Raw genomic sequence first — 113,880 nt, forward strand, 5'->3', positions numbered from 1 at the left:
GGCAACTGATTGGCTGTATGGCAAGGAGACGAAAGCGTCAGCCCTTGGTGGTGCTTATGAGGCTGTATTTAGTTAACAGCGTTCCAGGCAATGAGCTGGGAGTTCAGAGATGAATAAGGCGTGCTATCAGGCTCTGTCTGTTTCTATTGCTGCTGTGCAAATTACCACAAACTTAGTGACTTGAAACAACACAGCATTCTTATTATCTTACAGTTCTGGAGACCAGAAGTCTGAAATGAGTCTCACAGGATAAAGGAGTCGGCAGAGGTGAGATCCTGCTGGACATGTTCGGGGAGAATCAGTTTTGGTTCCTTTTCCAGCTGTTAGAGGTTGCCTGCCTTCTTTGGCTCATGGCCCCTTCCTCCATCTTCAAAGCGCATCACCCAACCTGTCTTCATCCTCATGACTGTTCTGCCTCCTTCAGACCATCCTGCTTCCTCATAAGGACCTCGTGATTACCTTGGGTCTACATACATAATCCAGGATAACTCATCCATCACAGTATCCTCAGTCATGTTCATATAGCCCCTTTCCCCATGTGCTATATTCACAAATCCAGGAATTAGGATGTAGACATCTTTGGAGGACCATTATTCTGCCTACCAGGGAGTTAGCACTTCTGTGGACGCTAACTTGTCAAACCTTTTTTGTCCCTATAATCTCTTTTTTGTTCCCTTTATTCAATAAAGGAGGCAGCTGTTGAGAGTTCAGGCACCACACTAGGCACTGAGGATTCGGGGATGCCAAGGCACCTCTCTGCTCTGCTCTAGAGGAAGCAAAATTAGAGAAGGGCTGCTAATGTAGAGCCAGAGACCAGGATGTCAGACTTTTGGCTTTGATTTTTGCAAGCTGAGGTCTAGGCCTGAGATGACAAGATATAGAAGAATTTTTGGTAATTTAAAAATGGGATCCTCCTACCCACCCTCTCTACTGCCAAACCCCAACCCCAAGTTTAGATTTCTTTTCAAACTACTCAAAGGCCTCTGGGGCGGAGGTGTTTGCTGAGACCAGGAGTTTGACTCCTTTTTAGAATACGGTGGGAGGTTAGAAGAAGGAGACAGTCTAAAGAGGAAAACAGAACAAGCAGCAGCAGTAACACTCCAACCTCAAGTAGCATAGAAAGGTGATGTTACTGTTTTTGTTTAGCCGCTAAGTTGTGTCTGACTCTTTGCAACCTCGTAGCATGTAGCCCACCAGGCTCCTCTGTTCATGGAATTTCCCAGACAAGTATACTGGAGTGGGTTGCAATTTCCTTCTCCAGGGGATCTTCCTGGCCAAGGGATCAAACCTGCGTCTCCTGCATTGGCACGTGGATTCTTTACCATTGCACCACCAGGGGTGAAATTTCCAAAAGGTAATAAGAGTTGATGAAATGTTGAAGATTTAGTCAGCTGGTATTCATGAAGCACCTACTATGTCCATGTTCATTTAACTTACAGCCTAATGTCATCTCACAGAAACCCTGTAAGGTAGGCCTTGCTGTCTACAAAGTACAGACCAAGTAACAAACCCAGAGTCCATAGCAGAACTGCCAAAGAACTGATGAAGGATTAGTCCCCTTCCAGGCGTCTTTTGACTTTAAAGCCAATGTGTCTTCCTACTCCATCACAGCAGCCTCTTATGTCGAAGGGGTAAGATTAATGCGTGTAGTCGGCTTTATTCACCTGTATCCATTTCAAAACCAGAGTCTCTTTAGAGGATGAAGCAGAACAAGGAAGACCTCACACACAGGAGGCAGTTGACGTATCTTTGATGGGATAATTAATGGCTTGACCAGAGGGATTTGTGCAGGTGTGGGCCTGGAGCAAGGCCAGTGAGGTGCCCAGGGCACAGACTCTATGGAGACAGGCTCATACAAGTACGGGCACTGCACTTGCCATACCCGGACAGTGAGTGCCTCCTTAGTCGTGTGCCCAGGGTGCCTGAGTAGGAGGGAGACCTTGCTCTCAGGGCACTTCAGCACAGTGTGCTGTGCTCACACAATCTTGACTGTGAATTTTGTGCTCTGGGCATCTTGCTTCCCTCACCCTAGGTCCTCACTTTGTGCTGAGGCCAGAGGAGGAGAGGACCAGTGAGTTCAGTGATCTCAGTACTGGCTGTACATTATAACCCTCTGTGCAGCTTTAAAAAAAAAACATCTGGGGTAAGATATAACCCCAGACCAATTAAATCAGAATCACTGGCATGGGTGGCATGGAGAAGGGATAGGAGGCAAAGACCTGGGCATAGATGTATTTTTTAAAGCTTTTCACGTGATGCTAATATACAACCAGGTTTGGGAACCCCTGAGTTTGTACATTAGGAGAGAGTCTCTCACTGCCAGGCTAAGCAAGAATGTACATGATTGTAGCAAAAGTGAGGGTGTAAGTAGTTTTTTTTTAAATGTGAGCTGATGATGGCTACAGTTCAGTTAACTTTATGATTCTGGGTTTAATTCCAGCCTGGTTAATAAATCAGCTGATTATTCCACTCCCCTCCTCTGAATTTGAAACCTGGAAAATAATTAAATGTAGAATTCATCTGTAATGGCTGTAGTTATCAAGTGCTGGTTTCAGGGCTGCTGTGAAAGGCAGCTCAACCCACTTTATTAGCCCATTTGCAAATCCTTCTGAGGGTTGAAACTGTGTCTGTCCTGAAAGAGAAAGGAAGTCCCCTCTGGGTGTCCCAGCGCTCACATTAGGGAGCCATGTGACCCTAAACAAGTGTTCTGACCCCTCTGTGTCTCGCCTTCCTCATCCCTACAAAGAGGTGCTTGTGACTCCATGGTTCAGCTGTTATTTCACTTCTGTGTTTGCTCTTGTTCCAGCTGGGAAACAATTGCTATACAAATGAACACGCTTAACTTTGACAGCTGTGCTCTGTAACCAGTCATTTCTGACATATAAGGAATCCTTTAAAGCTGTGATTTCCAAACCTGGCCAAACAACATGTGGGAAATTTTCAGAAAATGCAGATTCCTGAACTTCATCCCTGAAGATCTTTCTCCCCTGCCCCACTGCCCCATTAAATGTGGTGTTTAATCAATGCAGCCCTGGTCAAACTGTCTACTTTTACTCATTGGGTCTTTTTTTTTTTTTCCTCTTTTGAACTTTTAATTTTGTTTTGGGGGCTTCCCTGGTGACTCAGATGGTAAAGAATCTGCCTGCAATGTGGGAGACTGGGGTCTGATCCCTGGGTTGGAAAGACCCACTCCCATATTCTTGTCTGGAAAATTTCATGGACAGAGGAGCCTGGCGGGCTCCAGTCCATGGGATCACAAATAGTTGGACGCGACTGAGTGACTAGCATCACCACATAGCCAATTTAACAATGTTGTGATAGTTGCAGGTGAACAGTGAAGGGACTCACTGAAGCCATACACATACATGCATCCATTCTCCCCCAAACCCTGCTCCCATCCAGGCTGCCACAGGACATTGTGAAGATCTTGATTCAGTGGGTTGTTTTCTCCCCCGACATGGCAGGTGGGATCTTAATTCCCCGACCAGGGATCAGACCCACGCCCCTTTGCAGTGGAAGCATGGAGTCTTAGCCGCTGGACCACCAGGGAAGTCCTGGTCTTCAATAGGTATTAAGTGATACCTGGGAATGTGCCACTCATCAGCCAGGTTAGGATGTAAGCAATGATTAGGTTAATTAAAGTGCTAGAATCTCCAATCTCGGTATCCCTTGAGAGTTTACAGTTAAGTCATAGTTCTTCGAGGAAGCCTTCCCTGGGCCCCAAGACTGTGTTAAGGCCCCTGGTTAAAAGTTTAATAGCATCCTGTTCTTCTGCCTCATAGGACTTCCTGGGCTTGTTCACATCTGTCTTCCTTTCCAGAATGTAAGCTCTCTGAGGGCCAGGATTGTGTACACTATTACAGCTTTTGGGGCATGCAACTTCCCCTCTTTCAGAATGGAGATCCGGGCCTTTGGTGGATGCTGCGGTTGCCTTGGGAGAGGAAGTTTCTCTCTGGCTCTTTGACCGGAGGCACAACTCCAGGGGCTTCCCAAGCTGTGTCATCAGTGAGAGCCAGTGGCTGTTGGGTTTCACAGCAGCTCCGTGCCATGTCTGATGGGCCATGTTCATCCTCTCTCAAAGTTCCTCGGTGTGTTGTCAAAGTAAGTCATCCCCTTTGTAGGCTGTCATCCTTTTTTTAGATTTGAGTTTTCAGTCCAAGTGTGAAGATTAAAATGAGTTTTCAGCTGCCTATCTCCTCAGGTCCTTTCTCTCTACTGTTTTTATCTTTTGAAATTCTGATATTCCCAAATAATACAGATTTTAAAAGGTGGTTTAGATAAATTTATTGAGACTGAAAAGTTCCAGTTCCCTCCCTCGGCATTTCAGCCTCTCAGGGTTTGACCCCAGATACTGTTTCTCCATTTGTGATCACACTCCAGCTACCAGCCTTGAAAATCCTGTCTCCATAGTTTCACGGCCAGAGCACTTGTCCAGAATGCCCCCTCTCTTCTTCTCAGCCCCCAAGATTTTCTTCCTCTGATCTCCTGCCTAAGTCCCTGTGGCCCTGATGCTTGGTTTATACCTCCTGTATTACCGCTTAACGTAGTACTTGTATGAGGGTAGCTTGTGAAAGTGTTAGTCACTCAGTCGTGTTGACTGTTTGTGATCCCATGGACCGTAGCCCACCAGGTTCCCCTGTCCATGATTGAATTCTCCAGGCAAGAATACTGGAGTGGGTTCTTCTCCAGGGGATCTTCCTAACCCAGAAACTGAACCTGGGTCCCCTGCATTGCTGGTGGATTCTTTACCATCTGAGCCACCAGGAAAGCCCCACGAGGGTAGCTGTATGTGGTACTGTCTTCCTCAGACTGCCCATTATCTTACCCTTGCCTGGGACTTGATTAAACTCTTAGATTCCTGTGGGTACCGTAATCTAAACTTACCTGGGAATGGCAGGTGAGCCTTTCTAGAAGTCCACAGATTATTATTAAGTTGGAAGATGAGATTAAGGGGTAGGGAGCATTGTCACATAGGAACAATCTTTACTTCTCAGTTCTTAGTTCGAGGTGACCAAGTCAGTCTGTGGGAAATGTTACCGGTGAGCTGCGTCAGTCTGTCCCTGAAGGAGATACCTGAAGAAGAAAAATGGCTTCCACCTTCAGAAGAGCCCCCCCAAAGTGAAACCTCTGTTTATTGAGGTGCCCGTCAATTTTGATTTTTTCACTTATTCCTCTGTAAAAAAGAAAGATACTCATTGGATAACTTATTCTTTATTATCCCGTCTGTATTTTTTCATTTGTTCGCTTCTTCCTGGGCTTATTTCATGTGTTCATTTTATTTATTCATTAAGCTCAGGTTGTTTTTGAGAAGCTACTCTGGACCCGTCACAAGGCAAGTATTCTTTCAAGAAGCCAAATTTAGGCAACACGTTAGATTGAGTAATTTACCTGTATTTTTTAATAATGATGAAAGCATAGACCATGTAGAAACAAAATATTCATATGGCATTGTTTCCTGACAGGGCTGTGGACAAAATTTGCTATTCATATAAACACATTTCTTGGGGAGGGGTGTGTGGGAGGGCATTCAGGATGGAGGGGACACACGTATGCCTGTGACCAATTCATATTAATATGTGGCAGAAACCATCATGATACTGTAATGTAATTATCCTCCAGTTAGAATACTTAAATGAATTTAAATAAATAAATCATATATATATATATATATATATATATATATATTCTGATTGAGTTTAAAAAGCACAAAGCATCTTTTAGGAATAGTTTCTGATTTCAGCGATTGCTCGCATTCTGAGAGGCTAATGAGCCCGTATAAACACCTGCGTGTTGACTTGGGTGCCCTTTTCTGCATCCATGCTTGTTGTCTTTTCCACGTCTATCCACATAACAAACCTAGAGGGCCCAGCCATTTTCCTGTTCCTGACAAGTTGGGCAGAGAGGAGCATGCCATGCTCTGAGAGCCAGGGCGTGATGCTCATAGGAAACGACACAGAAGGAAGTAGGCCGTCCAGAAGGAGGAACAGCAGGTGAGAACAGGCCTGGGCCGGGAGCCAGGACTCCTGGGCTCTGGTCTCATCCCTGTGCCCGATGAGCTGTGCGACCTCTCAGGGAATAAGTGGGGATGGGCGTGCAGCGACAGATTAAAAGTAGCAGCTTTATTTGGCATTTGTTTGTGAACGTACATTTATTTTTATTGGAATATAGTTGCTTTACAATGTTGTGTTGGTTTCCGCTGTGAAGCAGTTATATGTGTATGTATATCCCCTCCCTCTTGGACCTTCCTCCCACCTCTCTGGGTTGTCACAGAGCACAGAGCTGAGCCTCCCGTGCCAAGCTGCACCTTCCCACTAGCTGTCATTTTCCGCACGGTGGTGTATGTATGTCAGTGCTCTTCAGAGTCTTACAGCCCTCGGTTCAGATCACATTCTGGTTGAGCAGCTGTGGACGTTACTTAACCCCTCGAGCTCCGCCTTCTCCACAGCATGTGGAGAAGACGCACCGCATTCAATGGGCAGAGGGATGAACTGCTGTCCTGTGGGTGAAGGATCTCAGCACCACATGCTCAGTTTTCAGCCTAGAGAAACATGACCGAGATGGTGAGAGGCTTGGAAAACATCCTGTGAGGAACAGCGGAGGGGAGGAAGTTCAGCTCCCTCTCAACAGAGGAGACGCAGGGAGAACACGAGTGCTGTCTGCCTCATAGACTGTTGTGTGAAAGCGAGAGTGAGCCGAGGGCAGCAAAGGGTGGGAATGGCAGGCAAGTTCGACCTTGGAGCGAACAGCCTGAGAAGTGGGGCAGCCCAGCGCGGGAGCTGGCAGCTTAGGGCCTGTGAGCCCTGGCCGTGTGGCCCGGTGGTCTGATGACTGCGGGGTGGGGGGCGTGGTGGGGGTGGAACGAGAGATCTTCTGCCAGGAGGGAGGTGGGCTAAGCATCTCAGATTGTCCCACTCCATTTATTCCTTATGAGGATTCTCAGGAACCATCTGTGGGTTATTCTGCTTATCCTTGGATGCCTCTCTGAGGGCTAGCATTCTTTTTTTTTTTTTTCTTTTGAACTTTTTATTTTGTGTTGAGGTATAGCCCTAGTGGCTCAGACAGTAAAGAATCCACCTGCAATGTAGGAGACCTGGGTTTGATCCCTGAATCGGGAAGAACCCCTGGAGAAGGGAATGGCAACCCACTCTAGTATTCTTGCCTGGAGAATCCCATGGACAGAGGAGCCTGGTGGGTTACAGTTCCATGGGGTCTCAGAGAGTCAGACATGCCTGAGTGACTAACAATTTTGGGGGCTTCCCTGGTGGCTCAGAAGGTAAAGAATCTGCCTGCAATGCAGGAAACCCAGGTTTAGTCCCTGGGTTGGGAAGATCTCCTGGAGAAGGAAATGGCAATCCTCTACAGTATTCTTGGCTGGAGAATGCCATGGAAGGAATTCTCCATGCGGAGCCTGGCAGGCTACAGTCCATGAGGTTGAAAAGAATCAGACACCACTGAGTGCCTAACACTTTCACTTTCATAGCTGATTAGCAATATTGTGATAATTTCGGGTGAACAGCTGAAAGACTTAGCCATATGTACGCATGTATCCATTCTCCCCCAAAATCCCCTCCAATCCAAGCTGCCACATAATATTGAACAGAGTTCCCTTTGCCATACAGTAGGTCCTTGTTGGTTATCCATTTTAAATACAGCATGTGTACATGACCATCCCCATCTCCCTAACTATTCCTTCTCTGTGGCAACAATAAGTTCTTTTTCTAAGTCTGTGAGTCTCTTTCTGTTTTGTAAGTTCATCTGTATCATTTCTTTTTAGGTTCCGCATACAAGGGACGTCATGTGATATTTGAGCATTTGGTTTTAGACATGACGGTTTGTCATTGCTGGGGGTAAGCCTCTTAATTGATCAGGGCTGCCTTTGTTCCCCCCAGACCCACCCTGACTCGAGCATACTTGTTCTGCTCTCCTGCTGCCTCCCAGACTTTTCTTTCACGGCTTCCTTCTTGATATCATGGGACTGTCAGAACAGTTTGCTTCTCTTCTGAAAACCTCATCATGTGAGAGTCAGGACTTCCTCGAATTTTCCTTCCCTTCCCTGAGGTCATGGAGAATGTTATGGTCTTCCTTGAGGCTTTGGGACAGCAGCAGCCATCCTAGACAGGAGAAGGTGCCATTGGGGCCGCTCCTTGGAGCACAGCGAGTTGTGGGAACAAATGCTGCTGTTAGTCAGGCTTTTTAGCCTGGGTCTGGCTGGCCGAGTGATGGGGATTAGGCCTACGAGCCTCGCTCTTCTCTTTGCTGGCATTAAAAGCAGACACCAGCTGTGGTGTTTCTCCCTTCAGTTTAACTTTTGGACAGCTGGCAAAGAGAATAGGCTTTTATAGATGTGGCAGAACAGGGCTGAAACTTGCAAGATATTTTTTGGGGGGTTTGTTTCCTTCCAGTTGTGTTGAGATATAACTGACATACAGCACTGTATAAATCGAAGGTGTACAGGTGGCTTGGTGTTAAAAAAGAAAATCTGTCTGCCAGTTCGGGAGCCTTGGGAGACAGGAGTTTGATCCCTGGGTCAGGAAGGTCTGGAGAAGGGAATGGCAAGTCACTCCAATATTCCGGCCTGGAGAATCCCATGGACAGAGGCGCCTGGTGGGCTACAGAGAGTCGGACACGACTGAGCGCCTGAACGCACATATGTACAGCGCAATGATCTGACTTAGATGCAGCATGCAGTGGTTATCACAATAACTACAGTGAACATTCATCTCATATGGATATAAAAATTAAAGACGTAGAAAAAATGTATCTTGTGATGGAAGCTCTCAGGATGTATTCTCGTAACCCCTTTCATGTTTAACACACAGCAGCTTTGATATATGTATCATGTTGTACGTTCTGTCCTTAGTGTTTCTTTATCTTGTTCCTGAAAGTTTGTACCTTTGGACCGCCTTCTTCCAATTCCCCTTGTCTCCAAGCCTCAGCTCTGGTAACCACAAACCTGATGTCTTTTTTTTTTATGAGTTTGCTTTTGAAGCATGATTGACCTGCAGCACTCTGGTGGTTCCTGTTATACAGCGTAGTGATTCTGTATATCTATATGTTTCAAAACCGGCACAAGGAGAGCTGGGATTAAGCACAGTCTGCACCTGGAACCCTCATGCGTCCCTTTCAGCTGCTCATTCCTTATTTGTCCTTGACACTTTCTTCCTTCTCACCGGAGCCTCACAATAATCTCCGTAAGGAATGGAAGGTAGGAGTGAATAGATCCACCGTGCAGGGGAGGAAACTGAGGCTTGGAGAAGCCGTGTGATTGATGTAAACCAGACAGTCGTGAGGAAGGCCTGGAGCTGGAACCCGGCGAGGAACACGTAGCCGGTTTTTCAGTGTTGCGCCAGGCTCATGTTAAGGGGGAGGTGAGTTCCCTTCCAGCTGTGTTTGCGGATGAGATACTTGAGTGCCTGTTATGTAGAGGGGAGCCGCAGTGGCAGGCGCTGGCTGGAGACACAGAGCACTCGGACACCCAGGCCTGCACGTAAACCAGGGGAAGACAGACGTGAGTAGATGGGGTTTGGGATCCTCTGCTGAGTATCCTGGGTGAGGCAGTTAGGGGCTAATGGAGCACTCCAGAGCGGCACCAACCTGGCCTCGAGAGGATGGGGAAGACGTCTGTAGTACGTGCCATCTCACTTGAGGCCCAGGAGGTATTGTTTGAGGGAGGGGGATTCTAGGAGGAAAGTGAAAGTGTAAGTGTTACTCGCTCAGTCGTGTCTGACTCTTTACGACCCGTGGACTGCAGCCCACCAGGCTCCTCTGTCCGTGGGATTCTCCAGGCAAGAGCACTGGAGTGGGGTGCCATGCCCTTCTCCAGGGGCTCTTCCTAACCCAGGGATTGAGCCCCGGTCTCCTTCATTGCAGGCAGGCGCTTTATCTTCTGAGCCACCAGGGAAGCCCAGGAGGGAGGGTCAGTATATGCAAAGGTCTGAAGGCAGAAGGAGCTGAAAACGTTCAGTGTGACAGGAAAGGAGTTTGGAAAAGAAAGCAGGTGCTACTTCACAGAGAGCCCTACAGGCCGCGGTGAGGGCTTTGAGCCTTAGCCAGTGGACGGTGGAAAGTTGGTGAAGGGTTTTAAGCCTGGGAATGTGCCCTCGTCACATCTGAGTTTTAGAAAAATCCTCCAGCTGCAGGAGGAGGGTGGGAGGGAGGGCTGAGCCTTAGGGGAATTATTTGCTCATCCTCCTGTGGACACGTCAGGCATCCCTGTTGCCAAGACTCATCCCTCCCGGATTTTTGCACGGAGGTTGCCCCCATGCTGACAGCCAGCTCTGGGCCAGTGATTCTTCTGTGCTTAAGCAGAGAATGAGAGTCCACAGGCAGACAGAAGGGCTCTTCTTCTGCTTCCCCAGTTTGAGGATCTGTGTGAAAGAGAGAATTAAATGGAAGGTCAATATCGGAGTGACTTACTCTAACAAAGCCAGTGGTGACTTGTTCTAAAAAATGCCAGCCCTGCTACACACAGAAGCTAGGTGGCAAGCACCTCCATGAGCCTCATAGTCTTCATCTGAAAAGTACACATAATAAAATGTTGTTCAGTCACTAAGTCATGTCTGTCTGTGACCCCATGGACTGTATGTAGCACACCAGGTTTCCCCTGTCCTTCACGTCCATCGAGTCGGTGACACCATCCAGCCATCTCATCCTTTGTCATCCCCTTCTCCTCCTGCCTTCAATCCCTCCCAGCATCAGGGTCTTTTCCAATGAGTCAACTCTTTGCATGAGGTGGCCAAAGTACTGGAGTTTCAGCTTCAGCATCAGTCCTTCCAGTGAACACCCAGGACTGATCTCCTTTAGGATGGACTGGTTGGATCTCCTTGCAATCCAAGGGACTCTCAAGAGTCTTCTCCAGCACCACAGAATAATAAAATACCTTCCTCAGATCTTTGTGAGGATCCAATGAGATGATATATGTAAACTTCCAGGCATGTAGGAGGTGCCCAGTAAGTATTTATTCCCCTTTCCTTTTTTCCTGCCTTCCCTTATCACTGATCCAGAAATCTTACAGTCAACTCCAAGCCCAGAACAGTCTGACCTATTTCCTTTCTGACCCGCTCCATTCTGTCCTTCTGGCACACTGATTGCCTTGAAGTTTCTTGAACACTCGAGACACACTCACACCTCAGGACCCTCTGACACCTGTGTGGCTTGTTTCCTCATCTCTGGCAAGTTTTTGCTGTTATCATCCTCTCAGTGAGACCTGCCCTAGCCACACTCTTTAAAACTCCAGCACCCTTCATCTTATTATTGCTTTCCCAGCTTTATTTTCCTCTAAAGTTCTTATTACCTTCCCCAAATTTATATAATTTGTTTTTTATTTTTTTATGTGTTTGTTATTAATTTGTTCATTATTCCCTCCAACTGGCATATACACTCCACAAGGACAGGAAGTTTTAAATGCCTTATTCATTGCTGTATCTCCAGTGCTTAGAACAGTGTCAGGTGCATAATAAGCTCTCAGGAAGTGTTTGTGAAATGAATGAATGTTCGATTAGCTCTCATGATAACTGTTGAGAATATTGGGAGTTAGGGGAGCACCTGGGACTGAAGAGTCTTGACTGCCATCTGAGGGTTCTTCTGCAGTCTGGCTGGGTAGTGACTCCCTGCTAGGAGTCTAGGAGACAAGAGTTCCAGTCCTTTACTCCTTTGTCTGTAAAATGAGGACCTTGCTCTTTGCCTCGCTAAATAGCCCATTTTTATTTAAAAAAATTTTTTTATTGGTGTGTGTTTTTATTTGTTTATTTGGCTGCATCAGGTTTTAGTTGCAGCACTCAGGATCTTTCATTGCTGCACACCAGCTCTCTAGTTGTGGCGTGGGTTCCGGAGCACGTGGGCTCAGTAGTTGCAGTGCTCAGGCTCAGTCGTTGTGGTGCTTGGACTCAGTAGTTACAGTGCTCAGTCTCAGTAGTTACAGTGCTCAGGCTCAGTAGTTGTGGTACTTGGGCTTCGTTGCCCTGCAGCTTTTGGGATCTTCATTCCCGGATCAAGGATGGAACCTACATCCCCTGCATTGCAAGGTGGATTCTTAACTCCTGGACCACAGGAAAGTCCCATAAATAGCCTATTTTTAGAAAAAACTTAACCCTAGAAACTTTTACACAGAAGCACTGGTTAGCTCATAGTTCACCTTGAAGATGTGGAAACCAACATTTCCCCTCTTGCCCCCCTGCCAGCTTCCACTGCTGGACAGTTTATTTTTCTTCTTTGTTTGCTTCCTGTCCTCAATTCACTGGACTTAAAAACAATCTCCCATTGAACCTGATGGCAGTGTGATGCCAGGGACATGGTTCCCAGAAGGTGGCCTGAGTGCCTTTCCTTGCCAGCCTCTGAGAGCTAAGGAAGTTACTGTGCATGAATTAAAGCTACTGTGCATGAAAGAACTGAGACAGCTGTCCCCTGGTGAAGTTGTCTGTTTAGATTAGGTTCACTCAGTCGTTTACTCATTCACTTATTTCTTCACATCAAGAGACTCACAGTCCGATGGGAGAGACCAGAGCAGACAAATCATTATCGCAGTGGAAACACATAGGTGGAGGAGAAAGTTTCTGTGTTAGTGAAGTCCCTGCTACAAGAGTGTTTGTTGTATGACAACCCCAAACCTCAGTGGCTTCCAACGAAAACTATTCATTTCTTGCTTTGGTACCTACAGGTCAGCCAAGGTGGCCGAGCTTCAGGTGGATCAAGTTCTGGTCTGTCCTTGTATCTCTTTCTGGGACCCAGACTGAAGAGGCAGTGGCTACCTGGGGCGAGCTCTTCTTGGGGCCCATGGCCAGAGTACAAGAAGCCAGGCGAAACCACACAAGCACATCCACAGCCTATACTTGCATCACACTGATAACAGTTCATGGGCTAAAGTCAGTCACAGGCCAAGCCCACCATCTGGAAGGTAGGGGTGAATACTCTGCTTACTCTAGTGACAACATGGTTGTGTTGTTCTATTTCAGGGAGGGACTGAAGAGTTAGGAATACTGTACTTGAAGTGGCTTAGTGATAATCTGCCTGCAACGTAGGAGACGTAGGTTCGATCCCTGGGTTGGGAAGATCCTCTGGAGAAGGAAATGGCTACCCACTCCAGTATTCTGGCCTGGGAGAGTCCATGGACAAAGGAACCTTGTAGGCTACAGTCCATGGGGTCACAAAGAGTCAGAGCAACTAAACAGCAACGACAACAATCGAATGTGCTACAGCATTTAGCTCATTTAGCTCCAGCTGTGGAAATGAGGGAAGGCTTCTTGGCGATAGTAACTTTCATCTTGAAGGATAAGTCCTTTTCGAGACAATTAAGCAGGCAGTAATATTTGCAATTTTGTAGTATCGCATACACACACACACACATATATATTTATATATGCACAAGTAGTAATATATGCACCAGAGAATCCTGGCATGCTGCAGTCTGTAGGGCTGCAAAGAGTCAGATGTGACTTAGCAAGTGAAGGGCAACAACAGCAAATACATGGGAGTGCATGCTGATTTAAACAGTGAATGTGAAGTGTTATCTTAAAATTCGGTAGTCACTGTGGGCAATATGTAAAGAGCTACAGGAAGATAAAAATAAAGGTCACCAGAGTGCTTGCCTTCAAGTTCAAACTTCGTAAGGGAGAAAGATACAAAAAAGAAAAGGAAAACATGTAACCAACACATTCTTGCTAGCTGAATGGAACAAAAGTGTGAACTCAGAAAGGAAGTTAGAGTATATTTTTAGCAGCTACTTTTGGTATGCACTGCTTTCTAGCCATTATTTCATTTAATCCTGGCAACCCTTGAAGGATGTCCTAATGAGAATCCTGAGCCTCGGCGTGGTTAGGTAACTTGCCTCATGTTTTATAGTTAGACAGTTGTAGTGGGAGTACTTCCTTGTTCTTCTCTTTTGCCAAAGAGCAGAGAGTTTACTCATAGATGTATTCACAGACGTTACTACGTTACTGTACACACTGTCTTTTATTGAGTAGGGCTGCTTTAAAATGTAGTAAATCCCCCCTTTTTTAGTGTCTACTATATATGCAGTACTCTGCTTGCTAAAGGACCCCAGTCCTGGAGTAGTTCCTCAAGTCTAGCCTGGCCGTGGCATTCTGTAGGTCTCACCTTATTCTCATAGGTTCAAAAACTTTTTTTTTTTTGAATCTTTATTGAATTCTGTTATAATACTGCTTCTGTCTTAATGTTTTAATTTTCTGGCCATGAGGCATGTGGGATCTTAGCTCTCTGATCAGCGATCAAACCCACACCCCCACACTGGACAGTGAAGTCTCAACCGTTGGACCACCAGGGACATCCCTGCTCATAGGCTTAAAATGCCTCAAAGAAAATAGGATTCTTGCCTATGTTTCTATGCAAAAAGGCTCACTTTGAACAGTGAGGTGTTTTGAAATCCTGCCTCTTTTTTCCCCCCCGATTATATACACACAGTCACTGTTCTTTCTCCTGGGAAATGAAGGGAGACAGCTTGGTGAGTTGCTCCAGGTCCAGCAAAAGTTAGAGGTGGGACTAAGTGGAGAGTAACTGATTTCACTATGGTGCAAACTACCTCTGCCTGATAATTCTTCCATCATTACGGAGCACAGATGCATGCGAGTGGAACATCCCTGTGCATGAAGAAGTGGGCATTTGTGAATTTTCATTTCTAGTTTCCTACCAGTAATCACTTCACAACTGGAATAAGGTCTCCCTGGTCTTCTTGATCTTTAGTGTGACCTTTCAGCCTAGTGTCCCGTGCGTGTGCGGAGAGAACCACCATCTTTCTGCAACCATCCCTTCCCTCTGTGGATCGTTAAACATTGACAGGCATTTTTGTGCACACTCCATCTCGGCGGTCCGGAATTGAGTTGAAGCATGTTTCGTGACCCATTTTCTGTTTGCTCAAGAAGCTGGCAGAACTGGTTTCCCTGATCTCGGAGACCATCTCACATGGTCACTTTTTCCCCCCAGACATGTTTGAAATCTTCTAATAATGAGCAATGCTTATTGTTAATAATGAGAACCGCTGCCTGTCGCTGTCTGGTATTTACTGTCTCACGATTCCCCAGGCAGGTGACACTCATCCTGTGGCTGCTCATCGAGTTGACGTCGGACGGAAGGAGAATAAACTGTCTCAGGCTGGTCCAGCGAGGGGGTGTGAGTGGGAATGCCGCAGCGGGAACAAGTGACCTGTCTGGCCGAGAATCCAGCATCCTGAGCGCTTCCTCTTGACATCACCCTCCAGACCACTACTACTGCCTTGAAGGATAGGGTGTTTAGGATTTTGCTATCAGCCACCTAAAACTTTTGCCTAGCCGAGAGAAGACTTTTGCTGCAGAACTGAACAAGATACCATTCCATTGCACTTTTTCATCCTTTGGTCATCCTGGCTACGGTGACTTGTTCAGCTTGGGGAATTTGAGGCTGTGTTTTTTACTGTCATTTTTGTGAACACTCTTCAAAATGATCGACTTAAGCTTCCTGACGGAGGAGGAGCAGGAGGCCATCATGAAGGTTCTGCAGCGAGATGCCGCCCTGAAGAGGGCTGAAGAGGAGAGAGTCAGGTAGGAGGCTGGCCCTCTGCGGGGGGAGGAGGGCAGTCCATAAGAGGATGAGACACTTCGTTCCTCTCAGCTGTGCGTGGTCGTTCTGACTTGGAACCTGACTTACGGGTTCCAATTTCAGGTGTATTTCCTGGACAGGACTTTCTCCTCCTTGGTATCTCTCATCCCATAGGACTCATGCCAGAAATAGTCTTGATTAAAAACCTAACTAAATGGCTTTAACGTATAAAACACTGAATTAAAAATGAAGTACTCTCTACAAACACATCCATACATCTACACTCCCCATATATATCTATAATGTGTACACAAACACACACATATTCACTTTTTTTTCTTTTACGGAATCTACTTCTTTAAAAGATCATGTACTAAATTAGAAAAAAATGTTAAGTTTCTAAAGTGTTGAGAACAGAGAAGTAGCTCACATTTTCGCATATTTTCATACATGCTTGAAATGATTTCAACAGCAAATTGAAATTGGTTCTGACTGAGCCAGTTTTTCATTTGTGTCCCTTGAGAAAGTGTGATGCTGTTCTTGTTGGGAGGAACTCAAACCAAATGTTCCGCATCAACAGTCCTACCACTTTCACCTACTGTGGGGTAGGAGGAGCATGAGGTCAGAGTGCTTGAGTCCTAGCCCTGCCATTTATTGCCTTCATCATCTGGGTTTTGAGGGCAGTGAAAGGCTTCCTGAAAGTAAGTTAGTTGTATTCATGGCATAACCCCTCATCCCAGGAGTTATCCAAGAGGAGCATCAGCCATCTTCTTACTTTTTGGGACACCATGATCATAAACAATGGATTTATTTGTATCCATATTTAATTTATTTTTTCATAGTTGACCCTCATTTGAACATGGATGCTTTGTAAAAGAACATGCCGAAGTTCCCTTTAAGTACTCCAGAGTGTCTGATTATGTCTGCTCATCATAATTCATGTTAAACAGTGCTTAACAGACTGCAAGGGGCTTATATGCCCATTATTTCCTCTGAGCTCACAACACTCATGCAGTTGGGATGCAGGGTGGTTTGTAATTACACCAACCTGATGTGTGAGGAAATTGACCTTGAGACAGGTCAAGTGACTCACCCAGGCTCATGCAGTCCATAGATGTCAGAAGTGAGAATTAAACCCTGGCCCGCAGGTGCTCATTCACTGAGTCTACCGTGCCTTCCTGAGAAAACTGCAGCAGACAGGACATCCTGCGAGCCAGCCGTGACGGAGGGGGTGGCTGCCATGGACACTGAGCTGGGACTGTGAAAGGACGCGGCTGTAGGTGGTGGGGATCATGAGAATGGGGTTCCGTACTTGTCATGTTCCGTCCTCCAAGTTGCTGCTCCCCACTCTCAGCAAGTGGGGCACCTCCAACTGTGTCCCCTGGAGAGCTGGGAATTACACCAGTCAGCCATCGGGGTCTCTTGGTAGCATTCATCCTTAAGCAATCACAGTACATGAATGTCATCCTCTTACGGATCCTCCCAGCAGCCCTGAGATTTGGCAAGGCAAGACTGTTAGACCCATTTTAGAAATGAGGGGGTGGGGGAGCAGCGCAGAGGAAAAATTAGTAGGTTTTTCAAGCATAGAGGGGAATGGGAATTCCTTTAGTCTCTCAGAAGGCTAGATGGAGAGACTCGGAGGGAAAGCAGTGGAGTTGAGATTGCCCCAGGGCCCCATCCCTCTTCCTGCCTCCAGACATGGGAACTTTCAATATTAGCAATCTGCCATCTTTGATTCCTCCCACTGTGGCGCTAGTGGTAAAAAACCTGCCTGCCAGTGCAGGAGACGCAAGAGATGTGGGTTCGATCCCTGGGTTGGGAAGACCGTCTGGAGGAGGGCAAGGCAACCCACTCCAGTATTCTTGCCTGGAGAACCCCATGGAGACAGGAGCCTGGCGGGCTACAGTCCGTAGGGTTGCACACAGTCGGACATGACTGGAGTGACTGAGCATGCACGCACCGACAAGGGTTTACGTGTGATCTGTAATTCTGCTTCCTCCATCTAGCCGGATTATGAAGGCTAGGGGGAGGTTACCCTCCCTTCTATTTTAAACATACTTAATATTTTATTCTTTTTAGAAAATATTATTTGGCTGTGCTGGATCTAAGTCAGAGCATGTTGGATCCTTAGTTGTGGCTGCAAACCCCTAGTTGTAGCATGAGGGATCTAGTTCCCTGACCAGGGATCCGACCTAGACCCCCTGCATTGGGAGTGTGGGAGGTTAGCCCCTGGACCACCAGGGAAGTCCCCTCCCTTCTATATTTACTTGGCCTCTGGGATTCCAGGCTATCGGGTCTTCCTTGTAGTTCTCCGATTCTGTATGAGTGGAGGTATTTCTCAGGCATCTCTGGTAAGAGCTGAAAATATCCTTAAAAATTCCAAGTTCTGCCTGAAAGTGAGCCTGGTGAGGGGTGGGAATGGGTAGCCACTGGCACCAGTGAGTCTACAGCCACAGCAGGAAGGCTGTGGGTCCTCTTGCAGAGGTGACCTTGCAGAGTCTCCTTCCATGCCCTGTTTCTGAGGACACCTCTGAAGCTGCCTCTGGTGCTGCCCTTGTTTCTTGCTTTTGTAAACTGATGGAAGAAGGCTTGGGGTGGTAAAAATCTAGTGTGAGTCAAACCCTGTTTGCTGCTACCATTCTGGTGTGTCAGCTGCTCAGTCGTGTCCAACTCTTTGGGACCCCCTGGACTGTAGCCCGCCAGGCTCCTCTGTCCTTGGGATTTTCCAGGCAAGAATACTGGAGTGGGTTGCCATTCCCTTCTCCAGGGGATCTTCCCAACCTGTGGATCAAACCTAGGTCTCCTGCATTGCAGGTGGATTCTTTACCGTCTGAGCCACCATTCTGGGGGCCTTCCTAGTTAGGCACCAAGCAGCTTGGGTGGGCTTGGCCATGGGCGGGTCCAGGACTGAGTGCCAGGGGCCAGATGGGCAGCAGGCCCACACCCTGTGGACACTGACAGAGGCCCAGCTCACAGCCTGCTCCATACAAGAGGAATGGCGCTCTCGAACCCTTTGCTTTAGCCCTGAAGGGACTTGGATGATTCTGAGGCTGTCTGTTCCTGGACTGATGGAACAAAATGCTGTTCCTTGGGCTTTTGCTTTTCAGTCCTCTTACCATCCCCTAAGCTGTTTGTCTTTGGTGCTTCCATCAGAGTTATAGCCTGACAGCTCTGGAAAGATTTTTGGGGTCCATATCGGTCACTTTACAGATAAAGCAGGAAAAACCCAGAGAGGAGAAGTGACTTACCCAGGGTCACACAGATAGTGCCAACGCCATGATAAGAAAAGCTCTTGGTCCCCTGGTTTGAGAAGAACAGTAAGGGCCCTTCAGTCAAAACTAATGTGATTTTGAATCCTCTCCTCACCACTAAATCAACTGTGGTTCATTCGGCGAGTTACTTGACCTCTCTGAGCCCTCAACTCAGAGACTGGGAATAACCATAGTATCAAACTCAAAAGAATTATAGCCAAATAAAATAATTCTTTATCTTCTTAGCACATAGTAGATGACTGATACATTTTAATTTCCTTATTCACCACTCCACCTTTGCCTCTAAGGAAAAAAAAAAAGGACAGAATTCTCTGGTTAGTGGTCTGATTCCTTAGAAGAAATTACTCCTAAAGCTCTCAACTATTTATTAATAAAATAATGGAGTCTAATTGAGCACTCTTTAAGTATAGGAAACTTCTCTGGACTAATGAAAGGGATTTTAGGGTAATTGAAACATTACCAGCCTACCCGTCCCAGCCCTCAAGGTATTTACCATTTATTGGATTATCAATTGCAAATTTAAAATCTCCACCTTGTTTCCTTAACATGATTTTGCAATGCCCCCGTTCTCCTCCAAGTTGGTGAGTGACTCTAGAGACATAATTTAGGTAATTCTATTCTTAACCTAAGCAAAACACCATTAGAAAGGCAAATCTGCCACTGAAATTCAGAGTGCTTCAGCGTGCCATTTCAAATGCTGGTTCTGTATGGACCTCGGTGGCGAGGACATTACTAATGGGCTACAGCACTGCTGCCCGCTAGGAGCAGACACTGCCTCGGAGTCTTCAGTACGGCTGTGGAGGAGAGTTGCATTTAAACTGAAATCTGTTTGCCATTCCTCATTTATCCAGGAATGCTTTGGCTTGTTCACATCCAAGCTCTTTCAAGACCCTTTGGAGACGATTTATCCTGTAGGTTACCTCCCATCCAAATTTCAGGGCTTCCCAGGTGGCGCCAGCGGTGAAAGAACCCGCCGGCCAGTGCAGGAGACTTTAGAGACGTGGGTTCGATCCCTGGGTCAGGAGGATCCCCTGGAAAAGGGCATGGCAACCCACTCCGGTATTCTTGCCTGGAGAATCCCACGGATGGAGGAACCTGCCGGGCTACAGTCCAGGGGGTCACAAAGAGTCGGACACGACTTGGCGACTCAACAACAACCTCCAGATTTCATGGATCAGAAAGTGAGTGTCGTACAGAAGTGTCCAGTTCCCAAATCACTCAACCTGTTAATGGTAGACGGTGGATTTGAACCCAAGGGAATATCCGCTGTGGTGTCTCTGGAGTTCAGTGAGAAGACAGCAATTCCAGGCCACTGCAGCTCCCCGCTACCTGTAGCCACAGGTGGTAGGTGCAGTCACCTACCATGCCGCTCTACCCAGCCTGCTTTCCCCACTGCCAGCTGGAGACATTTCACAAAGCAGCAGGGCAGCAGACATCAGCATGGATTCTTTTTCTCTCTCCTGGCTGCCTCCTCCCTCTCTGTCCTCTTTTTTTTTTAAGAAACACCACCACACATACATAGATATAATTTTGGTCTTTTATGGTTTGAAAATGACACACTCTAGAGGTGGTATTTCCTGTGCTTTGCGTCACACTGCCAGCAGGAAATCATTGCCCCTGGGTGTCTGTACACCGCCAGCACTGTGCCCCCAGCCCATAAACACACAACCACATCTAGGGTGATGGGTGCTCTTGCCGTAGATACCATCTCAACCGCGACCGCATCTTGTGATCCTCCGCTGCTGCCTTAAGCCCTAGTTTCTTTGAAATGAAGGCAGTTGTCATTGAAGAACTGCCTTCCAGCACCTCTGATGGTGTTTTCTGTCAAAGCAAAGGGGAAAGGAACCAACATTTATCCAGGGTTGACATTGTACACAGTGTCACATTTTCCCCCTTGATCCACGCAATGGTGTAGCCGAACCCACTCAACAAGGAGGAAATGGGGAGTGGGAGGGGGTGAGGTTAAGCGCCCTGTAAGAGTGAAACCTTGCTCATCCAACTACAAACCTGTGTTTCCCATACAGTGTACTGCCTCACAGCAGACTGTGGGGACCTGCAATGTATCCACAACGTGGGTGATGCATGTTTGGTCTTATTTTCCACTGTAATGAGCTTTTGCAGTTTATTTCATTCTCACGTGTGCTTGTTTTCAGATTCTCTATCAAAGGGTGAACTCCTTCATAGAAAGAGTGAAGTGTGATAGCCATCTTAGAAATCATAACCACGTTTGGCTGTCCCTGGCGGGGTGGGAAAGCAGTAGAAAGAATGTGGATGAGGAGGCAGGCTGGCTTCTGGTCCTGGCTCTGTGTGACCTTGGGCAAACCTCTTAACCCCTCTGGGTTTCAATTCATCTCTGAAGTGAGGCCATTTGTAACTATCAGCTCTCGTATTCAAAACAATAATGTAAGAGTATTTTCAAATCACCTAGTCTAACCCTCTTGCCCAGAATATGCTGAGCAGTTAAAAATACTATCTAGGGAATCAAACGGTCAGCCTCTCTGGCCAGTCTGCTGATTCTCATTATCCACAGCTGATCAGATAACATCGTCTAGGTTCTGCCTATGATGCTAGACCTTTGCTTCCTCATGATGAATAGCTAGAATCTGGGGTGTGCTGTGTAAGTACAAGGAAGAAAGCTGTTTGAGCCCAGGATGAAGGGTGCCGCTATTCAGGCTTTTCTGTGGAAGCACTCACATTCTTTTTGCACCACGGGAGTTGGCATTTGCAGTTAAGACTGGCTGTAGACTATTTTATGTACAGTTCCAAGCATAGACCTTGTATGCAATAGGGAATCAATGAACTAGTGGATAAGCAGATGAACAGATAAGGCCTTTAACATACAGAGGAGGCAAGTTGGCTGTCTTCTGAAATTGACTGAATTCTTTGGGCATCATAGTAAACCTGTAAGGATTAAATGAGATAATGCATGTGAAGTGCCATGCATGAAGCCCAGTATAAAACACATGCTTAGCGTATATTAGCTGATGGAATGGGGGCATGACCAGGACAGTGTCTTCTCTAGGTTGAGTATTCTTCTGCTTTCGCTTTGCCCAGCAGCCTGTGGGTACTTATTGAGCATCTTCTCTGTCCTCAGCGCACTACTAAGTATAATGTGCAAGTGGAGAGGATGGTAAGGTGTAAAAAGTGTGAGGGCCAAGAAACTTACCCTTCTCCCCACTTCAGCTAAATGGTACAACTAGAGAATCAAATGCTAATTTGTTGGTACAATTTCAAAAAAAAATGAGAGATCAATGTAGGCTGGTAGAGAAGATTATTTTTTTTTAATTTTTAAAAGTTATAGTTAATTTACAATATTATATGTTTCCTATTAGTACTGCATTGGGATTCAGTATTTGTATAGATTATATGTCTTTAAAAGTTATTACAAGATAATGGCTATAATTCCCTGTGCTGTACAATATATCCATGTTGCTTATCTATTTTATACATGCTGCTGCTAAGTCGACTCGGTCGTGTCCGACTCTGTGCGACCCCATAGATGGCAGCCCACCAGGCTCCCCCGTCCCTGGGATTCTCCAGGCAAGAACACTGGAGTGGGTTGCCATTTCCTTCTCCAATGCATGAAAGTGAAAAGTGAAAGTGAAGTCACTCAGTTGTGTCCGACTCTTAGTGACCCCATGGACTGCAGCCCACCAGGCTCCTCCGTAGTTTGTATTTCTTAATCTGGTACCCCTATTTTGCCCTTCCCCCATTCCTTTTCCCCTTTATTGTCCATTAGTTTGTTTTCTATATCCCTGAGTCTGTTCTTGTTTTGCATATACATTCATTTGTATTATTTTTTGTTGTTATTGTTCAGTTACTCAGTCGTGTCTGACTCTCTGTGACCCCATGGACTACAGTATGCCAGGCTTCCCTGTCCTTCACTATCTCCCTGAGTTTGCTCAAGCTCATGTCCATTGAGTCAGGGATGCCATTCAAACATTTCATCCTCTGTCACGCCTTTCTCCTCTTGCCCTCAGTCTTTCCCAGCATCGGGGTCTTTTCTAGTAGTCGGCTCTTCCCATCAGGTTGCCAGAGTATTGGAGCTTCAGCTTCAGCATCAGTCCTTCAAATAAATATTCAGGGTTGATTTCCTTTAAGATTGACTGGTTTGATCTCCTTGCTGTCCAAGGGACTCTCAAAAGTCTTCTCCAGCAACACAGTTTGAAAGCATCAATTGTTTGGCTTTCAGCCTTCTTTATGGTCCAACTCTCACATCTGTACACAACTACTGGAAAAACCATAGCTTTGACTATATGGACCTTTGTCAGCAAAGTGTTGTCTTTGCTTTTTAACATGCTGCCTAGGTTTGTCATAGCTTTTCTTCCAAGGAGCAAGCGTCTTTTAATTTCATAGCTGCAGTCACCATCTGCGGTGATTTTGGAGCCCAAGAAAATAAGATCTGCCACTCCTTCCACTTTTTCTCCTTCTATTTGCCACGAAGTGATGGAACCAGATGCTATGATCTTAGTTCTTTGCATGTTGGATTTTAAGCCAGCTTTTTCACTCTCTTCTTTCACCCTCATTAGTTCCTCTTCACTTCTACCATTAGAATGGTATCATCTGCATATCTGAGGTTGTTGAGATTTCTCCCAGCAGTCTTGAATACAGCTTGTGATTCATCCAGCCCAGCATTTTGCATGATGTACTTTGCATGGAAGTTAAATAAGAAGGGTGACAATATATAGCCTTGATGTACTCCTTTCCCAATTTTGAACCAGTCTGTTGTTCCCTGTCTGGTTCTAACTGTTTCTTCTTGGCCTGCATATAGGTTTCTCAGGAGACAGGTAAGGTGATCTGGAATTCCCATCTCTTTAAGAATTTTCCAGTTTGTTGTGATCCACACTGTCAAAGGCTTTAGCGTAGTCAATGAAGGAGAAGCAGATGTTCTTCTGGAACTCCTTTGCTTTCTCTATGATCCAATGGATGTTGGCAATTTGATCTCTGGTTCCTCTGCCTCTTCTAAACCCAGCTTGTACATCTGGAAGTTCTCAGTTCATGTACTGTGAAGCCTAGCTTGAAAAATTTTGAGCACTACCTTGCTAGTGTGTGGAATGAGCACATTCCCCAAGTAAGTGACATCATATATGATTTGTCTTTCTGTCTGACTTATTTCACTACCCATAATATTCTCCAGGTGCTAAGAAGAGTTTACCAGCACCGCCTAGGTGGTAGATTCTTTTTATTCCTTTTTTGGTCATGCTGTGCAGCCTGCAGGATCTTAGTTCCCAAATCAAAGATCACACCTGCACCTCCTGCAGTGGAAACACCGAGTCTTAACACTGGACCATCAGGGAAGTCCCTGATGGTGTGATTTCTTTTGTAATCTACATCTCTGCAGAACTTGGGCTTCGATGTCTTGCATGTGGTTTCATCTATAAAATATTCCAAATGGCTAAGATAGAAAAAGAGATTGATTAACCCTGGCAGTGATTATCATGACAGGAAATATATGAATAGCACTTAGTGCATTTGAAAGTATTTCCTATTTTTTTTGCCACTTTAAAAGAGATGAACCAGGAACCCAGCCTGAATTCTTTACTGTAATGACCTTACTGGAAGCCTGACTCCCACAGTACTGCAGGCTTAGGGGGGCCAGAGTCCTGGAGACAGACAGTTAGGCAGGAGCAGATCAAGCGTTGCCTAATGACACTTACAAAGTGCTTTTCAGTTGAACAACAAAAACAAGTAAATAAATAATCTCGTGAAGGGAAATTGGGCGTTGTTACGCTCTGAGGGTTTGTGGTCTTCTTCAACAAGTTCATGGCTGATGTTAGATTTCCTTCGGCATTTTCCTGATCCTCCAAGAGATGAAGTGTCCTGCCTGAACCGGAGAAGGCACTGCCATTGTGATGGAGCTTGGTTCACTCAAGCCCAGGAACAACAGGCTCTCATCTCTTGTCCGACTCCCACCAGGCTGGCTGCTGTGCATTTACGTATTAACAAGTTATCCACTTAACAGTTTCTAGGCATCAGTTCCATGCCAGGCTCTGTGCTGGTGCTCTTGTTAGAAAGGTGATTAGGAGGTAGTCCTCACTTTCAAGGGGTTAGCAGGGTTCGCAGGTCAGTGTGTGAGATGGACGTGCAAACAGATCATTGGAACACGGCGTGCTGAGCGCTGCCATGGAGGAGCTGTGGGAGCACGGAGAAGGGCCGGCCGCCCGGTGCCCTCGGGAGTCAGGGAAGCCTTCCCCAGTGAGGCGGTGCGTAGATCTGAGGGATGAGGGGTCACGTGCTGGACAGAGAAGTGAGAGAAAGACATACCAAGAGAATTTACATTTACTGGTCTCTTACCAGGATCCAGGAACTGTTAGGTACTTCCAGGTAAATACTGCCTTTCATCATCCTAGAAGTCCTGCAGAGTACCTATTATTTCCCCCTGTCTTTATAAACAAGGAGACTGAAGCTTAGAGGGGTACAGGAAGCTGCCAAAGATGGCATGTAAGCAGAGTCAGAACTGGAATTTGGACCCAATCTGGGGAGATGCCAAAGCCCATAGTCTTTCTGCCACAACCTCCTGCCCTTAATGTCTGCAGAGGTCATGCAAGACCAGTTTGGAGATCAGTGAGAAGTCAAGTGGGGAGCATGGGAGCAAATGCTGGAAAACGAATCTGAAAAGAGAGCCTGAAGCCAGGTGGTCGGGGGCTGCATAGGATATTCCTTCCTTCCAGAAGTGCTGAGTGAACACCCACTGTTCCATGTCTGGAAAGATATAAAGCAAAGATATATTGACTACAGGCCCTACCCCTAGGGGCTCACTGTCTAGTCATGGAGAGCTGGAAGGACTTATCTTTTCTGGCATTGAACTTGAATGTGGTCCTTTTGGGAAGAGAAGGCAAAACCTCCATCAGCAACCAGGGTGGATTATTTGCTCTGCTGAAAATCAAGGCAATGATTCCACATGTCAGCAATACCATATAATATTTGTTTTTCTCTGTCTCACTTCACTCAATATGAAAGTCTCTAAGTCCATCCAGGCTCCTCTGTCCGTGGGATTTCCCAGGCAGGAATGCTGGACTGGGTTGACATTTCCTTCTCCAGGGAATTTTCCGGACCCAGGGATCAAACCCACATCCCTGCCCTGCAGGCAGATTCTTTTACCACAGAATCATTTCACTTTTTTTTTTTAATGACTGAATGAACACATCTTCTTTTTCCATTCTTGTTGATGGACATTTAGGTTGCTTCCATGTCCTGGCTGTTAAAAATGTACACTCTACTATATATAAAAATAGATAACTAGTAAGGACCTATTGTATAGCACAGGGAACACTCAATACTCTGTAATAATCTGTGTGGGAAAAGAATCTAAAAAAGTGGATATACATATATGTATAACTGAATCACTTTGCTGTACAGCAGAAGCTACCACAACATTTTAAACCAACTATATTCCAATAAAGATATTTGAAAAAAGAAGGAACCATAAAGTGAAGACACTGTCCCTGTTAGGATTTTGTTTGGATACCGCGTGTATCCGAGGGTTGTGATTGGGCATGTTTGGCCTAGGGCCACTTTTTTAAGTGGAGAGCAGGGACGTTTCCAGCAGAGAGTCAGACTGGAAAGTGTCTCTTCAGGCACACTTTGGAGAGAGAAAACGTACTTGCCAGAACCCTGGTGACTGTCCCTCCTGCCTTCCTCTTTCCCAAGTGGGCCTTTGTGCAGCCGTCACACACAGCCCTGCCACCACCTTGGTGTGGCCACCCTGCACATTCTCTGGCTAAAACACTCAGATTTGCTACGTTAGGTAGTGTGCGTATTTGCTTGAATGACAGTCATCAAACCCTGTTGGGTTTTTGTAGCACAGTATCTTCCAAGAGTTGAAAGTCTCCTTAAGGCTTTTATTTTACTTTACGTACAGCTCTGTGAACAAAAAAAGATAGGTTTTTTTAACTCTCATTTTATCGACATGGATAGAGATGCGGAGGTTATGAGACTTGTCATTTCAGAACAGTGTTTCTCTGTCTGTTGGAAAATGGGGGAAGCTTTAGGAGGGTGGTACTTGGTTTCTTCTTTAGATTTTAGCTTCTCCGTGAGCATCAATGACTGTGGAAGCCTTAGAAGCAGTATCTGCACAAATGGAATTTATCCCTGCCTGCACTCCCTACCCCACCTAAGTTTGATCTTCCCTGATCCCAGCCTGCCTTGTTGAATTCATTTTCCTAGAATTTAGAACCAGGGACATATAGGCTTCCACAAAAGTCTCTGATAAGTTCATTTCACTGAAATGGCAAGAACTGATGAGCTGATAACTTCCCACCAGTTATCCACTCAGTGTTTATTAGGTGCCAGGTGTACGCAGACTGTAGTGTATATGCATTAGCTAACTTAATCCTCATAGAAATCTCATGAGGTGAGTTACTATTATTAACCCCCTTCCTTTTTAAAGATTTTTTAAGGTGGACATTTTTAAAGTCTTGAATTTGTTACAGCATGCAGCTATTTTAAGTTTTGCTTTTTTGGCCACTGAGGCATGTGGGGTCGTATCTCCCCAATTAGGGATCAAACCCGCACCCCCTGCATTGGAAGGTGACGTCTTAACCACTAATCCATCAAGGAAATTCCTTAACCCCTTTTTAAAAATAAGGAAACCAAGGCTTAGGGAAGCATAATATGCCCTCTTTCTCTGGGGTATTTGCATTTCAACAGTGAACACATAAGCCTGCAGCCGAAAAGTGAATTTGCTCTTGAGAAATCTCAGGCGTCATCCGGGGATCGTGGCTTGAATCTTTGAATTTTTGAAAAATGTTGGCATTGGATCCTGTGACCTTTTAGTTAAAGCATACACTGGTTAGTCATCTGGGAGGTTTGTGGGATCTCGTAAAACACTGAGAGCTTCATTTTGGCCATATGCTTACAACTTCTTTGTGCAGTGTCACTGTGAACTCATTTACTTACTGTGGATTCATAACAAAGTAAAGCATTTTTCCTTTTGTAGACATTTGCCTGAAAAAGTTAAGGATGACCAGCAACTGAAGAATATGAGTGGCCAGTGGTTTTATGAAGCCAAGGCAAAAAGACACAGAGACAGAATCCATGGTGCAGATATCATCAGAGCATCCATGAGGAAGAAGAGGCCCCAGGTAGCAGGTAAGTTGATTGGGCTAGTGCCTCTCAAGGCAGCATTTGTTTGGGAGAAGTAGCCCTTGGGAGAAGGGAAGGGTGTCACCATCACTCCTGAAATCTGCGGAGGGAAATCATTTAGGGGTGTGCTTTGCATAATGTGTGGTCCTGTAGGTCAAAATCTTCTTGGGTTTGGATGGAGGAAGTCAGAGCTAAGTGACTTAGGGTGGTAAAGAACAAAGGAAGCCCTTTAGCTGCCATATTGACTTGGAGTAACATTGACAATTGAGGCTTATAAGGGATCTGTGTGTGTGTGTGTGTGTGTGTGCAGGCGTGCGCTGTGTCGTGTCTGACCCTTGGACGGTAGCCTGCCAGGCTCCTCTGTCCATGGAATGTTCCAGACAAGAATACTGGAGCTGGTTGCCATTTCCTACTCCAGGGGGTCTTCCCAACCTTGGGGGATCAAATCTGCATCTCTTGTGTCTCCTGAATTGGCAGGCAGATTTTTTTTTTTTTAAACCAGTGTACCACCTGGAAAGCTGTTATTAGGGATCTACCATCTCTTCTTTCTTTGGCTCTAACTAAAAATTCAGGACCTTTTCTCCTGAGTAGAGTAACAGGAAGAGATTGGCCTTCCTGCTCAATGACCGTGACACCTGGTACTTCTTTAAAAACCAAGTACATCATTTAAGGGACTGTAAAGACAGCATTTTGGAGGCTTCTTTAGAATTCTATTGAGTTCAGTAAATATTTACCAGGTGCCTTCTCTCTAATTAACTCTGCGCTAGTCAGTGTAAACCTTTACCCCTGAGAACTAGCCCCTGTCTAGTTCTAACCTGTTCTCAATAAGGAAATTACCTCTTTGGCATCTAATATGTTATAGGCATTTCTTCCCTAATATTTCTAATTGTAGTAGCAATCTTATAAGGTAGGTATTATTATCCTCATTATATATATGCAATGGGTAAAACTCAGAGAAGTGAAGTAACTTGCCTAAGGTCATCAACGGGCTATGAGCACTGCACAGCTCATCACAAGGAGTCAGCCCCAGTCTATAAGGAGCGTGGCTCTGCATCAGAAGGGCTGAAATCCCAGCTCCGCCATGCGCCCTCCCCAAACCACCCAGAACTCCAGAAATCTTGAAGGGTCCCATGGGTTACACCGAGGGCTCATTTTACAGCTAAAGAAACTAGACTTATGAGTAGAGAGACCTATGAATGTATTTGGAAATTGGGAGTCCTTGGTGGCTCAGACAGTAAAGAATCTGCCTGCAATGCAGGAGACCTGGGTTCAATCCCTGGGTCAGGAATCACCTGGAAAAGGGAATGGTCACCCACTCCAGTATTCTTGCCTGGAGAATCCCATGGACAGAGGAGCCAGGTGGGCTACGCGTCCATGGGGTGGTGAAGAGTCAGACACAACTGAAGTGACTAAGCACATGTTGCTTCATCTTAATTCTTAACACTGATGGAAGTATTACTGGCGCTTACTGGCTATGTGGCCTTAGGCAAGTCTCTTGATCCCGTTGGTCTTCAATTTTGAAATCTGTAAACTTGGAAAATTTTTCCCTCCTCAGAGTATAATGCATGCAAGGGACTCAGCACTTTGCCTCAAACTCGGTCATCACTCAGCTGATGCTAACTATCCAAGAGGTGCAGGTAGAGAGCAGTGGGTGTTCAGGGGCCAAAGAGATTATTTCCTGAAGAGGGATCACAGAGGTTTTAAGTGGGCTCTGGCATCTGAGCTAGCTTTTGAGAACTTGTAGAATTTGGCTGTGTAGAGACTGTGAGAGGAGGAGGCAGTGGAGAGGAACATTCCAGAACAGAAGCATTTGTTCCCTTCTGTATCCCAGAAGGCAGCCTTGAGTAGAGCCCATTGTAGCTGTTCGGTAAAGAGTTGGTAATGATGGTGTGTCTGTCCCAACAAGGACTTCCCTGCCCTGAGCATCCCCTGCCCATACACAATAAGTTCTGGCCCCAATTCAGGTCAGATTCACCTAGAGCAGTCGCAATTTTGCTTTAGTTGTCTCCGCACATTTAAAGGTGCGCCCTTGCTCTCTGGAGACTCTACCTGTGGGCATCTAAACAACACGACTCCTCTCACAGATGTATTGACAATTCTAATCTCAAGTATACAGACTCATTCATGACTGCCTGGGTGCTCAGGGAAGGCCTGACATTCAGGTTCCAGCCTTCAGAGGTTAGAGCTGATATGAGGTTGTAGATTGTGGAGCAGACAGGATAACCTTCTTGCCTTTGTTGTTTCCTGTTTCAGATGAGCAGAGTAAGGACAGAGCAAACAGGGCAAAGGAAAGCTGGGTGAATAACGTCCACAAGGATGCTTTCCTCCCCCCAGAGCTAACCGGTGTTGTAGAAGAGCCAGAAGATGTAGCCCCAGCAAGCCCAAGGTGAGACCGAGCTCATGGGGAGAGCTGCTGCACATGGGGGTCCTGGCTAGGTCCTGCTGTGTGTGTGCATGCAGAGGCCAGCCAGGTTTCGTGGATGTGGGGAGGAGGGCATGAATGAGAGCGTTCTGGGCCCTGATATGAACAAAGCCTGAGCGGTGTTCTTTCTCAGCTTCCAGAATGTCTAACAAATCTGCATATTAAATAAAATTAAAATGTCAAGTGGTGATTTCTTCCAGCACCAACTAGAGCTGTTTTTTTTTTAAATTGTTATTTGTACTAAGGGTTTCTTCATAGAGTAAATGAAAATGTACTCCAAAATGAATATTGTGGAATAAGTCATTGAAGGAAAGAGATGAATGGGGGTGGGGGGGGGGGGAATTCCCTGGTGATCCAGTGTTAGGACTTAGATACTTACACTGCTGTGGGCCCAGGTTCCTTCCCTGGTTGGGGAACTCAGATCCCTTCAAGCTGCACAAATGTGGCCAAAAAAAAAAAGAAATCAGTGATGATCAAATTATAACAGCCTGGTGTAATTAAAGAAATTTAAGTACCAAAACCAAGCAGATGGAAATTCCAGTCCTTAATATGCCATTTATTAGCCATTTGACCATGGGCAAGTCATTTAATCTCCCTGAATCTCTTTTCCTAACTATAGACAGGAATCATACTGTATAAGAAAGATTCTGATGAGAAATAGTACATAAAATACCTGGTACATGGTAGGTACTGAATAGACGCCTCTTAAGGATGCAGGTTGTCACGATATTTCAGTCTTGCTTTTGTGTGTTTTCCATTTGTCACCTGACCAATCAAAATGTACATTTGTACATCCTTTCTATGATATAGCTGATTATGAGGCTATGTTGCCACAAACTTTTTCAACCAAGATGATTTGTTTTTAGGTATTTAAGGGTCTTCCCATTGGTATCTGTCCACTGGCGGTATAGTTGTTACTCTTTGATTGAAGGACAATTACATTTTATCTCTAGTTCCTCAGTGAAGGTGATTGAATCAGAATCTCCAACTACAGTGAAGTCAGTGAATTTGCTGATGGGACAGTCACTGAGTCAGGGTCCAAGGCTGAGACACCTGGGAAATGGGGATGTTTTCAATATAATTTGCGGATGAGAGAGTGGGTCTATTCTATAGGCACCAACAGGCATTTCAGAGTCAAATATAAGTATTATGCTATATGAATAATGGAATACTGAGTCTATTAAGGTACCTGTTGTTTATCCATTTCCCTTTTAGAGAGGACTCGCTTTGTTTTCCTGGGTGGTAGGCGGCACCATATCCCCCCGGCCCCCACCCAGGATGATCTGTGATGTTCTATCAAGACCCTGATGCTGGGAAAGATTGAAGGCAAAAGGAGAAGGGGGTGGCAGGGGAGGAGAAGCTGGTTGGACGGCATCACCAACTCAATGGACATGAGTTTGAGCAAACTCCAGGAGACAGTGAAGGACTTCTTTCCTTCTCCCAGGAACACATTTCATCTCAAATGGCCTAAGGGACCGAGGTGCTACGGCCCTTAGAGCTTGACTGAGTTTCCTTGTGGCCACGCGGCCTGGTGGGGACCCACCTTCCTTTCCCAATTTGAGGCTGTGAATAGTGTCCACATTTGTGTCTCTGTTGTTGGTTACATTTCTTGGATGACCTCAGACACATCTTTAAGGTTTCATCTGTATGTACCTCAGGACCAAGCTGCCTCACCAGGGCGTTATGAGATGGAATGTAATGAGGTGAAGGCACCACTTGGCATTTCTCAGGAAGAAAGAAAATGGGCAATTTGCAGGTGATCTTATATTAGGTTGGCAATCCCCGATGGCTCAGATGGTAAAGAATCTGCCTGCAACGCAGGGGACCTGAGTTCAATCCCTGGGTCAGGAAGATCCCCTGGAGAAGGAAATGGCAACCCACTCCGATATTTTTACCTGGAGAATTCCATGGACAGAGGAGCCTGGTGGGCTATGGTCCTGGGGTCGCAAAGAGTCGAACAAGACTGAGTGACTAACATGTTATAATAACACAGATGAGGTAGGCCAAGAAGACAGGAATAAACATGTTTGATGTGTCTGGCAGACTTTGCTCATTACGTGGCCTGAGCGGTGATCACCCAGAACTGTAGCAGGAGCTGTTATTTACTTCCTTCTCTCTGTGTCAGAAACTCCTGCTTTACTCAGTGTCAGGTTCCAGCCTGTTTCTCACCTATACTTTAACCTTTGGGAACTGGGTGTGTTAAGCATATTTTGGGGCCTGTACTTTTAGACTAAGTGAACTTCAATAGAATGACTCAATACCTGTCAATATTTTCTTAGTCAGGAGTCAGGGAGCGTGAGGCAACCCTGACGGGGTATTGCAGTTTCTGAAGGATTTTTTTTTTCCCCCTAATAAGCTCTGGGACAGGAGTCCTTCTTCTGTTGTGGGCACAATTCTGAGCACTTCTGTTTGTGAATAATTAACTCATTGTGGGTATTCAACATGTATTCAAGCATGAGAAGCTACCTGCGTTCCTTTGAAACTGGTCTTTGCATCTATAGCCTGAGGAGGCAGAGAGGGCTCTGATGAACAGAGCGGGGGGCGGCGGGGGGCGGGGGGGGGCGGGCAGTGGGGGACAGTGGATGAGGTTCTCTTTCGAGCGGCAAAGAAAACTCCAAGTGCGCTCCACTCTAGTTCTGGCTGCTGGGTAGTACTGGCACAAACAGTGGTGAAGGGCTGGTGTTTGGGATTTACGTGTTTTCTATTTCTAGTCGTCACAGATTGAGCCCTTTAATAAAATATACTAAAAATGAATACTCGAAAAGTGAAATAAAGATAACAACAAGGGCATGCAAAACATAAGCCCACTGAGGATGTGCTGTGGTGTCTCAGCAAATTGCTGTAACTGATTCTAAATGCATACTCTTGACGTCTGTACCTGTTGTAAACCAGTAACATGCAGTTCACATAGTGACACTGGTACAATGGTCCGCAGTTTGATAGCACATCGTGTCTCTCCCCTCAAATACTTGTTGGACAGGCACACAATAATCCCCAGGGCATGGCTGAGCCTTGATGGGGAGCAGAGGATGAAAATGTGAGAAATTTCATGTGCATCAGATCCTGCCTCCCCAACGAGGAATAACGTGTGTTTCCTGGGTATAGAGGTAGGCCTGCTCTGGGATGAGAAGCCTCTCCTTTATTATTTGAGATGACATGTTCTATGGAAAAAAGTTTGGGTGCTTAGGGAATCATGGAGAGTCTAGTAGCCTCTCAACTGATCAGGGCCTTACGTGTCCCCACCCTTGGTGCTACTTTGGTCTGAAGGAGCCCAGAAGTGGACTGACCTTTTTAGTTCCCCTCTGTCTCTCCAATCTCTTCCCCTAAGACTACCCCTCTGAGGACTGGTCCCTCTGGTAGCTTATATCATCTTGGGTGAAAGTAAAAAGCGAGAGTGTTAGTTGCTGAATTGTGTCCAACTCGTTGAGACCCCATGGACTCTAGCCTGCCAGACTCCCCTGTCCACGGAATTCTCTAGGCAAGAATGCTGGAGTGGGTATGTGGCCACAAACAGGGTCAGCCCAGACCTCTAAAAAAATGAAAAACAAAAGCAAGAGTTTCTCAAGTGTGTTCTAAGCTTCCCAACTTGTTTCTTCTCCTGGTTTCTCCTCCCACACTCGTTGCCATCCCACATCCTTCAGTTCCCCAATGGCTTCCTCCTTTCCCCTTGGAAAGCTCTACTGTGCATTCTGCCCTAAGGCTTACTTAAGCTTTTAATAACTTAAGCCAGTGTGGATGAAAGTTTTGAGCTTCTTTCCTTTTCTTGGTTGTTTCCAGAAGCTTAAAGAATTACTCTGAGAATGTATCCTGATAAAGTTCAGAACCTTCAACCATAGAAGGCAAGTTCCTAGGTGCAAAGGAGGTTACATTAGAGGCAGTGGACCTCACACGAAGGACATGGTAGCCTACTCTGACTACATATAAACCGGCTCTAGTAACAGATGACGGTCAGTAATAGGCCAATGGCTGCTACTGTTGCAGCAGAAGTCACAGGGGGCGCTGTGTGCCAGCCTGAGCCATACGCAGAAGAAATAGGAAGCCAGATGGAAGGCCGTCTAAGAGTGAGATGCAGAGAAAAATAGGACAAAGAGACACAGGTATGGATAGTGAGGATAGAGCCGTTAAGCCATGTGTTGGCTTGGTTTACTTTTAGGATATTTTTTGGAAATAAAATGTTTAAATATCCTTGTTTGCAGCTGATTGAAAAACACAGATTTAGCATCTTTCTAGCACCTAGTAGAATGACCAAAAGGTCATTCTGTAGGGTTGGAAATTCATTCTCCATGTAGTCATTCAGTCAGTCGGTAAACAGTTGTTGAGTATTTCTTGTACACAAGAGGGTAGCTAGGAATTCAAAGTGGAATAAGATATGATCCCTGTCCTTGAGGAACTTATTCCAGAAATAATTATATTTAAGGGATTTCTTCAAGGATAAGAAGGATTCTGTTAGGGAGACAGACAGGACAGGACAGGCAGAGGGATGACATGGGGATCTGGTTCAGCTTGACATCGGGAAGGGTCTAATATAGTGGATATATTGCAGTTATCAATTACTAGTCATCTCTTGAGCGTTCTACCAACACTTCACGTCTCTTTTAAATGCATCTCTAAAATTCTGTTTTATGTTTCCTCTTTTCTCCATTCCCTTAATTAGGATTTCACCGTCTCTCACCTAAATTTCTGTTATAATGTCCTTATTGGATTGAACCTGTCTACACAGTTACCAGATCATGACTCTAAAAAGTAAACTGGATCATAAAGTCATTTGATGGTTCCTTGTGACTTAAAAGAGAAAGTCTAGCCTTTTGGTCTGGAGAAGGCAATGGCACCCAACTCCAGTGCTCTTTCCTGGAAAATCCCATGGACGGAGGAGCCTGGTGGGCTGCAGGCCATGGGGTCATTAAGAGTCGGACACGACTGAGTGACTTTGCTTTCAGTTTTCACTTTCATGCATTGGAGAAGGAAATGGCAACCCACTCCAGTGTTCTTGCCTGGAGAATCCCAGGGACGTGGGAGCCTGGTGGGCTGCCATCTATGGGGCCGCACAGAGTCGGACACTGAAGTGACTTAGCAGCAGCAGCAATAGCAGCAGCAGCCTTTTGGTCAACATTTAAGACTCTTCATAATCTGGTTCTAACTACTTCTTTTAGCATCAGTGTGTGTGTTAGTCACTCAGTCGTATTTGACTCTTTGTGACCCTATGGACTATAGCCCACCAGGCTCCTCTGTCCATGGAATTCTCCAGACAAGAATACTGGAGTGGGTAGCCATTCCCTTCTCCGGGGGATATTCCCAACTCAGGGATCAAACCTGGGTCTTCTGCATTGCAGGTGGATTCTTTACTGTCTAAACCACCAGGGAAGAGAAGTTCTCAACTGTGACCTGTATGACACAATTGCCCAAGCAACTTTTAATAATCCAGATTCCCAGGGCTAGGTATCACTGTGGTGTTCTCTTGGGTTGAGGACTTGGGTCTCGCTCACCACCGTCCCCCAAGCTTCCAACAATATATCCAGCACATAGTAGGTACTTGGTATCTATGGACCAACCAAGTGAATGAATGTTGTTCCCTCTCTTACTGTCGTCCATCACTTATCACTACCTGACATTATATTACATATTCATTTTTGTGTGTTTGTTGTCCCCTCCTCTCAGCTGCACAAGGAAAAAGACTTTGTCTGCTACTGCATTTCATTTTGTTCACTGCTGTCTTCCTGGAACAGACAACAGTGCCCACCAAATGTCTTGTGGAATAAATGAATGAATGAAGAATATATGGGAAAATATATTTAAATTTTTTTAAAAAGAGAAAAATAGATGGAGAGTGAGAGATGGATTGACTGAGAATAGTTTATGATATAATGAATTATTAAATAGAGAATAATGGTGAAAGAGAGGTTAATGGATAAACAAATGAGTAATAAATAATTGAATGAACTCCTTTGGACCCCAGGGATCCAGTAGAAAAAGAGACTAAGACAGCAAGAAAAAATTTAAGCTACAAGGTAAGAATGGCATTGATAACATCCAGGTTTTATTGCTTTGCCAAGACTGCCTCACTTCAGACATATCACCATGAGCTCTGGTGATTATAAAAGCTGGAGGAGACTTTGAGGGCTATTCTCAAATTTGGACAACCACAAGTAAGGAGCATTCAGGATGGAGAACAAGAAGGCATGGAGGTAGAAGGGAGCTTGGCTGCTGCAGGGGTTGCGATGCCCATTAATCAAAAATATCCCTGGGGAATGTCCCCAAAATGAGTTCAGGGAGAACAGGATAAAGCCTGTACTATGGTGTTTCTTTCCATGACATTGGCAGATTTTTCTCTGGGAATTTTCCTATGAAATGCTGTGAAAGTGATGAGTATTCTGGTAAGCAAAAGCTGTGCACTCCACCTTTCTTTGTTTTTGGTAGAATTAAAGTGCTGTTTCATTATATGTTATCATAGTGAACCAAAAAATGCTCATCTTTGAGCTTCACTTCCTGTGCTTCCATGATGCTCACTTCTGACACCCCTCTCTCTTACTCTGTGTTGAATGGGAACCTATCAATTAACACAATGTCTTTAGCTCTGAAATAGTATTGTTTTTTCCACTAATGCTCTTTTTCCTGGAAAGCTTTTGTTTGTATATATCTATCTCCCTTTTGCAGAGGTATTAGCTACTTAACCCTCTATAATAAGATCAGTGTGAGGCACTTCACTTACTCCCAAAGGCAGGGTAGAGATGAGCCAAGCTCTGGGACAATGCATTTGATCTTTTGTTCTTGGACTACTTGCAAATCCAGTGATGTGACTGTTTCATTTCTTGGAGGCCTGCTCTACAGAATCACTCATATTGAGCTCTTAAAAGAATCCTGCTAATCCTATAGAATCTTAGATATACCCAAACTATCCCTGTGAGGGATAGTTTCACTCTGACATCAGTGTGCCTTATGGATGGATGGGAATGTTTGTGTTAAATAAATCTGTAGCATGAACTGGGGAAGAACCAGAGAAGTAATATTTTACTTAAAAAATACTGACTCGAAAGGCTGGCATAGTATATTTATGAATCTGCTTCACTCAAGCCCTGAGCCATTTCTTCATGTGTTTTTTTTTCACATGTTCAAGCCTCATTGCATGTAACACGTGTTAGCACAATGCTGGGTGCCAGGCACAGCACTAACATCTAAGGAATTCACAATTCAAAGGGAGAAAGCAGCAATGGCAAGAAACACAGGGAGAAAAATCACTTGAAAAATTCGCTTCTGAGTCCAGACACAGTTAATATTTATTCTGAAACATACCTCAGAAGAGTATGTCCGTTGTTATTTTTAACTTCCTTCCTAATTTTTTGGTTTTTTGATCACACCACGCAGCCTGTGGGATCTTAGTTCCCCAACCAGGGGTCAAACCCATGGCCCATGCAGTGGAGTGCAGAGTCCTAACCACTGGGCTGCCAGGGAATTCATTTTTAACTGCTTTAGAGGGAAAGCCCGCCTAAGGTTCAAAAGCTTTAAAAGTTGTTGCATGTGCTTAGAAGTACTTTACAGCTGGACATAGAAGCAGATGGGCTGTCCCACTGCCCAGGTGGTGTAGTTCTAAGACTGCTGTGAAGGCCTTCTTCCCCACGTGTCCCGACCAGAGTACCTAACATTCTTCTTCATTTGAGTCTTCAAAGACTTGCATTAAAATGCAGACACTTTCAGGAGCCAACCTCTAACAACAATATCATAGTCTAATATTTTAATAATCTTCTTACAGAAGTAAACCACTTTTGGCTGAGTGCTATATCTAGTATTGAGGCCTCCCAGGTGGCACAGTGTTAAAAGAATCTGCCTGCCAATGCAGGAGATACAAGAGACGCGAGTTTGGTCCCTGGGTCCGGAAGATCCCTTGGAGGAGGACACGGCGACCCACTCTAGTATTCCTGCCTGGAAAATTCCATGGACAGAGGAACCTGGCGGCTACAGTCCATGGGGTTGCAAAGAGTCAGACACAACTGAGCCCGCATGCGTGCACATCTAGTTTTTTTTTTTTTTTTTTGCTCTTTATTTTATTTTATTTTTTTTACTTTACAATACTGTATTGGTTTTGCCATACCTTGACATGAATCCGCCATGGGTGTACATGAGTTCCCAATGCACGTCTAGTATTGTAGGCAGTTTTTGAAGGGTGCCTGAGGTCAGAAATTACAGAGCACAAGGTGTGAGCTTTGGCCTGCTGTATGCTGTTAAGAACTCATCACGTGGAAGGTATTCAGTATCTTGTTATACAGGACACACCCTAAGAATAGAAATCTTAGGAGCAGTGGAAAGCCCTCTGAGAGGGCTTGTAAGAAACAAAAGACGCATTACGTGGCTATAGAGAGACTGTGTTCTCTTAGGAAAAATAATGCTTCCCTTTATGAATATTTAATCACCTGATTTCGAATAGCACCAGGTAGGGAGCAAATCCTAGTTCCAAGTACCAATAAAATGTGCGGTGAGATTTGAGACAATGAGACCCACTGCCATCGGGCTGATAGGCAAGCAGCGCCACAAGGGAGGTGAGATTTGGACCAGGCTTGGCGGTGAGAGCGAGCGTGTGGGTCAAGAGAGCAGAGCCAACATTTGAGGGAGGGGGTGGGGGTAGGTTGGGGGGACCGCAGAGAGGGGCAGGGAGCCAGGTTTGGCACGAAGGTCAGTGGGCAGGAGGAGTGGGAGGGTACAGGGGGCAGATGGTGGAGTGTTTCCAACTCCTTCCTGAGGATCCCGGAAAGGTAACGAGCAGGAGAGGGATGTGCCCAAAGTCTTGTTTCAGACCGTTCTAGCGTAGAGGTGGAATGAGGAGAGTGGAACTTTGGTGTCCAGACGTCGAATGTGAGGCTCATACAGATGACAGGGAGGAGTCAGGAGTGGTGGAAAGGAAGCGACAGATGGGAGAGTCACTGGGAAATTAGAATCACCCCGTCCTCATTCCAGTCCTCTTGCCATAAACCACGGCTTTACTGATTTGAGGAATCATTGGAGTACAGCCCAGCCATTCCAGTGCCTGTCTCTGGAGTCAGGGTCAGACACCTGGTTCACATTCCCAGCTCTTTCGCTACCTTAACCTCTCCAAGCCTCAGTTTTCTCACTAGTAAAATGGGGAGAAGGGTACATACAGCACAGGGATGTTGCAAAGGTCAGCTGAGAATAGAATGGTTGCTGTGTTGATAGTTGCCCAGTAAAAGACAGGCAAACAAAACATCGTTGTATTCCTTGAGGGACACAAAGCCGGAGCTTAATCGAGGAAGTAGCTGCATATTTCAGAAGCATTTTGAGGCATGAAACTCTGTTTTGATTTTTTCTATTTAGGCAGACTTGTTAACTGTGGTTAACTAAGTACCTCACTCTCATCCCGTTTTCTGCTTATCCCGCCCACCAGAGAACCCAGTGAACCCTATATGTTCCCGTTAGTTCCCTGTCTGATCATGTGCACCGAATGCCTCATTTCTTTCTTTCTCTTTTGCTTTCTGAATAGCAGGAACAAAGACAGCTTGTCTAAAACCTAAATAATGTGCTTCGTTGTAGTTTGGCAAACCACAGATGGAAAAGACAAACGAAAGCTGTGGTCACCTGTGTGTGCGGCTGTCTCCCAGGCACTGGCTTATTTGGCCTTGAGTTGCACAGCCACTCACTCACCAGTTGTGTCCCAGACACTGTACACAGTATTGCGAGGAACAGAAAGATGGCCAAGATGCTCTGGAGGGGTCTCCCCACTTACTGTAAGAGAGAAGATACATATGCACGGGGTGAGGTTGCATCATGCCTATATGGTCGCATGAAATCCATAGCTGCGTAGGGTTTGGTAAGAGAGAGGTTGGTTTCGTCCCTGGGCAGGCAGGGACCACATGATGTACAGCATGGGCGGTTGGGGTGGTGGCTGGGGGTGCAGAAGTGGGGTTTCCAGGGAGCAGAGGGAGGAGGCTGTAGGGATGCTGCTTGTCCTTTGTTCTTGGGGAGAGGGAGAGGGAAGGGAGGAAGATAGTAGGAGAGGAGGGCGGCAGTTTGCTCAGGTCCTGCAGTTATGTGAATGATTTGTTTCTAGTTGAAAGTGTTCATTACTCAGTCATGTCTGACTCTCTGTGACCCCACGGACTGTAGCCCTCCAGGCTCCTCTGCCCATACGACTCTCCAGGCAAGAATACTGGAGTGGGTTGCCATTCCCTTTTCCAGAGGATGTTCCCGACCCAGGGATCAAAGCTGGGGTCTCCTGCTTTGCCGGCAGATTCTTTATTGTCTAAGCTAAGGGAGATGATACAAAGCACTCTGAGAAAATGAACATGACATCTGCTATAAGCTTCCTCATATTGCTCACTGGCTTCTTAAAGTGACACTCAAGAGACATGGCTTTCTAGTCCTGAGCTGTGGACTGCTTTTACTGTGAGTTCTGTCAGTGACCAGGGTCCTTTTTTCCTGTTGGCTGATAGACAGCTTGATTCATGTTTGTGCTCACCTCTTGCAAGAACAGAGGCCACCTGCCATGTGTTTTGATATTAGCCTGAATTCTGGCTCCATTGTACGTTCCCACCCTTGTTCCCTGCTCTTTCCCTCCCCATCCTGCCCCCGCCTCAGGTTCTCACAGCCCTGTGTTCAGGCTGTGTTCCACATACGTCTGCCTCATCGGCTGTAATTCTGTCCGCAGCAGTGAGGAAGGTAACAAAAGGAAGCATGCTTCCTCAGTGTTCAGCCTGTTCCTGGGACTACCTCTCCATAGAAGCATCAGTCCAAGTGCAGAGGGAAGGAAAGGAAATCAAGCAGCAAGAACATCTGGCCCACGAGTTTAGAGACAGCAATCTTGGGCAAGGCTCTCTGGCTGTGGGGCAAAGTGCTCCCCTTCCCTCCCTCCAGTTCCTTAGCTTTCTGGTGAAAAACCAGCACCTTCTGAGGTATTTTTCCAAGTCCTTGACTCTGTGATGCCACTAGGAGTTTAACCAGGGTGGAGTTTAACAAGGCACGGTGCTTTCAAGCAATAGTGACCTCCCCTCTTATGCCTTGAGCCGGGGCGCCTAGAGCAGGAAGTCTGAGCAGGTGGTTTTCCTCTCTTTCCAATGCCACTGTGACCTTCTTTGTCCTTCTTACTCAGTCACCAAGGGAGTGGTGGTTCACGAGGGAGCCAGCTCAGCTCAACTTTTCTCCATTCACACTTCTGGTAGTACTCTCACCCGAAGGCTGCCCACTCCCCGGGGTAGAGAGCCAGGGTCTGGAGAGTTCTCCTCTCCTCTCTGGGCCAGCTGCAGGCTTCTAACCTCCCACCATCCTCTGACTGTGCTCCATCCTCACTCCTCTTGTATTTGAACAAGAACTCACCTGGCCAGCCTGGAGAGTCAGGGAAGGTTCCCCGTAAGTTGCCCCCATCCCCCATCCTCCCAGCACAGCATTTCTGTCTGCTGTTTCTTTCTGTCTTCTTCTTCTTCTGTGTCATTGCCCAACCACTTGTCTCACCTGAGTGTTTTCTTCAGTTATTTTCTTTTTTTAAAACACTGATTTGTTTGGCTGCCCAGGATCTTCGTTGCATTGGGGGGGATCTTTCGTGACGGTGCACGGACTCTCTAGTTGTGGTCTCTGGGCTCAGTAGCTCCGTGGCATCCAGGATCTTAGTTCCTTCACCAGGGGTCAAACCTATTTCTCCTGCATTGCAAGGCTGATTCTTAGCCACTGGACTACCAGAAATGTCCCGCTTTGGCTATTTTCTACCTGAGTTATAGTAAGCAGTGCCATTCCAGCCTTGGACCAGAGAATCTCTAGAAGACTTTGGGGCCTTATTTCAGCAAGAGTGTTCCCTTCTTGAGAACAATTTGCTCACTTTCTAGTCTGCATCTGATGTGAGGTCCCAACTTTGAGATAAGTTTATTTGTACAAATTTCAACCATGAACCTCCTGTGTGCCTGGCACGGTGATGAAATTTTCAAGGCTTCTGATGGATAGCTTTGCCTTGTCTCAGGCCTGTCTTTCATTCCTGTTTTCCCATTGCTTTTGCTTCGCTGCTTAATCATCTCGGCTCCAACTCCCTTTTCCTTCCTGGCAGTTTGATTTGACAAACTTCCTCTCCTATCCTGCCTTAATAGCTTCTGGCTTCAGAGGCATGATTTACGCTTCCTCAAAGGGTAAGGTTTTATTCTCTGAATTATTGTTTCTTTTGCAGTTCCAGCATGGTAAATCCAGCGTCCACCATGATTGATCCATCCCAGGAAAACACAAGGAAGTCAGGTGTATCTACAGCCAAGGTAGATTGAATTTGGGCTTTGAAAAGCTCATCTGGGGCCAGAATGCCATTCTCTCACTTTATCAAAGTACCATAAAAAAGAGGAATTTTGTAGTACTTTTTTTCCCATCAAATATAGATAAGTTTTACTATTTAATATAGGAAATCACTCTTTTGGTGGACCTAGGTTTTTTACCCTAAAGAATAAAAGGTCTGACACTATTGGGGGCTGCTGCTTTTAAGCATATGGCATGTGGCTTGTTAGTTCCATGACCGTTCTTACTCCTATTCATGGCTTCCTGAATCCCTGTTAGAAGTCTACCTGTGGGAGAAGATTTTCAATTTATGGAACTACAGATAGCAAACACTGATTTTCAGTCTTATATTAATAAAGAAAAATACTAGGAGTGGGGATAACTTAGGAGTTCAGGATTAACATATACACACTACTATATACAAAATAGATAACCAACAAGGACCTACTGTATAGCACAAGGAACTATATGCAAGATTTTATGATAACCTATAAGAGAAAAGAATCTGAAAAATATGTATATAACTGAATCACTTTGCTGTACACCTGAAACTAACACAACATTGTAAATAAAGTATACTTCAGTTGAAAAACAGAACTCTATTTATTGATACGGGCTTCCCTGGTGGCTCAGACGGTAAAGCGTCTGGGTTATGTTCTCTGACATTAGAATCAATGATCATATTAGTGACTATGAAGCACTTCAAGATACCTTGACTCTTAAATCCTTATAGAAAAGGTCAGTTACAATCATATTTCATATGACTTTAACCTATCACAGAGTCCCGTATGGTAGAAAGAGTGCTGGTGTGAATCTGCCCTAATTAGAGCCTCAGGTTTACCCTGACCTGTGACTACCTCTTTGATGTGTTCAGGCCCAAGTTTTTTGCTTCTGTAAAAATCTTACCTCTGTGAGATTAGATTCGAATGGCTGGTTCTAGTTTAAATTTGTAAGACTCTGGAATAGAGTACATTTTACACAGTTTTGGTCTGATTTTTTTTTTTTTTTTTTGGCATGGCATATATATAGTGATTCTTTGCTGACCAGATTAACTAGGACCATCATTTTTCAAACATGCCAGATAGAGTTTACTGGACAAAACTATTAACTATTGCATATAATAAGCATTTGCTGACACTGAGTTGCTGGTATGACATATAAAATGAATTTAATAAACAATATTTTTCCCCAGCAAAGGAAGAATCCATTTGATAGCTCCATGTTGCCAGAAGATCACTTATCTCAACAAACCGAAAATGAGCAGTCAAAAAATGGAAAGACTGGTTTCTTTCAGACTTCAAAAGAGGGTAAATATTATTTTTATTGAGCTAGATATTTTTATCTTTGTTATCTGTGGACTAAGGGAAATTCTCAGAGTTCCTTTAACTAAAATAGCTTTCAAGAGAAAGTAAAAATGTGATGGTTTTCTTATTCTTCTACTATACCCATCATTTTCCCGCCCAAGGAAAGGAAGCAGAAATTTTAGAAACCAGAAGTTCATACATTCCAGGCTCAGAGGTGACCTCCATGCCTTGGGTTCCCCCTCAGTGACCTGGGAAATTTTTTGACCAGAGGCATTCAGTTACTCACTGAACACTATTTATTGGATGTCTACTGCGCAGACACAGTTCTCTGTTTAAAATTAAAAGAGTTTGCCTCAAGACCACTTGATAACATTACCATCCTCTAATCTGTAATTATCAGCTCAGTCTCCCAGGAGCTTTTGATTAGATTTGTTGCTGAACTGATTGGAGTCTGCCTCTTACAGAATTTTACCATTCTTACATTCTATTAAGAAGAAACATTAGACAATTTAATCTCTTCAAAATCAACTGTAAGAAGATTCTATAGGCATTAAAGACTGGACAAGGAGTAGAAAATTAATTTGTTTATTGTTCAGTTGCTAAACTGTGTCCAACTCTGTGACCCCCATAGACTGGAGTTTCAATTACACTGTTTTAATATTAGTGTATTTTATCCTCTCCATTGGATACACTTTATATAGCATAAAATATTTCATAGAAAAGAAGTCACTGAAACATGTTATTATTTTTTTTTACCTTTTTGTCAAAATTAATTTTTATTTTAGGTGTTGAAATTTTCTTTTTAGAAAGCTGAGCTCATTTTTCTGGTTTCGATATATGAATTTTTTCAAGTAACTTTTGTATTTTTTCTTTACTCTCCTCAAGGAGTTTTTGAAATTTCTTAAAATTTTTTTTTCTATTGAGTATAAAATACCACAAAGTGTGAATATAAAGCATAGGCATCTTAAATTCAGTGAAGTTCATGTATGAGTTTTTTTAGAGTTTTTAATTAGGTCTGTAGTTAACCTTCATGCTTTATTGTCTTTTAATATTTTAGCATTTTTTGCTAAATGTAGATTAAGTTTAAGATAGGTGTTTTAAATTAATGCATTACTCTCCATTTGGTATATCATCTGATATGTTTTCCTTTTCAGGGGAGTTGTCAGAGTCCAAAGAAGAGTCATCTATCCTGGATAATTCAAGCCAAAAGTTAGAAAAACCAAAGCAGACGGTTCCAGGTCCTGAGAATGGGTCCCCAGTCAAGGCTCCAGTCCCCAAAGCCAGGAAAATGATCTACAAGTCCCAGAACTTAATGCAAGATGATAACCAGCCTTTTCCTAGACGAAGGACAGACTCCCTGAACACAAGAGGGGCCCCCAGAGGGATCCTGAAACGCAATTCCAGTTCCAGTAGCACAGACTCAGAAACTGTGCGTTTTCATCACAACTTTGAACCCAAAAGCAAAATTGTATCCCCGGGCCTAACCATCCATGAGAGAATTTCTGAGAAGGAACATTCTTTAGAAGATGACTCCCGCTCAGACTCGCTGGAGCCATTAAAGCATGTGAGATTCTCTGCCGTGAAGGATGAACTGCCACAGAGTCCAGGGCTGGTCCACGGCCGAGAAGTGGGAGAATTTAGCGTTTTAGAGTCCGATAGGTTGAAGAATGGAACAGAAGATGCAGGGCTCCCAGATGAGGTTTGGAATGACCCTCAGCCTTCCCAGTACACAAACGGTTTGCCTTTTCAGTCATCAGCCTCAAGCCCAAGTCCATCAAAAAATGAAACAAGTCAGCCAACGACTTCTGGTTCCTTTCCAATTAATGAGCACCGTTCTTCCAAAGAAGTTTTAACTACAAGAGCACAGTCCACTGAGAATTCACATACCATCAATGAACACAAAACTAGCTCATCAGAATTATCCAAAAACCCTGCTGGTAAGAGATTCATCACTAACAGGCTCTGAAAACTGACCCAGTGGGCTTGGGATGGCCAGGACAGCCAGGCCTCCTGGTAGAAGCCCATTTTGCCTTCTGGGTATTCCAGCTAAAATTCAGGCAGAAGCCACTAGGGAATGTTTATGCCTCTTAAAAGGTTTGCAGGTGGTCCTCAATCGCCAATAACTAAAAGATCCAGAATAGCACACTATCTGGCACGTATTTACACTTCACCCTAAACAATTGTAAGTGTGTCAGTTATTTAGTCAAATTATAGTATTTTTTTAGTTAAATCAAGGTTTGTATACAGAGTGAAAATTAAACATATGCTAATACCTTTACATAGAGTAAATATATTCTTCTTCACCTAATGCAAATTGATTGATTCCCATTTAACAAAACTTTGGTTTCTCTTTAATTTCAGGAGAACCTTCACTTTCTTAGCCTCAAAGGATGGGAAACTAGACTTTAAATTCTTACTAGGAAAAAGCTTCGTATTGACACCATGTCTTGCCCAGGGCCTTCATCCATTTGTTCCTAGACTTTAAGTATTCTGAAGGAAACTTTCTCCTTCAGTTGCTGTGAGTTGAGAGGCAGTGAGAATACTGATTTTTCTTGCTAGCTCATTGATTTAGCCCTCTCTTGAAGATCTTAGAGCTCTCAAAGGATGCCTCAAACTGCTTTCTGATACCCATATGATTACTTCACAGTTCTTGTGTTTTAAAACAGAAGCAGTGGGGAAAACAATTTTATGTACTCTCTCTCATCTTCATTAAGTCTTCCTCCAACCCTATGATAATTTCTGTAGTCAGAAAAATATATAGTAGCAGCAGACAAGTTTCTAAATCATTTTTCTTCTCATCCCCTATTAGTCATTGTTGCATTGACCCTGAGTCACTTTTGCTCAGTCCTACTCTTTCACACTTATTCAGATCAATCCGGCTTCTTAAAGACAAGGTGTCTCTATTACCCCTCTCCTTGGATATTCTAAATAATTTGCAAAAGGCAGAATACTTTTTTTTAGTTTTAAAATTAGCAGGTACTTCTTCGAAGATATAAAGGAACTCATTTTAAGGAAACTTCTAAATTTTGAGTAAACACTAACAAATAATTAGATGATACATACTTAAATGTTTATCTAAAAGATGAAAAACTTCTTTGGTAATATTTTCTTTTGGTATAATCCATAGGAAAAAAATGGTAAGCCATTCCTGTTTTTCAAAGTGTGCCTGCTTTCTAATAGACTACCTTTACGATTTTCTGTTAGCTATTTATTTATGCTTTCTGATTTTTAAATCTAACTCTCCATGAAATCTGGGAAGAAGGCATCATCAGTAAACCCATTTTGATTGACAGACAGCCCTTCTGGTCTTGAAGCTTATAAACAAAGTTCTGCTTATTCACTAATGTTTTCTCCCTGCTTACCACAAAAATATATACAAGTAAATAATGGAGCACAGAAAGAAAATCAGAACCGAAAAATGGTAAACTCTTAAAATGTGCGAATTATGAGAGTTTAACTTTAGCTCTGAGCTTTAGGACAGTCACTATCACACTCATTAAAAAATTTTTTTTATCGGAGTATAGTTACTACAACGTTGTTTTAGTTTCTACTGTACAGCGTAGCGAATCAGCTATATGTAAACATATATCCCCTCCTTCCTATTTAGGTCACCACAGGGCATTGAGTAGAGTTCCCTATGCTGTGCAGTCTGTTCTCATTAGTTACCTGCTTTACACGTAGTAGTGCGTATACATCAGTCCCAAGCTCCCACTTCATCCCACCCCTCCTTTCCCATTGGTGACCATGCATTTGGTCTGTACGTCTGTGTCTCTATTTCTGCTTTTCAAATACACACTCATTATTATACCGGGAGAAAACAAAAGAATTCCTCAAAGGAAACAAAAACATTACCTGGCATCAAGTTTTTTAAATAACTGTTCTTGTTTTAAAATAATACACTTTTATTGAAAAGTGTGTAAAAACATTTGAAAAGAAATATGCACAAAGTAAAACACTGATCACCTGTGATATCAACTATTGCTAATGTTTCATTGTAGGGCCTTTCAATAATTTTCAGGCATGGATATCATTTGAATTATGTTTACACTGTCCAGACTTCTTTTTTCACTAACAGTGTATTACAAGAATTTTTTTCCTCATTAGTCTTCCATTAAACAGCCTAACAGGGAACTGTTAAAGATCTCTCAAAGGAACTTCACCATCACTGACATATTTTTAATAGTGTCATGTGTAGTTATGAAAGGAAGCTGTATCCACTGTGTGCCAGTTATTGTATAAGCCTTTGTTGTTTTATATTTAGCCAGAGTTGATTATTAAAATTAAAGAGAAAATTTTATTAATTGACATCTCCTCTGGTGCACTTGAAATGTAGCCAACTTCATAAAAATTCAGCTCACATAATTTTCAAGAACATATATGTAGCATTTATAAGGAAGGGCGAGAAATGCTGAAACACCCACCTGTTAACTAAAGGGAAAGAATGCCTGAGTTCCCTCACATGGCTGTGCCTAAGGCTCAGAAAGGTCTTGGCCTGCTTTCTCGATAGCTTAAAAAGAACTTCAACACCCTTCTGTAGCCTCCTAGCCACTGGCTAGCAAACATCAGGCAGCAGGTAGAATTCACATTCTCTGTCAGTCCTCACTTTACTTTGTCTCACAGAAACTTCCTCCAAAGTTGCAAATTATAGAAGGGAAGTAGGGGACCGCGGAAGAGCCCTTGAGACCATGGTCTGAAACTGCAGTGTACAAAACGACCACTGAGATAGCCAGTAGGAAGGATTCCTGGGCCCCATCTTCAGAGATTCTAGCTCAGTGTATCAGAATTAAGGCCCCAGGATGCAAATATCTTCACTGTGCCCTTCTGATGGTTTGGAAGGAACTCCTTGTTTAATCTTCCTTGAACGTTGCTTTCCTAACTCCTGAAATCGCGTAAGTCTTTGTTACTCAAAATTATTTTTGTTCTATTCGGTTTTGGTTTTGGCCACATTGCATAGCATGTGGGGTCTTAGTTCTCTGACCAAGGATCAAACCCATATACTTTGCATTAGAAACTTGGAGTCTTAACCGCTGGAATGCCAGGGAAGTCCTGTGTTTCTCAAACTTGAGTATAAGCCCTCTCTAGGGTTTATGAGTGGGCCAGTAGATAATCAACAGAGGTATCTTCCTGGAGTGTCTGTTTTATGCAAAGCTTTGAGAAAAACTTGTATGTACAATGTAGCATGGATCAGAATATAAAATCTACTGGAATTTTTAGAATAAAACAGACACTTGTAAGAAATTCCCCTCATAATTTCAGGGGTCTGTATTTACCTTCCTTTACTATTATAGCGCATCTTTGGTGGAATATCCTAATTAGGATGGTTTATATTATAACTGTAAACAACTAATGGTGGAGCAAATGTAAATTCAAAATCTTTTTAGAAGATAATGTGATTGAATAACAATTCTTTAAGTGTTCTCTTTTCTTATTTAGAAGAGCATTTCTGTGTTGCAGATGAACTGTCTTGCACTGAGCCCGAGTCATCTCAGGTGCCAGACTGCAGTTCTAGAGACCATCAGCAAGGTAAGCCCCCTCTACTCCAGGCCCTAAGAGCTAAGACATCCTCACATTCTGGTCCATATGCCACTGAGATAAGGAAGACAACTGATGATTCCATATCTAAAGTCCTAGACTGGTTTAACCGAAGCTCTCATTCAGATGACAGTGTGGCATCTCTGCAATATCCCCAAGAAATACAGCCCAAAGAAAAACCAGACTCCAAGCCACAGATTGCTGTTGCCTTGGTGACAGATGACATCAGTCAAGAAGGAAATGGTTTGATTGCTCTACTACCCACCAAAGTTGAATTGACCCCTGTGGGACCTGATTCAGCATTCCAGGTAGAGGAACATATGCTGCCTTCTGGAAACTGCCAAGATAACAATGTGCACATCAAATCCAGATCTATTAATTTGTCCCCACAAGGCAAGGAAAGTCCGGGCATGTTGCAACCATTTGAAATCTACAGTCCAAATCAAGAAAGGAAAACAAAAGACTATAGCCAAAGTTCAAAAAACACAGGGAAAGCAGTTGGGGTACTTCTTCCAGCCAATAACTGTTCCTGTAGTATTCACAAAGGATCTCATGCAGAAGACCAAGTTCCATGCAATATTAAGGATGCTGGCAGCTTAGGTGAAGAAGAACCCAAGCTTCGTGTTTATGAAAAAAATACAAGAAAGTCAGAAGTAAATTTTGACTCTTCCACAATTATCCAAGAGCCGAGTTTGAAAGCCCACGTAAAGGCAGAGAGCGAGAGCAAAGGAAGAGATACTTCCATCCTAAAATCTTCTTTAGAACCAGAGAATATTGAGTCACCACTTGGGGCTGCCAACAGCGTATCTCCTTGGAAGAAGGTTGAGGTCCAGTTACCAGAAGCTGGTGAGGTTCCCCAGAACCGAGTACAAAGAGAGAAGTACAAGAGAGTGAGTGACAGAATATCCTTTTGGGAAAGTACAAAAGCTGCCGTTCATAAAGAACCCCCATCTCCATTCAGTCAGGAACGACCTTCTGCTAAAGCATGTCAGCCTGTGACGTCCGTGGACAGTTTACCTATGGGCCGTGGTAAATGTAATACTCAAGTCACTGCCAAACAAGTAATCCTAGATAACGATGGCCAAGCAGCCCACGTCTCCAGTTTTTATTCCTCAAAGAAACCTAAAGAGACTAGGCCCCAAATATCAGGTCCATCCAAAAAGGATCCTTCAGCTGACCAGTCAGGCACAGTGTCTCTCTTTCAGAATAAGACAACTGAGCCTGTAAAAAGATTACCAGTGACAGACAGTTTGCATTCTGAAAAGGACATTACTTTCCCACCATTGCATCATCCTTCAAATGTTGGGATTGAAATGCATACCTCTTTGGAGAAAGACAGATCTCTAATTGGTGAATGGAATCCCAACTTTAAAGTTAGGTCCTTACAAGAAAGAATGAATGAACCCAATACAGAACAAGTCTATAATCACTCTCAATTTGAGAATTTGAGAAGGTTTTGGGACTTAGGCGCCAATCCCGACCATCAAGATAATATCGAGAAGAATACTACCACAACAAGCCAAAAAAATTCTGTGCTTTTTAATAGCCAGAAACACAAAGGATTCAGTGACGTGACATCGTCAGGAAACTGTACCCATGAGAGAGAGATGCTTCTAAGCCAGAAAGAAATCCCTGCAAGAGAGGAAACGGAGGAATTAAATTCAAAGGGCACACTCCAGGTGTTGCCAGATGACACCACATTTCCATGGAGACCACCCAGAAAGTCCACTCATCAGCTGCCAAGATATGAGTCATCAAAGGAAAACATGGGGAAAAATACTGAATGCTTCGTTACCCCGGTGTTCAAGGAAGAAAACGATGACTCTGACCAAGAGCTCAAAGAGATTCAAGAATCCACAGTGAAAACAAGTGTTTCATCTAAAGACTACAAAGACACACTTAATGACAGCTTACAGAAGCTGCTTTCCGAAGCCTCATCGCCAGTCCTCCCGCCTTCTGGTGGAAAAGTTCATGCGAAACAAGTGTTTGAACCAGATGTTTCTGAAAATAGGACATGGCCTCAGGAGAGAGATTTTGTTGATCCTGAGGAAGAAGCCAAAAGGCCTAAAGAGATCAGTAATGAGCATATAGACAAAACAGTAGCTCCTCCAAAGGCCTATTTGAACACTTTGACTGCTAGTCTGGACAAACTCCTGAAGGAAGCAACCGGAAGCCCACCCTCTCCCTTGCAAACCAACTGTGAACCCACCACCACTGGGGTCAGCTCAGAGTCTGAAGAGAGTAGCGGTGATGAAAACAGGATAGAGCCGAGTCAGAACACATCAGCTGATGAGAGAGAGAAAATGGCTTCTTCTCCAGAGGGGACAGAAACTTGGGGGAATAGTGCTCTCTCTCAGGAAGCTCAAAGTGGTGAGTGCCAGCTGAACCCAGAGAACTTGTTGCAGGCAGCTGCAGAAGGCTCTCATCCCCTGGATCCACCTTCCTGTTGCCACAGAAAGGGTTCTTCCGGGGATGTGGTCCACTCTCCCCAAGATATGCCTTCTCCCAGGGATGCCCATTCTTCTCCTCAGGATAAGACACTGCTTTCTCAAAGGGAAGTTTCAGAGACTATAGGAAAAGTTATTCTTCCACCCAGACCTGCACTGAATGATGTAAAAGCTATATTACAAAAGCCACTTAGAAAAGCTTGGTTGAGTGATCCAGCAGGGCTGGAAGTAGTTTCTGGAGAAGTAAAAATAGAATTTCCTAAAGGTGTACAGGTAGAAAGTAGTGCCTCCAATTCTCTGGGAGTTATCCCACAGACAACGGTGGACAGCACAGCTTCAGACAGAAAGGATTTTTATTCCTCCACTGTAGTTTCTGATGAAACTCATAAAATGGGATCTTATTTAGCTGCCCAGATGTCTCCATCAGACCAAACCCTTAGCTCATTTGCTTCTACTCTTGCTCAGTATGGCAAAGAGTTACCTGAGGAAGTGACAGAAATTGTGAGGGAAATGACTATTCAGCCTAAATCAGAGCCCCTTGAATTCAGTGTTGCCTTAGAAAAACTACTAAAGGAAACAACTGAAACCCCTTGCACAAAATATGACAGTGATACAAGGGATCTTTAGTCGTCAGAGTTAGTAGGTATTACTGAGGTGCCCAGGCAAGCTGCTTCTGAATTCCATCCTAAGAAAATAAAAGAAACAGTAGAAAAGTCTGAGGCTCCATCAACTACTGAGAGTGCTTTTGATATTGGTTTGGAGAGACTCCTTAAAGAAATATCTAACAGTCCTTCTTATCAGCCCCAAGTGTCAGTGAAGGAAGAATATCCTGAGGAGGAGCCATTAGAGGCAAAGCAGGCCAGGTGTTGGGGGAGAGTGCCCCCTTTTCACTGGTCAGTCTCAGGGGCCTTGTAAATCAAACATAAGAGTAATGTATTCAAATCTCAAGTCAACCAACGTGATAGAGTGTTGGGAAGACACAAAACTATGACTGGCTTTTCATATCTCTGTGGTTCTGAAAGTGGGATTGAGATCCCTGGAGGCTCACAACTTTCCGTGGACCATGAAGTAGGGACCACAGACACTATAAACCTCCCAGAGGAGAGGGATAGTGAAAGTGAGGTTGCAGTGGTTCGAGAAAGAGCTTTTCAGGAGCCTGGTTTCAAAGAGGCTCCTGAAGCAATTAATGTGCCCAGAAATAGGCAACCCGTTCCTCTCCTGACAAACAAAGAAAACTCTGCAAAAACAAGTCGAGTTGAGTTGATTCTGGAATCACCGTTTAAGAGACTAGAGGAAAAGGAAGAAAAATGTTTCTCTGACTATGATTTTTCAGACGGAAACATTGGTTCTAATGCAAAAAGCTGGAGAAACAACTCCAGTGAGCGTTTTGAGGTTTTTCACTGATTGGTTAATGAGTTGATTTATGTAATGCTGACATAAAGAATGATATAGTTTTTAAAACTGGAATTAATTTGATAATCCCAAATGGTGCTAAATTCATCTTTGTACTTCAATTCTCCCTAGATTTTCTTAATAAAAAGCTACATTTCCTGTTATATTCTTTAATCAAATGAGTTACATAGAGATAGCGTTACCCAGCAGGCAGTGTTTCAGAATCTGATTTTATTCTCACTGATCAACGATAGAATTTTCAGATTCCAAAGATGTCTTTTAAAGAACTTTTGGGGTTTAGAGAGTACCTCTGAGACATCCAAGCGAGCTTTCCTCTTGGAAAGAATTAGAATTTCCTAATTGGCAGTCCACGCAGCAGGCTCCAGTAAGATTTGTGGCAAGAAAGTGCTGCAGGTGGGCATAGATTGCCCTCTTAGGAGCAACATGTTTCCACAGTGGTGGCTGAGTACCAGGAACGAGGTGCAGGACTGGAACTTGCCCTCAGATACTGTGAACTGTTGTGGGGTTTGTTTTTTTCGTTTTCTCTGTTTTTGCTGCTCTCTCCCTCCTGTTTCCAATTACCTGCAGAATCCTCCCTTCTAGGCCGTGACTCAGTGTGATGACTTCACCTGACCCCACCTAAGGGCCTGGCCTGGCCTGTGCATTTCTTTGGCTCAAGCTTTAGCTGAGTGGAGAAGATCTTCATCAATTACCATATTCCTCTAAGTGGACTTGGGATACTGGTTTCAGCCAGGCTCCCAAAGAAAGGGCTTGTCTCAGTTCCCTCTTTGGAGCAACGTGACTATTTTAGGAGAGAAAGCCAGGAACAAATAGGGATTAGAAGTCACCTGGTTAGAGTGATGAAATAATAAAGGATGCTCCCCGGCTGGAACATTTTAATCAAAGTTGCACAACAACTAGTGTTGATCACCTTCCTCAGTAGAAAATTAATAGAATGTGTCATTTCCTAGCTCCCTTCGGTCTCAGTAAGAACAAATGAGCTTCACTGAGTGGCTCATTTGTGAGGTTTGGGTTTCTTTGCAAATAGCCATAGGGCCTCTTATTGAAAACTGACCAGAGAATCCATCTATAATCCTAGTTAATGAAGCTGAAGCCTCTTTAATATTTGTAACTAGTGGGAAAAGGAAAGTGAAATACCAGTCTCTGCAAGAGTATATAAGTCAGTATCTTAAACTTATCGAAGTAGACTTAACCAAGCTACCCCATGAATTACTAGGGTAAATGGGCCTATATGAGGTGAAGGCTTATAAATTTACACTTAAGTTTGAAGACTGTTCCTGAATGTGTATAGCTGTGTTTAAGTATACCAGCATAACTGATTGAACAGCAACAAACCTATCTAAAAAATAAATAATCAATATAAATGATTACCCAGACAGAGCCCAGAGATTTTAAAGCCAAGTAGGAGGTATAAAATGGTGCACGGAGTGTGTGTGTGTTCAGTCATGTCTGACTCTTTTGCGACCCCATGGACTAGAGCCTACCAGGCTCCTCCGTCCGTGATATTTTCCAGGCAAGAATACTGGAGTGGGCTGCCATTTCCTCCTCCAGGGAATCTTTCCCAACCTAGGGATCGAACCCGTGTATCTTGCGTCTCTGGTATTGGCAGACAGATTCCTTACCACTGAGCCACCTGGAAGGCATAGGTTTCTAACTTCTAACCTAAATAATTATTTTTTAAGTGAATGAGTTGGGTGGAATGAGAGTATGGAAGAACCTGGCAACAAGGCCACCCCAATTTTGATGAGCAGCTGAGTATGTTTGACTTGTGGCCGAGCTCTTAGCCAGCCAGCACCTCATGATGTTCCTTTAATAAAGAGAGGAGGGACTGCTGAGAGACTATGCACATGATTCATGTTTTGTGAATTATATGATTCGTATGCACATGATTCTTTTTTTTTTTTAAGCATATTAAAATCACTGAGAAGGTCCGTAGTAAGAAAACTTAAAAATTTGAACACAGAGCATCCCAAATCTAATTCATCTTAGAATCCATTTACTGGAGAATGCTTATTAACATTGGGCAGAACTGGGGTGCACTTCAGGAAAGTGTTGTCTAGAGTTGTTCCCAAGTGGATTGACCCATTAATGGAATCATTCATGGATTTAGCAAACAATGTTGAAGTGCCTCTTGCCTGCTGCAGTTGTAGGCACCAAGAATATAACAGTGATGAGTGACAGTATTCAGACCAAGGCTTATCCATGTTGGAGTTTTCACTGTCAAAACGGTAAAATTAAAGACAGTCTAGAGAAAAATGTTATAGCATTAGATGCATTTAAAGAACAGTTCTTATTCTCCAGTTATGCCCTTTTTCTTTTTTCCTTGTGTTCCTAAAATACCGTTCATTTTTTATAAAATGAAGCCATTGGTAGTTAATAGAGACCAACCTCCCTCACTTTAAAATGCTTTTTATTTTAAAATAAAAAGTTGACCACCTCAGGTCATTACCCAACATTTTGATGGAAATCTTACTAGCTCATGAAACCCAAAGAGTCTATATTCGTTGATCTGGAGAATTCACCCATCTGTGTACCCAATTATATACAGATGTTAGAACATCTGAATCCTGCCTTCTATGGTTTTCAGCTAATTATTTTAATGCTCCTAAAACCATTTTGTGGCTGTCTTCAAAAGCTAGAAGTGAAGGGGAAAGATGCAAATTTTAGAACAGAGCAAATCATGTGCCTAAAATAGGGGTGTAGAAGACTTAGAGAGCACATTGCTGTTACCGTGGTCATTATGTTAATCCTGTCTCTATATTATTTGTGCTTACAAATATTTCTTATGCTTACAAGTCATTTCTTTAAATGACTTTCCTAGTGGCTCAGTGGTAAAGAATCCGCCTGCCAATCCAGGAGACACAGGAGATGAGGGTTTGATCCTTGGGTGCGGAAAATCTCTGAAGGAGGAAATGGCAACCCACTCCAGTATTCTTGCCTGGAAAATCCTATGGACAGAGGAGCCTGATGGACTACAGTCCGTGGGGCAGCAAAGAGTTGGATACAACTGAGCATGCATGCATGCACTAATATTCTTTAGTGAAGAAATTTTATTTTCTTCTGTGGACTGCCTCATAGAATGGATAAAAGTATGGAGGCTTATGGCATAATACCTCCTTTCAACCTACCATTTCAGTGTCCGTTGATCTATTAAGAGTTTGATTATTTTCTTTTTTTGTTTGTATTGTGCAGTATTCATCGGTTTTGTCTTGTAACAGGTTCAGAAGAAGAACCCAGTCCTGTTTTGAAAATTTTGGAAAGGAGTGCTGCTAGGAAAATGCCTTCCAAAAGTCTGGAAGATATTTCATCAGATTCATCAAGTGAGAATAAAGTGTGCCCCACTGTCCATGCCCCGATCTAAGCTTAAAAACGCTTATGTGCTCTTCTGTGGCCTCGCTGCATGCTGTTGTACCCTGAACCCCTAAAGGAGGGGTTAACAGATGAGAACAGCTTTTCCCAACCGAGCTAAACAGGCTCAGCCAAAAGTGGTTGGAACTTTGCTTTTAAAATAACACATGAGGTTTGGTTACAAGTATACTAGGTTTTCTTGAAGAACCCCAGTTTGAATATTTATTCAAACACTTTTCAAACACTGAGTTTTAAAAGACTGGTACCTTGTGGCTCTAGTGGTAATAGCTGACACTGATTTAGGACTGTGTGCCAAGATGTGGCTAAGCGTTTTATGTGCATGATCTCATGTAACTGGCATAGGCAACCACATGTGGGGGGGGGGGGCACAAATTGTTATCCCCATTTTACAGATGAGGTAAGTAGAGTTCAGAGAGGTGAAGTAATTTGGTTCATACCATGCAGCAGAGCTAGGACTCAAAATCAATAGGCTGTTATCAAGAGCATTTATGAGGTGATTGTATTACATATAACTGCTTCTTGTCTGATAAATTTTTGCATGATATGGAGATGAATTCATCCCTGGCTTCAGGGACTTTGCTTTCTCTTTTATCCCTTATTTCCACCCATTTCTTTTGGATAGTGGAACTATAAGCTCAAAGACTGACTGACATACAGCACTCCAGGCACACTCTTCCCCACTGCTTTAATTGGTGAAGGATTTCTAGAGTAATAACATAAAGCCTAACATATATAGGGACTTGTGAGCCAGACAAACAGATTTAGAGACTGTGACTTCTAGGGGTTTTGTTCTTATTCTTCCTAAGCTAAGATGTACCCCTGGGATTACAGATGGTCATGAGGAAATTTATCAAGTGCAAGTTAACCACTGCCAAACTCATATAATTAAAATTTGATCACTTTCATGTTTGAAATATTTCTATGCATCTGCAGTTGACACTGAAAAGTTTCCGATTTTAAAAAGGAAAAGAAAAAAGAACAAGCTATGCCACTAAACATAGTGGCATAAAATTCAGAGATTTTCAGGGCTGTGAAGGCAGTATTCCCAATTTGGAATGCAGCCCTCACCCCACCAAAGATCTTGGAATCTCAGGGTTAGAAGGGACCTTGAAGGTCACCCATTCCAAACTCCCCCTCCAGTGCAGGAATTCCCTCTAAAGCCTCAACAGGTGGCCAACCCCCCACATCCGCCTGAATGCTCCCAGAGAAGGCTAGTCCAGTCCTTTGTTGCTCAGCCCTAATTGTCCCTTCTGATGTTAGTGATGGACCCGAAGGGGGAAAAAAAACTTCAGCAACAATTGTCCAATTTGGCAAAACTCGAGCCTGAGAAACGTGGGGCTATTGCCATGGTGCAGCTTTAAAGTACTCAGGAATGTGTAGGGTTAAAAAAAAAAAAAAAAACCACCATCAGCTGACGGGTCTTCCTGCACGCTCCGTTCCAAATACCGATACCCACTCTCACACTAGCCTGCCAAGATTCCACTTAGCAGCTGGTCCCCACTTACGTCTCTTCAGTTGACTTCCCAAGCAAGTCTCCCAGAGGCATGCACAAATGATGATGCACGCCCAGAAATATTTGTTAATGACCGTGGGTTTGGGAAGGTGTTAGTCATGGCTAGCATCTTACCCTTTCCGGAAGAATAAAGAGCCTGTTGCAGCCCCGTGCTTTCTCCTGCTGCTGGCCGATTGCTTGCTCTGAGCTAACCCTCTAACCCTTGGGAGTCCGTGTGCAGCAGTGTGCTGATGTAAGCTGCATCGGGGCTGAAATGGGAGCTCCCGCTATGGCACTGGCTCGAGTAGCTAATCTAAAGAGAAAGTATTTTGGGGAAGACATCTTGGTTGCACCCCTCACACGGCATCTTGACTAATTGCTTCCAACTCCAGGGGCTTCCAGGGACAATCTCATTGTTCTTGCTCGCCAAGGGTCAGTCGTGTTAACCATTTGTTAATTTCTCCTGCACAGATCAAGCCAAAGTAGATACTCTGCCAGAAGAATTAGTACGTAGTGCTGAAGATGGTAAATATCTTTATGTGTTTGCATGTCTGTCTGTGTGTTAGGTTCTGGGGTGGTTTGGGCGGTCACCGGGACACAGCTATTAGGATAAATAGAAGAACGTCACTTGTCACTATGTGATGAATGGTGCCTAAGTTGTTATAAAATGGTTCTGACTTGGTGCATTTAATACTGTTCGTATTCTTAAGGTTTCTGCTGGTGATACTGGTGTGAAGATCTCATCAGAGACCCTTGGGAAGCAAGGGTTTCTAAAAATAGGAAATCGTATTTCTATGAGCATGAGCAGATTTTTGCTACTCTGACTTGCAGAACTCCTTGTGAAGGCAGGGAGAGTGGCATGGGTTCCTGGGTTAAGTTATTCCTGTATTTGATTTTCAAGTCAGCATATAGATCTCTCTAGATTTAACTGGTAAAGATTTAAGATCAAAGGAAAGGGTCCCAGAACAAGACTGGGTATCTTGCCTCTGCTTACGTCAATAACCAAATAGACCAAGGGTGAAATTGACTGATTCTGAATATTAAGGAGCCAGAAGGTCTTGCAGCTTGTCTATGGATCAGGCATTATACTTGGTTCAGTTATAAACTGAATAGGGTAATCGTGGGGGCAAGGATGGAAATGAGTCTGATTTTTTATGGTTCAGCATTTATACAAATATGTAATTTATACTTGTGTGCTAGAATTTTGTTTTCTGAGTTGCTTTCACTATAATAATAAAAATGTATGTCAGCTGAGCTTTCTCATATAAAATGAAGCAGCAGAGATCCTCAAAGGTCATTCCTTACTTTTGTGTAATGGTTTTGTCTTTTACGTTGATAACAATTTCATTGAAGTAGGTGGGGCAGCGATTTTTATCTTCATTTTACAGATAAAAAAAGCTCAGAGAAAGGAGGTGATCTGTCTGAGCTTTCGTAGCTAGTCAGTCAGTGAGAGGGTAAGGATGGGAACCTCAGCTTCACTCCTAGCCCAGTGTTCCTTTTGTTTTCCATGCCATGGCTTAATGAGTAAGAGGAAAGACACTGAACGTCTATGCTGGATGTTGGATTTTTAGTTGAACAGGAGACCTCAAAGAGGCTAAGGAAGAATTGCATTGGGGAATGGATGGAAGCAGGCTGAAAACCTGTCAGATGTATTCTGCAGTCTTGGTTGTGAAACTGACATTTGAGCTTTACTTTCATGTCTCTTTCTGTTAAAATGGTATTTATTCTCAATGTTGCTCTTCTGAGTAGATCAAAAAGCAGATCAGGAACCAGACACAAATGAATGCATTCCAGGAAGTGAGTAGCAGAATCTTTCTCAGAAATGACTAAATGTTGCCACTTTACATGGTGTTAAATGTACTGAAATAACTAACCCCATTAATAATGCAGCATTTATTATTGTACTAAATTCTTACAGCTTACAAAACTATTTCATTCTGACAAGGGTTTTATTTATTAAAAGTATTTTACTACTCTGTGTTAATTCATGATTCTACTGAGAGATAGTTATATATTTTTAAAATTATATATATATATGTATGTGTTATATATACACATTATTGCTGAATACTATTATGCTTTTGCCAGTCTCCCTGCTCTTTGAGTCTTTACTTAAAATAATATCACTTGGTAGTATGGTCTGGAGTATTGGATCTCTTATGGCCTCTACAAAACATTATAGACATTAAACAATTTATAATGTATTTGGACCTAGGAAAGGACTGTACTTTGACCATTAGTATGTAGTACGGCTGTGTATGCCTCTCTACATTATCTATAGAAGCAATTTTTTTAATGCCCAGGGTTTAAGCTCTGAGGTTCAAAACTAAAATAGTATAGTTCATTATATAAGGCAAGTGAACTTCTGAATCTTAAGTACTGAATGCACATGGCAACATGGATGGATCTAGAGGGCTTTATGCTAAGTCAGAGAAAGACATAAATGTGATCTCACGTATATGTGGAATCCTAAAAAACGAAAAACAACATGCAGACTCAAAGATGTAGAGAACAAATGGGTGTTTGTTGGGGGTCATGATGGGGTGAAAATGTGCAGGGGATTAAGATAAAAAATAAATCATGGGAACGTAATATACAGTGTAAGGAATATGGTCAATAATATTGTAATAACATTGGGGACAAATAGTTACTAGCGTTATGGTAATCATTTCATAATGTATGCAAATGTCCAATTACTAGGCAGTACACCTAAAACTAATATAATACTGTATATCAACTATGTTTCACTTTTAAAAAAAGAAAAATGTATGTACAGTTGTGGTAGCTCATATGCATCAACTAGTATCCACCACCAGGAAAAGATAATGGTTATTCAGTGTTTTCTGTTCACTCTTAAGACTGTTGTTCTTAATTGTGACTATTGTCTTGAGTACAAATAGTGCATTAAAAGGGGTTTGTGGGGACTAGCAAAGAATGCAGATATGTTTGTGTGTCTTCTTGGCATCCCTTTTCAGAGGTGGTTTCAAAATCCTAGGTGTTGGAGGGATGAAGATACACATACCGGCCCATAGGATTTTTAATAACAGTTTCCCAACAGTCATTGGATATGCTAATGGTTCTTAAAGAGAAGTGTTGCCAAACGAAGGAGCCATTAGAGGAAAAGTGCTGATGCTTGAAAACAGTGACTTCTCATCTGAAATCTGAAACTCTGCTCATGAAGTTCTCCTGCCAGAGATGAAGGCACTGAGCCTTGGCACATGACCTGACAAATTCTTAAGAACTACCTAGGAAATAAGGCTGTCCAGCCTTCAGCCATTGATGTGTGTTCTCTGTCTGGCTGCCGCAGAGGCAACAAGACTTCTGTCTCTCAGGGGTGTTGGGTAAAGAGGCTTTTCCAGTTGCTGTTGAACCGGCAACTGGATACTTAAGTTTGGGCATCTTAGTTTATCTTTGTATGTTTTATTCAACATTTAGTCTGAGAAGTGAAAACAGAGCATAGACATGGATGATGTATGCCTGTATATCTGTGTCTTCATTTGTGACCTCCTAACTAGCTTAGTTTTTTGTCAAGGCAAAGAGGTTAATCAGTGCTAAATTCTAGATAAATTATTTCTCTTTTTTTGTGGTATTTTCCAAGATGACTTTTAATGCCTGGGCTGGGGTTATTCCTTTTCTTTAGTGAAGAGTGTGTTCTTACCATAAAAAAAAAAATGAAATGCATGGTCAAAACACAAATAACTAAAGTCCAGTAAACATATTACTAAACTGACTACATTTGAGTAGTAAATATATACTTTGAAAATAATATGGAGCAATGTTATAATAAAGTTTTGGATACTCATTGGGCTATCCTTTGCCCTTGTAGGACCTGATCTTATACTACTTCAGTATAAGTCACTCAAATACACACCATGGAAAGTAATTAAAGCAGGTTATCATCTTGTGAGACACCATAAATATATTTTGATGCATTTGTGAGCCTAAAACTAGGTGAGAGCTATTATGTGATAAGCAAATATCTAATAGTTCAACTTTCCATTTTCCTTCATTAGATTTCTTTTAACTAATGATAAATGTACCTAATATTTAGGGCTAAACTTGAGCCTTTTGAGTTATATGTAAATATATAATTTGATTTTTATTTATCTGCTTTCCTTGTATCTCTGCAATGAGAAAGTCAAGTCAATGTATTTATGTCACATGGAAAAGATAATTTAAAGATTTCCTATCAGATATTTACTTGTTTAGCAAAGACTTATATAGAGCCTAATATGTACCAAGCACTGTTCTGAGTACCTTGAAAAATATTAAGTCATTCAATACAGAAGCTCTGATTCACCATAAGAAAAGCTTAGACATTGTCATTCTTAGACTGCTGCTGCTGCTGCTGCTAAGTCGCTTCAGTCATGTCCAACTCTGTGCGACCCCATAGACGGCAGCCCACCAGGCTCCGCCATCCCTGGGATTCTCCAGGCAAGAACTCTAGAGTGGGTTGCCATTTCCTCCTCCAATGCACGAAAGTGAAAAGTGAAAGTGAAGTCGCTCAGTCGTGTCCAACTCTTAGCGACCCCATGGACTGCAGCCCACCAGGCTCCTCCGTCCATGGGATTCCTAGGCAAGAGTACTGGAGTGGGGTGCCAGTGCCTTCTCCCATTCTTAGACTAAGAAGAAAAGTTTTCTAACTAAACATATTAGGAAGAGAATTCATCATCATGTTGTGACTTCCACATATATACTTACTGCATCGAAAAGAAACCGTGTGCTACATTTTCATATTAAATTCTTAGAGTATCTTAACCTGAGTCATTCATACGTGGCCTTTGGATATCGCTGTTGAAAGTTATCTGGATTGACAGATAGCTAAATAATTTCTATTTTCAGAAAATAATTAATTTTGAAACCATAGTCTCTCATGATTCTGAGGGAGAAATACTCTTACAGTAATCCCAACAGTCACCAAGGAATCCAACCTCCTTTTAGGCATCAACAGCCAGGACACTTTTATGATTGAGTTGTGTACAAGGATCCTTGCTATTCAATGAAATAGTTTTTCAGCCTGCAGCATGTTAAAAAATATATCTCAAGGAGATGAACCAATAAAGTACAGATCTTGTGGTTCAAAGATCTACTGTGAAAAAATGTAAATTAAAACCAATTCATGTTAGTAGTATATTTCAGTATAATTCAAATCCAGTTCTCCAGTCCAATAAAACCTAGTGGTTTTTAAGTTCTGTATTCTGTTTGGTTCAACTCCTTGCTAGTTCTCTCTATATAACTTACAAAAATTGCATGTTGCTTACCTTACAGTCCTGTGAACTACTGTGCATGTGAACTACTGTGCCTTTAACCATTTTACAAAAACGTCTCTGTTCATAGATGGAAAAAAGTGTGTTTTCAACTTATGCCTTATGTTTTTCTGACAATTGTGAGGATAATTTTGAATGGAAATGCTGCTGTTTAGTTTCCACAGTGTCTTCACAGCCTGATAATCAGTTTCCCCACCCTGACAAACTCAAAAGGATGAGCAAGTCTGTTCCAGCATTTCTCCAAGATGAGGCAAGTTTGTCTTTTGTACCTTCCGAAAAATGGAACCAAATAAGTGGATTTGCTATGCCAAGGTTGGTGTGTTTGCATTAAGCCATAGCAGAGACCTAAGAGGCAGCAGGGGTGACCTTTGCCTCTCCTATCAATAGACGTAGTGTTTTTGGTCCTGGAACCAGGCAAGGCATATCTCATTTGACTCATACAGTAACTCTTTGGTGGTGAAGCCAGATTGCATACAGGGAATGTGACTTTTGTTTCAAAATAAGAAATCCAGGCAGAAAAATGTTGGCATGTACTTCTCTGTAGTTTAGAGTAGGGTTCATTTGTGAAAGCTTAGTCTAGATAGCATGACTAGCTTGAAAGCATATGTTAAAATTACAAAGTATCAATGACAAGGAAAACTTGAAGCATATCAACCAGGTGTAGGCACTTTATATACATTATCTCATTTAATCCTCCAATAACCCTGGGAGGTGGGCACCATCACTATCCCCAGTTATTACAGATGAGGAAACTGAGATTAGGAGAGATCAGGCAACCTCACTCAGCTAGAAAGGGGCTGAACCTAGGAGTGGAGTCCAGATCTGACCTTCATGCTGTTAACTACTACACCTTCTGTTTCAAATAAGAACATGACTATTATCTGTTATTCATTTAATTCATAGTAAGTACCAGGCACTCTGATATCTTTAACTCTTAATAACAAAATGTGGTAGGTACAATTTTTTCCATTTTATACGAGAAGAAAGAGCCTCACAGAGCCTTTCCCCAAATTCAACAGCTACTAAAAAGTAGATCTAGGATTTTAACTCAGCTTCTTTGATTTAACTAAGATTCCATGTCTTGCAATCAGGTAATTAGGAGTCTAAGATTTGATGTTAGACACTCGCACCCCTAGTTATGCTGCTGATTTGCTATGTGGTTATGAACAATTTCCTTAACTTCCTTGAGCACTTTCCTAGTACCTAACTCATTAGACTGTAAGGAGTCAGTGAGATAATGCAGGGAAAACACACAGCACCGTGCTGACACGTAGTACCTTAGTGCTTGCTGTTGCTGTTTGCAGTTTTGGTCTGATTTTTCATGATGAAATAAAAGCTTCATCCTTTCTCTTAGTAGATGGACTGTAAGGAAAGCTCTGAAAACATGCAAATTACATCCCTCCTCCCCAACCTCCTGGGAACCCTTCTGTCTACACCTGAGCCTTCCATGAACTGTATCAGAAAATATTCAACCCCTGCATGTGCTTAACAGCCCACATTATAGTTGCTTTGGAGAAGCACTCATTCTTTGAAACAAGCTCATGAGCTAGAAGCCAGCATAGGTACCTGATAGAGTTCCTGTGGTTTTATACCTCTGTAGATGTGCTTTGGTCTTGGCTGGTCATATGAATAAAACAGCTAATAATTTGAGAGGCAAATGATACCAGTTGCTGATTTTTTTCTCCTTCCTTCAGTTTTAACCTGCTGCCTCATTGCTCCACACAAAAGATAGTCCAAATAGTTTGAGTCTGTGGATCAGAGATGCCAATTTAAGCTGTATTGTTTTACCTTTCAAAGTACTTGGGGTTGAACTGAATGTTAAAGAAAGTGGGATAAAATCAGACTTTGCTTCTTCATCCACTGTCCCTTTGAGGCTTACCATCAGTCACATTTGTTGAGTGCCAACTTTGTGAAAATCAGTGTTACAAGTCATCAAGACAAGGTCCTGTCCTTCCAATAATCACTAATGATCTGATGTACCAGGTAGAATGTATTATGGCTGTGATAGAGGGAAATGATCTCTAAGCATGTGGGGAGGGAGTGTGATAATAGAAACATTAAAAAGGTGTGGATTTTTTCATCCTTGAGGAAAGATTCTTTTCTTATCCACATAAATCATAATTTTTTAACTCCTTTCTTAATCTGCATTAGGATTGGCATCTGTTATATTGACATGTAATTGCATGGCCCTGGAATATGTTGGCATGAACTAACCACTCCTTTGTAAAGGTGTTTCCCTAACCCCAGGAGCCACTGAACTGCTCCATAAACTCTCTAACCCCAAAAGGAGCTCATTCTGAATCACAGATCCTTAAAGCTACCATCTAATGTACTATAGATCTGAATATAATAAAATTTATTATCACCACTTTTTCTTTCTTGACCCAGGTAAATATTTCCAGGGACATATTTAAAATAAATACCTTACTGCCATTAAAAAAAATTGTTAAAATGCAATGTGGGTAGAATGTATAATTCAATATACCTCCCTGTAGCAACAAAAAAGATAAGCACAGTAACTCTATAGGAATACCTAAGAAGTGGTTTAAAATTACATATCAGTTCAGCTCACATATATATGTGTGTGTATACACATACATGCATATATGAAAATCTTGAAACACAGATCAGATTAGAATTGTTTTCCCTAGTTTAATAGAGTCTCAAGTAAAAGATTTGATTTTTAGGGAAGTTAAGCCTATGTTACCGAGAGGAATTAGGCATGACATTTTATGATTTAAGAGTAAATATTAGACCTTTTATTGTCTAGGTAAAGGTAATTTCTCATATGTAGCAAAAAAGTTTGCCAAGCAATATAAATGTATAATATTAAGAAAAAGCCAAGAAAGCTCACAATATGCTATTTGCTGTAGCACCTGGGGGCTACCTTGCTGGTGAAAAAAAATCACTTTGCTATTTCAGTAGCTAAACACTGCTCTCCTGCTTAAGTGAGATCCTGGGTAGACCACCCACCCCATCTTGAATCCCATTCCTCGGCAGTTATCACTGCTGTCCTTTGACCTTGGAAAATGTCATACATGAGTGGGATACCAAGCTATTATCTTTATCTAAACTAAGATCTTGATCTTGACTCTTTCTGAATTTGAATTTTGTGTGTATTATATGATGTTTTGTAGAGTGATGACAGAGAGACAGATACAGCATCAGAAGGCAGTTACCAGCTCAGCAGACACAAGAAGAGCCCAAGCTCTTTAACCAATCTTAGCAGCTCCTCTGGCATGACGTCCTTGTCTTCTGTATGTAAACAAAGGCTTTGTGTTAATATCCCTCTGCTTCTGCCAACCTTGCTCTGCCATGCTCCTGCTCCTGTAAAATGGCCTTTTGTTATATTTCTTAGATTCCAGGGGCGTGAGAGTTTTGTTTTTTATCTAACCCACAATTAGCTTCTGGCTAGCTACATCTTCCTTTCTTCTCTTTTTTAAATCACAAGACAGTTCATATCCAAGATAAACAAATACAGTTTGTTTTGGATGTTACGTACTTCAAAAATAAACCTAAATTACCGACAAGATGAACCACTAAACTTCTCTGTGTGGCGAATGGGGTACCTATTGCAAAGTCTGCTTTTATCAGATATGATTTTATGTACTCTTTGCAGATATAGAATTGTACCTCTTTTAGCAAGTCATTTATTCTGATGACTAAAAGTACTGGTTCACATTAAAAGGAAAGGTGATTCTTTGCCTCATGGAAGGATTCAGAATGGGATTTTCCAAAGGAAGCTCCCTAAGTATAGTTACTTAGATTTGATTTGGAGAATTTGACTTTATATAGAAGTGAGATAGTTTTGTGTGTGCATGTAGCATGTATATAGAAATATATATTTGTAAATATATCCATATACATTTATCCAAATATGTATGATCTGTATATACATGCACAGATCTCATCAGATATGCTAAATGAATGATAAATCTGTGCTTAAATTCTTACTGGCCTTGCATTTTTCAAACTCTTAAAAAAAAATCTATTTAAATTGAGTTTCTGCTGATAACAATCAAATGTATGGCCTTGGGAAGGCTTTAAACTTCCTTCATCAATCATCCATTTTCTACCCTTCCTGACCTCTAAAAGTGTATGGCTCAGTAAGCATTTTCTTAGAGTCAGTGGATGGGTAACATAGTAAAATTCCTTTTTAGTGCCTTGGAAATTTGATAGAGCAATGTGTCACTGTGATTTGTGTGCCCTGGGGTTTCTCACATCCTCTTTATTTAACATTTTAAATTCTAAGCATGCCTAAAAATGGGACTCTGAGTGCCCCCTACTATAAAATCACCCTGGTTTGAAATGAGTCAGCATCTAAATAACTTTGCATTTCATACTTTTCATCTATGTCTCTTACAGGCAGTTTTTGTTAAACACCAGTCATCATGTCATGTATATCATGTCAGGTTGTCTGTGTTGGTATGCTTTTTTAATGGCGTATGAATCTATAAACAGCATTTTATTAGCTGCTTTTATATGCAAAGTAGAGAAATAATGGCAAGCAAAGATTACACCCACGTAATCCTTGCACTGGATTCAAGAGTGAGTCAGAGACAGACACCATGTGTTTCCCGGCATTTTCAGGTCAGCGGCAGTGTGATGAGTGTTTATAGTGGAGACTTTGGCAGTCTGGAAGTGAAAGGAAACATCCAGTTTGCCATCGACTACGTGGACTCACTGAAGGAGTTGCATGTCTTTGTGGCCCAGTGTAAAGACTTAGCAGCAGCAGATATTAAGAAACAGCGTTCGGACCCGTAAGTACATTCTGGAGTCGCTATTTCCTCTTAGTTACTCTTGTAAAAATTGGGAAAGAAAGAAAGAAATTGAAGGGAAGGTATGTGTGTGACTGTGTTAAAAACGAATGTTCAGGGGAAAAAACGGGATTTGGGGGGGTGAAAAAAGAGTTGGGGAAAAATGCTGTTTATAGATTCATACGCCAAACTTACTAAATTATAAGAATGTCGGGGAAACACAAAGCATTTCAAGTTGGAAGGAACCTTTGAGGTCATCTTGTCCTGATTCCTTCTTTTTTACAGATAAGGAAACAAAGGATAGGGAAGACAAGCTCTGTTTGTTTATAGCAGCACGATGAGTGAGACTTGAGCCCCCTCTCTCCACACACTTTAGACTTTCTCTAAAAGGAGGGACGTGTTAAGCATACTTTATAGTGCTCAGTGATGCAGAGATTGTTAAGATTCTAGAATAAGGTAGTTTCCACATTTAAATTATATTCTGTGGAACTTTAGGGGGGATTATCAATTCATTTTTGAAATCACAGGTTTACTGGCATTTCAGTTCAGTTATAAGAGTTGAATGACAGTCCCCTCTTACCCCTTTGCAGAAGTCTGATTCTTAATAATTTTTCTAGCTTAAGCCCAACCCTTTGTTTTTGTTATAAAAGCAGCGGGGCCCAATAGCTTTTCTTTTTACTTTTTCCTTTTTTCTTTTTTTTTTTTTTTTTTTCTGTTTTACATTGAATATGGCCTGATTGGTATGTACCAAGATTTTTCTTTCAAAAGACAGTCTTTTTTTAATTCTGCAAACATCAAAGCCTTTTCTTAATAGGACAGTAGCCAATGAAATTAAGCATCACATTAGAGGTCAGTTGTCTTCTCCTGCCCTACATTAGTTAAGGTCAAAGGAAAAAAGGAATTCAGGGACTATCCCTTAAAAATCTTCAAAACAATTTAAAATGATCCATTCCACTGAAATCCCTTAAAAGTTTGAGCATAAAGGTGTTGATGAGAGCATTTATTATATACTACTTTCGCTAGTGTCATGAAATAATTATTCCTATCAATTTATAATGCATTTTTAAAAGTACAGGTAGACATGTCACTTTTATTTTCTCTGACCTTCTTGTCTGTTCAATTCTCTTTTTAGATACGTAAAGACTTACCTATTACCAGACAAAGGCAAAATGGGCAAGAAGAAAACACTAGTAGTGAAGAAAACTTTGAATCCTGTGTATAATGAGATACTGCGGGTACCTACGACCTCTCTATCTAGGAAAATCCCCAATGGTGACCTGTGCATTTAAAAGGCCATGTGATCTTGGGTAGTATCTCTGCAGAGGAAGTCGGTCCCCAAGAGAGAAGGAAATGAATAACCACTTTCTGAGAATCTGCTTTGTATGAGATGATACACCATGACTGTTGGATGCCTTGTCTCATGCACTCCCTCCGTACTCTGCCAGGGGTTATTATTATCTGCATCTCACAGATGAGGCAAATGAAGCTTAGGGAAATAAAGGAAACTGGATACACAGATGATAAAGTTGAGCACTGCAGCCAAAACAATCTTATAAAAGCCCAATTCTGATCATGTTATTTCTCTGCTTAAAATCTTGGAGGACTCCCATTAGCCTTTAGGTCAAGCCCGCCATCTTAACATGCATACCCGTCCCTTGAGAACCTGAGCTCTGGCCTCATCCTTCTACTTTCATTGTCTTTTTTCAGGTTACCCTGATTCCTTTCTGTTCTTTGGAGGAATTACAGTCTCTCACTCTGCGGGGACTTTCTCTTCCTTCAAACTGGGATGTTCTTCCCCACATGCTGTCCCTAACTACTTCCCACAGCCTGAAATGCCTCTTCCTGTGAGAGGTTGTCCTTAACTCCTAAGTTTCCCTGCTGTCTGCTGCCTCAGTCTCTTTATTTCACAATAGGTGGTGCTGACATTCAGCACTTTAACCGCTGGTTTAATTGTAAATTCCACAAGAGCAGGGATCAACTCTAGGTTGCTTATAAACTGCATACCCTTGTGCAAATGACTTAACCCATCTGCACGTTAGATCTGCAAATGGGAGATAAGAATAGTACCTGTCTGGGACTTCCCCGCTCTTCCCGGGTGGCTAAGAGGTTTAAGTGTCTGCCTCTAATGCAGGAGACCTGGGTTCGATCCCTGGGTGGGGAAGATCCCCTGAAGAAGGAAATGGCAACCCACTCCAGTATTCTTTCCTGGAGAATCCCATGGACGGAGGAGCCTGGTGGTTCCCCAGCAGTCCAGCAGTTAAGAATCTGAGCCTTCATTGCAGGGACCACAGGTTCAATCCTTGGTGGGAACTAAGATCCTTCTTGCTGCATGATGTGGCCAAAAAGTTTTTTAAATTAATTTATAATAAAAAAAGAATAGTGCCTACCTACTTCAGTAGTTGTGAACATTAAAAGAATTAATATGTGTAAAGTGATAAGTATGCATTAGTGTGTGTTAGTCACTTAGTCATGTCTGACTGTTTGTGACCCCATGGACTGTAGCCCTCCAGGCTCCTCTGTCCATGGTTTTCTTCAGGCAAGGATACTGGAGTGGGTTACCATCTCCTTCTCCAGGGGATCTTCCCAACCCAGGGATCGAACCCAGGTCTCCTGCACCATAGGCAGATTCTTTACCAGCTGAGCTATAGGGAAGTCCATAGTATAGTATGCGTTCAGTTCAGTTCAGTCACTCAGTCGTGTCCGACTCTTTGTGACCCCATGAATTGCAGCACGCCAGGCCTCCCTGTCCATCACCATCAGTATGCAGAGTATGCATTAAACACTTAGTAAATGCTGACTCTTAGTATAGTGTCTGGGATAGGTACTTTGAAAATGTTTATTGGAAGGAACGATGGCTGGATAGAGGAGTGGAGAATATGCCTCGCTCAGATGCCCATGTTCTATCTTCCTGCAAACTGTCTCATGCTGCCTTAGTCATGGGCAACAGATTATTTAAAACAACAAATGTGAGAAGTATTATTCATTCTCTTTCTGAAAATTCTGTCCAAGTATTTGGTTATCCTCTGAAAAAAAGACCTGCATTAAATTAATCCTCAGTTATCCATGGGTGAATGAATTGTCTATAGATTTTCTGTAGCAAGTTTTTAATTACAGTTTGACTGTGATATACCTCAGCACCCTTGCTATTTCTAGGTCATCTACTTCAACCACAAACTCAGGAAAAGCCAGCTCATTTAAATGGTAAACTCAGAGAAAAGCAAGTCTACTACAACCAAAATGGACATTCAAGTAGTATATCATAAAGCCAAGTAGAGATTATTTTTAGATTAGAAAGACTATCATCCCTTCCATAATTAAATATAATCAAGAATTGACTACATTCCAGATTAACACTGTTAGGATGCCCCCCAAAAAGCAAAAAACAGGTCGATCTTTTCTTGAAAAATATTTTGTCCTTGCCGAATATCAGTGATTGGAGAGATTGTATATATATGGAGCAGGTGAAATATGGGAACACTTCTGTACTTTCTTTTCAATTTTGTGCAAATCTTGAACTGCTCTAACAATTAGTCTATTAAAAAAAATACCTTGTCCTCAGGGAGAAAACAGACCATTGGATTAAGCTTCGTTTGTATTTTTAGACTGAATTGGATTCCTGTTATATCTAGTTAGAAGTAAAAACATCCAGTAAAAACTGAATAATTGGCTTTTGTTTTTAGAGAGCTATTACCAACTATGATACGTGAGCCATGATTTGCTTTTCCAGAGAGGGAAAGAAAAATCAGCTTTTGTGAAAGATGGATTTTAGCTCTTTGAAACAAGACACTTAGAATAAGATGACTTTGCAGTATTTTTGAGACTTGAAACCTAACAGATGAGAAAATCTGATCTACACAGAGGACTTTATCTTCACCTCTATGTCATAACCTTGGCCTAAAATAATGTTATTTACCCCTTTAATTTCCTTCTTTGAACTGCAGTATAAAATCGACAAGCAAACCTTAAAGACACAGAAGCTGAACGTGTCTGTTTGGCATCGAGATACATTTAAGCGCAATAGTTTTCTAGGGGAAGTGGAACTTGATTTGGAAACTTGGGACTGGGACAACAAACAGAATAAACAATTGAAGTGGTACCCTCTAAAGCGGAAGGTAAGTTTGGAACTTTTTGTTTGGTTTGATGGTTTAGGGCCTGGGATTCAGGAGAGAGCTGCTGTAAGATTCCATTTTCATTCAGAATGCTTATCCATTGTTTGGGATCGTCATGTCTTTTCACTCTGTCTAATAAATCTCTTAGGCTCCTTTCCATGTTGCGTAGTCTTTCTTCCCCTACCTATTCTTTGGGCTGGCTAGTTTCTGCTAACCTATCTTTTAGTTCAATAATTTTCTTATCTGCTCTGTCTAATCTAGTATCTAATATCTAGATGGATATCTATGGGTCCTCAGTTCTTATACTTTCAGATTTATATTTTCACTTGACTCTTTTTTATAGATTCTATTTCTCTGCTATAATTCTTTATCTTCACAGTATCTTTATGAATTTATTAATCAAAGTTACTCAAAGTATGTATCTGAAAACTCCTATATCTTAAACATTTGTGAGTCTCATCTAATTTCTATTGTTTGGTCATTTGGCCCTTTGTTCTGGTATGCCTGTTCATTCTTTTTATTGCATGTTGGACACTGCATGTGAAAAATTCTAGGGATAATTTGAGAGGTTTACTTTTGCATTCGACACACAGAGAAAGGACGCACTGCCTCAATCTAGCCTGGTAATGAACTGACGAGAAGCTGGGGTTCAGCTTTCACATGGTCTGATCTCATTTTTCTTTGCCCATGTTTGTAGGCTGTGGTCTTTCATGGGCTCCAGCTGAAAACCTAGGTAGTAGTTGGCAGATTTTAGCATGTATCCAACCTGGCCCCAAAATATGCATTTCTAACAAATTCTCAGGCATTGCTGATACTGCCGGCCTGGGGACCATACTTTGAAAACTATTGGTCTAGAGTGTTTTCTGAGACCATCTCTCCTTAGCTAGCCAACTTTTGCCTCCCCAGCCCTGTGAGAGGCTGTGCTCAGCTTCTTAGCCTCTTCCTGCTAAGTTTGTTGTACTCTCAGTCAGCACTACTCACAATGCAGCTAATGCCTTGAAGTGGAAAGAAAGAGTTTCAGGCTACAACAGCTTATCCATTTGAACGCTATCTATCTTAATAATTCTTCAGCACCTTCAAATAGATTTGTTTAATCAAGTTTTTTGTTGTTGTTGTTCTCAATGTGAGGGTTAGTGTGATACATACAATTTATACAAACTGTTAAGTATCTATACAGTAGAGCCATTCTACTTAAGGAATGGTTCCAAAATACCACATCAAGGTCACCTGAAGCTCTTGTTAGTAGGTCTACCCAAGATTTGCTAGTTAAGAATTTCTCAGAAGTTGTCAAAAGCATCTCGTTTTTAGCTTCCTTCTGTTATGTTTCTGACATATAGCCCCGTTTTGGCAATAAGGCTCTAAAAGACCAGAATTTGAAAGGAAAACCACCTGTTCTATAATAAATACACATTTAAAAATTTTTATTTATTTATTTTAATTGGAGGCTAATTACTTTACAATATTGTGGTGGTTTTTGCCATCAGTTCAGTTCAGTTCAGTTGCTCAGTTGTGTCCGACTCTTTGCGACCGCATGAATCGCAGCACGCCAGGCTTCCCTGTCCATCACCAACTCCCAGAGTTCACTCAGACTCACGTCCATCGAGTCAGTGATGCCACCCAGCCATCTCATCCTTGGTCGTCCCCTTTTCCTCCTGCCCCCAATCCCTCCCAGCATCAGAGTCTTTTCCAGTGAGTCAACTCTTTGCATGAGGTGGCCAAAGTACTGGAGTTTCAGCTTTAGCATCATTCCTTCCAAAGAAATCCCAGGGCTGATCTCCTTCAGAATGGACTGGTTGGATCTCCTTGCAGTCCAAGGGACTCTCAAGAGTCTTCTCCAACACCACAGTTCAAAAGCATCAATTCTTCAGTGCTCAGCCTTCTTCACAGTCCAACTCTCACATCCATACATGACCAATGGAAAAACCATAGCCTTGACTAGACAGACGGACCTTAGTCGGCAAAGTAATGTCTCTGCTTTTGAAAATGCTTGGTTGGTCATAACTTTTCTTCCAAGGAGTAAGCGTCTTTTAATTTCATGGCTGCAATCACCATCTGCAGTGATTTTGGAGCCCAAAGAAATAAAGTCTGACACTGTTTCCACTGTTTCCCCATCTATTTCCCATGAAGTGATGGGACTGGATGCCATGATCTTCATTTTCTGAATGTTGAGCTTTAAGCCAACTTTTTCACTCTCTACTTTCACTTTCATCAAGAGGCTTTTTAGTTCCTCTTCACTTTCTGCCATAAGGGTGATGTCATTTGCATATCTGAGGTGATTGATATTTCTCCCGGCAATCTTGATTCCAGCTTGTGTTTCTTCCAGTCCAGCGTTTCTCATGATGTACTCTGCATAGAAGTTATATAAGCAGGGTGACAATATACAGCCTTGACGTACTCCTTTTCCTATTTGGAACCAGTCTGTTGTTCCATGTCCAGTTCTAACTGTTGCTTCCTGACCTGCATACAGATTTCTCACATTGACCTGAATCAGCCGTGGTCATACATTGTAACATACACTGTACATTTTATATTGTAAAATGATTGTTCAGCTTTTGTTATTCTTACAGGCATCTCCTCATCTGGCCTAAAATAATTAGGTTAATGCAGCTATGAAAATGTATTATTAGTCCCCCACCCTTACCCTGGCTCTTCCTACTTCTTTAAAGAAAGAAAATATAGATAAGTTGTTTTATGCAGTGGCTGGATCACTAGCAAAAATGTACGTATTTTTATAAAAATCTAAGCATTTCAGAACACTTTTCCCATCTGCAAGAAACCCATTCTGATTTCTCTGAACTGAAGGACTTAAAATGTGTTCTGGGTACCCTGCAGAGTTTTCCAGGATACACAGTGTAGCCTTCCCAGATATCAAAGCAACAGTCCATCTGTGATGGGGAGGGAAATTTCAATCCAGGGCACTCATGAATGATACCTAAGCTCAGAAATGAGGCAGATATGGCCCTGGAGCAGAGCACCAACAAACGGGGTGAATGGTTTTTGTTTCACACCTGCTGACTTGCCTTCATTTTCCAGACAGCACCAGTTCCCCTTGAAGCAGAAAACAGAGGTGAGATGAAGTTGGCTCTCCAGTATGTCCCAGAGCCAATGCCTGGTATGTACTGGTTTTCTGTCCAGATTTATGGCCTTACCTTAGCCTTCCCCTCTCCAAGGATTTCTTTGAGTTCTATGGGTTTTTTTTTTTTAAATTTTCAAAGGTGAAGAACTAAATTAACTTACTTAGTAAGGATCCAAATGAGTCAATCCACACTTGTAAACTAGAAATTTTTCTTTATTTTTAATTGTGGTCAAAACACATAATATAAAAAAAACAAAACCACATAACATAAATCTTTTCTTAACCATATTTAAGTGTGCGATTAGTTGTGGTTGTTACATGCTCACTCAGTTGTGTTCGATTCTTTGCGACCCCATGGACTCTGCCAGACTCCTCTGTCTATGTGATTCTCCAGGCAAGAGCACTGGGTGGGTTGTCATCTCCTCCAGGGGATCTTCCTGACCCAGGGACTGAACCCTCATCTCCTGCACTGACAGGTAGATTCTTTACTACTGTACCTCCTGGGAAGCCCATTAGCAGTGTTAAGTATCTTTACAATAATGTGAAGTATGTCTCTGGACTTTTTCATCCTGTACGTCTGAAACTCTATACCCATTAAACCACAACTCTTCTCCTGCCCTTCCTTCCAAGATCCCCTTCCTGGTAACCACCATTATATTTTTTCTGTTTCTTTGAGAAAAATACTCATTTTTTTCTCAGCCCAGTTTACAGGCCTTGTTTTAACTTTGGCCTCACTCTCTCCAAAGTTCGTATCTACACAGTGTAAATGGCTTTTCCTGTGTAGTGCTGTGATGCAAATGGAACTGGAGTAGTTTTTACCCCCCACGGATGGAAATTAAAGGGATTCATATTAAGCCCCTAAGAGATTAGAGCTCATTTGTCCTCTACTCTCAAGGTCTCATTAAGGTAGAAAGTTTTTTCTTCAAAATTACTACCTACATTGCATCCTTGATGTTAGAGCCTCAGGTCTCCAGCACAGTTAAGGAGCAAGAGACTGCCGGGAAATGAGTGCTAACCCCTCTCTCATTTCTCACACAGTTCCCTAAGTTATTCTCCTTAAGAATTCGTATGAGGGCATCCGTGGTAGTCAAGTGGCTAAGCTTCTGTGCTCCCAATGCTGGGGGCCAGGGTTTGATCCCTGCTTAGGGAACGAGACCCCACGTGACCAACTCAAAGTTTGCATGCCACAACTAGAGAGTGTGAATGCTGCACCTAAGACCCAGCACAGCCAAACAGATAAATAAATAGAAATAAATGTTTCTTGAAGGTAGTGGGATGACAGAAATGATGGTGGGGGCAGTGACTAAACAGAGAAAGGCATTCCAATTCAGCTTAAAAAAAAGAGAGAGGGGACAAGCAAAACATATCTTTAGGCCACATGGCACCCAAACTGCCATCTTGTTACATCTGGATCTTTTTAAAAGACAGATTCTTCGCTATATAATCTGTATCCTATCATTTATGGTCAACATACATAGAGATTCTGCTAGTCTCATTTCCCATTTTCCCCATGATTACTTTTTGCTGGGGAAAGGGAGGAGACCCACATGTGATGGACTCCAGCTTGTCTGAGTTTTTGCTCCTGTAATAGTTTTTTCTCCCTGGAATGGCTTCCTCGTCCCCTAAACCTATTCAAGTCTTTAGATGAAATCCCATCTCCTCCGCAAAGCTTTTCCTGAATGCATTTACCCTCACTGATCACATCATCTTCTAGATCATCACAGTAATAACTTGGCATTTCATTCTATATTACATTTCACTGCTTTTATTGAGTTTCTGTCTCTAGCTTACCTGTAAACATTTCCCAAGCACATAGATTTCTTGGATTCCTTGTATATCCAACAACATTCCTAGCACGGGGCTGAGCATATAATAGATGATCATTCAACACTGATTGGTTGACAGCTTGGGTTCACCCATTCAGAAAAACGTGGGGTCGCAAAGAGTTGGATACAACTGAGAGATTAACACTTTCACTTTTTTCCCTCCATCCATGTGCACCCAACCTATATAGAAACTTCAGACTAAGGCCAACTTCTCAGCAATTCCCCTTCTATAATATTGGCTGTTACATGTGTCTATACAATACTCCTATAAAATGCATAACTACTTTTAACAAGAGTGACTATACCTAAACCAGTACCTGTTTTGGTTACTTCACACTCAAATTTGTTTAAATGCCTCCTATGAGCACTGATTGATAATGGTATTAATATTTGAAAAGCACATGCATCTCACTGAGTAGTTTTGGACATAACTATAAATGGATGATTCACACACCTAATATCTATAATTGATCGTGTTGAACCAAGCAAGACCCAGAAACAATGATGTAATATACTGTACTTGCAATTAATTATTTTTATAGAGCTCCTTGAGCTCAATACAGCCAGACTACGAAAGATGTAATTAAGAATAGATATAATCATTTAGGATCATATCATCAAGCACTCAGTCACGTCGCTATGCCAGACCATTTTTAGATTGGCATCTTGGGAGGCAGTACTGCCAAGCGAGGAAAGGCAGTGGAATTTCATTTTCTCTCTCTTTTTCTGTTATAGGTAAAAAACTTCCTACAACTGGAGAAGTGCACATCTGGGTGAAGGAATGCCTCGATCTACCACTGCTAAGGGGCAGCCATCTAAATTCTTTTGTTAAATGGTACCAGCATCGATAATTCTGCCTCCCTTAGTTCCACAATGGGCTGACCTTTGCCAATTGATTTTAATTTTCTGTAACTGTGATGCTGAAGTTCATCATTCATAGTATAAATGAAATAATTTGAGACAGTGGTGACACAAGCTAGAAGGATCTCTGACATGAACCCCCTGCAAGGCTCCATTTAGTTTAAGAGGGAATATATACAATAGGAGGTACATCTGCTGGTGAGGATAATATTCAGTACCAAAGAGTTTATGAAATGGCTAATGGTGATACCACACCCCCTGTATCATTTGTTGAACGTCTGTATTGTGGCCCATTTGCAAAAATGCCTTTTGCGTCAGCCTGTGAATATCTGGAAGTTATTTGATAAACAGGTCCACACTAATAATTAGCTCATAAGAGCTTGAACCAGTTTGGGTTTTTAAGTTGCAAACCTTTTTCTCAGTTATACTGTAAATGCCTGGCATCTAGAAAATGGTAACTAAACAGATGTTAGTGTGCTGTCCTGACTCTAACTAATTTTATCTATATAGATTTTATCAGAAGACGAGTTATAGCTACTTAAGTTTATATGACATTATTTAGGATTTTCCCTATACATATTCTTCATAGATGTCAACTGGTAAGCTTTTCAGCTGAGGTCAATCTCCCATTCCAGGACTAGGCCCAACCCTTCTTGCCTTTACAAAAGGCATGGTAGGGTAAATTAATTTCAATTATTACCATAAATTATATGTAAATAATCATAAATATGTAATATAATTTATTCCCAAAGTCAAATCTAGGGAATTGGAGAGGTTTCTTTTCTTTTTCAATTCTGTACAAGACTAATTTCTTAGGCTCTCACAGATAATCAGGAGTAGATTTTAGAGGAATCCTCAAATAGTTGCTACACAGTAAATGCTAAATACAGGTACTGAACTAAGTTGTTTGCTTAATCTGTAATTCTAATATTAACCTTATGAGGTAGGCATCACCATTCCCATTCATAGATGAGCAAGCAAGTGTCTGAGAAGTTAAGTCAATTTCCCACAGTACACAGCCATGAAGTAGCAGAGTCAGGACTTCCTCAAAGCAAGTCTGGTCCACTCTAGTACATGATCTTGCCAGCAGAATGCCCACCATTACCATCTCTCTGTGTTCTTTTTTTCTTCCGTTGCTTCTTGCCAGTCCTCAGTAGCTGAAGCACACTAAAAGCATGAGAGTTTGCTGTCTTACTCACATGCTTTCACGGGAATGTTTCCTTTTGCAGTACCATCCTTCCAGATACAAGTAGGAAAAGTCGCCAGAAGACGAGAGCTGTGGGGAAAACCACCAACCCTGTCTTCAACCACACCATGGTCTATGATGGGTTCAGGCCTGAGGATCTGACTGAAGCCTGTGTAGAGCTTACTGTCTGGGATCATTACAAATTAACCAACCAGTTTCTGGGAGGTCTTCGGATTGGCTTTGGAACAGGTAGCGTGTTACATTTTTAATTTTCCATGAGTCTAATGCTTCTGGAGACACTAGAGGTTGGTTGGTTTTCTTCTTCCTAATGAAAACATGTACTCTATTTCTGTTAAGTGTGGTGAAATGAATCAGTGAAGGAATGTCAAGCTGTGTGCCAGGGACTCTAGATATGAAGACTATCAGGATGCTGTGTTTGTCCACACAGAGCTTAAGTTATTGTGGTGGAAACCAGAAAAGCCTTCATCACTACCCTTTCCTGAAAAACCGTTTATGGCCCTTCATGGCTAAACGTGTGCTTTGCATAATAATAGCAGCTAACATTTATGGAGCACTGGTCACTGTACCGAGTGCTTTCTTTGCATTATTGCATTCAATCCTCACAGAAGTTCTATGAGTTATTTCTAATGTTATGCCCAGAGACACTGATGTTCCAAGAAATTAAGAAACAGAGCTAATAAGTGGCAGAACCAAGATTCAAAATTGAGTGTGTTAGACACTAAAGCTGTAAACTACACTTTCTTAGAGATCACCTACTGTCGCTTTCAACCCAAGGCTGGAATCCTCCTTGCTGTTCCATTATACACCTGATAGATTTTCATCTACATTTTATATGGTCAAGAAGAGAAGTTATTACTCTGAGAATAATGAGAATAATCCCTATTGTGGAGAGTTCCATTATCAGACATCTCGTATGATTAAACAGATCTTTTCTTCTGTTGAGTCCCAGCCCTACTGGTGATGTTAAAACTCTTCCTAGCTGTCTCCATTGGTGATTATAATTGGAGAATGACTCAGTTTTTCCCAATGAACTATTCCTTTCTAAATGCAAAGCTTCCCTTTTTTGTCCAGGTAAAAGCTATGGTACTGAAGTGGATTGGATGGACTCTACTTCAGAGGAAGTGGCTCTCTGGGAAAAGATGGTGAAGTCTCCCAACACTTGGATTGAAGCAATCCTGCCTCTCCGAACACTGTTGATTGCCAAGATTTCCAAGTGAAGCCAAAGTCCATGGGCTCCTCCACTGAAAACCACCAGACAGGTGGAATCCGATCTTGTAGGCAGAGATCCTCACTTTCTATCTGTTGCCTGGAACAAATGCTACATAGCATGTTAAAGTCAACCTGCACATGCTTCTTTGGTTACAAGGACTAAAAAAACTTAAATAATAGCAAAATGTGTAACTTAGTTTGTGACTGCAACGTTAAAAGAAGATGTTTGAGAAAGCTAAGAAAATCAAAGCATTGCTGCTGCTTCAAAGAAAAAGCTGCCAAAAAAATATTAAATGTTGTTAATAAGCAAAAGTTTCCAGTTTGCTATCATGTGTTTCAAACCACAAAAGGGTTAAGGAAGGCCTCCCACTTGATCATTGAAAACCCTTGCAGGAACTGAAAAAATGTTGGTTGTTGAAGAGTGACTCAAAGATATTCCTATGAGCAGGGGGGAAAAGAAATTAGAATATCGTGAAGATAAAGAATTTGTTCATAAGAAAACTATTCACTCTGTAGTCTCTATTGAAATATGGAATTCCATGTTAGGACATGAGACTGAATTCACTGCATGTATTTTCGCTTTGAGAAGTGTCCCCTTTTCCCAATGTTTAAAGTCTTATGTGCTTTGGTGCCACCCACTGGCCATAGGTGAAATTAAGTTTTTGGCTTAATTTTCTCCTAAGTTTCAAGCCTGTATTTTATAATAGGGTACCCATATATGAAACAAAGAACAAAAACTTTGCATATATAAGATTCTGTTTTTCTTACACCTCTACTATATGAAGCAGCATGAGAGTGGTCACAAACATGATTTGCGATAAAGTTTTAATTAGAATGTAAATTGTGAAATTATACTGTCCTTCCTATATATGTATAATTTTCATAAAGTATTTTGTAAAAACCCTTAGAATAAATTATTATATGATTTAATGGTATTGTCAAAGTAATCTGACTTCTTAATTTAAACGAAATACTTTATGTTAGGAATCTTAAAGTCCAGGACTTCCCTAGTGGTCTAGTGCTTAAGAGTCTGCCTGCCAATGCAGGGGCCACAGGTTCGATCCCTGGTCTGTGAAGATGCCACTTGCCACGGGGCAACTAAGTGTGTGTGCCACAACTACTGAGCCCGTGCACCTTAGAGCCATGCTCCGCAACAAGAGAAGCCACTGAAATGAGAAGCCTGAACCCTGCAATAGAGAGCAGCCCACACTCATCACAACTAGAGAAAGCCTGCAAGCAGCACTGAAGGCCCAGCACAGCCAAACATAAATAAAGAAAAATTTTAAAAACTTCTTTTAAAGAAGGAATTCTAGAATCTTAATTCACAAGCCAGGCTAAAGAACTTTTGGGCTAATATTTCTCCAAAGTCTTTGCTGCAACTCTGGGCATGATTTTCTCTAAACTGGAAGCTTCAGCTATGTTACTAAGAGTAGAACTTTTACTTTTTAGAAGTAGCTGAAAGCTTTGAAGGTAAGTTGTCGTTTATTCTTAAAGTTTTCCATAAAGACATTGTTCGGTCATTTAATACATGAATCATCATTCCCTGTTAGAACTCCACTAGCTCGTCATTCCCAAAACAAGCTGATGATGGCTCAGCAGGTAAAGAATCTGCTTGCAGTGCAGGAGACACAGGAGATATGGGTTCAATCCCTGGGTCTGGAAGATTCCCCTGGAGGGGTAAATGGCGACCTACTCCAATATTCTTGCCTGAAAGATCACAGAGGAGCCTGCAGCCCATGAGGTCAAAAAGAGGCGGACGTGACTGAACAACTAAGCACGCAGGCAGAGGAAGCCTAGATGGTGACAAGACAGTGAGATCTTAAAACAAGTATCTAGCAAATGTCATTGAAAACAGCTCCAGTGCTTGCCTCTTCCCCCAAACAAATGCTAGAACCTTTGACCCACTGGCCAGTAAAAGCAACTAACCTAGAACAACACCCTTGCCCCATTGTCTCTCGAGGTCTTTTAGGAGGTTGTTTATCTAGTTGTATCTCCTCTTCCTGTTCTGACTGCAGACGAGGGCAAGACCAGGTGACTAGACACACACCTCCAAGGTTGGCCTGCAACCAAAGCAGAAGTACAGACCCTGTTTCAGCCCCTGTCACTTCATACTACAAGCTACTTTCTCAGCCTTTTTTTTTTTTTCCCAGTTACCTTCTCAACCATCTGCTACCATCTAGCCATCTCAGAAGCATTAATGAGATTGCTTCTAGTACCTCCCCATCCAGGGCTAGGACTGCCTGCCTCCTCCAGCCCCAGATTTGCAAAACACCAAAGTGGACAACAGAACCGTCCTTGCATCTACCCAAAGAACTTCCAACTGCCTCACGACGTCCAGGAAGATGTAGTGTCACTTTTTTTTTTTTTTTTTTCCGAAAAAAGAAATATAAATGTTGAGTCTCACCTGGCTGTAAGGCAAAGTCTAAATGGGATTTTCATGCATTATAAAGTGTGGGCCACCTGAATTCTTTAGTGAACTCAGGTTGGCAGACTTTTGATTCAGTGGGATTTTTTGGCAAAGTCCCTTCTGAAAATTTTCATTTTCTTAAATTAGAGGTGTTTCCTTGGACTGCATGTTTTAGGGCTCTTTTCCTCTTTTTCAGAAACCCCATCAGAAATAAACCTAAATACACTAGGTTGTGTATGACCATTTGTTAGTATGTATGACTTTAGGGACTCATGGGTGAAACATGTGTTCCCAGGAACTCCAATACTGTCTCTTTCTTCCTTGGTGGTGGTGGATCAGTCCCTAAGTAATGTCTGACTCTTGCAACCCTATGACTGTAGCCACCAGGCTCCTCTGTCCGTGGGATTTCCCAGGCAAGAGTATTAGAGTGTGTTGCAATTTTCCTTCTCCAGGGGATCTTTCCAACCCAGGGATCAAACCCGCATCTCCTGCATTGTTGATGGTCTCCTGCATTGCAGGTGGTTGCTTTTACCTCTGAGCCACCAGGGAATCCCGACTTCCTTGGGAGTAGGAAATAGCACCACAGAGAGCTCCAATGTCACAAGCTCTCAGCTAAAGCACTCCTCTTTCCTAGGTTCAGCTTGAGAGAACTTTGGGAGAAACTGGCTGAGCTTGGGTCATGTCCTCACCTACTGCACCACTCAGAGTGGCCAGGAACAGATAGGGTAAGCTCTTATGATTGGTCCTACCTGAGTTATGTCTCCACCCTGTGGCCAGGGAGAAGTGATCCATTTTCAGAAGAATGGGGTGTTATATAGACAGGCACTGGAAAAATCAAGAGCTAGGTAGCCATTGCAGTTTGTATCCCCCTCTGGTGAAAATACTTCCAAATTCCATTATTTTAAAAATGAAGTAATATTTCGAAAAGTCACTGCTGGCTTTTCCCAGAGAAGCCAACATTTCCACACCCTCCGTGACTGCTGCAGCTTCTAAAGAGGTGGTAAGGATCCTAGGAACTGCATAACCTGGTCACATGGCCTTGGCATCCACCAAAGCATGATTACTGTTAGCCTAGGGTCACTTCTAGGGAAGTTACATGGACTTCTTTGCATATCTCTCATCCATACTCACCATCTAGGTTTAAAAGTCCCTCAACATTTGCCTTCTCCTGTGCTCTTCTTCCCATTCTGATTTTGGGATTGGTCTCCCATCTCCACCCACTCCTAGACTCATTCACTAATTTCCCTAGTTTGTTTTACAAACCAAATGCTCCCACATATGTGATCCAGTCACACACATTCCTTCCACTCCTTTGGCTGATTTGTTCCGAAAGAACTGCCTCTTCTTCAGCCTTAAAAGAGAAGACTCTCACTCTCCACATTCAGCACTTCAGTCAGGATGTGGGATCAGACTTCAGATCACTGCACCCCTGTTTTTATTCTTTGAGAAGAGTAGTATGTCTAACTTATCCATGATTCTGTTAGCAGTTATAACACCTAATAGCCATTTTTCTATTATCTGTCTCTACCATTTTACTGTAGTCATCTTTAAGAGCCAGGACTGCAAACCTTGGATATAACAGTTTCTCAGCATATGAATTGAATGTATGAATGAATGAACGATTAAACAATTGAATGAATGATGAACTAAAGACCATGGGCTTTGGTATCAAAAAGATCTGGATGTGAATTCTGTCTCTGTTACTCTCTGAGTGACTTGGGACAACTTGCTTAACCTCTCTGTGTCTTAATTTCTTTGTTCTCTGCCAACTATGAAATGTGGATCAAAATGCCTATCTTTCCAGAATATTGTTAGAATTACATGAAGAAAGATGTACAAATGCCTAGTATTACATAGGGTATATAGGGCTTCCCCAGTGGCTCAGATGAAAAAGAATCTGCCTGCAATGCAGGAGACCTGGGTTCGATCCCTGGGTTGGGAAGATCCCCTAGAGAAGGAGATGCAACCCACTCCAGTATTCTTGCCTGGAGAATTCCATGGACAGAGGAGCCTGGTGGTCTACAGTCCATGGGGTCACAAAGAGCTGGACAACTAACACTTTCACTTTCATGTAGGGTGTATAGAAGAACTCTGTAAATGTTAATAGGTTAATAGTAGCTTAGACGAAAGAGACATTTAAAAACTTAAAGGCAGGTGGGTGGGGGGGACTTGTTGGATACCACTAGGGAGGATGTTGGCCAAGGTTTGTGACTTGGACCTCCCTTGGAAGGGAATATACTGAACACCTTCAGGATCAAAGGTAGGTGGGAAAAAAGGTAGAATAAAGAAAACAATCATGGCAGAGAGGAATCAAAAGTCATTATTACTGAACTGCAAGTCCTCTGAGAAGAGTGCTGTGTTTAATTTACTAATGTTCCTTAGCATCACTTCCTTCAGTCTTACAAGTTTTTTTCAGTGTGTGAAGCTTGAAATTTAAGGAAAAGCGAAGAAGCGGTGTGAGACAGAAATTTAAAATATGTTTTATGTTTTTAAAAGTCTTGGAACCCACTTTCATAAACCCTAAATATCCTACAATCAGTCCTCAGCCTTGATTTCTTGCTTTCTCTACATAAACATGAGGGTCGGGATTGGGGACAAGAGAGCTTGATCTCTGAGACCAGAAGTAAAATCTCAGACTCTTCTGTCAGATCTATTCTGCTCTACATGAAATCTGAAGCATTATAAAATCCATCCATCCATAAGTAACACCCCAGACTTTTTCCTTATCATCATGACTTGGCAGTTTAAGTCTGACCACCAGAAATAGTGATCACAGGAATAGCTAGCTCTTTGCTCTCTGCTTAAGTTTTCACATCATTCAGATCATTCTAAAGTCTAATTTTTTAAATCTTGCTTTTTAAAATTATCTTTCAAACACAAGCATTTCCATGCCATTAAATTACCTATAAACATGCTAATGTTTAATGTCTACATCATATTATATATGAAGATATCATAATTTTCTTAACATTTTCTCTTTTTTGGACAGTTAGGTCTCCAACTTTCAGTTGTTATGAACCATACTTTGAATAAAACTTTTTCTTTCAGACTGTTTCTTCCAAAACAAGTCCCCAGAAGGACAATCATTAATTCAAAAGGCATAAAGATGTCTTAAGTTCGCAATACATGCCATCAATTGACTTTGATCACAGTAGAAGAGTACCTATTTCACTATACCCTTATCAGTCCTGGATTGTCTTAAAAATAAGGGGAAACTTATTGACTAACTTGATAGATGAAGTATTATCTATTTATAACTGACATTTATTGGGTCACTGATGGGGTTTGATTATTAGCCATTTCATCCCCCTCATCTGTGAATAGTTCATTTCTCTTTTAAGATGTTAACACTTTATTGATTTGTACAGGCTCTCTGTAAAAAAGTAAATCTGTGGTCTATCATATTTATGGTGAATAGTTTTCTCCATTTGATTTTTGACTTCAACAACCATCCAACACACACATCTGAGTCTCCCCAAGGCATTGATCTAATCATTAAGGATGAAACAGACACAGGCCCTACCCTTAAGGATCTCAGAGTTTAATAGTAGGAGGCAGGGGCATAAATGATGAGTGCAGTAAGGCTTTTAAACGCTCTGTTAGCAGTCCAAATAGGCTAGAGTGACTGCTCTAAAAGTGGTGAGAGGTCATGTATGCACGTGTAGAAGGTGCCAGGAAAGGTTTCGTGAAGGAGGTGATTCCTACTGAGTGTAAAATGCAGAGTTAATGACTAAAGCAACAAGGCAGGAAAAAAGCATTTCAGGCAGAGGGGACACCAACAGACAGGGCCAACTAAGGAAACTTCAATAGCTAGGTTAGGTTAGGGAATAAAGCAGCAGGCAGGTCCAGAGGAAGAAAAGACCAGAGAGACATCAGAGTCTCACAGTTTTTTAAATTATATATAACTTTTATATCTTTTGGATGTTCCACTTAGTCCAATTAAGCTTTACCTAATTGGTCTCTTACATAATATGTTAGAGAAGGAAATGGCAACCCACTCCAGTACTCTTGCCCAGAAAATCCCATGGATGGAGAAGCCCCATAGGCTGCAGTCCATGGGATCACAGAGAGTCGGACACGACTGAGCGACGACACGACATAATATGTAGGCTAAGAAAGTCCTTCCTCACCCAGGGCTTCAGTGCTTACCTTTGTTTTCCTCTAGTTTCCATTTTAAAACAGTATTTTATTTTTGGCTCTGTCGGGTCTTAGTTGCAGCATGCAGGATCTTCATTGTGGCATAGGGGTCTTTTCATGGCAGAGCACAGGTTCTTTGTTACCACGTTCGGGCTTCTCTCTAGTTGAGGCACCGTGGGCTCAGTAGTTGTTGTTCAGGGGCTTAGTTGCCCGACCAGGGATCAAACCCTAGTCCCCTGCATTGCAAGGCAGATTCTTAACCACAGTCCACCAGGGACATCCCTCCATGTTTAATATTTTGTTTTCGTTTTAGTCCTTACATTTAACATTAAACATTTCAGGTGTTTAATCCATCTGAAACTGACTTTGGTGTGTATAAGGTAAGCCTCATTTGAACTTTTGTGTGTGTGTCTTAATGTTTATCACACCTATATTGTCCATTAAGCTTTTCTCTGTAACCCTATTGTGTTAAAAGGTAAAAAAGGAGTGCTAGCTAATAAATATATTCCCAGTTGGGAACAGTGCTTCAAGAAACAAGATACATTTCCCTGGGGTTTGTTCTTTCACTGAGCTGTGTTAATCACTACAGGTACAAAGTCACAGCCGTTTAGGATCCTTGTTCGCAGGGTCATTCTGCTACTTTGTATTTATAGATTACAAATTTCTTTACAGAGCCAACGGTTTCCACGGAGAGGACTTTATTCTCATGACCACTGAAGTGGGGACAGGGAGGAGGACTATGTCACCACTGCTTGATTTGTTTACTCCCACAAGAGATTAGGTAGAGTCAGGTTTCTTCCCCTGATGCTGGCTGGAAATCAAGTGGGGTTGGCATCTCTGTATAGTACATACCAGAGCCTGGGCTGTTAGCGGAGGGCTGTGATTAGCTAGAAAGGCAAGCATAACCTGACCTGATTGGCTCTGGACTCCCTCCTGTTGTTACTCCACAGCAGCCTGAAGACCGGTCCACCAATCACAGGGCTCCTTACTGGGTGCACAAGCAACTGCCGGAGATTGCCAGGAGCCCCTAGCAACACCTTGGCTTTTGAAACCTGGAAGGTGGGGTGCAGTCAGTGGAGGAGCGTGCCAATGCCTCAGGAAGAGTCGGATCCCAGGATGGACACCCCACCCTCTGAAGAACCCTTAGATAAGCAAAACAGAAAACTGGAAGTCCAGGAAGAGGAGATGGAGTTTAAGGAGCTGGATGATCTGAGGGAAGCCTTGGCGAACCTCCGGGGGCTGTCCGAGGAGGACAAGAGTGAGCGGGCGATGCTGTGTTCCCGCATCCAGGAGCAGTCCCAGCTCATCTGCATCCTGAAGCGGAGATCCGACGAGGCCCTGGAGCGCTGCCAGACCCTGGAACTGCTCAACACCGAGCTGGAGGAGAAGAGGCTGCTGGAGGCCGAGGAGCTGAAGGCCAAAATTCAGCAGGCCCAGAAGCTGGAGGAACGCTTTATGACCCTGGCCTCCAACCACGAGTTGATGATCCGCTTCAAGGATGAACACAAAAGGCAGAACGCCAAGCTGCGAGAGGAGAACGAGAAGCTGAGGCTGGAGAATGACCGGCTTTTCAGCCCAGCGCTGAAGGCCCAGGAGGCCAAAGTGGTGCAGCTCACAGCCCAGAGCGAGGCCCTTGCCAAGGAGCTGGAGACACTGCAACGGAAGTACGCCCAGGATGTCTGCCAGGCCCAGGCCCGAGAGCAGGAGCTGCTGGAGCTGCAGAACCGGCAGGCCTGTGCCCACACTGAGGAGACCGAGCAGCTACGCATGCAGCTGCAGAGCCTCCAGCAGCAGCAGCAGGAGGCCCTGCAGCAGACGGCCAAGGCCGAGCAGGCACACAGCCAGCGGAACCAGGAGCTGCGGGCCCGGCTGCAGACCGTCACTCGGGAGAAAGAGGAGCTGCTGCTGCTGTCCGTAGAGAGGGGCAAGGTGCTTCAGAAAAAGCAAGCGGAGATCTGCCAGCTGGAGGAGAAGCTGGAGATGGCCGACGTGGCCAAGAGGCACGCACTCGAGCGCTTTGAGCAAGAGGCCGTGGCCGTGAACAGCAACTTGAGAGTCCGGGAGCTTCAGCGGAGGGTGGATGGCATCCAGGCCGCCTATGATGAACTCAGGCTGCAGTCTGAAGCTTTCAAAAAGCACAGCCTGGATCTTTTAAGCAAGGAGAGAGAACTCAATGCCAAACTCCGCCATCTCTTTCCATAAGGAGGTTTCTGCTTCCTCTGGCCTCCGATGAAGAAATCAGATATCTGTGCCTTACTATTATGGCGAGAGTCAAGATTGTATTCCATTTATTCTACTTTTAATTACGAGAGACCGCTCAAAGAAAAGCTACTTTACTACAGTGATGTTTACTACAGTGCCATTATAAGGGTAACACTGATTTTTCAGTCCCACCACCTAGAATACAGGAGATTTACCAAATTTCGTTGTGTGCCTTTGAAATCTTCCTAAGTTTGCTATCAGTATCTCCACCTCTCCTATAACTTATTCATTCTCAATCTCAGATATCTTCAGCTGTGCTAAGTTTTAAAGTTAGCAGCTCTTACTTTTCAGAGTGCAATGGGGAATGTATTATTGTGAATAAGTGCAATGGGATGTATTATTGTGAAAAATATCACAGTTAACCCTTGTAAACAGGCTTGTAATCTCCCACAGTTGAGACTGTAAGCTGTAATAGTTAATAGCATGAATAACTTGCAGGAAAGTGTCTGATTTTATAACTGGCCAAACAATTACTTGCCTTACCTTCTTTATGGAATATCCTTTTATTTGCACTAGCCTGGAGAACAAAAATTAAGCTCATTGTTTTCCAAAGTAGTCAAAGTTTATTATAGCCATTCTATATGAGCAATATGATTCAAATAAATAAAATCCACCTTTTCCAAAGTAGTCAAAGTTTATTATAGCCATTCTATATGAGCAATATGATTCAAATAAATAAAATCCACCTTTAAAATTTCCCTGCAAGCTTAGATCACATTCCATTTTGTTGTTTTTCCCCCCTTAATAAAAATAGGATTTGAAAGTGAAAGTGAAGTCACTCAGTTGTGTCTCTTTGCGACCCTATGGACTGTAGCCCACCAGGCTCCTCCGTCCATAGGATTTTCCAGGCAAGAGCACTGGAGTGGGTTGCCATTTCCTTCTCCAGGGAATCTTCCCAATCCAGGGATCGAACGCAGGTCTCTCGCATTGTAGGCAGACGCTTTTGCCGTCTGAGCCACCAGGGATTTAGAGTTATAAAAAAGCAGGTATCAGTAGCTTCATTTAATATTTCACAATATGTTAACAATTTAGGGTAACAAGTCATACACTGGATATGATACATACAGTAACACAGAGTGATTGCTTTGTTTCTATTAGCATACTTTCTTGAAACTCTCCTTTTGTAAAATAAAAATTAAATGGGAAGTATATATGTATACTTACAGCATTTCTGTAGGAATACTTAAATGTGTAATGATTAAAAACAAGTTATTATATATATTTATACAAAGTTCTTAAAGAGGTAGATATAAAAATACACTTTATGCTTCCTTATTTCTAGGTATTTAGTTGATATAGAAGCATTATTATGACTACTTCCCAAGAGAGATTGTAATATAGTATTTTTCTCACTGATTTAGTATAGGGTGCCAAGAGATACCTAATGATATGGATTTGTTAAAAAATATTACTTGGTACCTCTTAATAAACAATTTTAAGCATTGCTAGCTTTCAGTTTAACCTAAAGCAGTTTTTAAAACCAATTTTCTCATACTTTTAATAAGATCGTGGTATTAAATAGTTTCCAAGGATCCACCTTGCTGGCTTGAAAGGATTATTTACTTCCTTTTACACATTATCAAGAACCAGAATATAGGAGCTAATTATGGTTACCTTTTATTGAGTTCATATTGCTTATTGTGCTGAAGCACTTTGAATGTATTGTTCTATTTAATCCTTAGTAGTACGGAAGAAAGTAATAGTGTTCGTTTCTATTTCAAAGAAGAGGAAAACTGAGATTCAGTAATTTGCACATGGTCACTGGGGAGCAGTGGTTTTGATGACATCACACTGAAAGATTTATTGACTGTCTATTGAGTAAGCTTAGGGAGTGGGGTGGGCACTGAGAATAAGCATGAAAAAGCAAGTTTTCTGCCCCAGAAGAGCTCCCACACGGTCTAGGTGCAAAGGAGCAGTCACAGCAGTGTAATAATGTGTTTTCAGGGGTGTTCTGAGATCATAGTGGGTAAAACACACACACACAGAGCAGTTACATGCCTGAGGGTGAGGGTTGGGATGGAAGAGAGGATTGCCAGGGATGACTAACACAGGAGTTGACATATAAGCTGGTTCTTTAAACAACTAGTAGAATTTTATAAGGTGGAGAAAAGAAAGATTTGAGACAGCACTGTGTAGAAAGTCACAGAGATTTTTTTTTTTTTTTTTTACAAATATCCAGGATATTCGGGGAAATCATAAGTGGCTATGAGGAGGTGAGGGAGAAGCATGTCTACAATTAAAAGGAAGAGGAGAGAGGGCAGAGGAGACTGGCAAGGGCACAAACAAGGACCCACAGTGCCACCTGCTTCCTCTGCCTCCCACGCGGGTTCAGGCTGAGCCGTGAGGAGATTGTGCGCCTGCGTGCCAACGGCTCTTCCTGCCCCGCCCGTGCAAGCTCCGCCCACTTGCTCTAACCGCCAGGTGGGATGCAGGGCTTTGCGGTTCACCGTTCACACTCAGCCTGTGAAGAGAAGGAAGAGGCTCCTGGAAGCCACCTGAGGGCCATGTGAGCAGGGAATACCAGGCTCCTGGTTGAGGAGTGTTGGCTAGTGCAGGACTTGCCTCCGGGACTCCTTATTAGGTGGGGAAAGGTAAGGTACATGCTCCCCACAAGGTGGGCGCAAAGGAAGGGTCTGAGTTCCCGGGGTCTAAGGACAATACCATTCAAAGTCATGCTGAGGAGTTCCTGTTAAGTTGAACCATATATAATTTTCACTTCCGTAGGTCACAAATGAATAATGCTCACTCTAATACCCTGAGGGCTTCCTTGGTGGCTCTGATGGTAAAGCGTCTGTCTGCAATGCGGGAGACTGGGGTTTGATCCCTGGGTGGGGAAGATCCCCTGGAGAAGGCAATGGCAACCCACTCTAGTACTCTTGCCTGGAAAATCCCATGGACGGAGGAGACTGGTAGGCTGCAGTCCATGGGGTCGCTGAGAGTTGGACACGACTCAGTGACTTCACTTTCACTTTTCACTTTCATGCATTGGAGAAGGAAATGGCACCCCACTCCAGTGTTCTTGCCTGGAGAATCCCAGGGATGGCGGAGCCTGGTGGGCTGCCGTCTATGGGGTCGCACAGAGTTGGACACGACTGAAGCGACTTAGCAGCAGCAGCAGATCACAAATGAATAGCTACGGGCCATTTGATAATGCTCACTCTAATACCCCTGAGGGCTTCCTTGGTGGCCCTGACGGTAAAGCGTCTGTCTGCAATGCGAGAGACCGGGGTTCGATGCCTGGGTGGGGAAGATCCCCTGGAGAAGGAAATGGCACCACACTGCAGTATGCTTGCCTGGAAAATCCCATGGACAGAGGAGCCTGGTAAGCTACAGTCCATGGAGTTGCAAAGAGTCGGACGCGACTGAGCGATAGGTTCTAACACCCTTCATCCTTGCTGACAAAGTCTAATACCCTTTTGAAAGATCCTGGAAAGAAGATGGGTAATGAGAATTAGAAGGTCAAAGAGGGATGGATGCCTAGAGAACAGCTGAGCAAAAGAACCCGCAACACAAACTAAGAGGAATGTGAACCTATCATGTGTCAAGTGCTTTTCATGTCACTTTCATTCCAGCTCTTCAAGGGAGGTGCAATGATCACTGTTTTACAGATGCAAAGAGTGAGACCAGAGAGGGTGACTTGCCTAAAGCCAGGAAGCCTTGGGGTACAGGAGTGAGATTTGAACCTAAGCTCTTCTGGCACGACTGTTTTAGGCATGTGCCACCTGCCCATGAATCAAGCACTTGGTTCTACTGCTGCTGCCCTGAGAATAATTGGGTGGCAAGGGGCTCCACATTTTCATGTTGGGCACTGCAAATAATGTAGCTGCACCTGCTTACTGGCTATAAAACCCATGCTTTCCCCCAGTATACAAACCACCTTCTAATCAGCCACAAAAAGACACTGATTTCTTTCCCCTCCTTTGTGCTTCACAGCACTTTTCTATTCTACTCTCTCAATGTTTATCTTGTATTTAATCTGTGACTCAGACCGGATCAGAGGATGGGTGACTAGTTACTGTGGAATGCTGATCTGTAGTGATGCTTATCACTACAACAAATTGTCAAAGTGTAAATCAACCACTTTCAAATTACTGCCCTTGAGGGGAAATTGAAAAAACAGAGCAACAGAACTCCTATCTAAAGCAGACCTAGATTGCCAGTGAATTTGTCTGTGGCCTCCACAAGCAGTAACCCTAAGATGAAAATCCTTAGAGATTTGAAAACAACTAATATGTGAGCAGTGCTGTGTAGCTGATAAGTGTGATCTTTTGTGTTACCCACTTTAAGCCTTTCAGTGTGCCTCTGAGGAACTTATCTGGTTCCCAAAATTCCAAGTGAAATACAAAAGGAAGGAGAACTACAGGAAAAATGAACTGCCTGGCTGATGTTCTCATAATATCGACTCTCTTTCACTTAGTGAAAATTAAGTGAAGTTAATTTGTTTCTAGTAAACAAAGTATTGTTAAAAAACCTGTTTCTCCCCAACTCCACTACATGGAAATTAAACCTTTAAATAACATTGTTTGAAGGAATACCTGCCCAGGTGCTTGCTGTTCTATCCAGCCCTTGTTGACTCAGCTACCTGTGGAGTGGCTGTGACTGGGTCAAGGCGGGAATGAGTCTGTGTTCTCCACCATGACAAGATCAAGAGATTTGGGTAGACCTTTGAGATACTATCTCTTGCCACACAAATAAAGGAAAGAGGACCACAACCCTAACTAGTCTCCCCAAAGCTGACCAGATGGTTTATCTTCCATTATCATTTGCCAAAATTGGGCCATATGCAAACACCTCAACCAAACATCTCCATGGGCAAAGTTGTTACCATGACTGACTTAAGCCAGTCTCTGTGACATATAGTATGTGGGGCTACCTAACAAAAGTATGACTTTGTCAGCAAGGATGAAGGGAGATGGATGTTGAGTGAGTCACCAACAATGTCTGCTGTACCACGACTACTTAGAATTTTTATTTTATTTTTTAAAAATCTCAGCCTTTTAAAAAGGTTGTTGGAATTTTGGGAGGTGGCCAAGAGAAGATTTTTCTAATCAGTTGTCTGTCTACTTAAGAACAAACTGGATATTATTTTCCAAACACTAAGTTTAGGGCCTAGGGCTATGCAGATGAGTCTCCTTATTTGATGTTCTTTCCAAACTTCTGTTTATCCCACTTGGCAAAACTAATTCAAGAAAAACTTTTCCCTTGGACGGAACTTCCTAGTCATTCGTTACAAACTCAACTAACTACAGTACCCTTTCCCCAGCCCCCTCACTCCCCAGTTCACCAAAGAAACTTCGCTTTTGCCAAACTCTCCCTCTTTAATGTTCTAATCTGCTTTTTCTTGCATTAATGTAAAATAATCTTCTCTTTCATGTTTAACATGATTCATTACAGAACTGTTTGTAATATAAAAAGATTGGAACTACCCTACATACCATCAATAAGGAACTAATTAAATATTAAATAAATCATGGGCCCTCCATACCTTGGAATACATTGCAAAGGGTTGGGGGAAGGCAGAAAGAAAAAGGAAGCTCTCTATGTACTAATACAAAAATATCTTCAGGGTATATGTAAGGGAAAACAGAGTGCAGAATATCTATCATTTATTACCTTAGTGCAAGGGAGAGAGAATGGGTGGGGAATAAGAATGTAAACATATGTACCCCCATCTGTATAAATAAATACTGGAAAAAAAGAAATGCTAGAGAGAAGTGTTTATTGGTGGTATAGAGGAATGTGGGGACAAGGATGGGTAGGGATAGAATGTGAAGGAAACTTCTCAACTTATCCCATTTTGTATCATTTGACTCTTGAATCATGTGACTGTGCCTGCTAGGTATCTTCCATCATGTCTGACTCTTTGCGACCCTGTGGACAGTAGCCTGTCAAGCTCCTCTGTCCATGGGATTCTCCAGGCAAGAATACTAGAGTGGGTTGCCATGCCCTCCTCTAGGAGATCTTCCCGATGCAGAGATCAAACCCGCATCTCTTATGGCAGGCAGGTTCTTTACCACTAGCATCACCTGGGAAGCCCCACCATGTGACTATATCACCTCTTTAAAAATATAGTAAAATTGGAAATTCCCTGATGGTCCAGTAGTTAGAACTCTGTGCTGTCACTGCTGAGAGCCTGGGTTCAATCCCTGGTCAGGAACTAAGATCCCACAAGCTGTTCAACATGGCAATATGTATGTGTGTGTGTGTGTGTGTGTGTGTGTATATATATATAAGCTGTATGTAGTAAAATTAAAAACAAGGAAGTATCTTCCACATAACTATTTCCTAGTAAGCTGTATTTCTGTGTAGATGACTCAAAAATCCTACAGATTTTTCCTTCCCCAAGAACTGCGTAGACAAGACATTTTATATGGAGCCAAATACGGCTTGACAGATCCGGGTCAGGCTTTTCATCTGGAAGCTGCTGCTCTCATGAATGTTCAGCCACACATGGCTAATGACAGTATCTTTTTCTGCTGTAAGGAGTACCTCCTAATGATTTCTATTTCTCTCCTAAATTTAAAGATTTAACTATATTAACTTTCTCATGGATTTTCACATGTCTGTATGAGATCTAAATTTTAGATTTTGGAAAGCCTATTTTCTCATATCTTCAAGTTTTTAGGCTTTGGGTGTTGGTTTCTTGTTTTACTCTAACAGATGAAGAAAGATGGTAGAGGAAGAGCAGGCCAAGCCATTCTGATCCTCCAACTTTAATAACTGATTTATTTAGTATATCTCATTTATGTCACAAATATTTACCGAGAGCCTGTTACTCACTAGGCACTGTGTTAGGTGCTAGGCACAACATGAGCAACAAGGAGGCCCGATCTCACTGAATGTGCATCCTAGTAGGTGAGAAGAAAATGCTGAAGGAGGGGATGACATGAGAGTACATAGCAGGGTTTCTTAACCTAAGGTAGAAGAGATAAACAGCTTTTCCTAGAAGTGGCGTTTAAGTTAAAGTATTAATGTGCTTTAAGTTAAAGCAATTTTGTGTATGTGAGAGCTCAGTCACTTCACTTGGGTCCGACTCTTTGTGACCCCATGGACTGCAGCCCTCCAGGCTCCTCTGTCCATGGGATTGTCTGGGCAAGAACACTGGAGTAGGTTGTCATGCCCTCCTCCAGGGGAATCTTCCCAACCCAGGGTTTGAACCAGCGTCTCCTACATTGTGCACGGATTCCTTACCCACTGAGCTACCTGGGTAGCATGTGTAAGAATTGTCAAAGAGTAGAGATGAGGAAAACATGAAAGTAGTTCAGAATCCTTCGTAGGACTTCCTGTTCTTTAAGAAAATTGCTTTCACAATAGCCACACCATCCAGGGCTGCAAAATAAGCACTCAGTAGACTCTAACAGAAACAGGTGAGATTAATCCAGTTATGCACACTTCCATATTTATCTCCACTCCTCTTAAAAATCTGAGTCTTCATAATCTGGTTTAAGCCTCCCCTGTCCGCATTCAAATCCTTTCACTAAACCCTTTAGAATCCAAAATCTATGATCAGCAAACTAGCAAAGTACAGTGAGTGAAGGGGTACATTGGCATCAGACTGCCTGGTGTCAAATCTTGTCACTGGGTGTCCTTAAATAAGATCTTACTGGGTGAAGAGGAAATCGGAGAGCTAAAATTTTTAGTGACTGAGCATTTATCCTACTTTTCCTGTTCGTGTATTTCAGGCTAACAAAATGGCCCATTTGTGATGAGATAGAGTCGCTTTTCACAGAAGAATCCCAGATTGTAGAAGAATCCCAGTTAATAAATGTAGTGAAATAATTTATTCAGGCACTGATCACCACTAGATGAAGCCATCAGGAGAAAGGTTAATGGAGAAATTTACTGTCACCATTTGAAAACATTGATCAATCTTGGCATCACTAAGGACAGGAAAGCTAGACCGTGTAGGCCTTCTAGTTGATGCTAGTGGTAAAGAGTCCACCTGCCAATGCAGGAAACACAAGAAATGTGGATTCAATCCCTGGGTACTGACAGAAGATCCCCTGGAGTAGGAAATAGCAACCTGCTCCAGTACTCTTGCTTGGAGATTGTCATGGACAGAGGAGCTTGGTGGGCTACAGTCCATGGGGTTGGAAAGAGACACAACTCAGTGTGCATGTGTGTGCGCACACACACACACACACACACACACACACATATACACACGTGATGTGCCATGAGAAACAGCACTTCTTAGGAAGTATTCTGGCCAAAACTGTTGAACCTTAAGCTAAATAAACCCTAAGAACTAATTTCCCAATTACAGGAAATACAGGGTTGAGGGAAAAGTCAAACAACACAAGAAAGAAAACAGACAAATACAGAATAATGGGACACTCAACAGGACAGCTCACTTGGCTTCTTCAGAAAATTAGATGGCATTGGTGAAAAGGGGTGGAGGGATGCTGTCTTAGAGGCTTCAGAGATAATAGGAAATGTGTAGAATTGTTTGGATCCTTATTTAATAAAGCCATCTGTAGTCAGTATCCCCTGCACTGGCAGGCTGATTCTTAGCCAGTAGACCAACTGGGAAGCCCTACACCAGGATTTTCACTTTAAAATATTTCAGCAGAAAAAAAAAAAAAAAAGGCAGGGGGATGAAGCATATGTGGCAAAATTTGGATATGTCTTAAATTTGGAGGAGTATATAAGGGATTCAGGGTACTCTTTTCTCTAGCTCTGTGTATGATTGCAGATTTTCAGTATTTAAAAAAATTAAAGTCAATGAAGAGCTGAGATTTGTGAAGGAAGGAGGAAGAGAAATGATTTGAAACTGGTAATGGGATGCAAGAGCAACTCTGCCAAGTTCTGACTCTGAGATTCCTGGGGTGAGAGATAAGACAATTTCCCATCTGAGAAGTGGAGTCCTTCCCATCAGAACAGGAAAATCCTGCAAGTCTCCAATGCCCAAACTTCACCGGTTGTTCCTTCTTTTCCAAAGCAGCAAATCACCGGCAGCAGCTGTGTGGCTTGATTAGTTGGGAGGCATGGTAAGTTTAAGGCATGGATGTGACTGAAGGGATTTAGCAGTAGCAGCAGCATGGTAAGTTTTTACTATTTTAATTGGTTACAAATGGTGATCATTTTTAAATAAAATAAATCAGATCCCAGATTAGTCCAGAATACCATAGCTCATTAATTTGCATTCACAAATGCATTTTTCAGATGAAAGGAATGGAAATACAGCCAGAACACAGAGAACTGCTTATAATCTATGAAAGTATGTAGTGCTTGTAAACATAATCCTGCAGTACCCTGAAAGAAAGTGAAAGTGAAGTCGCTCAGTCCCGACTCTTTGGGACCCCGTGGACTGCAGCCTACCAGGCTCCTCTGTCCATGGGATTCTCCAGGCAAGGATACTGGAGTGGGTTGCCATTTCTTTCTCCAGGGATCTTCCCAACCCAGGGATCAAACCCGGGTCTCCCACATTGCAGGCAGATGCTTTACCGTCTGAGCCACATTTTGCTAATACGGTACCATAGACAGTACCAACCTTTTGAGTCTACAGTTTTCATACAATCATAAAAATCCTCTCATGGTTATAGTTCCTGCCTTTTATGGATTATACTTCATGGGAGCACAGGCAAATTATATTAAAATAAGCACTCTGGCCTCTGTAGCACTTTTATCCTTCTGCTGTATCCATTCAGCGAAACCTCAGCCCTGATTCAGCTGCATTCCCTACCATCTCTGCTCCAACTCCCATTATAGAAAAATCCGATAGATGTATGTATTGGTGACGAGGTACCATAAAGCCATGCATGGTCTTTGTGCAGGATTTAATAGATTGGTACTCATCACCCATTTCAATTTAATTTGTTTTTAATGTGCTTTTCTGTATTGTGCAAATGGAAAAGCTAAAACAAAAGAAACACACACCCAAAAATTGTATTTTCAGACTCCTCTGCAGTTATATTTGGTAGATACAAATGTGGCAGGCATCTTTTCCCCCTGCTTTGGCTGTTATTGTTCCCAAGCACATTCTTGGAGATGTTGAGTTTTCATCGTAGTATTCACTCACTAGTTTTATCTATCTATCGTCTATCTATCAAGTATAGGTGATTTACAATATTGTGTTAGTTTTAGTTGTAAATCATGATTCAATATTTTTATAGATTATACTCCATTTACAGTTACTGCAAAACAATAACTGTAATTCCCTGTGTTGTACAATATATCCTTTGTGCAAGTCTATTTTATACATAGTAGTTTGTATCTCTTAATCCTGTACCCCTACCTTTCCCCACTTCCCTTCTCTCTCCCTGCTGGTAACCACTAGGTTGGTTTCTATATCTATACGTCTCTTTTGGTTGTGTTATATGCATTTGTTTGTTTTATTTTTTTAGATCCTACATATAATTGATAACATACAGTATTTTTCTTTCTCTAACTTATTTCACTAAGCACAGTACTCTCTAGGTCCATCCACTTTGTTGCAAATGGCAGAATTTCACTCTTTTTATTGCTGAGTGATATTCCATTGTATACATATCCATTCATATGTTGATGGACACTTGGGTTGCTTCCTTATCTTGCCTCTTGTACATAATGCTACTGTGAACAATGGGGTGCATGTATCTTTTCAAATTAGTGTTTCCTCCCTCCCTCCCTCCCTTCCCTCCTCTGCCTCCCTTGTGTCTTTATCTCCCTTTCTTCCTTTCATCCTTTTTTTCTTTTTGATATATACACAGAAGCTGGGTCATGTGATAGTTATTTTTGTGTTTTTTTGAGGACACTCCATACTCTTTTTCCATAATGACTTGCCAATTTACATTTCCACCAATAGTGTACAAGGGTTCTGTTTTCTCCAATCCTTACCAACATTTGTTATGTATAGACTTTTTGATGATGGCCCTTCTGACATGTGTGCGGTGATACCTCATTATGGTTGATTTGCATTTCTCTAGTGATTAGCACTGTTGGGCATCTTTTCATGTGCCTCTTGGCCATCTGTATGTCTTCTCTAAAAAAATGTCTATTCAGGTCTTCTCCCAATTTTGTAATCAGTTTTTTTTGGATATCAAGTTGTATGAACTGTTTATATATTTTGATATTAATCCCTTGTTGGTCATATCATTGCAAATATTTTCTCCAGTTCAGTAGATTGTCTTTTCATTTTGTTCATGGTTTCCCTTGCTGTGCAAAACTTTTTAGGTTTAATTAGGTCCCACTTGTTTATTTTTGCTTTTACTTCTTTTGCCTTAGGAAAAAGATCCAAAAAAACTTGCTACTATTTGTATCAACGAATGTTCTGCCAGTATTCTCATCTAGGGGTATTATGTTCTTACATTTAAGTCTTTAAGTTCATTTTGAATTTATTTTTGTATATGATGTTAGAGAATGTTCTAATCTTTTTCTTTTATGTGTGGCTGTCCATTCACTAGTTTTATGAGATATGGTAGTCAGCCCCCAAGATGGTACCCAATGATTCTTGTCTCCATGTGTTCATATCCTTCCATAGTGAGTAAGGTCTGACTCATATGACTGACAGAATACTACAGAAGTGATTGTGATTTCTGAGGCTAGGTCATAAGATATTTGCTGATGCTTCCTTGGTGTCTTGGATTGTTCACTCTGGAGGATGCCAGCCACATGGCAGTGCAGACACTCACACAACTTGTGGATAGGCCCACAGGGAGAAGGAGCCGAGGCTTCCCCCAGGAGCAACCTGTCAGCCACCTTAGAAGTAGGTGCTCTAGTTTCAGCCAAGCTTTCAGATGACTCCAGCCCAGTAAAAATCTGGCTGAGCTCCATGAGAGTTTCAAAGTGAGGCTGCATAGCCAAGGCACTTACAAATTTCTGACCAACAGAAACTGCTAGAGATAAGAAATGTTTATTGTTAGTTTAGGCCACAACAATAGCATGTATTATTGTTTTGTTTGTTTGTTTTAGGTTTTGGGTAAATTTTTAGGCAGCAGTACATAATTAATAAGTGGGGTTGAGAGTCCTGGAAGCAGTGCTTTTGAAGCCAACATTCCAGCTTTCTATCTACAACTATCCCAACCTGGGCAGAGATAACAGCACCCTAGCAGGCCTGTTAGACCACATTGCACTGAGAGGCATTCTTGATCATCTGGCCTAATGCCCACTCTTCTAGTCCTTCCAATTACTTTGTATACATCTTCTCTGTATTACAGCTTTGCCTGCTTAAAATAGCTGAAGTGGTTTCTGTTTCCTGCAACTGGGCTTAACCTAATAAAGATACCCATCTCAAATCAGTAGCTAGACTCTAGAGGCATTCCTGTGAAGTTCAGGAATAAGGCAAGGAAATTGATTATTCACAGCATTATTTAGCATCACTCTGGAAGTGCTATTTGATTATAAGTCAAAGTAATAAAACAAGTATTGCAAAGAAGGAAGCAAAATTGTCATTATATATAATAAGATGATATAACTGTTTACTAGGGAAATTTGAATAAATAAACTAAAAATAAAGACTTAAGAAAGTTCAGCCATTGAATATAGATAAACACCGTCTTCATTATACATATTTATTCTGCCACATGAAGCATCAGAGATGAATAAAACTGAACTGGAAAGCATCTGGTAGAAAATGGTCTGGAGATAGCCTTTTCAAAATGTATCATTTCTAGGGAGAAACTGAACAGCACAACTTGAGAGCCTACAGTGATTCCCTGGTACATCTGGGGAGGCCTCCCAAATCTATTATCATATTTAAGGAAATAATATGTGTAAAGTCCTATATATGCCCAATAATTGATAAGGACACCTAACTAGCAGCTATTGTTATTACTATCATATTACAATTATTAAAATGATCCTTGCCTTGTAGGTCCTTAGAACTACGTTGATGGAAACTGGAAAAAAAGAAAATTCAGTGAGTGAGTCAGTTAAAAATTTAACAAAAACATCAGTAGCTTTCCTATGGAGCAACAATAACCACTTAGAAAGCATAAAAGAAGAAATAATCTAGTCCAGTAGCCCCAAAAAATGCATAAAGTAACTGAGGAAAAAAATTTTAATAGAATTAATTCAATTTCCATGAAAATTACAGCTTTTTTTTTAAACTTGGAAAATTTTATAAAGTTATCTGGAGGAATAAATATTCAAATGCAGATTTAAAATTCTGAGAAAGACTAAAAAGTCTTGTCCTATGACATATTGAAATATAAAACTGCAATAAAAATATACTGATTTTGCTTCCAGAATGGATATACTAAACAATTAAATAGAAGAAAAACACCAGAAATAGATCCAACTATATATAAGAATTTAATATATGGCACAAATGTTGGGACATCAGTGGGTACAAGTATGGATTCTTCAATAAACTGTACTGTGGCAGATAATTTTTTGAAAAGTTATATTCTTATGTCACATTTTATACTAGAATAAATTCCAGTTGGATCTATTAATAAGTGAAATAATCACTCATATTGTTAGAAAAACTCAGTAATTTATAAATAGAAGAAATTAAAGGAGTTCTAAAATACATAAGTAAATATCAATATTATTTAGTTTAATAAAGGCTTTTTCAGCTAACCATCAAAGCCAGAAATCATGAAGAAAAGTTTGGTAGACTATTTAGAAATTATAGTAAAACAAGTAGTTTTAGCCCTTCCCCACTCCACCCCCCAACCCAAGCACAAGCTGGAATCAAGATTACTGGGAGAAATATCAATAACCTCAGATATGCAGATGACACCACCCTTATGGCAGAAAGTGAAGAGGAACTGAAAAGCCTCTTGATGAAAGTGAAAGAGGAGAGTGAAAAAGTTGGCTTAAAGCTCAACATTCAGAAAACGAAGATCATGGCATCTGGTCCCATCACTTCATGGGAAATAGATGGGGAAACAGTGGAAACAGTGGCAGACTTTATTTTTCTGGGCTCTAAAATCACTGTAGATGGTGATTGCAGCCATGAAGTTAAACGACTCTTACTCCTTGGAAGGAAAGTTATGACCAATCTAGATAGCATATTCAAAAGCAGAGACATTACTTTGCCAACAAAGGTCCATGTAGTCAAGGCTATGGTTTTTCCTGTGGTCATGTATGGATGTGAGAGTTGGACTGTGAAGACAGCTGAGTGCCAAAGAATTGATGCTTTTGAACTGTGGTGTTGGAGAAGACTCTTGAGAGTCCCTTGGACTGCAAGGAGATCCAACCAGTCCATTCTAAAGGAGATCAGTCCTGGGTGTGCTTTGGAAGGACTGATGCTAAAGCTGAAACTCCAATACTCTGGCCACCTCATGCAAAGAGTTGACTGACTGGAAAAGACTCTGATGCTGGGAGGGATTGGGGGCAGGAGGAGAAGGGGACGACAGAGGATGAGATGGCTGGATGGCGTCACCGACTCAGTGGATGTGAGTTTGGGTGAACTCCGGGAGTTGGTGATGGACAGGGAGGCCTGGCGTGCTGCAATTCATGGGGTCACAAAGAGTCAGACACGACTGAGCGACTGAACTGACCTGAACTGAGAGGAAAAACTGGAACATATATGAGACAAAGGTATATTTTTCTTATACTGCAAGGGGTTCATATAAATTAAGAAGGAAAAAGACAAATATCTTTTTTGACAAAAATCTCTCACTTCAAAGAAAAATGGACTTAGGCGGTAAAAAGACTATTCACATTGGAAATCAGTTGGTCATTTGAAAAACATTCAAGCTAATAATTAGAGAAATGCACATTCATACAAAAAGATGCCCCTTTTTTATTTTTAGCACGTTTTAAAAAGAACAAATCCACTCTGATGAGTGCATAGGAATTAAATACTGTCAAATACCATTGGTGACAGATACCTTCCCATAGGTAATAAGATTCTATGTATAAAAATATTTGACAGATATTCTACTTCCAATAATTTGTCCTAAGGAAATCATAGGATAAGTGAACAAAGATGTTTGTGCAACATTTAGTGTGGTATATAACAGTGAAAAATCCAATACAACCTAAGTGCTATCAGTGAGGTTGATTGAAAGTTGGAAAGTTCCTGAAATGGAATTCTAGACAGTCAACAAAAACGCATGCAAATATATATTTGGTAGTATAAAATATGTCAACAAAATATTCACATCAAAACATTAGAGTTCAGAGAAATATAACAAGTTATATCATATGTCCATACATAGAAAAACTCTTTATATTACACATCAAAATTTTAATAAGTCATTTTGGGGTAGTTAGATTATGGGTAATCTACTTATTTGTATATTTCTGCACTGTCTGAATCTTTTACAGTGATCATTATAACCAGAAAAGAAAAGAAAAAACCCAACTGTGAAGAAGGAGAGAATGAGAGAAGAGGAATGATGAAAGGGAGAGAAGGTCGTTTCTGCTTCAGCTGCTTTTTTGTCTTCTGAGGCTACACTTGTAAAAACTCCCCTCTCTCAGTTTTTTACTTTTCTCTTAATTCAATGTAGAGGGTCTTAAATCGTGTATATTTAAACCAAAATCTTGTAATTTAGGGAAAAAATGATAAATCAATCCATGATCTTGATTTTGCCTTAGGAGAAAATACAGTTCGATTGGATGACCAGCCATACAAAACACCTGTTAAATCAAAGTATGCCAGAAAATTTATCATCTTGAACTGTTTGCTGTTCTACTTTTGCAAAACCTTTCCTAATGGGGTTTCTCTGGTGGCTCAGAGGGTAAAGCATCTGCCTGCAATGGCAGAGACCCGTGTTCGATCCCTGGGTCAGGAAGATCCCCTGGAGAAGGAAATGGCAACCCACTCCAGTATTATTGCCTGGAAAATCCCATGGACAGAGGAGTCTGATAGGCTAACGTTTATGGGGTTGCAAAGAGTCAGACACGACTGAGCAACTTCACTTTTCCCTTTCTTTCTTTTCCTAATGGGAAGGTTAAGGAGTTACCTGGAGGCCACTGATTTTTTCTTCTAGATACCATCAGTCAGTTAGTTCAGTCGCTTAGTTGTGTCTGCCTCTTTGTGACCCCATGGACTGCAGCACACCAGGCATCCCTGTCCATCACCAACTCCTGGAGCTTGGTCAAACTCATGTCTAGATACCATAGGTCATGCTTATTTGCGTCCCTTGCAGAATCGTTTTCTTTTAGTTGAATTTTAATGCAATGCCTTCAGTTAAAAGTTGGAAACCTTCTTCATTCATTCAACAAATAATTATCAAAGCCTACCCTGTGTTTGGGACCTATCAGTGTCCAAATTTTCCTGGAACTTGCTTTGAATCCTTCTAAGAAACAGCCAAATAAAGGAAGCTATTGGTGAGGTTATCTGCTACTTTATTCAGTATCCCATTGAAAAATTTCTTTAAGATGTGAGAACAGGAAAAGCAGTTAAGGAATTCATGTATACTTATAAGCAAATAAAGGAAAGTTTGTTTGTTTGGGTTACCAAGAAGCTTAGTCTACTGAACTAGCTCAACATGAGTAACATGAGTAAGATTTTATGTCCATCCCATTCTGAAACAAACCTTTCCTCCTTTTAGAACTCCTTATCTTTTTCATCTGTATTTTCACTGACCTTGCTTTGTAAAAATGTGAGTTATTTCACTGTTTTTTAGTGTATTTGTGAACTGCTTCAAACCTGAAATCCTTGTGGGTTTTAAGGAACAATATAAACAACACCACGAGGAAACAGACAAATCCAGATTGTGGTGGATTTTTCAAGACAACCGACTTTGTGTTTTTCAAAAAGCCAATGTGAAATGTGAAAGGGGGCGTTCTAGTTTGACAAATGGGGGGGCGGGGGAACATAACAAATGCAAGAAGTGGTTTGTGATTGGATCCTGGCTCAAAAGAACATATCTGTTATAAAAGATTATTTTTGAAGAAAGCTGAACAAATTTTGAATATGATATGTGTAATAGGTAATATTAACAAGATTGTTAATTTTCTCCAGACCTGATAATAGTAGTATGATTATGAAACAGAATGTTATTTTTAAAGATGCATACGGAAGCATGTTGAGGTGGTGTGTTTTGTTTCAAACTTTCGGATAATTTAGCAAAAAGTTTTACAAACATTTATATACAGATAAAGTGTATATGGCAAACTGTTAATTGTTGAGTCTAGGTATTGGTTTGTATTGTTGAATTAGAATACTCTTTCACATATTCTGTATATTTGTAAATTTTTTAAACAATTTGGAAAAATTACATATGAATGACTTATTTACCTCTTTTTTCTTCTAGTACTATTTAAGTGTTTGAATGAAACCATCTTGTACTATAGCGTAAGGAAGCGGGGCAATTTCAAAAAGGATTTGATCAGCAGTCTTAAATTCCAGGATAACTTTGATTATTCATAGATGTGGTATCGATCAGTTCTGAGCGAGAGTTGCTTCACTGCAGGTGGAAGCTAGAATACAGAGGACAGAGAAGCGAGGGCCGAGAGGGTAGACCACCGTTCCAATAAAGCCCTGGTTTGTTATTTTTGCCGCTGTTACTATGACATCACTGCAGGTCTGGAAATACGCCTGGTCTACCGAACTCTCGCGATACTAGAGCCCAGTAGAGCGCGAAATGCGGTGGGAGGGGCTGGAGCGAGATCTACTGACTTCCGGCCAGGCCGTTGTCTGGGTGGCGCGGTCGAGTCATCGTTGGGCCTCGCTGCTTCCAGCTCCCTTCCCTACCCCCCGCCCCGGCGCGGGGGGTCGACTAGCCAAGCGGGGGCGGGAGGCGACGCGGACCTTCCCCTTTCTTTCGTTCTGGCCTGCTCCCCGGCTACCCGTTCTGGGTCCCTGGGACCCGCGAGGCCCGATCTGAGGGCCCGGGGCCTACGTGGGCCCGCCGCCGGGCCCCATGAGGCATAGCCTGACTAAACTGCTGGCGGCTTCGTGCAGCGACTCCCCGACGCGTAGTGAGAGCCCGGCGCCCGTCGCGACCTGCTCTCTGCCCCCGGACCTGACCGGGGCGGCGGAGGACGAGGGGACGGCGGCGGCCGGATCTCCCGGCCGCAGACAGCCGCGCGGCGACGAGGGCGAGTCGGAGGCCGGGAGGGGGGGCCGCGGCGGCGTGGCCGCGCGCGCGCCCTCGCCTGAGGAGATGGAGGAGGAGGCGATGGCCAGCGTCCCCGGGGAGGAGACGGAGGACATGGACTTTCTGTCCGGCCTGGAACTGGCGGACCTGCTGGACCCCCGGCAGCCGGACTGGCACCTGGAGCCCGGGCTCAGCTCGCCGGGGCCCCTCTCCTCGTCCGGCGGAGGCTCGGATAGCGGTGGCCTGTGGAGAGGCGACGACGACGACGAGGCCGCGGCTGCCGAGATGCAGCGCTTTTCGGACCTGCTGCAGAGGCTGTTAAACGGCATCGGAGCTTGCAGCAGCGGCAGTGACAGTGGCGGCGGCGAAAAGAGGCGGAGAAAGTCCCCGGGAGGCGGCGGCGGAGGCGGCGGCAGCGGCGGCGGCAACGACAGCAACCAGGCGGCGACAAAGAGTCCCCGGAAGGCGGCGGCGGCGGCTGCCCGCCTCAACCGGCTGAAGAAGAAGGAATACGTGATGGGTCTGGAGAGCCGAGTGCGGGGGCTGGCCGCCGAGAACCAGGAGCTGCGGGCCGAGAACCGGGAGCTGGGCAAGCGCGTGCAGGCACTGCAGGAGGAGAGTCGCTACCTTCGGGCCGTCTTAGCCAACGAGACCGGACTGGCTCGCCTGCTGAGCCGGCTGAGCGGCGTGGGACTGCGGCTGACCACCTCGCTCTTCAGGGACTCGCCCGCCGGGGACCACGACTACGCTCTGCCCGTGGGGAAGCAGCAGCCGGACCCGTTGGAAGACCAGGACGACTCGGCCGGAGGAGTGTGTCTGCATGTGGACAAGGATAAGGTGTCGGTGGAGTTCTGCTCGGCGTGCGCCCGGAAGGCGTCGTCTTCTCTTAAAATGTAGGGTCAAGTAATCCGCTCTTTATCCGCGTTTATCCCCTTTCAACTCCCTTACATCATGTAAAACACCTTAGTGGGACATCGTCACTGGACACATTTCAGAGGAGGAAAAAAAAGTAATATTGAATCTTTAAGTGTTTAGCTAAAAGCATGAATGTGACACTGTAACCAACTCCTAATGATAACATGTGACTATTAAATCTCTCTGACAGTTTCTTTTTTAGGTGATTTCCTTCCTGCCAGGCTCCGTTGTAGGGGTTACAGAACAGTCGTTCCCGCCTCACCACCTGGTAAGGACCCATCTCTTCACGTAACGCTCATGCTCTGCTGCTTAGTCTACTTTAATGGGCAACATCTCAATTTGTGCGTGTGTGTGATTTTTTTTTTTTGTTTGTTTGTTTGTTTTCTTTTTCGGAAGTTGGGAGGGGAATCTAATTTGGGCCCTGTCCACCCTGGAAACAGACTTGTGCTGGTCAATAATGTACTCAAGATGCTTCTTCTGGTTGAAATAGCTGTTAATGTGTCCCCTTGTTCAGACTTGCGTGTACCTAGCTCTTCTGTCCCCAGTGTGGACATGGCCTTGGATGACATCGGTTCCAACTGTACACTGAAAGCTGCTAATAGAGATACAGTTTGGAGACAGTGACACAGGTGAAGTTGAATGGAACTTCCGAGTTGTACAAGGTGCAAATTGGAATTCCAATTTTAGAGCAACTTTTCAGAGGTTGACAATAAGTACTTGGGGCATGCACAAATGTGATAGTTACTTTGCTGGAGATGACAGAAATCTCTTAAATATAAGAATGCCTTTCAGTTTTAATAGATCTAGACATACAGTCTATTCAGATTAATAGATTTTTATATTTCACCATTAGAGAAGTTGGAAATTAACATGCATACCAGACTCCTGTGTTAGTTACTTGAAGGAGGAATAAGAATGGTTAATGAAATGTTTCTTTGAGGACCAGCACAGTGATTACCCTATCACTGAGTATGAAGAAATTGTTGAACACCTTTATTTTTGTTGTATTAAATTTTTAGGTTAAATTTATGTATGATTAGATATTGAAGGTTATGAAATGTGAATGAAAACGTGTAAAGTGAGGCTTCACAAAGAATCTTACTCTCCATATTTCAAAGGTATTTGTCCTATTTAAAAATGAGTTTTAATGTTGAGTGATTCTGGCTACTTAATGACACGATTGACACTTTTCCAAAGTTGGGACATAGTCTTCCTTTGAAGTACTCTGTCGTCCGATTGTATATAGATTTAGCCATGATGTCCTTCAATGTAAGGGACATGAAGAAATTCTTTGTGAAACATCACTGTTTGATAAAGTATATACGTATTTAGCATCCTTGTTTTTCTTTGTGCTAAAGTGGATACAGCTGTTGGGGCAGAAGAGACGGGACCAGCTGCTGGCCACATTTCCTGCTTTATTTTAAAAGGTAGTATAAGAAATGAGGAAAAAGAGGTAATATCAGGGCTTCTGCTTTTATTTTAAAATGTTCATAATTAAAAAGTATTTTCCAGCAGTCCAAAGATGTAAGTTATCTTACACATAAAATGTTTTATTTTGTTGTTATTTGGTTATGAAAATGGAATCTTGTTCTTGCACAACTGTAAATGTTTTGTTGCTAGATAATACACTCTGAGACCTAACTTGGTCTCTGGTTTCCAGTGCATTACAGCATATTTTGTAAAATCATCTACTGCACTTGAGCATGAATACGGATAGTAGCCAAACTCACAACCTGGAGTGATGAACCTGCTTATACCTAAGTGCAGGAGCAAGCCCCTCACAATGCAGCTGCATGGATTTTTAGTGCCTACTGAATAATATATAATATATATAAACCAAAAGTAGTTGGAAAAATTATTTGAAATGACTAATTTGTGCTATCTTTATGGAATATGTTAAATGTAGCTTTTTGAAACAGAAGCCTTGAATTGAAATTTAATTAATACTTGAACATTTTGTATATATATATATCTTTGTATATAATTTTGTGCAGTACCAATGACAAAAATATGGTGTCATAATAAAATCAGGTTTGTTGATCTTTCAGTTATGGGCTCAAAGAATTTATTCATCTCTAACATGACATTGGAAAACAATGGATGAAAATAGGAAAAATGATTGTTGTTAATGCTGTGGGTCTTAGGTTCTGGAAGCAGTAAGTGCGTTTTTCTAAAAATTATACCATTCCTTTGGAATATTTTCTTCCTAACGTCAATGATTTTCCTGCATTATTTGAAGTTTGGGGGCTGGGGAGAAACAGTCAAAGCTTTCTGAATTGGATGCTTTGAAATTCCAAGTATAGATTTTTAGAATGTCATTTTATAAATGGCAGTTTTTGGAAATACTTGATTAAGAACTTTTGAAAATGGAGATTAGTATCAACTATTTTAAAAGCTGCTTTGTTAGGTTCCTTATGTTTTAACTGTCTCTCTTAGTTTCCATTTCATTCTCTTTTTTTCAAATTTTGGTGACTTACAGTGATTTTGTCATTTTTTGCATCAACGTCATAGTCTTGTTTTTACATGGTATTGCATGTATTTAAGACCTATCTAACAGGGACTTTAAATAAATTTGGTCATATTTATGTGTAAACACATTTTACTGTAAATGTTTGGGTTTCTGAATTTACAACAGATGTTTATTTCAGTATGTAGTAAACAATATCTTAAAGTGTCCTATTCACTACTTGTTAATTAAAAAAGTTATGATTAATATGAAACTGTTGTCTTACTATTTTTAGAAAATGTGTTCTGAATGATTAGTAGCTGGATAAAGGAGATTTCTGGAATATAATATGGATTGTTTAGAAATTTTCAGGTTTGGCTCTATTTACTGTAATGGATGAAAGAAGTTCAGTATTTGGGGAGTCTTTTTTTCTTTTCCTAATTGTGCCTCTATGGCAAAATGATACAGAAAGAACTAAAGATGTACCTTTTTATAGTTGTCTTCTGATTGTGACAGGAATTCATACATTAATTGAACTAACACATCATATTGACCTACTATTTCTATCATATTGACTTAATGTTTCTGCACTTCTTGACCAAACCTAACTAAAGAGTCCACGGTTGTTAAAATGTAGTCACACCTCTGATATAATCCAACAAAAAGTGTTCAAAATATTTTAAATATTTGTTCATTTAATAATCACTAAATTAATCTCTCTCTCTTCTCTTTAAACAGCTTAGCAGTGTCTGCAAAAACGAATCTTTTCCTACAACCTGTTAACTGACTGGACTGATGGTAACAAAGTAATTGTGGGAGCCATGTCGGTCAAAAATTTGGCATCTGCTGAAAAAAATGAATGCCATTTTCAAGTTCCCAAATTACTTCTATACTGATTTCACTTTCCAGATTTCACTTTCCAGAAATGGAGATATGAAAAGATTGTCTGGAATCCTTGAAAGACTTAATAGGAATACATGAGACTAAGTTAATTTTGGAACAAAATTATACATTTTTTTGTCTTTCATGGGAGGGATACTCAGTTCTTTGCATACCTTTTAAAAATTGTAACCATTGGAGAAGAGATTGATAGTATTTCATCAAGGAATATTAGATTCTTTTCATAATCAAGAGCACATTTTATGGAATTACATTTAGTCCAGTAGAGTTACATAAATAGGCCATCAGTGATCACAAGGCTGAATCATGAGTTTGTATTTATTTCCTGGAACATGAGAGCTAATCTGAAGTATAGACAGACCTTGCTGAGTAGAATATAAGAGTTAATGTAAAGTCTTTAAAGAGTAGTCTTTTTAAATAGATGCATTGATTTGTCTGTATATCTTTGAAAAATTTATTATGATTAAATGTGTGGGTAGTTAATTGCAATTCAGGGTAATGCCAAGATGTGTGGATTCTGAGGTTTTGGCTTATTGAGCTTCCTCTGAGGACATATTAAAATTATTTTGAGGTTTCTAATGAATGGTATACTAGTTTCTACTGTTTTGTATTAAAATTTCTCCAGTGTGAAAGGCTTTTTAGCATTCTGGATGATGGGAGTGGTTTTTTTTTTTTAAACAGAATATGGTGGTTTTACTTATTTGAAACATTTTTCGAGTTCATTACAAGTGTGAAAAAACACTGAAAACTCTGATTGTTTTATTTCATTTTTGTTGGATTATGTTAATACATTGTTTCACCTGGTCTAGACTGGGTCATTTTATCTTACTCATTTCAGAGGTGTGCAGATGGTCGAAGTGGGAGGGAGATAGGCTCTTATTTCTTCTCTCTCCAAAATGATTCATCATCATAATTATTCAGTTTGATTATTGTATGGTGATACACAAGATTGATTAAATTCACTCAGTTTCAAGTTTATTCAGAGTCTGAGGCCAGGCAGCAAAGAGTGTTCTCAGTTATACTTAGGTGATTGATGGATGCGCCTACATATTGAACAGTACAGCTGGTTGTGTCGTAACCAAAATCAGGTAGGCATCAACACTATTTGGTAACCATAAGTGCTGCTTTGATAGAGTGGATAATTCACTGATGAGTGACTGTTTTAAAATACTTAATTACCCAGTTCCGCATTTGGGAGGTATACTTTTTCACTAGTCTAGTCACAGTTTTAAGCTAAGTAATCTGATGATGATTTAAAGTTGAATACGTTGTAAAATATTTTCAGGTGTTTGGTTTTCCTCCCTGGCTATTGACACAGAAGTTTTTGAGACCTTCCCAAATGGTTACGTTTTTATATTTTACTGTGCTGTTTTTTGTCGAGAAACCAGGTGGTTACCATCTAAGCCAGGAATCAAAAAGGGGATGTCCTCTATTAGATACTTGTAAAGTGTTTGCTTAGCTAGCACAATATTTTGTACATATTTGAACTTGAATACCTCAATAATCTGCCTGTTACTCCCTGTTGTCTTATAATAACAGACTGAGCTCAGAGCTCTAGCCTAGACAGCAAGTGGTTATTGACATTCAGTTTTAAAGTGCAGAAAAATGAAACTGGAGATACTTTTAAGTTTTATTCCAAAAGTAAATTACTTTATCATTAGCAACAAATCCTGTGAGGAAAACTATGTATTTTTTTAAAAAGGTTACTAGTTGCCTTTTTCATTGCTTTGGTTACTGATAATAGTGTTTTTATTCCTGTTTTTTTACCTTTCTCCAGTTTGTACGTTCAAGATTTCTTAGCCATTTTCCCCACTTTTTAAAAAGCAGATCACAGTGCTTTATTAAAAATTTTCTAATTATATATATATATATATTATTTTTTTTGCTGTGCTGCAGCCTTGTGGGATCTTAGATCCTCAACCAGGGATCCAACCTCAGGACCTCAGCAGTGAAAGCATGGAGTCTTAACCACAGGACTGCTTGAGAATTCCCAGTTCTTCTGTAGTTTGTTGACCCAAAATTTGTTGAAAATCTTTTGCTCAATTTTCAGTTAATCTGATTTAAAAATCTAGCCACTTGGTGTTATGAACATTTGTGTAGCTGTTAATATATACAGATTTGAATTTTATTGGTGGCTGAGAATCCTTTAGAATGTGCCATTAAGTTCTGTATCTCTCCTTTATAGTTCCTGGACCCTTTTGGCATCTAATGTACCACAGTTTGGGGTTTACAAATTAATACCTTAAGTATAGTATAACATGAGCCTTTCTTTTTTAAAGCCAAATAACTACACAGAACAAAGAAAAGTTTAAATAGGTTTTTTTTTTTATTGTGACAGAACTGATGAAGTAAACTATTTTCCTCTCTGAGGCAGTGTTCTTTAGGTCTTAGCTAAAAAGGACTGTTTCTTTAAATTGTAATGCAGATCATAGAACGTTCTTGATAATTTGCCCCTGATCAAAAATTTTGGTAAGGAA

At 42.2% G+C, this 113,880-nt stretch overlaps 3 protein-coding genes across 6 annotated transcripts; all 3 read left to right on the forward strand.

The window, feature by feature from the left end:
- Window positions 1-15,426: 15,426 nt before the first annotated feature.
- On the forward strand, window positions 15,427-80,440 carry SYTL2 (synaptotagmin like 2). Its single transcript, XM_052661721.1, is given in 19 exon segments — window positions 15,427-15,527; window positions 27,736-27,887; window positions 30,135-30,267; window positions 42,452-42,533; window positions 43,739-43,853; window positions 45,005-45,787; window positions 49,305-53,207; window positions 56,461-56,562; window positions 58,575-58,628; window positions 59,853-59,900; window positions 63,526-63,620; window positions 66,508-66,627; window positions 67,961-68,130; window positions 69,260-69,362; window positions 72,069-72,239; window positions 75,270-75,348; window positions 77,874-77,973; window positions 79,229-79,434; window positions 80,278-80,440. Coding segments are annotated over 19 exon segments (6,663 nt in total). The 3' UTR covers window positions 80,424-80,440.
- A 7,501-nt stretch (window positions 80,441-87,941) lies between these two features.
- Window positions 87,942-89,845, forward strand: CCDC89 (coiled-coil domain containing 89). The gene has a single exon (XM_052662028.1). The coding sequence runs from the start codon at window positions 88,049-88,051 to the stop codon at window positions 89,159-89,161; it is 1,113 nt and encodes a 370-aa protein (XP_052517988.1). The 5' UTR covers window positions 87,942-88,048; the 3' UTR covers window positions 89,162-89,845.
- A 16,897-nt stretch (window positions 89,846-106,742) lies between these two features.
- CREBZF (CREB/ATF bZIP transcription factor) lies at window positions 106,743-112,045 on the forward strand. 4 transcript variants are annotated; one of them, XM_052661908.1, is made up of 5 exons: window positions 106,743-108,035; window positions 108,248-108,325; window positions 109,416-109,484; window positions 110,106-110,213; window positions 111,242-112,045. In XM_052661908.1, exons 1-2 carry the CDS (start codon window positions 106,966-106,968, stop codon window positions 108,261-108,263), a joined length of 1,086 nt encoding a protein of 361 aa, XP_052517868.1. In that variant the 5' UTR covers window positions 106,743-106,965; the 3' UTR covers window positions 108,264-108,325; window positions 109,416-109,484; window positions 110,106-110,213; window positions 111,242-112,045. The 4 variants fall into 4 exon arrangements, with proteins under 4 accessions (XP_052517868.1, XP_052517869.1, XP_052517865.1 ...); XM_052661909.1 differs by having other exon boundaries at window positions 106,743-108,151; window positions 109,416-110,213; XM_052661905.1 differs by having other exon boundaries at window positions 109,416-110,213.
- The last annotated feature ends 1,835 nt before the right edge of the window (window positions 112,046-113,880 follow it).

The sequence above is a fragment of the Budorcas taxicolor genome, chromosome 25 (genome assembly GCF_023091745.1).
Source record: "Budorcas taxicolor isolate Tak-1 chromosome 25, Takin1.1, whole genome shotgun sequence".
Lineage (NCBI taxonomy): Eukaryota > Metazoa > Chordata > Mammalia > Artiodactyla > Bovidae > Budorcas > Budorcas taxicolor.

Bases quoted from the DNA above. Each gene is read 5' to 3' on its own strand.
- CCDC89 (XM_052662028.1), top strand. From the start codon at position 88,049: ATGCCTCAGGAAGAGTCGGATCCCAGGATGGACACCCCACCCTCTGAA.
- CREBZF (XM_052661905.1), top strand. From the start codon at position 106,966: ATGAGGCATAGCCTGACTAAACTGCTGGCGGCTTCGTGCAGCGACTCC.